This window comes from Falco cherrug, chromosome 8 (genome assembly GCF_023634085.1).
Source record: "Falco cherrug isolate bFalChe1 chromosome 8, bFalChe1.pri, whole genome shotgun sequence".
Lineage (NCBI taxonomy): Eukaryota > Metazoa > Chordata > Aves > Falconiformes > Falconidae > Falco > Falco cherrug.
In genome coordinates this window covers 57,423,246-57,561,514 of record NC_073704.1, presented here as the reverse complement: position 1 = coordinate 57,561,514, position 138,269 = coordinate 57,423,246, and the positions used below count along the sequence as shown (strand labels likewise).

The following is a 138,269-nucleotide window of genomic DNA, read 5'->3' as shown; positions in this document are numbered from 1 at the left end:
CATCTCACTGGAGGCGAGAGACTGGCACAAAGAGATGATCCAGCCATTTTCTGCTTATAAATTGAGATTCTGGGAGAGGGCTGGCAAGCAGCTGCCCAGCTGCGGCAACCCCAGCCTGTGTGACACCAGTAGGGCAGATGGGTGGTGGGGCAAGCTGTGTGCCCAGCGAAGAGAAGCCTGCAGCATCCCCCTGCCCGGCACCAGGCTGCCTGCCCCGGGAGCCTGCAGCCCCCACCGTGGCATCGTGCCCTCCCCGTGGCGGCAGGGCTTGCAGCCCCAGAGCTGTGGGATGGAGCCCAGCCCAGCGTCCCAGTAAAACAGAGCCCAGCACACTGGTAAAAGGGGTTACAGCCCCACTGGCAGCAGGGTCTGCCCTCCTGCCCCACACCAAGCTGATCATCCCGACCCCTGCCTGTATCCTTTCCTTGCTGAAAGCTGGGGCAGGCAGCCCTGCAAAGATCCGGGGCTGGGAGGGGGGAAGGCCAGACCCATCTGCAAAAACGCAGGCAGAAATGTTTCTTTGTCTGGGGAAGTGTCAGCGAAAGAAATTCCCTTTGAGGATAGGTTTGTGTTTGCAAGACTTCAAACCCCTCATCTGGACAATAACAGCTCCTGTCTAAGGGAATCAGGCCCGTAAGGTATCGGCCAAGCCTGGAGTATTAGACGTTAGGACAGTAATTAGGGCTCTGGTGCTGATAAGGGTGCAGACCTCAGCCACCTTCTGCTCTGCTCATGCCAGAGGGGTGAGTGTGCATCACGCCCGGCTGTTTGCAGGGCTCCCAGTGGTGCAGAGGCACTGGGAGATATAAACACCCGTGGTCTGCCCGGGCCAGGGCTCCCCATCGCTGCCCTGCCAGCTAGCACTGCCAGGAGCAGCCTGGCTCGGCACCGGCACCCCACGCTCAGCAAAAGGGGGTCCGCTCAGCAGTCATGGCAAACAGGTCCCCACTGGCAGTGTAATATCAAACCTGATGTAGTACGGGCAAAAAGAAAATTATTTTATTCTCGTCTTGGCTGCCTATGCCATGCCAAAGCCTGGCAGTCCTCACTCAGCCGTGGGTACCATAGGGTACCAGCTCCTGCCAGCGTGTGGGTCCCTGATGTGCAGGCACACCCAAACACGTTCAGGACCAAAAAAAAGCTGGGTCCTGGGCTTGACAGCTGCCAACCCTATAAAAACAGAGGGGCTGCCGCCTTAGTCCCCTGGCAGGGAGCCCTGGGCTGGCAATGGGGCTCGTGCCAGCACCGCGCAGCCCTGGCTGCAGGAGGAGAGGTTGATGCACAGGTCTGCAGGCAAAGGAAGGCCGCCGGGGACTTCTGATCATCTCATTAACTCACGAGAACGGCAGAAAATAATTGCTCGCAGTTCAATGCAGTCCATCTGTGTGGGATTTTCTCAATAATAAGTGCATACGGCCTGGTTTTAATGTTTTTCAACGTTTTTTAAAGTGAAACATTTCCTAGTGCCGGAGTCCAGGCAGAAATCAGTTCCAGCCCTGGGGGCAGCGAGGGGATTTAGAGGCACAAGTCTCAGGTTGACTTTTTAACAGGGTTCGTACAAACTATCCTGCCCGTAATGCTCGTGTAATTGATGCTTTTGAATACTCCAAGGAGGCCGAGGTCCTCTGAGGCTTTGAAAGTATGTTTTACAGTATTTTCTGATGTGATATATAAAAAAAGCCTAATCATGAGTCAGGCAAGTAAAGCTCCTGAGACTGACTCAAAATTATTTACATGTACACACACCCCTTTTTAAGTGATCAAATTTATTAAAGTTTTTCAAAAATTTTTTGGTGGGTTTTTTTTGGTTGGGTTTTTTTTTGGTTTTTTTTTTGACAAAAGCTGATTTTTCATGTAGTCACAGGACTCTGGCAGTTGTGGTGTAAAACCTGCCCAGCAGCTGGCTGTGGGGAGGGCAGGACGTGCCGGCCGAGGCTGGGCTGTGCCTTCCTGCAGAAGGGTTCAGAGCAGGAGCTGATTTGTCTTATTTCCCTGCAAGACGCGTTTGAGACTTAACTCTGGCCAAGCAGCCAGTGACTGTGAGGAGTTTTGGTCATCACGACAGAGGAAGCGATGGGCTCAGTCCTTTCCAGACCATGATTTTGCAAGTCCATGAAAGCCAAGCAGGTAACTGGAGCAATTTCTCAGGGATAAGGGAACTTCACAAGCATCTTGTGCGTGCGCACATGCACACACACTACACACTCTCTAGTTAAAGCCAGTGCTATTAAAGTGACACTTTGACCCCTGCCAAAAATCTGCCCTAGTAATTTCCCTGTGTGGTGGAACGTCAGGCATTTATTGTGGCTTTGCTGTGCCACCTTCCCCCCAAATAAAGCGTGGGGGGCTGCCCACCCTGCCCACCCCACAGCTCAGCCCTGCTGCCAGCAGCCTCAGCCCCTATCGTGCCTGGTAATTGGGGAGGGAGGGAGAAATAACCCTCCTAATCCCTTATCAGGTTTGTATGCCTAATCCTTCTTTTAAGTGGCACCAAGTTAACTGGCTCCTTTTCCAGGGGCACTGCTCGGGTGGGAGCAATGCACCCCACGAGGGTCGTGGTGGCCCCCGGCCCCCCTGTGCCTGGACCATGGTGTGAGGCTGCCGAAGCCCTGGCAGCAGCCAGCCCTGGCTGTCTCATCCTGGCTCTTCGGCTCGGGGCTGCCTCCATGAGACAAAGCAGACCCCATCCCCCCTGTCCTCCCTGTCCTCCCCACCCCAGGGCTCCCGTGGGCGCAGCAGTGCCCACCCCAAGGACCCTGCGATGGCGTGGGTTCAGCAGGGTGGCCAGGGGCTATTTTGGGGAGGGCTTTTTTCTGGGCCACTGTTGAAAAGCTTGAACGGCACAGGAGTCCCAGTCTGGCCCAAAGCATTTCAAATATGCTTCGCCGTGGGCTGGAGCGCTGAGCCTGCCTTAAGTGGGCAAGGGATTTAGTAATCGCAGCCTCCCATCGTCCTGCCAAGGGCACGGGAGCCTGGCTCTGGCTGCCGCAAAATACTTGCTGGAGGCTGAATATTGCACAATTTTCCACCTACCCCTGAAGCCTGCGGTGGGAACTGGGGGCTGACCCCAAGCTGCTGCACGTGCCCCGTCCGCAGCTTGAGTGGGCTTGTGAGGTTTTCCAGGGGTTATTGGTTATTTGGATGATAAGGCCCTGGGGCAAACTATTGTGATTAGTGATACTCCAATAGAGAGAAGCGGGAAATAGAAAAATTGGATTTGGGGGAAGCCAGCACGGTGCCTCTGCCCGTGCCGAGTGTCCCTGCAGCATCCCCGGGAGATCTTCCAGCATGGCGGGGAAGCAGCCAGCATCTCACCGAGCCCTGCGTTTTAGGAGCTGCCACCAAACCAGGAGCTCCCCTTTTCCATACACCTACTGAATGGTTTGTGTTTCCCAGCTGTCCCCAAAAATATATAACAGGGAAACGTGGAGATTTTGGTCCAGGAAAGATACCAAGAAGCTTCATTTAAAAGTTGCAATGTGCTTTAGGTAACCCCAGCTGTTTTGGTTTGGTTTGCTTTTGGAGGAGACACTTTTCAGGTTTTAACCACTTTTTGCTTAACCCCTTCAAATCATGGAAAGTGAATTTAGGGCCAAGAAACATCTCCCAGACACAGAAACCCAAGTCATGTTTTTAAATGGCACTTAGTGTTTCTCAGCCCGCCCTCCAGCCTCACCAGAGCTGTTTGCAGTTTGACTGGAATTTACAAATACTATTTTTTACTCCCAAATTTACACTTTTCATAGTGGATATATACTTCTCCAACTATTTTTTTGTTGTTGATGGGCAAGGCCAGTTTGGGCTATGGAAATGAAAGGGTGGCAGTGGTTTTTTCCCCTGTGTGGCTTTGCCAAGGTGTGGGGACTCCATGAGCAGCAGTGTCCCAGTGCAGCCTGGCTGGCACCTGCAGTGGGGACGCACACCAGGAGCAGGGTGATCCATCCTGGAAACAAGGTGGCATGCTGGAAATGGCTTAAAAAGCTGGAAATGGGTGGCATATGCTGGCAATTTGTGATGCATTCCAGGAAGGGGTGACACACTGGGAATGGGGTGACACACACCAGGATGGTGGTTGGAACATATGCTGGGAAGAGCGTGACACATGCCAGGAACAGGTGACATTTGCTGGGCAGGGAGTGACAGACATCAAGAAGGGAGACACAGGCATTGAGAAGGGGGTGACCTAGTGGGAAGGGGGTGACACATGCTAGGAAGGGGGTGACCCCCACCAGGAGAGCAGGGCAGGACCACGTGTCCCAGCCCAGCAGCTGCAGATGGTACGGGACAGCCAGGATGGCACTGGTGTGCAGACTGGTGCGGTATCCTGTGGTTTCAGGCCACCTCGGCCATCACATGCATGTACCTGCGTGCGGAGCAGCCCCGACACAGCGTGATGCATCGCGGAGCTGCTGCTTCCCTCCGCCTGGCAGCGATACCCACCACTGGTGCTCAAGCTGTGGCTAATGTCCTTTCACCGTGTATTATACAAATAATATAAATAACTCGTCCTTGGACTTCAAACATGCCACTTCAGATGTATGGTGGGAGATTACAGAGTTTGTTAAAGCTCAGGTCCTCAATCATTTGGGCAGCTTCGAAGCTGCTCACTAAAATACAGATCAATGCTTCAATTTTATGGGAGGCCTGTCCCATGTGACCAGACTCAAATCCCTTATTTTATGGCTTGCTTATACATTCCTGGTGAAAAACGGTTTACATTTTGGGCCCCGGGAGCTCTCCTAAATCAGCTGCCAGGTTTTTGCAGCTGGTAGTAAAGGGAAGCGCTGTCATCGGGCTGCCCGGAGGTGAACAAACGAGCCGCCAGGCACGGGACTGACGGCTCGCCCTGAGCCATGCACCCGCTCCCTCGCTACTGCGGCAAGGACACTGCTCCGGCAAGGGGACAGCGGCCATGGCAACCTGGGCACCCCTGGCGGGGTGCCAGCCCCATGGCAGCATCTCCCCCCAGGAGATCCCAAAGCTTTGGGGCTTCAGAGACACATGGATGAAGTGGTTAAGCCGGGCTGGACAGCTGGAGAGGAGAGGGATGCTAATCCCCCAGCTCTGGCGGCTGCTAATTATTTGCTGATTCAGCTGCCGAGTGGAGCCCAGCCCCAGTGCAGGGCCTTGGCCCACGCCTGCTATCGGTGCTGGGGATGCTCGGGGCTCAGCATCGCCTGTTTTTTCTTGAGAGGCAGAGCAGAGTGTGGTGCCTGAGCCTCGGCTGTGCTTCTGCCCTGAGAAAACTGCATGCCACAAGCAGATTTTGCAGGGAAACTGAGGCACGGGTTGTCCCTGAGCAGACCTGAAGGAGTCATGATTTTATCCTCTCTCATCTTCCTGCAGCACTTCACCCCTTCCCTTCACCAGCCAGCATGACAAAGGGGGCCGAGGCACTGTGGAGGCTCAGTCCCCTCAGAGGACCCTGAGCCCCAGGGAGAACTGGAGCTGCCACCCACCACGATGGCACGGGGACCTGCGGGGATGTGCCGCGGGGGCAGAGCTCGGCAGTGTACTCCCACCTTTGCCGACTGCATCACCTCTCCTTCTTAAAAGAGCACAACAAGCTTCCAGTGTTTGCTGGCAGCAAAATCCCCTGAGGTTGCCACTAACAAAGTCCCCTCCAAAGTCCATAAACCCCCTGTTGTCAGCTACCACCTCGCCTGGGCAGCGTCGGCGTTGAGTTATGGCCAGGCCACTTCGCTCTTGCCGGCGAAGCAGCGTGCGTGGTCGGTAGCAGGTGATGGCCATAACTCCTGCCTGTACAAACACCTCCTCGCCCTGGCTCCTTCCCGACGGTGCCGTGACAGAAAGCAGCTGCTTTGCCAGAGAAGGACTGTGGGGCTGCGGCCAGCGGAGGTGGAAGGAGCCTGAAGGAGGAAGGTGGGTGCCTAGTTGTGCTGATGGGGTGATGAGCCCAAGCGAACCCAAAGTGATGGCTGGATGTGGCGTTGTGGGGTGGGAGGGTGGCTGAGCCCATGGGGCACACAGCTTTTCCCTCCTGTTGCTTCCCGCTGAGGATGCTGGCATGGCACTGGAAAGCCCCACAGGGAAGCCTTGCCCGGCTGCTCCCCCGCTCTCCTGCACAAGAAGGTTTGTCTCCTCATAAGGTTACCACAGGTTTTCCCCTGTTGTGGCCATTCCCCTGGCCTGGCCACTGAAAGTGGCCCCACAGAGAGAGACCCTGTTGCCTCCAGCAAGCCCCGAGGCGGAGAGCAGAGCTACCGCTTCCCAACACAGGTGTCCTATGGTATCTAAATCTGTGACAGGATGGTTGGATGAGATGGGTCTGAAATCCAGCTGGGCTGAGCTACTCCAGCTCCTGCCCAAGTGGTACCCAAGCAGCACCCCGGGAAAACCCAGCTCCTCTCACTGCAGCACCCAAAGCCGGGTAAATCCAGCCCTCAGCTCCTGACCCCCCCAGATGCTGGTGTCCTGCTGCAGGCGCGGCTGGGCTGGGTTCCCTGTCCCCCCGCTCTAGTGATGGCCAGGGCAAGGCTTCAGCAACATGCCAGGCGATCTTATCCCACCCATATTACACAAGGCTGAATTTCCATCTTGAGTCAAGCAGACAGCATCCTCCCGCTTCCAGCTATTTAGGGTATAGTTGCAATTTTTTTCCCTGTTGCAAATGGGTAGCTTTATAAAGAAAAAAAAAAAAAAGAAAGAAAGAAAAAAGGCCATATTCATCTTGCTTTGAAAATGCTGTAAATAAATCAATTCACTCGCAGGGATAAGCTCTGCCTTCTCTTTGCGGTTGACTCCTGCCAGTGCTAATTGGAGCCAATAGGCACATCATGAGGGGAGCAACCCCCTTTACAGGCAACACTTTAGCCTGGCGAGCATGTTTACAGCCTTATTTCAAAGCCTTAAGGAGGAGGGATCTGTCATAAACCCTGGCAGCTTTCGCAGAGCAAACAGTGCTGCTAGAATATTTAAAAACCCAGCGTTTGGGTGGAAAAATATAGAAAACACATGTGTTTCCATGCGAGCTCTGCTGCTGCTCAGAGCTGGATTTGTGGCAATGCGGGGCAGCTGGGGAGCCTGGCAGGTCCTGAGGTGACGAAGAGCTGTCCCTGGCAGGCATGGGGAACCAGGGCCCAAGGGTGCTAATGGCTCTGAGTGGCCCTGAGGACCCCCACCCGTGGAGGGGGATGCATATCAGCTCAATTCAGGACTTGGGGAGACATTCCCTGTACTGTGCTTCTCCTGAAATGAGCCCTCCAGCTTACGGGGTGCTTGAAGAGAGTGATTTAGGAGAAAACCACCTTTCCCATCAATCAAAGAGTTAGGTGGTGGTTTGGTTTTTTAAAGAAAGAAATATCTTGGGGAAACCAGAAGCTAGGAGAGGTGTTTTCAGGAGTACTTTTAGCTGAAGAAAATAGAGATTTCCTGCATTAAAGATGCCTGGAGGGTTTATAGGACAAGTGCTGCACCGGGGTTGGTGAGCAGGAGAATGCGGGATGGGGTGACCGCGGGCTGGAACAGCAGCAGGACTGGCTCCCAGTGTGGGTTGCTGCACCTCCTGCTGCAGTGCCATCCACCCCATCTCCAACACCTGGGGAAAAACTAAGTACAAATAATTAGCAATAAATCAGGTCTCCCTGGCACAGAGACCCTTTGCTAAGCCCCCCCCCCTTCCCCCCAGTAGCTAGCGGTGTGATTTCCCACCCTCCGCAGGGCTGGGACCTCTCTGCCTCAGCAGGGCAGGGAGCGGGAGGCTGGCCGCACTCCAGCAGGGACACGGCACTGCCACAAGCCTTCCCCCAAAGATGAATGGCTGCCAGTTTTCTTAATCCAACCACTTTGGAAAAATTGTTTGTTCTCATCCTGTTTGAAACAGCTTCAAAGTGGCTCCAGTCTAGACTGTGCCAAGATAAATTACAAACGCAAAGCGCTGATATAAACCATAGGGGAAGGAGTCATTTGCTCTAATGTAATTAAAACAAGATATCGTAATGTATGTAAGTATGCATATGTGCAGGCGTGCTCCCTCCTGGCAGGGCACACCAGGCAGAGCACTACCAGCAAAGACACCACAACCATCACCGGGGTGCGGGTTCTGCCCCTTTAAAGAGGGGCTGAGTGGGGAGGCCACGCCCCCAGCTCCCAGCAGCCAATCAGGCTGTGACAGGCACCTCTGACGTCACCACCTCTGGTATAAAAGGCGAAGGAGCTGAGACTGTCGGCTTGGTGGTTGCTCAAGGTCAGGATCTTGGGGTGGATGGTCAGGCCCTATAGCAGCGCTTGAGTGTTCAAAGGGGCCTTCTGAGAAAGGTGGGGGCAGGCTTTTTAGTAGGGCCTGTGGCGACAGGACAAGGGGGAAAGGCTTTAAGCGGAAAGAGGGTGGATTTTGATTAGATATTAGGAAGAAATTCTTTGTTTTGAGGGTGGTGAGGCACTGGATGAGTTTGCCTGCCGGAGCTGTGGATGCTGCGCTCCTGGAAGAGTTCAAGACCAGGTTGGATGGGGCTTGGAGCACCCTGGTCTGGTGGAAGGTGTCCCTGCCCACGGCCAGGGGTTGGAACTAGATAGTCTTTAAGGTCCCTTCCAACGCATCCTATGATTCTATGTGGGGCTGGTGTGCAGTGTCATTGCTGGAAGCAAAAGAGATGGTTCTGGAAGGGTGGCAGCATGCTAAGGAAGGCTCAGGCCATAGTCATGGTAGGAAGAAAAAGGCAGAGGCATTGCCCCGATGCAAGTGAGGAAGCAGGGGGTGCCAGTCTTCCAGCATCAGGATGCCTTTCATCAAAGTGCACCTGGTGGGATCCTCCCTCCACACCTGTGGGAGCAGATGAGGAAAGCAGCCTTTTCTCCACAAAAGGTACAGGGTGAAATAAATGCTTCTTCCTTCACCTGGAATTGGTCTGATCTGTGATAAACTAGGTAAAAAAATATGTAATTCTTACACTTCTAATTCAATTAAATACAACTTAAGTGAAACAGAGGGGGATCCCCTTACCCCTGAAGTCTCTCCTCATTTACTAAAAATGAGGGAGGGAGGAAGGAAAAGGAAAAAAGAGGCTTTAAAACTTGGGGGAAAGGAAATTAGATCAAATTAAGATAAAAATTCTAATTTTGTGTCATTTTGTTGACAAATAAATACAAGAGTCCTTGATGAACAATGCTTATATAAATTTAAGAGACTTTAAAAAAATTAATGATCATTAATTTTTCAACATGACTTGGCATACAGACAAAACTCAAAGAAATTAAGCCCTATAAAAAGAAAAAGAGGCAATTAGCAGCAAAGATGTGTGATATTTTATTTCAATAGCACTATTACACTTGAAAATTGATATGTGTGTGTACAGTTGGAAGTTAATCTGAGTATAAACATATGTGTATGCATACATGTTTGTGAGTGCATGCATGTTGCTGTACGTCACCCCCCACACCGCATTCCCGTTCTCCCTAAGGCCCCCGCTGTGCTGCAGCCCGGCTTTAACCTCCCTCTGATGTCTTCTCTGGGTCCCTTTCCCTGCAGCTTGCAGCTGGTGCGAGATGCTTCCACCCCCGCATTAACCGCAACGCAATTTTTTTGGTTTTTTCCTGTTAGTCCTGACCTATCTTTTCCCCCGGTGCTGCCCACCAAGGCGCGGCGGTGGTGTGGAGGGTGGCAGCGACCCTACAGCCGCGATGTCCCGCTGTGATGTCTGATGGATGCGTGTGGAGTTTCAGCTCATGCCACAAGAGGTCTCTGGATTTCATTGGGATTATCAACCGAATAAAATCCCTGTTAATACAAGCGTGGGTGAGGCTCATGGGACCTCTCTGATGCAGGTGGAGCATGGCTGTCTGGGCTCTTGCTTTCCTTGGGGATAGCCCTAAATCTCCCACCTGACAGCCCGTGAGCTGGTGTCCAAAGCTACTTTATGCCTGGTGAGACAGCTGCATGTGAGAAGCAAATGGCCCTCATTGCTCCAGGCAAATCACTCAGATTTATGGGATGCTTTGGGAACCCACAGGTGCAGAGAGCCCACAGCCACAACCCTGCTGTGCCCATGGCTGTGCAGAGCAACCTGCTTTGCTCCTTGCCTGCATCCCATTTACATCCCACAGGAGACTTTGCCAGATCTACAGCCCCACATGGGCAAACCATGGTCCCGGCACTGCATCCTGCCCCCGTCCCCACCCTGGGCTGCTCCCACCCTCCCAGCACCCATGTGGGCTCTGTGGCCACATAAATTTCAGCGCAGCACTTTGAAGTTCCCAAGGAGGAGAGTTGTTGTTTTTGTTTGCAGTGTGGCTTATCGCTGTGATGCCTCCTGCTTGTCTCTCGCCGCATGGCTCCGGCCCGCCGTCCGTGCAGCCCTGCTGCCAGGGACCACCGGCCTGCCAGTGCTGGCTGATAAGGATGATGGATGAGGAAAAGGCTGGCTCCACCACGGCCCGGCTGCTTCCTGGGAGCCGGAGCCAGCCCAGTCCTCCCTGAGCCCGGAGGAATGTGTTTGAGGGATGGAGAGCCAGCCCGGGATGCTGAGCCCTCCACAGCCCCAACAGTGGGTGTTGGTACCACACGTGCCTATCCCCACATCAGCCAGGGTTCTTCCCATATCCCTTGCCCATGGTGTGGAGTGGACAGTGCAGGCCCAAATCCACAGCCTGGTGGGGGACAGTGGGGAGATGTCCCCCACCTTGCTCCAACACCTGCAGGGTGGCTCTGCAGCCCACCCTCGTCCCTTCTGTGGGATGAGTGCAGTGGGTGGCTTTGGCAGGTGATGGGGATGGACTGCCTCTGTGCTGCCAGGGTGGCACCACACCTATTAGCAGCAGCCTGATGGCATGGGAAGACCTGCAAGCAGGTGGTCCTCACTTGTTGTGCCAGGGAGGTGCTTTAGTTTAAATTAGGCTCCCTGGGGTGGGAGTGGGGCTGATGGAAAGAGGAACCAGAGCCCAAAAAAGGGACCCTGGTCCCTTTGGTGGGGTGTGGCGGCTCCAGCATCAACAGGTCCTTACCTTGGGTTTAGGGCATGTCAGCCAGGAAACAATGCTGCATCGCATCCTTTCCTACCTGGGTCTCCCCAGCCTTCAGGGAAGCTCTGTGCAGTGATTTTCAGGTTTGAGCTGCTGCTAATATCCGTGGAGCAACTCCCTCCATGGGTCGGCTCTTGTCCCTGACTCAAACAAGCCAAGGGAAACATTTCCATGTAGCTACTACAAGGACCACGTTGCAGTTTCTTTGCAATGCCGCTCCTGCCTCTCTCCCTTACCATGATTTTTCTTTGCCTCCATTTGACCCAAACCTCCCTCCCTTCTATATTTCTTTCCCATTCCCTTTCTCCTAGCCTGCACCATGGAGGACTAAATGCCTCTGCTCTCAGTTTTGAGCTCCTTCCTCTGGCAGGAGTCTGGATTCAGTCCCCTCTAACGGGCAGGATAACGAAGAGCCCAGAGCACGGAGATTACCGCTAGCCCATTCCCTAAAGCATCGCTCACCGAACTGTGCCAAATGCAAACCTGGGATAAAACACACTAATTGCAGCGCCTTGGTCAGACAATGGAAAAATTGGATGCTTTTCCACGCCAGCCTCATTACAAGGGCTTCTTAAATGTAGGTTGTGCTTGTAATTAAATAGCCATATCTTGGCTCCTCAAGACAGGAGGAAAAGGCAATTTGAAAATGTATTAAAACAGGGAGTTTGGCAATTCTCCTGGATTTAGAACAATTCGTGGATTTAAATCATTCCGTTTCAAATATGAGTGCTTGCCTTCCGTGGAATTAAATAAAGATGTGCAAGATGGAGGGAAGGCAGCGCTTTCCTGGATGCTTTTCTCTCTCCAGCTACCAAGGGAAGGGGTAACACTGGGCTCTGAGAGCTTATTTGGTAGCAGTGTGTTTTCTGTGCAGCTGACGCTGTGGCTGACTCAGCTGACGAATATAGGAAAGCAAGAAGTCCTATTAATGCCAAATTTTCCAAAGTTTTCCAGCCTGGCTTCTGGTTTTATGCTTACTTCCTGCACTCCCTCACCATGCTCCTGCTACCAGTGGGACCAGCTCCCCCAGCATAAGCCATGACTGTCTGGAGATGTAGGCTCCTCTTCTCCAGCTGCTTTTTCTGCAGGGATGCCACATTAAAAATAATAGTCTAAAGGTTGATAACAAAGGACTCCTCAGGCACTGTGCCTTTATACATGCTCTTTGATTTGGCATGAAACATTGGTAATATCAACGTTATACAAGTTTCCACATTTATAGGGAGAAACACATCAGGTATTTGAGAACCACGTGGAAATCTAACACCTCTTTTACTCCAATAAGAGAAAAAAACACCCTAAATTTCTTTCTAGATTGCAGCTGTCATGCTGGGAAGGTTTACTTCAGTGATAGCATTCAAAGCTCCTCACTTGACTGTGGGTTGCTGCTGGGGAGGAACGGTCCAGCAGCACCTCAAAAAGATGTCCCATCTCTTAGGTCGCTCCAGGAGAGAGCAGCCTCTTTGCAGAGCACTTGCACACCTTTGCTTGCTTGTGCATTTATCAGCACCTTATTTTAAGCCCAAGTAACAGAAAACTCCTTTCCCTGCTCCCTCGGGCTTCTCTGGTATCATGTGTGCGTGTGTGCCTGCGAGCAGCTGAGAGGTGAACCGGAGATGAACTATGAGATGACTTACTTGGGTAGCAGGGAGGATGGAGCAGTAGTTTGAATCCAGCCCAAATCCTGAGCTCTGTGGGCTTGACATAAGCATTTAAGCCTTTGGTTGGGATCTGGTGATAGAAGAGGGCTGGAAAGCACATTTCTTTTGTGGTTAAAGGTCCTTTTGTCAGTCCATAAATCCAGAGGGAGGTCTGTTTATTCTGTTTACTGCAGTTACCTAACCTGTAAGCCTCCGTGTAAATCATGGCAAGCCGTGATTTAGAGGGGAGCTGGTCTCCCTGTGGCGTGTGCACCGTGTCCCTGCCCAGACCCCCACGCAGGCAGCGCGCTCCTCCAGAAGCCAGGAGATAAGAGCAATAAAAGCCACAGCTCCCTCTCCAGTGCCACTACCGCTTCATGGTTTTTTGGCATAATCGCGCATTGCTGCTAACTGATGGAAAGAGGAACCTGAGCCCAAATTTTTTTTTTTCTTTCCTTATTTTTAGGAAGCAGAAGGTACTTCCCAGGGCTCCCCAGCTGCAATGTCCCATTTCCACCCCATCACCCCCAGGGATGTCCAAGCGCCGCTGTCTGATGGGACTTGGGTAGACGAGAAGGTAACCAGGCTGATAACCCCCCCACGGGTGCCCGGCACAGGCAGATGGCAACCCAGCCTTCCTCACCTGAGAGGTGCTGACTTCCCAGAGCTGAAATCAGCTGCCAGATAAGGGAGCGACTCCCAGATAACAGCACCAGCTGCTCCATATGAGCCCCCTGGCTCCCAGGGAAAACCGCCTGGGTTATCTGTCAGTGGAGCACTGGGAGCAAAAGGAAGAGGAGGATTTGGGCAATGAAGAGCGGAAAAAAAATCACCTTTGAAACCCCAACCCTGGGACAGTGGGCTTGGACAAGCAGGCTTGGCGATGGAAGAGGGATGATGCAAAGCTGGAGGACTGTGGCCAGGCAGCCAGCTCACCCCAGGGGGAGTGAGCCCCCAGCGCAGGGGGTCCCTGCTAACCACAGCTTGGGCTTCATCCTCCAGGGTCCCTCCAGCCCTTCCTCCACCTCCTCCTGCCTGCCTCCATTAAGGAGCCACAGGATTCCCTTGGCCTTCTCCGTTAGGATGTTGCTGCCAGTTTTGATGCTAACCATTGCACTCCCCTCAGCCCCCCCCTGTTTCCAGGCTGGAGCGGCGCAGGGGGGGAATCAGCCCAGGTCCTCGCTGTTTAGTCTACCGATCAGATTGGTGACGAGGAGTCTAGCAGCGGTCAGAAAGCGCTTTTATAATTGCTCAGATGTGGGCTTTGAGCTGTTTGCCCAGTAGATCTTTCTTTCCTTAAATTCTAGAGCAGGGGGAAGGGGAAGATGATTGGCAGGGGGTGGGTGAAAAATGGTATATCCCCAACGTTCAAGTCTGGGCAGCTGGAGAGGGATGTCTGCTGACCCCAAATGCAGAGGGATTTGGGGTGTTGGTCACTGGGGAAAGTGAAGTCAAGAGGCAGTTGGGCAAAGCACAGCATCCTCCAGGCAGTCTGGGTTGGCTCGTTCCACCTTCAGGCTGGAGCACCCTTGGCTGCAAAGCTGGATAGGCAGTGCATAGCTCTGGGTGTGCAGATGTGCATGGAGATGTGCATGGGCATTTGGTCATCCCTCACAGGAAGGGTGAGGGTTCAAGGACCCCCCAGCCTGGAGCCTGTGGGCAGTTCTGTCCCTCCAGCCCGAGCTGTGACGCAGTGTGATGTCCTGACTCAACTTCAAGGCTTGAAGGGTTGAGGACCCCATGCCCCACGTCCAGCAATGGGTGAACCTCGTTTGCTGGAAACCAGAGCTGTGTTTCTGAGCAAAATAGATGGCAGAGTGCTTCGCTGCATGCAGCATCACAAAGAGGCATGCCGGGGCCGACACGTGCCAAAGGGGGAGCCCAGGTGTCCAAACCTCATTTGAAGCCAGCGAGTCATTCGTCTGGCTTCAACTCACGTGTGCACTCAAGTGCGTAGGCAAAGCAAGTGACCTAGGGTGGTCTTCAGGGCATTGGGGTTCCTCCTTTGAACACCGATCAAAGTGAGTCCCGCAGAGCTCAGGGCTGCTAGTCTGGGGCAGGATGCAGACACTCGGAGTCAGCGCAGTGGCAGGGGTGACAAAGTGGATGGTCCAACCTGGCCAAAGAGATGGTGTTTGTTTTCTCTAGAAAGCTGGAGACAGAGGGGGAAACGATAAGATCTTCCCAAGACCTCTGAGACAACGGTGATCAATTGGTCTCAGGGTCTGCTGGAGCTGGGCCAAGATGTAATCAACTTAATTTGCAACAAGAAAGCTAAAAGTTTAGATATTAAGACAAAAGATTCAGGCACCGTAGGGGTACAGCCAAGCCTGGGCCAGGCTACGTGAAGGGTATTTTCAGGCAAGGCTGGATGAGGCTGCGTGGGGAGCAGTCAGGTGCCGGCGTGGGGTTTGGAGCTTGGTGGCCAGGCAGGGGACACAGAGCAGTGCCATGAGCCCAGGACATCCCTGGCCCACATTGCTGGCCATCCCCATTCCAGCAGCTCTGTCTGTCTCCAAATTGACTGGAGAGGCTTGACAACCCCCCCTCTGTCACAGCACAGCCTGGACTGCTCGGTGTCCCCTCAGCAGCTCCTGCTCTGCAAGTGGATGGGCACTGGCGAGGCCTCCCCAAGCCCCCCCTCGCCCCCTGGCACCGCTCCAGAGGTGGCATTTCTAAGCCCAAGAGGGGGCAGCTCAGGGGCTTTTAGACGCTTACAAGCTATTTTACAGGAATTTTCTAAGCCTTGTTTTGGGCTGGTGCCTTTTGGCATTTTAAAGAGAAAAATTACGAGGGGGCTGAGGCTTATTAAAATCTGAAACTCGACCACTCCTGCAAAAACAACCCTGCTTGTTCCAGGCTGGCTTTTATGGCTGTTATACGTGTGTGATAAAAACTGGCTGGGGCTAGCAGCAGAGCGGTGTGGCTATTGCTGTATCCCAAACCGCATGTTCACGGGTGTGTTAGTGATTTGCTGAAGCGCTACGGCTTTGGAGAGATTTCATTCAAACAGAGAGGGTGGGGAGCACCGCTCATTTGGGGTTTCGATGGTTCTTTTAATGTGAAGTTGGATCTTTGGTTAAATAAGCAGAATTAATTAAGACTTACAAAAAGAAAAGCACTTTTCTCTCTTTCTGGAGGGTGGCTCCGAGGCTGCAAGGAGCCTGCACGTTCCATAGCCAGCAGGAAAAACGCCCAAATCCTGTATCTCCCCAAGCCCACGCTCCTGCCCGCATCCCTTCGGTGAGTGCCTGCTGTCTGCCGGTGCCTCAGGAGGTTTATCTGCAGGGCTTTGCAATCAAAGGGCTGCGGCGGGCAGGGGAGGATTAACCCCAGAAGGGGAGGAAAATCCCTGCCGGCCTCCTGCCCCATCCATCAAACGCAGCATCCCACGCCTGATCCCCAGCATTCATCCCGGCGGAGCCCGAGCCTCCGAGATGGGGCAGCCCCGACCCCCGGCTCCCCCAGCCCCGGCCGGGCCGCACGGGCCCCGCTATGCGCCCCCCGCCCGCCGGGCCCCGCGCTCCCGCTGACGCCCCTCACCCTCCCCCGGGCCGCCTGGCACAGCCGTCGGTGCCGAGGGGCCCGGCGGGGCGGCCGTGGGCCACGTCGGGGATGGGTGTCGGGCACGGCCGCTGCGGCTGCCGAGCCCCGGCCCGCCCGGCCGCGGGCAGCTCCAGCCCCGCGCAGCCCCGGCCCGAGCCCCCCGCCCCGGGGATCAGGTGCAGGGGCCGGGGCCCGGCGGGCCGTTAGCTCCATCTGGTGACAGCCGGAGACAGCGGCCAGCACCGGCGGTGGGCTGGGGGGCGGCTCTGCGCGGCTGCGGGGCCGGGCCGGGCGGTGCGGGGCAGGGCAGGAGGGTGAAGTGCAGGGATGCAGCGCAGGGCAGAGCGGTGCAATGCCGTGCAGGGATGCAGCGCAGGGCAGAGCGGTGCAATGCAGTGCAGGGCAGGCTGGCGCAGTGCTGGGGTGCTCTGCAGGGCAGGACGGTGAAGGGCAGGGCAGTGGGATGCAGGGCAGGGCAATGCAGGGCAGGACGGTGAAGGGCAGGGCAGTGGGATGCAGGGCAGAACAGTGCAATGCAATGCAGGGCAGGATGGTGAAGGGCAGGGCAGTGGGATGCAGGGCAGGGCAATGCAGGGCAGGACGGTGAAGGGCAGTGCAGTGGGATGCAGGGCAGAACAGTGCAATGCAATGCAGGGCAGGACGGTGAAGGGCAGGGCAGTGGGATGCAGGGCAGAACAGTGCAATGCAATGCAGGGCAGGACGGTGAAGGGCAGGGCAGTGGGATGCAGGGCAGAACAGTGCAGTGCAATGCAGGGCAGGACGGTGAAGTGCAGGACAGTGCAGTGCAGGGCAGTGCAGTGCAGGGCAGAGCAGTGCAGGGCAGAGCAGTGCAATGCAATGCAGGACAGTGCAGTACTGTGCAGGGCAGTGCAGTCTCCCATGGGACTGAAGCACTTCTGTGGAATTACAGCCATCTTTAAGAGTCAACTGGAGCAGAAGCCATGGTAGTGAAGCCCAAGGTGGGGTGACCCATGTTCCTGCAGGTGTCAGTGTGGCAGTGGGAGCAGGGCCTTGCAGGGCTCAGAGGGGATGGGCTTTGGGGACAGCCCTGTTGTGGACCCCTTGACACCCCAGATGGAGGTGAGAGGTTGGAGGAGGGTTCCAGAGAGGCTGCCACATCCCTTTACCTGCGATTGAGGTGGCTTGTGAGGCCATCATGGGACATGCCCTTTGGCCTCTGCCTCACTTTGTGTCCCTATACATGGCTTCCCCCCATATGGTTCCCATCCCATGGGCTAGCGCTTACTGCTGATGATCCTTTTGAAACTTTTCCCAGTAACCATGAGAGGCAGCAGCCTGCAGTGACAACCCCCCCACACAATCCAGCATGTTTATGAACTTACTACCTGTATGGTTCCCCCCTTCCTTTTGGACCAGCCTGCTGCACATCCTACACCCCAGCCCAGCCCTTCCCCTCCAGTGCCAAGTGCTGGATCATCTCTGCTGCAGGCTGGCAGCAGTGGGATGTGATGCCACCTGCCCCAAATGGCACCATGGCACACAGATCCCCCAAGAAGATTAACTCCCACCAGGACTTCAGAGGAGAGTGATGGTGGCCCTGGGAGCTGGATGGATGTGTCAACGAGAGTACACTCAGCTAGCACCTTGGTGTTTTGCCAAACACAACAACCAAGAGTGGCTATAACATCCATATGCCAGGTGAGTCGTCCCTGAATAAGCAGAGTAGTTTGATATTTGGAGAAAAGCTCAAGGGATTTTTTATGGGGAAAGATCCTGGTTTTGCAGCTGTAAGAGTTTTCTTGGGGGAGGAGATGGGTGTCTCTGCCCTGTCCACAAGCCGTCCTGTGGGAGGCAGCCAGGCACGGATGCTCCAGGCTGAGCTCTTTTAATCCATGCCCACCTCCAGTTTAGAGGGAAACCCGTGGGACCTGCATGGTAGCCAGGAGGGGACTAACCAACCCAGCATCGGATTTGTGCTGCCACTCTGGCAGCTGCTGGCTGGGCACGTTTTCAGGCAGCTGCTTGGCAATGGCCAAACCCCTGGAGAGCCAGAGAATCCCCCGCCTACCTTGGTACGTCATCGTCCTGGCAGCTCATCCTCACTGGTCATGGAAAGGACCAGTGCTGGAGGGAGAGCACTGCGCTGGGCAGGATGCGAATGGCTCCCAGGGCGCAGGCAGCGTGGGCAGGCTGGCAGGCAAGCGCATCCTGCGTGTACATCCCTGCTCAGGGGGTGGCGGGAAGGCAGGATTCCCGGGGAGGGCTCTGCTTTGCTGTCAGTGGTGGCTGCAGAGCAGCACAGACAGGGTAGTGCCAGATCTGCGAGTGACAGGAGCTGAGGGCCAAGCTGGTAAGCCTGGCCTGTCTGCAGCTCCATCTTGTCTCCCTGCTCATTCACAGTGGGAAAAACTCGAAGGAGCAATGCGGGATGTACGTGTTGCCCGTGCTGCAGGGACTTTGTGGCCACAGGTGACTGTCACCTGGCCAGCAGCATCCCTGGGCAGGAGGTGACCTGGGAATGGCTGCAGAGCCCATCCAGGAGAGCTAAACTGGACCAAGCCCCGAGTGGAGCCACTGGCCACAGTCCACATGTGCCACCGCCTGGACACTCGGGTAAATGACTGGAAGCCACTGGAGCCCGCAGCAGAGACCTTGGGTCTGGCTGCTGGTGGTGGAAAAGGCAGATATTTGGCACCCAAAGGGTCACTGGATGCAGAGATGCACCTCTGGATGAGGGGTGCCATGGGGTGACTTAACTGTGCCGCCCCACAGCCCTGCCAGCCCTCGGCACATCCTCCCAGCTGGGCTTTCCCTGTTTTCGGGGGGTTTGGCTCTCCCATCCCTAACAAGCACACAGCACTGCAGGGACAGCAGGGTTTAGGAGCCGTTCCATTAAATTCTCTCCAGATTTTCCCAGAGCTTGAAACCTCTCAGCTTTTTCACTGTTGGGGTTTCTGCCAGCCCAGCCCTCCGGGGTGTAGCTGGGGTTGGTAGCAGCTGCGGTGTCTGGAGCTGAGATTTGGGGAAACAGGGAGAGAATCAGCTCTCACTGGTCCCAAGAGCAGCAGACACAGAAACAAAAAATTGCCTCTTTTGGGAACCCATGGAAAATGGGATTTTATATAAATTTATTGTACCTATAGATATTTGCGTCTGTATGTATACAAAGGCTATCACTCTTGCAGAAGTGTTGCTGTGTCACCTGGCACTGGCGCCGTGGGATGCCGGCTCTGGGAGCTGAGATGCTATCTCGGGGACTAGCTGGCAGTCCCAGCCAGAGCCAGGGCGTATCAACCCGTCCTGCTCTGAGGACACTTTGCAAACATCCCAACTTGTTCCTGAGATTTATTTCTGGGCCAAAGCCAGGCAGGAGGAGGCTTCCCGCAGGCAGCTGTCTGCCAGCAGAACTTGCCCTGCCCGGGGCTTGCTGCTTTCCAAGCAAACCCTGTGCCCGCGCAGGTCAAACGCCTCCCTTTTGGAAGAAGGAGAGGGCTGGGTTTAATGTTTGGGGGCTGAAAGGGACATCCCCCAGCTGAGAAAATCAGTGCTGCGGCTTGCCCTGGGGCACGGGGGGGCTCGCCCGCCGCTGGCCCCGGTAGCCGGGCGGCAGGTGGCAGCGGAGCGGGGCCCGGGCCAGCGCCGCGCTGCGGGGGTGGCCGCGCTGCCAGGCTGAGCTGACCAGGGGCTTTTCCCCCGGCCCTGTGGCCCTGGCTCCTTTCCCAGCGGGAAAAGGGAAGCACGCTGGCAAATTCAAGCTGGCCCTGGGCTGCCCGCCACCGCCCCCACCCCCCCCCCCCACACCCCCCCCCCGGTTCCCAGGCATCCCAAAGCTGCCCCCAAGACCTTGCCAGGGTTCCGTGGGGCACAGTGGCACAGTGACGGTCCAAATATCTCTCCCTGCTCCATCTTGGGGTCTCATCCCTCCCGGGAAGGGTCAACAATTCCCACTGCATCAAGTGGTGGTTTCTGATTCCTCTCAAAAGAGAGCCCTGAGGGCCAGGGAGAGGAGGAAAGCCCCCCCCCCCTCCAGCCCCCTTCCCCAGCAGCACTCTCTGGGAATATAAAATTTAAAAAAAAAAAAGCAAAGTACAGGCTGTAAGAGCCATGAACAGGTTTTCAGTGGGTTTTCCATGGCACCTGCTCAATGGCTGGGAGCACAGCCAGAGCCCACGGGGTGCATGGCTGGCCAAGGCAGTCGAAGCTCTCCCTTGGCACCCGGCACCCAGGCGATGCTGGGAGGGGGCCAAGGACACCCCCCTTCTGGGACGCTCTGGGGTGCCTGTTTACAGAGGCGGGTGATTTTGTTGAGTCACAGGTTGGGGCTGGCAAGCACCCAGCCCTGTACCACCAGCCAGCCAGAGGCTTAGAGCCATGCCACCCTCAAAGAAACAGGGGCAGGGGGGGGTGTGTGTGTGTGTGTGTGGAGTTTAACCCCTGGCAGGGAGCTGGGAGCATCTTCTCCAACCTACCGGGCTCCTCTAACACCCCACTTGGTTAAAAAAAAAGTATTAAAAATAGAGAGAAAGCAGTGTCTGCTTTTTGAGCACGGAGTCCTTGCTGGCGGAGCAGCTCCTGCCAGGAGGATGGGCACAGGAACAGGGTTGAGCTGTCCCCAGAGGCATGGTGGGGGCTGTAAAGCTGTGGCCAGGTCCTGCTTTGGTGATGTATGATTTTAAGAAGCCCAATCCTGGCCACAGGGGCACATGAAGGCTGCTGCAAGCAAGTAACAAGTCCTCAAGTCTGCAAGTGCCTGTGAGCATGAGAGGAGGTGGTTGGGACCACATGGGGATGGTGGTGGTGGAGGGTCTTTAGTCCCCGGTGCTGAGACACCCCTATAAATAGCTTTCTTTTACTCTCTGGCTCTCCTTTCCTTGGAAACAGAGATGGGGGAATTTCTCCTTCTGGCGCCTGGTTCAAGGGAGGGAGCACCAGCACCAGCATCGCCAGTTCCCCAAGGACCAGCCGTGCAGAGAAGCCCGCCACAGCTGCATGACTTCTTGGGCTGCACCAGCACCTGCCGTGGTGGGAAATTCTCCCTGTCAAAGGGAGCCCCCTCTCTCCCTTGCCAGCTCTGCCCCCTGGGGCACTGAGTTATCTCTGGTGCTGGTGTCCTGGGTGCCTGTGTCACCCCACCCAGCCTGGCTCACCAGAGATGCAGTTAAGAGCCAGGGCTGCCCTCTCCTGATTACACACGCAGGTGCTGAAGCTTTTATCATGGGCAAAGCCCTGCTGGCTCACTCGGTCCCTTTGGCCACTCCCGAGAGCCCTGTGCTCAGAGCCTGGCTGCGCTATCTCCCCTCTTCATGTGAACCACACGACTTGCAGCCTGCCTATCTGAAAAGCAACACCAAGCAGGACAGGGTCCCTGGCCTCTGCCCAAGGGAAAGTACCATTTGCCACTACCTGGGGAACTGGTTCTTCCAGAGAAGGACAAATCCTGATTGCTCTGGTGCTGGTGTTGTGACCCACTGAACACCAGCAGCTGCCCCTGGGACAGGTCCAGCCCAGCAGCCGGCTCCAAGCCCTGCCCTGTCCTTCGAATGGGATGAAGGGGTAGGATTGGCCTCCAGCAGCCCCTCAAGACGGGATGAAAAGGGTTACGCATTGTGTTACAAAATGTTTAAACGTAAGCATCCGACCTCACTGCAATTTTCCTGGGGGTTTTCCTGGTGTTTGGGCTATCACAAAACCAAGTGGGTCACTAGAGGGCTTGCGTGGAGAACAGCTTCACTAGGCACAGCATCCAAAACAGCAACACATGGGGAACCTCCATGGAGCATCTTCCACTGCCCTGTGAAAGGACAGTGCCATCCCAAGTAGTCCCCAAAGAGCAGTTGGAGCCCCTGCATCAGTCACCAGATCTTCTGTTTAGAAAGGGGGCAACATGGAAGTGTTTGGTCCCCCCCAGGAGCCTGGGGCTGGGAGCCCTGGGAGGAGCTGCCTGTGTTTGAAGATCAAGCAGATGATGTGCCTGGGTGCCCCGCAGTCAGTGTGAGCACCAGTGGTTCCATGGTCCAGCCTCCACCGGTATTACTGGCAATTGTAATGTGCTGTCACCATGTGCAGAAAGGCAAGAGGTGCCTTAACGAGGTTTGCTAAAGTAAATTATTAAATCAACAGCTTTGCAGAAGCAACCAGTGCTGGCACAGGAATTGTGGCATGGTGTGGATGGCTCCTGCCTGCCGGAGGGAGTGTGTTGGGCAAAGCCACCTCAGGAACCACTGGGAAGAGCAACAGGGGCCGGTGGGCTGACAGGTGCAGGAGGGGAGGGATGTGTGCACAGGGACTGATGCTGCTCTGGGGTTTTCCCCTCTTTGGTGGCCCAGTCCCACCAGACGGGAGAGAAAGTCCAACGCAGCCTCTAACATGGCTTTTGTCCTTCTCCTCTGCTGTACTGGGGAGGTCTTCTGCCTCACCAGCATTAACTGTCCCCAGCTGCTCTGCAGGCTCCAGCTGCGGTCCCGCTCCAGGCTCCGGGCTACCATCTCGTGTTCCTCCCCACTCAGATAAACTGCGGGGATGTTTTGGTTTGGCACGAGCCTTGGTTTTGCATCTTTAGGAGCGGAATTACAAAATAATAAGATAAGGCTGTAGACTGGAAGCGAACTCAAAAAACCCTGTTTCAAGTGTAAAAGAGGTCTCTCCTGCCCAGCAGACCTGTGGGGTGATCTTGGTTCAGGACAGAAATTGCTGCCAAGGGTTTCTGGAGAGCTGGGAAGCCCTCAGTGCTGCCTTGGGGTGGTCCCATGCTGAGCTTGCACTAGCTTTACTGAAACAGGGGCAAGACTTTGTTGTGGGAGCAGGAGCTCGGAAGCAGCCTGCAGGGGTAGCGAGGGACAGTATGTGCTTTTCCCCCTGTTTTTTTTTTTCCCCGAGGATGGAGAGGACCTGAAAGGTGTCTCTGAAGAGGATGAGCTGCTGTCTGGCTCCTGTTGTTTCCACTCTGAAGTCCTGGCCCTGCTTGCTGTCAGATGAAAACCTGTTTAGGAGAAAACCAGGTTAGCTGAGAAGCATGAAAATCAGATTGAAACATAGGTGAGAAATCCTGGCTCCCTCTACACACAGTTTTACATTGCATTTACTTTGCTCATGGTTTAAGTTCAGAGTCTAGCAACCAGCCCGGCAGGTCAGACTCCCTCACAGGTCAGCACTGTCCGTCTTGACAGGTGAGGGAAAGGTCTCGTGTCACCGCAAAATCGGGCAGCCAAAATATAACAAAATCCACCTGCAAATTCTGCATTTCTGGCCTGAGGTCCCTTTCACCCAACACAGCTGGAGCTGGTCAGTAGTTGTCACTAACACGACAACCTCCATCAACTAACATCATCAGGACTTTTTCATTTGCTTGATGTAATTGTAAAAATGAATGCATCAGCACAGAACATAGCCACTGCATCCCCAGCTTTACGGTTAAAGTCCCATCCCACAGTAATTTCCCCTGATAGCATTGGAGGCACAGGATGTCTCAGATCCCTGGAGTGGGTCTCTTCCCCTTGTTGTTCACCTGGCTGTCAAGAACTTCAGGAGCTCATTGGGAAGTGCAGGGGCAGAAGAGGCAAGAGCAAGAATAAAGTCATAAAATACAGCCTCTTACAGCTTGGACTCCTGGTGCACTGGGACTCCGTGGGTAGTGGATTCAGGATCCTCCTGGATGCTTTACAGGAGTGTATCCATGAGCATCCCGGAGTCTCGCTTGCCCCCTGGAGCTGGGAAAGCAGACATGCTGTGTTCTGGGTTAATTAGAGATACTTACTTGATGCTTTTGCAGCTGCTGATCTCAATGAGCCTTTCCTACAGTGGCTTTGGGCTGACTTTTTAAAACCACTGACGGAGCAATTCCTTTCCATTACTCCCATCTCCAGAACAAGGTGAGGTTCTCCAGCCCTCCTGAGGGCTCCTACAGAGCCAGGGAGCTCCCTACAACCTTCCAGGTACTACAGCACTACAGTCCAGGTCTTTGCAGGGAGGTGGGCAGGGGAACAGGGGAGCTCTGCTGTCCCCAGCCCTGTCGCCCCCCTGGCTGCTGGGCTGAAGGGAGGGCTGACACGGACATCACACGTCCGCCCCTCCGCAAGCCATTCCCATCCCCGATGACCTCCCTGGGGACAAAGGCAGAACATGAGCACTATTAGCTGCTGTGTTTGTATACACAGGCCTGTTGCTGACACAGATCTCTTAATCCCCCTGCCTGTGTCCTACAGACCATGCTTGTACAGCGGTGGCCACGGCCAGGTGCTGGCACTGCACTTTACTGAAGCCCTTTTACCTCTGACTCGCTGATCAGCTGCTGACGGGGTGTTATCGGGAGGCTCAGTGGTGATGCCAGCGTCCTTGCTAAGGGGACTGTCCCCAGCTTGATTTGGTGGCACCAGGACAGCTTGGTGCAGGGTGGGGAGGACCAGTGTGTGCCGCTCTGTGCTTTGGCATTGCTTCGCTTCCGATTTATCATCTCTCCCACTTTGTGGGCCTTCAGCTCAGGGGTGGAGGTGGCTCAGCTCACGATTCAGCAGGCTGATGTTTTCTTTGCACCAGCAAAATATTTGGGAAAGCAAACACAAAGCTGGCGAGGCTGGGTGGGAGTTACAGCCAGAGAGCCTGGCTTGCTGCAGGGCACGAGTAGAGTGGAGAGGATGCTCAGAGCAGGCTGGAGCCGTGCCCCCTCCCCACACCCCGGGTGCTGGGTGCTCGGGAGAAAGATGCTGGCTGCCAGAGGAGTATCAGTGCAGGATGGAGCTCTCCCCAGGTGACAGAGTGGGGAGGAAAGCCAGGAAAACCAGCTCAGCAGAGAAACCTCCCTGCAGCAGGAGCAGGGATGGGAGCAGAAATGAGCAGAGGAGGAAGAACCTCATGGCACCCAGGAGCATGACAACACATCACCACAGCTGAAGGGAGGTCATTTAGTCACTTCAGGGGGTCAGACAGAGCCAGGCATGGAGCTGCCCTCGCTTCATCCCCTTTCTTTATGTGCACGATGCAGCTCTTGGTCACAGAGACGTGCGGTCCCCTCCTGAGGTCCTTTGCCACCCACGGTGTGACGGCTGGTGCCTGGGGCAGGCAGCCAGGCTGGGCTGGGTGGGGAGTGGGTGTGTGCAGACCCTTCACTGTGGGTGGTGGCAGGAGACCCGAAATCCTTGTGGGAGATCTAGCCAGGCAGCTCAACCCCACCATTCAGGACTGGCTCTTGATGGGGTTCCTGTCTGGTTTCTCCTCCTCTGGTACCCCCGTGATGCCCATCAGAGCCTGGGCTGCTGGCTGCCTGAACTCTTGCACACGTAATAACAAGAAGCTTTTCACTTTCCTTCTCACTGTTTCTCAGTTCCCTAGCTATCCAGGGAGAACAGCACCCATCAGATCTGTATGCATCAGTGCAGTGCACAGACCCTAGTGTGCTGCTCGCCAGAGAAACACCCGGCAGCGATGCAATTGTGCTGTGGGTCAGGCTAGGATTTGAATGGCAAAGCCCAGGGCTTTGCTTTGACTGCAGAGGGGTAAAAAAATATTTAAATAACTGCCAGTCACTGAAAAGAGCAGGAGTCCCATGGGAAAAGAGAGTATTTGCAGCCGTGCATGGCTGATGGTTTTGTCATGAACACAGAGCCTGCAAAAGGAGTGAATGAAGCTGCCGGGAGCTGCATCTGATTTAGTATTTCATAACTTTGGTGGTTGACTCCAAGCCTTTTGGCTGTTAATTATCCTTAGGTGCTTAGAGGAAAATATCCCAGCAATTCCACCCATAAATCTTATTGATTCTTACCTTAAGTCTTTGGGAGCTTTTTGAGCACCTGCACAAGCTGCCACCACTTGAATTAATCAAGCTCCACGGAGCAGCTGCTGGCTGGTGCCTCCCTGCACATTAGGCACGAGGCAGAAAGATGTATGTTGCCAGCTCTGGTGCAAGGTGTCGTGGCAGAGAGGCACGGACTTCTGAGGCTGCTGTGGGCGGTCAGGATCTGGGAGGGATGCAGGACATCTCATCTGAAGCACAGAGAGCTTAAGACATTTTGAAGAAGCATGCTGGAGCATTTATGCCTGATATCGCTTTGTGGAAAAGTGTCTGAAATATTTTTGCTGAAATTTCTGGTGGCAGAGGGGTGGCATGGAGGGTAAATATCCACTGAAGAAAATCTCAGCCTCGGTGGTCAACTTACACCACGTTTTCATGAGCACCTGGAAACTGAAAAGATTTAAGGGACGTGTTAAGCAACCCTGAGCTGATATATCTACAGCAAAATATACAAGGTGGGAAATTCTGGTCTAGAGGAGGTATTGCTTTCTACAACCAATGTCATCAGTAACTAGGAAACGGGGACGTTTTCAGAATGTTTCTTGAGTAGGCAAGGTTACTTATTGGCTGTGGGAGATTCCTACAAGAACTGTGGATTTTGGAGGAAAAACTTGTGACGATAAAAGTAGTTATGTATGCTTAGAAATCCCCCCCCCCCTCCAATCCCTTGATTAAAAGCATGCAAAAAATGCACGGCAGACTTCAGGTTTTTAATTACAGGATATTTCGTCTCATTTAAAACTCATTCTTAATACCAGGAAAATCCACGCAGCACGCTGCCGACACAAACACGTTCACAGCACCACTTCCCAGTGGGCAGAGGAGGGTGGAAGCGGTGAGGGACCAGCGGCTCCGCAGAGCTGATGGGAGCTGGTTTCCACCCGGCGCGTGGCACGGGTGCCCTGAGCACCACAGTGCCTTGGGCTGGGCTGCAACATCAAACCGCCGAGCCCCAGCCCCTGGGCCCTGGAGTCCTGCTAAGTGAAAGCACTTTTTAATTGGGCTGTAATGGAACTCGTTAGTGTCTGCTGTTTTATTACACAGGTTGAAAATTACTTATTAGTGCGAATGCACTCACTCTTCATGCTGATCGTTCACATGCTTTGCTAGAAGGGTCCAGGCGCGTTTATCTCGGAGCCGGGGAGTACCTTCCATCCCTCCGGATCGCACGGCTGCAGGCAGGAGAAGCCCACCGGACTGCCTGGGAGCACTCGGTGTGTTTTCATCTCCCTGCCCTGGCAGGAGAAGTGGGGAGTTTACTGCTCTGGCTGCGTGTCATGCTTTCGTACGTGGCCCCTCTTCCCAGCGCAGGGGCACGAGTTCTGGGGTTAAAAACACGGAGCAAGGAGAGGTTAAAAGCTGCGTTGAAGAAGGAGATGTTGGAGGAGGTCTCTTCAGCAGAAACATGCAGGAGTGGGCGCCTTCTGTTTCTGAGCTAAAGCAGGCTGAAAGGCCAGTATGTGGGGTAGCAGAGGGTTTGGGTGTTTCATTTTAAAAGTACTCAAGTCCTTTGTGATGGCCACAATGTGACACTAATAGGTGCCTGATGGGGTTGGGAGGCACCTGCCATGGCAGGGTGGCAGGGACTTGCTGGCAGCCTGCCCTCAACCCCACTCACTGCTGGGGCTGCAAACTGGGACTGGCATTTGGGCTTCCACAGCTTTTGGGGGCGAACCTGAGACTGAGATGGGTTAGAGTTTCCTGATGAGGATCCTGAGGGCAAGCTACATATTTTTCAGTGGGAAACTGTCAGGTTTTTTTGAAATTGAAAATTCCCTGTTCAATCTTAGGGTTCTGCACCAGTGTGGCACCCTCTTCTCGAAGAGAAAATGTTTCTTTTCCAGGAATGAGCTCTGGGTATCCTTTGAAAAGCTTTTCCTCTGTGGATGCCAGAGGTAGCCCTGCAGTCTGGTCAGTCACGCTGCATTTGCAGGTCCCATGGGAGCAGGACTCTGACACCCATCTGGGGCAGCTGGGCTCGCTGGAGGGCGGCACTGCAGGGTTGCTGCAAGAAAATTTGCCCAACCTTGAGTGCATCATCCCTGACAAAGTTCCTGCCTGGCAGATTTCAAGGAGCAGTAGCAACTACATGAATAAGTCAAAGCATATGACTCAGAATAGGAAGTTTGGGCTTTCCTTGGCAAAATCCCCTCTCACTTTTGCAAAGCATTAAAGGTGCCTGAGCCTTAATACTCTGCCATCCACGTGTAAGGCTTGGGCTTTACTCATCTCACCAGGGAGCAGTGTGACTGGCACTGGCTGGCAGCAAGCAAGCTGGTCTGGAGGTGCTGGGGAGAGGAGAAGATTCCTTTCAGAAGCGCTGACTGCAAGGTCAGCACAGCCCTTGGATGCAGGGAAAAGAGATGAGGTCAAGAGTGTGCTGCAGCTGCTGATGGGCATTCGGTCCTCTGGACCGGACTAGAGCAAAACTGTAGGAAACATGTGTAATGGTGATCTCCTGTTCCCAGTGCCAAACAAAATTAGGCAAATGGGACCTGAGAAAGGGGCTGAGCTGCCATCCAGGCAGGATGGTGGAGCTAAGGGGTAGATCGGTCACATCTGCTGCTTTGTGCTTCCCCCCGCCCCCACCCCGGCACACCCCTCGTGCCAGGCTACTGAGTTAAAGCTGTTCCCAAAGGGAGGGTCAAGACCCTCGGTGAGGTCGCCAGACTGGCAGAAATGGAACTGGGGATCTGCAGGGCCAGGCAAGATGCTCAAAGATGTTAACAGCCACCATCAAAGCATCTTTAAACCCCCAGGCCAGCGTCAGAGCAGCCAGGGATCTGTGGTAAATATGCAAGCCACGCTTCAGTCAGGGAGAAATAAGTAAGCTGTTGTACAGGGAGCAAGGGAGGTGGGGAGCTCCTGCCCAAATCACTGCTCTGCAGAGGAGTTTCCCTGGAGCCTGCTCCCTGGGAGCCTGCGCGGGGCCAGCACGGGGCTGGGAGGCAGCACCCAGAGCCACTCGGTGTGGCCCAGGCAGGCACAGGGACACGTCTGGGGTGAAGGATGAGGCAGAGAAGCAGGCTTGGGGGTGACAGTTAAGTGCTTTTATTGAATTTGGGGAAAGCAGAGCTGGATTTCTTCCTGGTGAATCGTGCTACAGAAATGCAGAGACTTCTTGGCTGCTTCACAGCAAATCCCTGGAGCTGCGAAGCAGAATATCCATCCCAGTGCCATAGATGCTGGGCAGAGCAGGGGAAGGTGGAACCAGCAGAGGTGGGGACACTGAGGGAGGTGTGGGGCGCGTGGAGCTTGCTAGGCACGGCCGGCGTGTTTACACCAGCTGGAGTTGGTGCTCATCCAGCTTCCCTTCACGTGAAGGGTGGGTGTTTGAGAGCTGACGAGCCAAGGCGATTTGTCCCTGTGGCTGATGCAGAAAGGTTGCCCAGACACTTCTCTTTCTCCCCCCTCACCCATGCATTTTTTTCCTAACGTTTAAAACTCTGCTGAGGTTTGGCTTGGCTGGCCGCTATGTGAGTGGGGAGGGTGAGACTCCCCCAGCTCCCTCCTGCCTGGAAGCTTGGAAGCCAGTTTGGCTCTCAGCCACCGCGGGCTCCTTCCCGCTCACGTAGCAGGCAGAGCCGCATCCCGAAGGGACCAAGCGGCAGGAATGCTCAGCCCTGGCTGGGGGACAGGACAGGGACCCCGCTGGGCTGCACATCCCCCAGCTGCAGCTTCCTCGACCAGCAACGCCTGTACTCCCCTTCCAAGGACCCGCTCCCAGAGAGGGTAAAGGTGGGAGCCTGGCTGGCAGGGAGGGCAGCCCGGGCCGATGGGAGTTGTGCAGCCCCCAAGCCGTGCTTGTGGGGAGCCCAGCGACCCCTGGAAAATCAGGGACTGGGCTACATGGGGTACAGGACACGGCTTGTGTTGCTGCAACTGAGGTATCAGAGCATCCCCTCCGCAATCCAGCCAGGCAGCCAGGCCAGCTGGAGTTACATAGAAACTTCCTTTTGGAATTTTAGCGGCCAAATTCTTAAACGTGTTTGGGATGTGGCACACACTGGTGATCCCTAAGGCTGTGGCACACCTCTGAGCCAAGGGGTTGGGGACCGAGGGACACAGAGAGCTGAGATGGTCTCAGTGGAGCATCCCCGACAGCCTGAGACTCCCTCTGCAGATCCGCCAGCCCGTGGACGCTGCCGCCCTTCCAAACGGAGCGCTGAGCTCATGTTTCTCTCTCACCCTCTTCTTTCCTTCTAACAGCTCCACTGTGAGATCAGCTTTTCATCCTTCTCCATGCCAGGAGTTGCATCTTCAGCGGCGGGTCACACCACCAGCTCTGTGGAGATGTCTCTCTGGGGCTACTGGACACACTGGGCTACAGGACACACACATGGGCTTCCAGATGCACTTTTCTGGGAGAAGTGGAGCGGTGTGCTCGCCCTTACAGAGAAAACGGTTGGACCTGATAATCTCAAAGGTCCTTTCCAACCTAAATGATGCTATGGAAAGGCCGGGAGAGGCTTGTTATGAATGAAAGAGGCACTTTTATGTGAATTAGACAGGTCGTGCTGAGCAATACTGGCAGTGCAAGTCGCCTTTGAAAGGTGTATGGCCCGGGCGCACATACACACGGCGGGGGGACAGCCTCGCCAGCTGTAAGGATGAGGGGACAGGCACCACGGGTGCCCATGATGATGACAAGTGAGTGACATCCCGTCAGCTAGAGATCAATCCAATATTTTAACCTCCCCAAAAGGAAGGTCTGTGGGTTTCGCCAGGCTCAGGACACAGGAGGGGCTCCTCGAACAGGGCTGTGCCCCCAGGGCACCGGGCCCCCTCCTGCACCCCCACTGGGGAGGGAACTGCCCGTGGCCGTTATCCCCGGGTGTGGGTACCAGAGAGCATCCCCGTCCCTCGGCGGTGGGCCGAAGCCTGCAGCAACATCCCCGTGCCAACCGTTGCTTCCCGGTTCACGGGGCCACCCCCCGCCACTCGTGTTCTTGCAGCAGCGTCGCGCTGCCGGCCCGGGGTGCGTCCCGCAGCGGGGAGCCCCGGACCCACCGAGCCGGCAGCGGGACTCCGAGCCGGAGCAGCGTCCCCTCCGGCCGGCAGCGCCGGGGTGAAGCCGGGGCGTGAAGCCGGGCGGGGGCCGTCCCGCAGCGCGGGGGCCGGGGCCGGGACCGGGGCCGGACGGGGTCCCGGCCGCGCGGCCCCTTTAAGCGCCCCCGCCCCCCGCGCGGCCGGGCGTTGCATCAGGCACGTGCGCGCCGCCGGCCGGCCCGCGGGGGCGCGCCCCGCCCCGCCCCTCCCCTCCCCTCCCCTCGGCGGCGGCGCGCACGGGCGGGCGGGCCGGCGCAGCGCGCGCCCCCGCGGCAGTCGCGTGGTCCCCGCGCGTCTCCATATTGCGGCGGCGGCGGCGGTGGGGGGGGGCGGGCAGCGCGGCGGCGGCGGGGCTCGGGGGCGCCGCGTGCGAGGGGAGTTCCCCGGCGGGGCGGGGGCGCGCAGATGGCGACGCAGGTGGAGGCGCTGCTGCCCGGCGCCCCGCTGCTGCCCGCCGAGGAGCGCGCCCTGGTGCTGAAGCCGCCGCAGGACGGCGGCCGGGAGAAGGGCGAGCCGCCCATGGGCCCCGACGGCGGCCCCGCGGCGCCGCGGCCGCCCAGCGCCAAGCAGCAGAAGGAGGAGAGCAACAACCAGGAGAAGGAGAGCCTGCTGCGGGCGGGCGGTGAGGCGGAGGACGGCGGCGAGGCGGGCGGCGCGGGGCGCCGGGAGTTCATCGAGGCCCCGCCGCCCAAGGTGAACCCCTGGACGAAGAACGCCCCGGCCGCCGCGCCGGCGGTGAACGGGCAGTCGCCTCCAGGTGGGTGCCGGGGCTCGGAGCAAGGGCTGGGGCCGGGGGGGGGGGCTGGCTGCGCCGTCGACCGCGCCCCGGCCGGCCGCGCCATGCGGCACGGCGTGGGGACGGCGCCGCGCCTGCGGCCTTGCCGGGGAACGGGGCCGCGGCCGGCGTGAGGGGGGCGGCGGGCGGGGGGGGTCGCTGGAAGTAGGAAGCGGCGGCGCCGTCCGGGGCCATGAGGCGGGGAGCGCGTGTGCGGGGGAGGGGAGCGGGGCCCGCGCCCGGGCAGCGGCCATGAGGCGGCGGGGTGGGGGGCGGCGCGGGGGCGGCTGAGGGCCCGGCGGGGGCGGGGGGCGGCCGAGGGGCTGGGTGGCCGGGCCCCGGGCGGCGGGCACACGGCGGCCGCCCCGCTGCGAGCACCCCCCACCCCCCGCTCCCAGCATTCCGCCGCAGCGCAGGCAACGTGGTCGCTTCCCCGGGCGCCGCCGCCGGCGTGAGCTTCCCCCGGGAGCGCGGCCCGGCCGCCGGCGCCCCCCGCCGCCGCCCCCCGGCGGCCCTCCCCGGCCCGCGGCCTGGCGCTGCCCACGTGTGCGGCAGCGGCGCCCCCGGCGCGCAGGCCGCGCCGCCTTTCTCTGCCGACTCATGGCGGCGGCGGGGCCGGGGGCTGCGGCCGAGCACGGCCCGGCCCCTGCACGCCGCAGCCGGCAATAGGGGGTGTCAGCCGCGAGCCCCCCTCCCCCCGCAAAGGGAGCCCCGTGGGGAAGCGGAGGGGCAGCGTCCCGCGGGGTGATGCTGTCCACATCGCGTTTGTAACCCGCTGCCGTCGTCAGCAAAGCCTGGACCCGCAGATCATCAGCATTTCGTGGGAAGCAGGGATAGGTTCTGCTTTTACCGGGAGGGCATCGCTCAAACCTGCTTCGAGGGAATCGGTAGGAAGAGGAAAACACGGAAGTTTTCACTAAACCTCTTGTTTGGGAAAGACTCTCTTAATTTTTCCAGCCTTCCCCTGTTAACTCTAAAATTGCACTGCCAGATATGATACCAGATTCCTAATTACTGTATTTGCTAGTGTTTTGCAAGAACTGTTACTGCTTAGCGTGGTGATTCATCAGAGGTATTGATCTTTGGAAGATGGACAGCTCTGCGTTTTCCACCTGGAAAGCTGTCATCTTAACGGGGAGTACAGAGGAGGAATTAATTGCACCAGGTAAAAGTCCACGTTCAGATTGTGGGGTGGGTTGTCGTTGTACGCGCCAGCATAAGTGAAACATAACGAAATCCAGGCCAGCGTTGCTGTCCGCACTTGTCTCTTGCGGTATGACATAAAACTGGTCGCGTAGCTCCTTTGTATGAAAGCTGCACTGCATCATGCTGCCTTCTTGGGTAACAGTCCCTAGAAATAAACCAAACGATGCGAAGTGGCAAGATTGAACATTCCCAGTTCAGGCTCTCTAAGGCGCATCCAGATTCGTTATGAGGCCCATCGCAAAGTTGTGTGATTCCTCAAAGCCAGCAGAAACTGAGGCAGTCTGCCCAACACAAGGAGGGGGCCCTTGTAACTCCTGAGATGTTTTTTTTTTTTTAGGGACAGAGCATGTCAGTAGCATGTGTCCACCCTGTGGTAGGGTGCGGGAGTAATGCCGCAACACTCAGAATTTTCATGGGCCCAGCACAACTGTCTTGGTATTCCCAAAGGTGTTTAAATAATGGAATTGGTTAGTGGTGCGTTTTGGGATGCTTAGCAGCAGCGACTGGTTCCTGCAGTGCCCCAGATGCTGCCGCTTGGCTCTCCTCTCTTGGGGCATTGTTTCTTTTGCTGCCTGTTCATTAGCAGAAGAGAGAAAACGTGTAAAATAAACATGGCTGGCAAACTCCCAGGAGAGGCAGGCTGGCAGCTGACCTTGCCTGGCAGCCCTTCACCCAAGTACCTTCTTGTAGAGTTTGCAGGCTCCAGTTGTGTCTTTACTGCTTTGGGTGGAGGATTTCTTTTGGCAGATGCTTACAAAAAAAAAAAACAACAACCAACAACGGAGCGTGAATTGTGTGAGACTGTACTGGTGTGGTGAGTTGTCATGTTGCAGTGACCTCCAGGAGGATCACCTAAGGGAGGTGACTCCTTTGTACGCTTGAAGTGGATTTAAAACTCTGGAAAGGCACTACTGGATGTTTTTGGTTTTTCAGCAGAGATTAGAAAAACCATGGCTCATGATCCAGCCGTGTTCTCAGAGTAGTGCTTTGCATGCTGGAGACATTAAATGTTTCCAGCCCTCATCCTGCCATAGGTAGTGAGAAGACCAAGGAGCCTAGTGAGGACAGCTCTGTAAAGATAAAGGGATCCTTCTGTGACTTGTTTTACAGGCTTTGAAAACCCTAATTTTTTAGAATGATTATATTAATTATAGACCCGTGGAGCAGATTTAATGGACAAGACCTACTCCTTAGGTGTTTACCCATTCTGTAATGGTCTGTGTTGGAATTGGTGCTTCTAAAAGTAAAGGCATTGAGCTCTGGCCCAGAGGAAACAGAGCCATCTTCAAGATCTTTGCGAGTTTCTACTGTCTGTGTTGGAGTATGGATAGGGAAAAGCTTAACAAACCCACCTCCAGTTTTGAACTGTTTGACTCACTGCAACTGGTAAAGTTGAATGCACTGGGGGTGCTGATGTAAGGGCTTGAAGAACGGTGTGGGTTTTTTTTTTTGGACTGATTAGGATTTATCTTCAGAAGTTGGTGTCTTGCCTACCTGCTGCAGCATTTTTATGCTTGAGGTTGGCAGTGAGGTCTCTTAGAGGGTGTTTGAGTGAATGTTTCTCCTTTTTCAGGAAGGAGGGCTATTGAAGCAAAGCGTCTCCTTGCTGCTTAACCCCTCCTCCAAAAAGCACAACGGCGTGGCAGTAAGTGGAGCAACCATTAGATCGAGTTAGACAACAGTGATACTGCTGATGCTGTAAGTGGAGGCTGAGGCTCAGCTGGAGTGGCACACCAGAAATTTTTCCTGGTGTCTTGACAAGATGCGTGTTACGTTTCTGTTTGTGTGCGTTTCAGAGTCAGTGTGCAAGAGAGCAGAGGGGATCCTTTTGAGTCCTGAGCAAACACATGGACCTGTCCTATGTGGCAAGTCTTGTACTTGGCACTGCTTACTGCTCGTGAGGGATGATGGTAGAGCTGGTAACAATGCCTCATTTTTACTCTCTAATGATCTAGTAACAGGTCTGTGTGGCTGTCCTCTCCTTATTGCCTGTTCTCTTATCATGTAAATAAATGCAGCCAGCAGCAGCCTGACTGGCGAAGGCACGATGGTCGTATGTGTGCCTGCGGTAGCAAAGGAAGCATTTTTCTGGCAAAAACAGCTTTGAGCTTTTGGCTATAAACAAAATTGAAAGTATTTTCTTAAATTCTTTTATAGAGGATTCTTACATAGTGGCTTGCAGTTAAGACAGCTCGACCTTCTGGAACACATTGTACTCCTCCACTGTGCCCTGCACCAGGACTGGTGCTGATGCAAGCATTGGTGCAGACAGGTGTTAACAGCACCCCGTTTTGAAAACCTGCTGGATTTATTTCAAGAAATGTTGCATCAAGGCACTTGGCACTTCTTAATGTTTAAAGCCGTTTACATCTTGGAAGTAAGAACACGCAGGTTTTAATGACTGGTACTGCAACTGCCGACTTCGCCTGCACTAACTTCTGTGCTGGTTTTCATTCTCGTTGTAAATGCTCAGCCAGGAGAAAAGCAGTGTATTTTCTAGTGGAGATGCAGGAGGTGTTTTATTTTCTTAAGTAGAGTTTCTTGCTTGCCGTTTGACAAATGCAGTGGGTGGATAAGCAGTACTTTCCAGAAGGCACACCTTAGTTGCTAGCAGCAAGCACCAGGTTAGCTGACTATTGTTCAGAGAGCGCGCGTGTTGCTTTATGCCAGAGCAGAGCCTGGGTTGGCTACCAGTACTGAGGAGAAGGCAGGGGAAGATTCATTAGCTTCTCACCCCTCGCTGACTAACTCGCCATAGGGCTTTCCTTGAAACCAGCCTCCAGTACAGGAGATAAGATGTATGGGAAGCTTATTTTTACCTTTGGCATTTCTTTGCATTTGGGGTAGGTGCATGCATCTGCCTGCTTGGGTATCCAGCTTGGATACCGTGCTGCACACACCTATTTCCAAAGTGTTGGGCAATTCGTGCTCTGTCGTGGCACGTAATTGTGGAGCTCTCCTTGCTGTTGTTACAACAGAGCTGCTATCGCAGCAGGAGTGTCATCCCCCTGCCGCCCCAAGTTTCCTCTCTGAAATACTGTTTTGTTCCAATCCCACAACTCGCGTTTGAGTAACTCTTCCCATCTTGTTGGGGAGAATGGGGGTAACTGGAACTTGCCGCTCTCAAAAACCGTGAAGCTTAGTGTTTTTCCTCCCCCCCCATACCTTTGCCCTTCAGCTTTGTGCTGGACCTTTGCCCCGTTCAAGCACTGTTTGTTTCGGGAAGGCTGGGGAATGCTGCGCAGCTCCTGAGAGCTGACTCACTGGCCCTGGTTGCTGGGCTTCAGCGCTTCTGCTGTGACCACCAGTTCCACGTTGCCAGAGGTGCAAGGTGTCACTGGAAGATTCTCACCAACCACCACCTTGCCCTCATCACCTTTTAAGATGTTTATTGCCTGTGGTGCTGTGGAGGTTTCCGCCAGGGTTGCATTTGGGATCGCTGGACTGGGCAGCAGAAGGACTTGGGTCAGGTGTGAAGACAAATCAAGTGCAAAAAGCAGGGCTGGGAATGGGGGCACTGGGGCTGCAATGCTCCGCTCTCTGTTCCAAATTATGACACCTGATCCTTTTACTGTGCTCAAATAGTGTGAAATTATCCTCAAGGGAATGCCAAATGCCAACTTGGATAGAGTGAGGTTGCTCTTTGCATACTCGAAACTTTGTAATGAATCTCTGACACCACCTCAGTGGTGGTGCTTGTTTGGCTGAATAAGGAACGGGCATTTTAGAAAGCTGTGCCATCTAGACCAGGTTGAATGTTTTAATCCTTACTGTTACTATGGCTACAAACAGCAAAGGTTTTTTAAAATCATCTTAATGAAAACTTAAATACGCTTGAATACCGCCAGAGGATTGGGGTGTCCTTGGTGGTGGTGCACCTCTCAGAGGAGCTCTGCTTTCATCTCCATAACCAGGTAAATGGGGGTACAGTGGCCTCTCTGTAGCTCTGGCAGAGAACTGGTAGGAGAGCTGGGAAGGCTTTTTGCTCTATTCTTACCGTAAGTCCAGTTGGGAGTGGTGAGCTTTGTTCATTCCCAACCACGATACGCGTTTACATTACGGTCTTTATTTATCTTCTGGTCATTTTGGCATTGGAACCTTTGCTGACTTCCAACCAAGGGCTTAAGTCTGCATGCCGCTGGCTCTGTCAAATCCCTGGCTTGCTGTGCGCACAGGGAGCTCGGGGAAAGAGGCAGTACAGCCTTGGTGATAACTGCCGGGTGCTCTTGTGGTGGTAATGCCATCTAGGTGGAGCTTTGCAGGGCAAGAAGTTGTCTGCTGGAGTTGGGTAAAGCTCTGGGTAGTCTGTGTGGATGTATGGTCTCTGGCGTGGCCAGCTCTGCATGTGTCCGTTTCTTTGCTTGAGACAGGGCTTCAGTTCAAAACTTATTCTGCAGGTCCAGGTCCTTGTTAGTGATCTCAGTGGAGTTGGTAGAGTTTCCTCCTCACCTTGAAATAACTGGCTAATACGAACATCTAGCAGTAAATGATACAGCTGTATGACTTGAGCAGGTCAGAGAGAGAAGAGGTAAAAGAAAGGCTTTGAAGAAATTAATGCAGTGCTGTGAGAACTTAAGGCAGCTATTTGTGTACTTGCGCAACAATAATTGGAGACCAGAACAAATGGGAACTGAATTTGGCCTTGAATAAATCAATTACCAGACTTATGTGCGGGGAGAGTCCCGGGTCAGGGTCAGTCTGGATTGTTTGGCTGAAAGAAGTGGGTGCACATACGAAGGTCCCACAGCCGTGGAGTAAAATCTGACACAAGGCATTTGGTGCAAATAGGTTTGCTGGTGGCAATTCTAATACTGCGCAAGATACGCCTTTGGAGAGGGGGAAGGGGTTGTGGAAATGGTGGTCAAGTGTCAACATGTTTCTAAGCAGAGGCTCACCCTGTAATCACAGGTTCCCAGAAGACACTTCTAACTGAACTTTCCTCGTCAGAGTATGCATTTGTGCTGCATTTTGGGGGGCTTCTGTGGGCAGGCCCGGTGGATTGCCTCTTTGGAGCAAGTGGGCATGTGATGTGTTGTGGCTCTGCTGGTTTCGGTGTTGCACCGGGCTGCTGGTGGTGGTTGAACTGCTGGAGTCATCCTTAGCCAGTCATCCGTCCCATCTTTGCTGTGATACTTGCTATGGATTTTGCCAGGATCAGGAGCTCTTCCTGCAGTGTTAAAGCTACATGTGGTGGGGGATATTCTGCTGTGGCATGCAAGGAGAGGGAGGGAGGGAGGACTGTGAATTGGCTTGATCTAATACCTGCATTATCAGTGGTTTACCTTCAGTGTCCTTCTGGAGGAAAGCTGACTTAGGAGTAGCGGCTTGCCTCGACACTCCCGTGTGTTGCAGTATGGTACGGGAACATGCAGCAGGCAGTTTGCTTCAGCACTCTGCGGTGGTTGTGATTTTTTTTTTTTAATTTTTTTTTTTTGAGTCATTCAGTTCCTTTACATGGTCACAAGTCGGAAGGTTTGGTAGAGATCTTTGCAGTGGATAGGTTGGGGTTTACAGTGTGTGGGAGGAGACCGTGGTGGCCCTGGCTGGGTTGGATGCTCTGGCACGACGGGTCAGGTGGAAGCCTCTTTTTGCTTTAGAAATGGCCAGTGAAGGTGGCTGTTGGTGTGACTGAGGTCTGTCAGTGCTGGTTCTGGTGACACTCAGAGGTGACACACGTGTCCTTTGTTTGTTTGATCTAGAAAATGGCACTCCGGTTTCCTCCGGAGCATGTGTGGCACGCACAACGTGCTGGCGGGCGCAGCTTGCCCTGACCTGCACTCCCGGGAAGCACGTTCGCTTCCTGCCGGGCACCCCTTGAAGTGGCTGGAAACAGGTCTGCAACCTGCTGCTTTAGCAGGCAGAGCTGGCCTGTCACCTGGCCACTTGCCCACAGGTGCTTCGCCAGCTCCCCAAAGTGGCCCTAGGCTCTGATGGCACCCAGGAGGGTATCCCTGCCCTGCGAGGAAGGTGGAGGCGGGCGAGCATCCCTGATGCTCCGCGGTGTTACTTCTTGGCGATGAGAGCAGTAGTTGGGGGCCGGGGGGGCGGGCAATGGGGAGAAACAGGGGCTTGGATGGGGCTTGTGAACCTCATGTGTCCTTGACGCATGAGCCAGAGTTACACCACGACTGGGAGGCTGGGGGCGGGGGGCAGAAATGTCCTGTGCCCTTCCTGCCCGGGGGGTGACACTTGGGACCCTGGTGCTGCTCCACACACCCCTGCCCAGGTGCTGTGGGGGTGCAGCCCCAGTGGCTGGGGGGTGGCAGGAGGAAGCAGTCCCTTCCCAGCACACTGCTGAGCACGTTTTTCCAGCTGAGCGGTGGCGTGTGCCGTGCTCCTGCAGGGTGACTCTGCAGTCTGCAGGGCATGGCTGCGCGCTGGAAGGGATCTGCCAGCTGGGCGGAGGGCGCGGGGCGGGGGGGCTGCTTATCTCCTTCTCCTTTCCTCCCAGTCATTTGACTTTTCTGACTCGCCTATTGGATGCACACATCATGGGAACGGAGGGTTTTCAGGGCTAAATACATTAGGTTTTAAGAAGTCTGAAACACGGAGGAGGTGAGTTTTTCCTGACTAAATATGTGGGGAAACAAGTATGAAATTGGAAAAGCCACAAAAATGAGGAAAGGGTAGTGTTTTGTTGATGGGAAAGTAAGAGAAAAGGTGTGTGGGGAGATTAGTGTCTTACCTGCCTGGTAACTCGGAGGTGCTGCCAGAAAGTGGGTGCGTTGCTGAATACTTAGCCCTGTCTCTAAGCAGGTTGTTTGTAATATATATTCAGCCTTCACACTAAATCACTATTTTATTTTTTTTTTTTTTCCTTCCCCCTTCTTTATAACTGTGCTTTTGGAAGCTTCTGGTCAGTGGTGTAAATGAGTGATTATTAATTTATCAAATGTTAGTTACCAGACTATCTGGTTTGCGCCCTTACAAATGATGAAGCTAGTGATGGAATGAAGTAGTAAGAACTTGTGGCTAATAATCAACACTCAAATGTTTGATAAGCCAACGTTCACTTCACTTCAGACTACAGGAAATTAATTTATTTAGATTCTCCAAGGTCAGATCTCCCATTTTTATGTATTAAATGTTGCAAAAGCAGCAGTGAGTTTATTTCTGCAAGACACCTGGGATTCTCAGTACGAGGACTTTATACCTTAACTGTAGCCCTTCCAAACAGTCACAGAGTCCACATAGCTCAGGAGCAATGTCTGTGTCAGCTCTCACAGCACAAGCCTACTGAAAATAAAGAACATAGTAACAAGTAACAATGCTCTTGGCCTCATCTAGCACAAAAAGATATTTAAGGGAGTGACTGAAGCACTTCACGCTACCTGTGTACCTCCACACGGGCTCACCTTGGCGAGTTAGTCACAAGGTTGTATAAGGGGCAAGTAAAGGTGAAAAGAGAGCCAAGAATTAAGTGTGAAGAGTGACATCAGTGTACATGATGCCGAGAATATGTGACTGTAGGAGCAGATGTTGAAATGTGGAGATAGGCATCCCAAAAACGTCGATGGGAGGTTTTACCCTGACTGAAGCGCAAGCGATGGGATATTTATGCATGAGATCCCACCTAACAGGACAGAAAAGCGAATCACAAAGGTGTCTGCATCATGTGCTCAGATGACAAAGCATGAGACTTTACTGGCTGTAATCATATTAAATTTCACTTCCCAACTCCCAGCTAAACCTTGAGAGCTTGGGGGAATACCTAATATGACCTAACGCATCTTCTGAGTGCTCAGAAACCCTCTGCCGCTGCGGAGGGTCTTGCGCTGAGCTGAACAAAAGGGGGAGTGATTTGACTTCCCAATCAATCTCAGGTGAGCTCTTCTAGCTCCCCCCCCTTTTTTTTTTAATCAGAGGGTGACAGATGTGACATTTGCATGCTGTGCAGGGAGGAATTTGCTCTAAGTGACCCATGTTTTTAAAATGTAAAATTAAACCTGTAAGTACAACTGTGAAGATGATTTGGAAGAGACATAGCAGACAAGACAGACAACCCTCTTTAACTTCAGTTGGAGCCGACATCTGAGTTGATCGAACTGCCATCAGAGAAGTGGAACCAAGCAAGGATGGAGTTGGAGGGTGATTGGAAAAGCTGTGTGTTTGATTAAAACCAACCAGATAGCTCGGATGGGAGGGGGAGAACATCTCAGACTGTGAGCCTGATGATTTCTAATTCAGTTAAGAGATTTAATTATGTTGTCTTCACTGTGCTGCCTTGTGTATCCTACAGATCCCCTGCTTGGTGCTCTGCCCGCAGCCCTAAGGTGGAGAGAGCCTTGCAATGTTTAGTTCCTGGGGTTTCCACAAGGATTTATGGCACCCCCCGCCATCTTATGGGGCATACCCATGATACTGGTGTTTTTGAGGAGGTGGGGGGATCCTCTTTCATGGAGAGATGATTTCTGGCTACGTAATGGATCCCCCTCTGTAGGGAGAAGGATCTGTCCTGCCCACTGCTTATTGAACTGTCCTTAGGCAGAGCTTTGCTGTGGTGTCTGACACTGCCTGCCCTTAACTGCACGCAGGAGAGCGTGTTGCAGCGTGGTGTGCAATAGCCTGGTCAGAGGGAAATGCCATCCTGTATTCGTTGCCACAGCGTGGGATCCAGTTGGCTTCTGGGCTGCACCAAAATGGTTCCTGTATTTCAACATGAGTCTCTGAGATACGCTGAATTTGCTTGATCATGCCTGCAGTTGTAGTGCCTGTTCAGTATCCAGTAGCTTAAAGAACAGTTTGGGGAGGGTGTGATCGTCGGGCCCAGATTCATGTGGGGTTGGTCTCCTGGAAAGCTGGAGACTTCCAGCAGTGTTGCTTCGGGTTTACTGGTGATTAAAGGATGGGAGGCAGAGAGCTGGGTCACCAGCTGCTTCGTGGGAAAAGTAATCAAGCATCTTTAAGGTGCCCTGTACTTTATCTGTAGCTTTTTGTTGGGTGCATGAGTAGGAGTGTTAGGACTCGTACTTGGAGTGGCAGTGCTTTGCTGCTTCTCCATTTTGGAGGTGGTGGGGAAGGGGTTAATGGGAGAGAACACCCAGTGTTTGTTCTCTCCAGTGCAAGCACTGATAAGTGGATGGGAGAAAAAACAGCCGTGACCTTATAGTTATTCCTTGTGTGCCTACGCATGTGTGAGTGTTGGATTCGCAGGACTGTCTGTTTGGAGAGCTCTTGTTTTTTCTGGTCAGGCTGACCAGATGCGTTCCCCAGAACCCCACTGGCATCTCTGGTGCTTGGAGAAGAGACCTGGACTCTCTTTCAAGTGGATGTCTGAAAGGTGCTTTTGCTGGGCGCAGTGCTGATCCCACCGGTGACCGTGTGACTGCTGCTCGGTCAGCTCTTTTCCCCTTCTGTCCAGAAGAGACTGGATGTCAGCATTAAGGTACTGGTTCGGTTTAGTGTGTGGTATGAAGTTAAAGCTAGGGAGCTATCTTGGACAGATAATGCTCATATTTTGGAGTGGGTGATATTATTTTTTTGTTCCAGGGGTGTTCCTCTTGCACCTTGGTGATGCTGGAAGTCTTCATCCCTTTTCAAGTACGTGAAGTTAGCAGGGGCACCCCAGCTGAGCTTCACCAAAACCACAGCTGTATATACACTGAAAACCTATTTCAAGCATTTGTTTCCATGTGGTTTGTGGGAAATTGATGTTAGAGCTCACACTGGCTGCAGCTTTTCAGCCAGTGTAGGTGATGGTGGTGTCAGGGAAGGAACCATGTGTCTCCTCTGGATGGAGAGCGGAAAACCACGTATGCGGGTCTGGTGGTCTGGATACCCTTGCAGAGAAACTGATCTGGAAGCTCATGAAAGCTTCTGTAGTTCTTTTTCTTGCACGGACCTTACTGGTGTCTTGGGACCTAACCATCAGCTTGGGGTTGATCCATCTGTCTCAAAGTTCAGCTTCTCTTTGAAGGGGGTAAAGATCCTTCTTGTTACAGTAGCTGAGCATTGGTAAGAGGCATGGGAGGCATTTGGCTGGACCTGGAAGCTGGGGAGGGTTGGGAAGATCTGCGTGACTGAGAGCTGGACCCTCCCTGAGCCTGCTTGACAGGTAACGAAGGAGGGAGCAGGAAGCAAGCAAGATCTCAGGAGGGACTTAATTGGCCATGCTAATCTTTGGGTTTGGGGTTTCTGGCTTTGCTACTTTTTCCTAACAGACCTCACCCCCTTCTCTGCTGAATGTTGCTTTGAAGAGGCCTGTAACTGTCTCGGGAACCTGTGCAGGCACTGCCTCGGCCTCTGAGGGGGAGCCAGGTGATAGAGATTTGAGCTGCAATGTTGCCTGGGGATGGAGAGGAGATTCAAGCAGCACTGGTCTCTTTGCAGCAGATGCTGGACTATGTAATTTGGACTTTTTTCCCGCCTGTGCTTTTGCACTGGGAGGATTGCCCTCATAGCCAGGGAAGCAGAACTGAATCGTCCCTGCTGGGTGGCAGGTCAGGTTAGGAGGAGAGAACCCCAGCAATCCTGCCGTCCACCAGCATTTCCCTTCCCTGTCTCTCTCCTGGGCAGCCAGTGCAGCCCTGCAGCTTTCGAGCCATTGCAACCAAGTTCTGGTCACGTCTCTGCTGCTGAGTCCCCGCATGACCTTGGAGAGGTCATTTTTTTGCTGACGTCCGAGTCTTTTTGTCTGCAAAATGTGGAGGATGATTTAATTACAACTGCATGGGTCAAAAGCCGGAACAAATCAGCTGGTGTCTTTCTGTAGCAGTGGCAGTGTGGGTGAGCCCCATGTCCCGCTGGGAGCTGCTGTAGAGCGTGCTATCATGTGTGCTCGTACCTGTGCATGCAGAGGAGCAGCACACCGGTACCAGTCAGCGTGCTTTGGCTACTGGCTGGTGGTGCAAAGCACACTGAGGTTGCTTTTCCCCCCCAGGTGTGGAGAGCCAGAAGGTTAATTGCAGGTGTGGGGGCCGGTGGGGTGCAGGGAGCTAGTTCTTGCTGGCACGCTGCCTGCAGCCTTGCTGCCCCTCTTGGCAGTTACGGCTGCGGGTTGCTGTAATAACGAGTCAGCATTTCTCTTGCGTCAGGGCTAATGAGCTGCTCTTCAGCCACTGCCTCTTGGGCCCTGCTGGGAAGAAGCAGCGTCTGTGGCGGAAAAGGGGTGCAGCTGCTGGTAGGGGGACTGGGGACAGGCAGTAGGTGGTGGTGGAGGTCCCTTCCCAGCTGTAGCCCCTGAGCAGGAAGAAGGCAGGCTTCCAGTGAGGGTGTCTGGATTTGGCACTGGAGCGTGGCTGGTGGAGGAGCCGGGTTGGCAGCGTGCTTCTGCAGTGAGTGGGGGGAGCAGCGGAGGGGAGATGAGGGCTCACAAATGGGGTAGCCTTTCTGGACCTGTCCCAGATACCTGAATAGCAATGGTGGCCAGGTAGCCCCTGGGGAGGGGTTGTGTGTGTGGATGCATCAGCTTTTCTCTTTAAATGCCCCATTTTAGCATACAGTCTTCTCCATATAAAAATACCATCAGGCAAAAATTGGGAATCTGTATCCACCCCCCAGCACAACCTAAAATGAGGACGACTGCCCTCAATTTACTCGTGTCTCCTGGGGTTTTTGTGCAGCAAGTCCGGGTATTGGTTTTCAGAGCAAGCACCTCTGTACTGTGTCTGCACCCTCACGTGACAGTCCTGAAAGGGATGCTCTGCGCCCGTCCCGACCTCCTGCCAGCTGCAGCATGCACCCTTGACCTCCTCCTGCTCGCTTCTTCCTCCACCCCACTTTACTGATAACAGGGAGATTCATGAAATGTGTTTTCTGCTGAGATGTTGCAGGCTGTAGGGATAACCTACAGAGCTGAGGAGGATGTTAAAGGGCTTGGGATCTTCATCTAAACAGAGGGATTCTGATCACCACAGGAACCAGTGATCTCTTCATTGTAGCACCAGTCTCTGCCAGACCAGACCAGGCAGAGACTGGTGCTACAATGAAGAGATCACTGGTTCCTGTGGTGATCAGAATCCCTCTGTTTAGATGCCAAGTCTTTCTGGTTTTGGGCCCATGCTGAGGAACAAAGTGTCTGCATGCAAGAAGGGGAAAGAAACGTGAGACCACAGGGCCCAAATTTCACGGGTCTTCCTTGCTTGCATGGCGGTATTGTTACTTCTTGCTCCTTCACATTTGGCTGCCTGGGGGCTATTCCGTATTGGTCCAGCTCAGCAGGCTGGACTTGGCTGGGTGGTGGCATGCAGGCAAGGGCAGAGCAGCCTGGCTCCCACATAGGGAGTGCCTGCTGCCGGCAGGTGGATGGTCAGGTGGTGAAGAGCAGCTGTGAAGCATCATCCTCTGCAGCATCTGGCCTCTGTCAGGATACCTGGCATCAGGGTCCCTTGGGGGGAAGCAGGTGGGAAAGCAGTGTGTGTGGTGGGAGGAATCAGTGGGGCTGGTTTGCTGGCTTTGGCTTTCTGTGTTGGGACTTTGATCAAAATCACAGCCTGGTCTCTGTCCCTGGGTCCTTGGTGTTTGATTTTTTTTTTTTTTTTTTTTTTTTTTTGCCTTGGGAGTGCTGGGAAGGGAGCTGACCTGGACAGACATCCTGCAGTGTACTGAACGGGCTCCTTGGAGAGCAGCCCTAGGGGTTTCTCTTTGCCCTGCCAGCCACATGCATTTCTGCCTCCTTCCCTGACATGGCTTTCTGGGAAAAAGAAAGTGCTGCCTGATTTAGACCTCTCTTGGGCACCACAGGTGCTGCCCTTAATTGGCAGGCTAATTTCTAATCTAGTCACTTGTGCTTGCAAGGGAAGAAGGTGTCCCAAAGGGTTGTTGTGCCTGGCAGTCCCTGACCAGCCCTGCCTGATACGTGTCCTCCCAGCAACCGTGCTTTTCAGAAGAGCAAGTCCTGCAGACTGACTGCTCTGTGCTGCCTGCAAACCCAGTGCTCTGGGTCTCTGCTGTGAAGAGCCTGGAGTCAAATCTGTATTATTTATAGGTGTAATGAGTTGGACAAGCTCAGTCTCTCCCAGACGAGAGGACTGAGGATTGGAGGCACGTGTTCTTCCTCAACAGGAGTTGTATTGGCAGACCTCGAGGTGAATGTGAGCAATATCTGCCCCTGGCCATCATGTGTGGTCCTTGCTTTCTACTGACCTAAGCCACTGAGGAGTTTCCACTGCTTTTCTAGTAAATGTGGCGGCAGATCTGCTGTTGGGTTGTGGCTGAGCTCAAAGAAGCCAGGAGAACCTTTTTGCGCATCTCTAGGGCTGGACGAGGCAGTGGGGAATATAGCGGTGAGCTGAGCAGAGGCCTTGAGGGCAGTGCAAGCTTGGAGTTGCAGCAGTGGCATGACTGCTGGGAGACATCCCTAGGGGGTCACCTGCAGTTACTACACGATCTGGTGGCAGTTGTGGTTTCTAGAAGTGGGTAGCCTGGACCTCTTGTGGATGGCTGGTCGTGCAGATGGCTGGCCAGGCTGTGGTGTGTGTTTGATGAGGAGCTGGCTGGACAGCCTAGCACGAATGCAAACTGGAGAACTGCACCTGGTGGAGTATAGCAAGGGTTGTCAAGGCTGGTAGTTCTTGGCTGGCACAAAGGAGTTCCTTTCCTCAGCCATTGTAGTAGCATTGTTATTTTATTTTGGTCTTTGGTAATAGCCAGTAGAGCTAGCTGGTCGAAACCAGTGCTTCCACCTTGTTCAGCTGTGGAGAAGCTGTCTAGGAGTTGCTCTAGTAGGGAAATGCAGAAATTTCCTCTCGTTTGGGACCTGTTAGATCAAGTACAGAGTGTCTCTGCTTGCTGTTGTAGGAGCCTGACCTTGTCAGCAATGATCACAGAAATAAGAGATGTTTAGATGCACTTGGGTGATATGGTGGAGGACTGCAATAGAACATGCAGTCTGCGTGTTATGGATGTGCCAGATCCAGACTGGTGCTTGGAGGCTTTTGTGTATGTGTTGGGTTTTCCCTGAACTTGTGCCTTCAGCATGGCCACAGACCATAACCCTGTGTAACAGCAGAGATTTTGGTGTTCTCACCAAAAAAACCAGGTCTTTTGGGATTGGTGGGGATTTTTTTTGGTCCTTCTGCTTCTGCTGCTCTTACATGGGAGGAAAGCATTCCTGCCTCAGGATGCTTTGAACGTGGTGCACCATCAAAGGTAGAGCAATAGGAGTTCCTTTGGTAGAGGCGTGCTTTTACTGTTTCTGCATTGGTTGAGCCCAGGCCAGAGGCCATTGCCCTGTCCAGGGAGTAGTCCTTGCTGCAACTCTTGTGACTTCCCAGCTGACTGTGTGTTTGGGGTAGCTGATAAGCAGGAGCTAGGGGCCTGCCCCTGTCCTAGGAGGACCTTGCCTTGCTGGCAGCCTTCTTCTTCCAAGTTCCTTGGAGGAGAAAGTGTATTGATCTCTCAAACATGCTGTTTTCATGGGTTCTGGGGCAGCTTTTATCAATGGGGTTTCTTGACATCTGTCCTGCATGCTCCTCAAAAGAATAAAACTTTCATCTGATCCTTCCAGCTGCTTGAGTAAACATCTTCCCAGCAATAAATAGGGTCCTTCAGGAGAAGGACCTGTACCTCTGACTGGAAAGAGCTTGGGGGGGTGGGAAGGCTGAGTAATCTGTTTTGGGATCTGAACCCCTCTAGACTCGGGCAGCTGTGCACAACGGGCTGTGCTTGATGGCAGAGCCACCTGAGATGGGAAGGGGAAGGCATCTGCCTGGGGTGGTGTGTGATGTGCCAAGGAACTGGGTGTCAATTTGGGTGATGGGTGCCTGCTTCTGCCTGTTCTCTGGTATAGGTGTTGTGTTGGAGCTGGGCATTGGCTGTTGATGTCCCTTGTAGCTGTGAAACCCAAGAGCCATCAGGAAAATGCTCACTTTGCTTTTGCTTTGGCTGCCACCTGTGCTTCCTGGCCGGTCACGGTGTTAGATGCTTTCTGCAGGTTTCCATTTGGTAATGCTGGCCAGGGGGAGCGTGGGGATGCCACCAGCTAGCTCACTGTCTGGATCTTTGTACGTGTCAACAAGCTCTATTGCTCACTGCTATTAGAAGCCAATGTAGAAAGTTGTTCATTGAGAGCAATACATTCAGGTAAACACAGACTCCTTCAAAATCTTTCTTGCAGTAAGTGGTTGAATTGAGGTGGGTTCCAAGCTGGATTGATGTTTAACTTCGGACACTAAGAAAATACTTCCTCTGTTTAGCTAAAGCAAACGAGTAAGAGAGGAGGGACCTTTCAAATATGATTCGCGCTCCAGCTGCAATCAATACTGATTTTTGTCTTTTTTTTTTTTTCTTTTACAGATATATTTCCAACTGACGGCCAGTCTGGTATGTATTAATGAAAAATGGAGTTCTTCAAACCTCCCTCTCCTATGCCTTCCCTGCATTTCTCTTTCTGCAGAGTCAGCGCTAACCAGATTAGAAGACTGGTACAAGAATTTGCAACACACAGTAATTTAAAAAGCAAAAAATCCAAACCATGCAAAAACGTAAACAAAAAAAAATTCCTCAAAAAGAACCCAAACCAGAAAAGCCCCTCTAAATATTTGGCCATTCTTGTATGGCAGTGGCACATTTTATGCTTTCATGTAGTGGTGACTGCAACTGCTAGAAGGTTACCTTCTTCCTGTACATTGTAGCATGGCAAATTTGAGTGTCCAGAGTCAAAGAATTTGGGAACTTGCACATCTTGATCTTCACAGGTAACTGAAAGCATCAGTGTGTGACGATGCAAATGTAACTTGGAATTGCAGCTGTTGGTCTGTAGGTTAGTTGTATACAGCTTGATGTCCGTGAGCCTGAAAGTGTACAGTTGAATTTGCAATACTTCGAAAAGATGCAGACTTGCCTCTTGGCTTGTTTAGTCTGTGTGTTGCTGCTGAGTGTCGATGTTAATGACAGCTGAGATGCACTGACAGCGACACAGAATGTAAGACCGATGAAAACTTCCTGGCCCCAGTAATACATGCAGCCTTGCTAGGAGGGACCATGTAGAAGTGGATTGGGGCACGAGGGAGGGAGGGAGGGGATGCTGCTCTGGATGCAGGTCCCAAATCAGGAAGAGGATGTAGTTTTTAAGAGGATTCACTGATTATATCAATTCTTGCCTTTCCCAAACTGCCGGGAGCCCTTTGTCCAGGTTGATGTTGAAGTGCTAAGAGTGAAGGAAAGGTTTATGCTTTCCCCAGTGATACCAAGACCAGTCAGTAAGGTCCTGATGTCTCAGAGCTGTAGTGCCTTGTGGAGATCGCCCATAGCAGAGGCACTGGGAATGGGGCTCAGTGCTTGGCTTGGCCTTGTGCAGTCTTAGGCACGTCACTGTGTCCACCTCCTACCTGCATCTTTGAGTTGACGTGATAGTGTGAGGATAAATCGCTGCTGATTGTGGAGACGTTGCATCATCAGGATTTGGAAGTGTGGAAATCTACTCCATTGTCTTAGAGCTGATTTCAGTAAAAATAACTCACTGGTTTTAAGCGGTGTGATGTCACTTTGGAGACAGTGTAATTTGACTTCACGAACTGAACAGAGGGCTGGAAGTCATGTGTATGTATGTGTTTCCAGAGCTCTAGCCAGCAAACAAAGCTGTGGTGTAGAACTAGATCCACTTGCAGAAGATGCCTCTATGGTGTTGGAGAAGTAACCCAAGTAGTAAGCCAGTCCATTTCCATTTGTCTTCCATGATTTTTCTTGCTTTCAGAACGTGTGTGAGAACGAAACAGTAAGACTCATTTTGAAGGAGCAAAGATGTATTTCCATGTGTTGAGTTAGTAAGAGGCTTTTCTCCACCCTGCTGAAGATCTGCCTTCATCGGGTGTTGGGTTTTGTCTGTCTGAGCTGCAGACTCGGAGATGTCCTTTGGTTGGCACAACTCCATCCTGTGTTCTCTGGCTGGTTGGGGACCTTTGCAGCTGCCTCCAGGGTGGGGCATGAGTGTGTCTGCAGCAGATGATAGCATTTCAGTAAGTGCTTGTTACGTGTCAATAGCGTTGCAGAAAACATTACCTACAGAGCTTGGGGTTTTTTTACAATTCTGTAATTATAGGAAGATAAGTGAAAGCTTAAACAGGATTCCTCTTAATAGCAGCTGCTCAGGGCACTGCACAGTCCTTTCTCATACCTTCTCCAGAGTAGCCTTAAAGCTGGTACCTTGTTTTTTTTTCCCATGCACTAAGTTTATCTGGAAGCCCTGATAAAACACAGTGAAGTGTGAAGGCAGCAGGTGAAGGCAGGGTAGCACCACTGGTGGTGGGTGGCAGGCTTGCTGCTAGCATCAGAGTAGTTGTACACTCCTGAGCCTGTTGGATTTGACTCCTTCACCTCCCTTTTGTTGCTGAGGTTGTTTAATGAGTTAATTTGCTCAAGCCTGTTACTGCAAAGCACCAGGACTACTGTATCTATGTCAGTGCCTATACTTTAAGGTTAAGCTTGTAACGCCCAGTGGGTCTGTGTGGCTGTTTTCCCCCCTCGGTGAGAGGTGCATTGTTCTTCCACCCCAGGAAGTAGTTGGCACAGTGGCGGAGGATGCTGAGTTTTCGGTAACAGGGTTGGGACTTGCATAGGTGGGGAGCCTGAGCCAAAAATTGGCCATTTTGTAGGCACAGTAGCTGTAGCGTGCCCCAAAGCGTGTTCCTGCTTGTTAGCGTATGGATGCTGGAGGCGTTCTGCCCTCAACCCGGTGTCACATGCAAGCACTATGGAGGTGGAAGGGCAGCAGTGTTTGTGTCCTGGTTACCTAACAGCATTTGGAAATAAAGCTGTTCTCGGAGAGAGGCGACTGACTTTCCTTCTTGTCTAGCACAGCAGTTCCTCTGTCCTCTCCCACATCCAGCGACTAGGATTTGGCAGCTGTAGGGTGCTTTTCAGAAGAAGCCACTTCAAAGCTTGTGATCCGGAGTTCAGGTGGAAAGCTGGGGGACTTCAGTGCACTTGAGTGATGCGGGGCTGGGCTTGGCAGTGTGGTGGCGGAGCAGAGGGACGGACTCTCATCTTCCCTACTTCTGCTGTTAAAGGAGGGCTGTGAGGGCACATCTCCACCCAGACCCCTGTGGATGCATTGGCTGTGAACCCCTACCCTCTGTGAGGCTGCCGATGCTGTCCATCTCCCAGGACTTGCTGCCACATGGAGTGCTGAAGTTTGCTGCCTGCTATTTAAGGAAGTACTTTTGCTTGCTTTAAATTGGCCTCCTGCTAGCTTTGTGTGCTGTTCCTGTGCCCTCCTGGCATCGTACTCTGCAGCCAGCCCTCCTCCTCGCAGTGGTGGGGGGATCCCTGCCTTTTTAGTCTCACCTCTTAAGGGGCTGCCTCTGGGTGATTTAATTGCTTTTCTCTGTGCATCTGTAACACTGCTGTGCCCTTGTTGAAATGCAGAGACCAGAGTTGACAGCAGGGTGCAGTTGTGGATGTGCTAGTATTCAGCAGAGCAGCAAGTGATGCTCTGTCTTGGTCTTGCTATTCCTGATGGCTTTTTTATTAATCTTCTGCTGCACCCTGAGCTGATCATTTTGGAGAACTGTCAGCAGTGGCTGAGATTATCTTTCTTGAGTTAAACACTATGAAGTTTTTCGTAGAGAGATGTGGGTAATGCTCCCACTGCAAGGAAGCAGCTTTTAATCCTTTATAAAGAAAAGGAGGGGAGATGGATCTTTAAATTAGGAGAGAAAGTGCTGTGTTGTACTCTTTTTGTAGCTGAGTATTTCTGAAGGCTCACTGATAAGGGTGGTTTTACTCCTATGCTGTGTATCGAGGCAGAGGAGGCAGCCACCTGTAGCACTGGAATTAACTGGACTAGAGGGAGTGGTTTATGTAGCAGGATCCACATGATTGTGCACTCAGGAAGGAAGTTGGCAGCATTTGTTATTTCAAGCTCTTTAGGAAGAATCTTGAATTTCCCCGAGTCTAGCTTAAGGTGGGGGGACATAGGTGAGGATGTTGTATCTTGTGCTTGGAGAGTCTGCCTTGAAATCTGCTTGGCTGAGGTACGGTAATCCTTAAGTAGCAAAAAAGGAGCCTTTCTGCCTGCTCTCAAAGGTTGCAAGGATATTTGGCTGCCTTGTTGTTGTCGTGGGTTAAATGCACTGGATTTGCCACCAGGAGGAAGCCCCCATACCTATGATTAGTTTAATCCAGGTGGTTACAGGACTGTAGGATTTCCTCAGCTTGTTTCCAGAGACACCCTGGTTCGTGGGTGATCTAGGTCTGGCCTCCTGAAATTCCTGGGAATGTTTGCTGCATCTGGTCCTACCACCAAATCGCTGTTGCTTTCCCCTGCCCCAAGAGATGGGGCTGGATTTCTGCCTGGTGGTGGCTTTGTCTTCCTTGGCCTCGCAAGCTGAGCTGCTGCTCAGTCTCCTTTTGTTACATGCATGCAGGGAGGCAGGTTTGCAGCTGACCTGGTGCAGGCTTTGAGGGCAAGGTCTAGCTGTTGCTTTGCAGGTGGCCACTGAGAGGGGACACGCTGGTCCTGTAGAAGTACCCAGCGTCGGGTACAGGAATCACAGTAGGGATCAACTAGGAATGATGTTACTTAAATTACATCACGGTCTCCTTTCTAGAAACCCAGTCTCTGGCTCCCCTTTGAGATGACAGTTTTTCCGCAGGCACGTTTTGTGCAGAATTTGCACCTTTGCCTTGTGTGACCCCTCGCCCCCTCCACTGGCATGGGCAGTGGGAGCTGCACAGCTCCCTCCTAGACAGTGCAAATGCTCAAGAGCTGGAGGGTCTCACGGCAGGCGCTTGGCTCTCAGTTCCTGTCTCTTCGTTGTTAAATATTTACAGTGAGACATACCAGATGCTTCCCAGGAAGGGTTTTGTCAGCTTCCAAGTCCCCAGATGCAGCTGCACAAGAGGCTGATGGCCATTAAAGGGATCACGTCAGTGTGATGCCCTGGGTTGAGCAGCAATGTGGTGACTTCTCGCTCATGCTACGGGCACTGCTGGTTGTGCTGTCTCATCAGCCCCAGCGGGATGCGGGCGGAGAGCACCCCTCTGCTGATGACAAGAGATTAATGATGTCTGGTCCTCTGGCTTTTTTTTCCTTCTCCTTGGAAGCTTTTCCACTGCAGTGGGAGAGGGAGCGGGTGATGCTTTTGGCTTTTATTGCCACACAGCTTTTATACGGGACCTTCTCTGCAGCAGCGGCATCCATATGTGACTGCTACACGGCTGCCTCTGCTCCCTCTCTGTTCTCGGCATGGCTGTGTCTGTCTCGGTCGCCCAGCTACCCTGCGGAGAGAGGGGTGCGCTGACCCAAGTGAGGCAAACTCAGTCACCAGCTCTCGGCATCGCCAGCCCTGGGTGTGCAGAGGCCAGTAGCTGAAGCATCACTGCTGAATGCCACTGGTCAGGTTCCCAGTGTGCCTCCTGCTTTCAAGATAAGGTCCAGGACCTTGGGCTGGGCCCTGTTTGTTGCTCGTGGTGCTTATCAGCTTTTGTGGCTGACAAGGTGACCTGCCACACAGCACTGAGGATAGGGAGGGAAGGTCCCCCTGGCCCAGGTTGCACGCTGGGCTGGCCCCCCAGGACAGCCTGTGCATGTGCACATACACCGGGCTCGCTCCGTGCTGGGCATCCCCATCTCGGTGTCACAACTCCTGCCTGGATGAGGGACTGTCCGGGTGCTGTGGAAGTAGGATCTCCGGACGTGGCAGGTCTGCTCCTCCAAGGGGGGGCCAGGGAGGGGCGGGCTCACTAGGTCATCGTTTTTTCCAACTAAATATAGTTGCTCGTGCTTTCATAAGGCTGGGATTTTTGCGTCACGTGACTGTCTTATCCCTCCCGGCCAGCAGTTGGTCAGAGTAGGGGATCGTGTGTCTGAATGGGTAATAATTAACTGTTAACTAGCTTTTCATTAGAGCCTGGCAGAACAGGCAGAGCGGTGCAGCAGAGGTAAGCAGGAGTGGAGGAAGCTGCTCCTGGTCCCTCCTGGAGGGTGGACACCCTCTTTTAATTTGCAAATTGCTTGCCCCTAAAGGTGAGTGGCTTGGGGTTTTTTTTGCTGCGTTTTAAAAGTTGAGTCCTGCCATGCCTTGTGCGTCTGTCCTTGCCGTCCTGGTCCTGTAGTTCCTGCTCGGGTCACCCTTCCCTCCCTCACCACTGATTTTTTTTTTTTTTTTTTTTTTTTTTTAACCTTAGGTCATGAACTATTAGCTGGTCTCCAAGCCAGCTTGGAGGAGGGCCTGACCCTCTGGCTCCTCCACGATTTGGCCCGCCTGCATGCCCCAGGTCGGTGCAGCCTTGCCTCGGCTGCCCTCCTCTCCCAGCACCGAGGTGTCCTTGCTGTGCCTTGCCACCCTGAGCGGCAGCTGGATCAACTTGTGCCTTTTCTCAGGGGCCCCAGCCCACCCGTGACACACTGACGCCGTGTTTGCCTGGGAGCGCTGCTGGCTTTTCCCACCCCTCTCCCCGAACCTTTTAACCTGACAGAGTGTTTGCAGGTGTCCTTGGAGGCTGCTTTTCTCTCTTCTGTGATGGCAGAAGAAAATGCTCTGCTGGCTGGAGACTTGTCTGCACCAGACAGCCTGGGTCAGGCGCTGGTGCTGGAACAGCCTCTTCTGCAGGGATGGTGGGGCGACGGGTGCCTTTCTCCCTGCGCAGGGAAAGCAGGGTGGCTCAGCAACTAATGGGGGCCTGATCTAACCCGGCTTTCTCATTTTGACAGTTTCTGGAGTGTGGTCGGCTGGGTGACCTTGGCTGTGTCCCCAGTGCAGTGTCTCCTGGGATCTGGGAACCACTGGCTTCCCAGCAGAGACCCCTTAGTTTAGGGCTCAGTTTCCTTTAGGAACCTGGGGGGGGGTGGGGTCCTGTGCAGCCTCATTCCGCATGAACCTGGCATCTCGGGGGGAGGGGGGGGGTTGTCAGCGTGGTGGTGTGAGCATGGGTAGTGTGTCAAAAGTTTCCTAGAAATCCTCTTCAGGGAAAAGCATTGCTTGAAAAGGCAGTGGAAAGATGTCACTCGCCCTTGAGAGAGTTCATTTGCTGCCTTGTAATAGCAGCCGTCGGTGCCAGGAGGAACCCGCAGTGCCCTCCCTGATGCCGTTAACGTTAGAAATGCCCGTCGGCGTTTCTGAACCCGCTCCTTCTGGAGCGTAGCTTGGCCACAAGTTGAAAGTTTCTGTCTTGGACTGGGAGGCTGCAGGGAGGATGGCTATGTATCTTTGGTAAGTCCAGGTCCTTCCTGCCCCTCATTTGCCCTGAAAATAAGTCAGACCCTGCAGATAACTTGTGTGTGTGGAGCTTGTAACAGTTATGTGCGTTTAAAAAGCAATACTGTTTGTCAGCTCCCTGTGACCAGCGCTGTTACGAGCGGTGTCCCTGCTTGCTCTGAAGGTCTCCGTGCAGGACTGCGCTGCCAGTGGGGTGGTGTCAGCAGAGAGACAAGCTCTGCAAGTGTCTTGAGTGGCTTTACCTCCCCCTGCTCCAGGGCTGCTTTAGGACTATCTGCTGAGGGATGCGAGGGCTTGAAGAGCTGGGAATGCAGCTCAGGTGCCCACATTCCCAGCCCGTGATGGTGCTGCCCTGGCACGCTGTATTGAACCTGCCTGTACCCCTGGCCTTTCTCCTTGCACTCTTCCAGGACAAACTCCCGAGCTCTCGGAGCCTGCCTAGGACATCCAGGTGGGAGTATTCTCATGCTCTCTGTGGAGCTGTCAGATGCCCTTTTTGAAGTTATTTTTAGCAACTGATCTTTGCAGCAGTTGCAGAGCTTATATTGCAGAGAAGTGTAGGCAGCTCCCTGCTTCCTTTGCTGTTAAGAGTAGGGCTTCTAAGGTGGAGCTGCCTGCTGAGGAGCTGCAGAAAATTGCTGGGAAGGCTTTGAGCCACGGTGCCTGCAGCTTCTCTTGCTCCTGCTGAACAGGCTTCCCACATGCTTTACAAGCCCAAATCCTGCTCAGCCATGCAGCTTACGGATCTCGTCTTCTGCTTGGTCTTGACTTTTGCCCATTCTACTGCACTTTTTCTTGTATGTGCAGGAAACTTACGATATTGCAGAAGTGTTGCAGATATCCCTCTTGCCTTTGTAAACAAGGCCAGATGCTGTGCTGCCAGGTGTGAGCTGCGAGACTGTGTGCTGGAGGTGGTGGAGCCAACTGTGCTTGTCTGTAGTCCCCAGGAGTGGGTGGGAGACCCTGTTGTCAAGACACTGACTCCTTTATGCTGGAAGATGTCCTTGTGATAACATCTCATTTAAAGCTGCTGGAGAACTCCCATCCAGTGCTCCCTTGATTTCCCCTCCCGTGCATACACCTCCAGTTATGACTGTGACTTGGTGGGAGGTAGAGCTGTAAAACGTTGCAAACCTAGAGGAGGTGCAGCCTGTGTGCCCAGTTTGCCGAGAACCTCGCTGGTTTTGTGTACCTTCTGATGTCTTCAGCAAAATGTGAGCCTGCCAAGCAGTAGTGCTATAAATCCCAGGCTTTTCAGCTTGTGTGCAGAGCTGCAGAGACAAGCATTTCCCATCTCAGTCTGCCATTAGCTCTGACACATGGCCGAGGCTGGTGCTGGGAGCAGCTCCTCGGGAGACAGGCAGAGGTGGAAGCTGCACCTTGGTCTCTGGGGATGTCTACACCTCTGTCTGCACGCAGGGGTGCTACCAAATAGCTTCCTGGGAAGCTGAGGTCCCCTCCTGTCTGTCTGTGCTTCCCAGCCCCTTTACAACAAGGATGTGTTGCCCACTGCTTCCATCTTGATGAAGAAACAGGTGCAGCTCCACAGGAGGTGGGCAGAAAGTGTTTGCCTGTCCCTCAGGGCTTCTCTGCATGTAACTTCAGGAGGGTCCTCTTCCAACAAGAAAAACTCAGCACTGCCCGCAGCAGGTGGGCTTCTGACGGGAGGAGGAAGGCTGTTGTTGGCTTGCAGGTCACAGCTGGCCTGCAGGACTGATCCTGCAAATGCCTCTGGAGAAGGTGTGGGGATGGTGGACACAGAGTTCACCAGCTGTGTCCTCTGATGGCTTGGTCAGGCTCAAGTTCCAAGTCATGGCGTTTGCATGCTTGGGCAGGGGAGCCTCTGAATTGGTGTCCCCTGCTGCTGTGTGGATCGGACTGCCCTGGGAGAGAGCTTGCTTGAGGCCTGGAGGAAGGACAGGCACAGGTTTGGTGCCCTGAGTTTCTCGTGTTGGCGAGGTGGGGATACACCCTTGTTGGAGCTGTTCTCTGCTGGCTCCCGAGAGCTCTCCTTTGGGGCCAGCAAGGGGATTCATGTAGCCACAGTGGGGTCTGGGCAGGCTTGGCAGTGGCTGGCTGCCTGTTGGGTCCCTTTTTCTCATGGGAGCTGCTTCGGATGTTGGTGCTGTCCCACCACATCTGTCCTGTGTGTCGTACCCCAGGAGGGACTCTCCTGCCCTCCTGGGAAGACTCTGGAGGAGCTAGCGCTTTCCAGGGGAAATGGCTAATTGCCAAGCTCATTTTCTCTGTCTGGACAATGTGCATGGATATACAAAATAGTGTGAGCGAGCAGTAGTTCTCTTTAAGATGTCTAATGCTTTCTGTCTTTACTCTTCCCAGAAGTTGTCATACCCGGGTGTCCCATTTTACTTCTCAGGAGGTTAATGCAATACTTTTTCTTGCCGTGTCGTTTTGATGGGAGCACTATTCCACCTCTCATTTAGGGCTCAGCTCACCCTGGGCCCAGCTGCATTTGCTCGTTCTTGCCTAGAGAACTTGAAACAGCATTGCCAGAGCAGGTGTCCTGTCGTGTTGGTTGAGCTGTGGTCCTCGTGTGCCAGGACTGTCCCATGGAGTGTGGGAAGGAAGGAGGATTGTTTGGACGCTGTCAGGTAGCGGAGTGGATCGTGCTGGATGCATGGCTGGCTGTCCTATGCAGCACTGTCGGGCTCCTGCCAGGGCTCTGAGGAAACTGGGGATACCAGTTCAACTCTTCCAGCCCCAGTAGGACCTGCAACGCGGAGCATGCGCCCCTGCCTCAGCCTCTGCAGCACAAAGTCCGTGCTCTTGGCTTCAAAACTGCCTTCATCTGCAGTTTCTCCTAGGTGCCAGGCTGTGGGCTGGAGTGGCCTGGGGGCAGGCCGGCTCCTTTCTGTTGACTTGGCTGCCGGGGAAGGAGGGGTGTGCTGTGTCAGGGACCAGGGACGGACTGCATGCCGGAGCTGAGGACTCTGCATTCCTGCTGGGAGCCTGGGCTGCCCTCTGAGACTGTCCCAGCTGGTGCTGGGTTGCTCTGAGCCTTTGTCTACCTTTCACAGGAGTGGTACTGTGCCAGGAGTGGGCACTACAGCTTTCTTGCTAGAGGTGCAGGTATTTCTGCTGTGTAATACCGGATCTCTGCCCAGCCCTGCAGATGTATTCCACCTCTTCATCTGCCTTCTCTAAAAATCCATTACAAGCTGCACTGGATGTAAGAAAAGGCAGGCATTGGGTTTGATTTTCTCAGCTAAGGTAGTAAATATGTCTTGTAGGCCAAGCTCAATGGTCCTATGGAACATGTTCCTTTTGGGAGGGGAAGGACACACACGACACGGACATTTAGGGGGGAGCTGCTGTCACCCTGGCTGTGTGGTCCTTGTGCAATGGCTCTTCTCCTTCCAGGTACAAGGAGTTTGCTCACCTGGATTCCCCTGTGAGCTTCCCGCCTCAAGGGCTGCTGTGCCACAGCCAGCTGCAGGCCAAAAGGAAAGCACAGGGTGTCTGCACAGCCTTGCCCTTCTTGGCGCTCACCAGGCGTGTTGGGGAGCGAGTGCCAAAAGCCAGCGAACGCTTTGACCGTGCCTTGGCCATGGAGGGGTTTGGCTGCAATACTGGCATTGGGGCCGTGGTGCTCCCACCTGTGCCTCGTCCCCTTGGTTGCTGAGAAATAACCTCCTCGTGGCTGGGCAACCCCATGGGCAAATGATCTGGTTCTGGCTGCAGGCGGCAGATCAAAATTCAAGACCTGCTTTTCTGTTCCTGGCTGTGCCAGCATCTGCTCTGTGGCTGCAGGCAAAGCCACTCCTTCCTTCCCTGCCTGCTGTCCCCTTGCCAGTCTCACGCCGCTAAAAGCCCTGGCTCCCACTGCAGCTGTTTGTCTGTCCCCTCATATGGAGAGGCCCTGATTTTTGGTCGGAGGAATGGTCATGCAGTGCTAGTGCAACTGAAAATTGTTTACTGCCACCAAATAAATGCAAAAGAAGGTCTGTGAAATGCCAGGAGGGCTGAGACATCTGTCAGCAGCTTTTAAGGTCTCGGCTATCAACCAGGGCAGTATCTAATATCCCTTGCTAGCACTGCTTGTCCTGAGCTCTTCTGGGGGGGGAGCAACGCCCACTTGCTCCCTATTTCCCAGGTTGATGCAGTGACAAAAGGCAGCAGGATTTTCCTGCAGAGGGTCTTGTTGGCTGTGCACCACAAGATGTGTTGCTGTCCTTACAAGGAGGGTTTTCTTCTGAAGCCTGAGCACATGGAATTAGCTTAAATGTGTTTTGGGTGGGTTGCGTTGGGTTTTTTAGACGCTTGGCTTTGCTGGAGTCTCTGCAAGGGAACATGAAGAGCAGTTTGGGGGTTGATGTCCAGGAGCTTGACTGGAGAATTGCTGCTGGGCTGGAGCTGGGGCCCTTGGTTGGGCTGGCATGCCCTGGAGGGTGCCAGGCATGCACAGCTTCTGCTCACCATGGCTCTGGGCTCTGTGGATGCTACGTTTGTCTGTCCACAAGTCACAGTCTCCTGGCTTGGTCTGAGCAGTCTCCACCGTGACTTGCAGATCTCGACTCCTTCCATGCTGGTGAGAGCTGCCTGCAGCCCCTGCCACCGTGCTGGCCTGGCTGCACTCCCTGGAGCAGCCTCCCTGCCAGGCTGCAGCGCTTTGCTTTGTGTTTTGTCTTCTGCAGCACTCTGCAAATGCTAATTAGTCTTCTCAGCACCTCGGCTAGATAAGGGATCCCTGCTCCTATCTTGCAGATAAGGAAAGCAGCAGAACTTGTTTCAAACAATTTCCTCCCTCCCCCGCAAAGATGGTGGGAGTCTGTGGCACCCGCCCCTGCAGCCTGTGCCCCTGCATCCCCTTTTGCTAGAGGTTGTGAGGGGGCCTCTCTATGACTGGTCCCAAAAAAAGCACAAGAACATCTATGGCCGTGAGGCTCCTGAGCTGAAGCGGCTGGAGAAAAGGGCTTGGATGCCATTGCCGCGGACCCAAGGCTGCGGTGCGGTGGGAGCAGGTGCCCGGGTGGGATGCTTGCGGTGAGACTGAGCCCTGCTCTCCTCCAGCCGGAGAGATCGGTGCCTAATCAGCCTGCAGAGCAAGTTCAGATATTTTTTTTTCTGTGGTGCCAGGCATGTCAGTGCTGTCAGAGCAGGCAGGGGTGCTCCATACCTGTGGAAGTTGGGCTGGCTGTGGGTTTGTGCTGTATGTAGCGCTTGGTGCCTTTTGAAGCTATATTTAGTTGGTGACATCTGTGGGCGTTGAGTGGAGGATTTTAGGGCCTGTTTTGAAAGCACTCGCTCTTCCTACACTAGCAGGAAAGGTAGAAAGCCTTGTGGCAAGCTTTGTGCCACGGAGCCAGGATTCTCAGTGGGGTGCATGTGGAATAAATGAGGGAGACAGGAGACTGCTGCTGCTCGGGGGCAGGCAGTGCAGGGGGGCTGTGGAGGTCCTGGGGGGAAAGGAGATGATTTGGAGACCTAGCTGAGAGCTTGGGCTCTCCTGGGGGTAAAATCCCTACACAGGAGCCTTGGGGAAGGGAACTGGGGAAAGGGAGCGCACATGGTTCCATCCTGCCATGTCTGACTGCTGCCTTGACACTTCAAAGCCTCTAGCTCTGAGCAAGGCTGGACCAGCAGGATGAATCACAGATTTTGAGGCTAGGAAGGAGACTGGTTTTGATCATCTAGGCAAAGTTGTCCTGCCTTACGCAGGAGATCAAAGCAAGCTTTGTGTGGAGCTGGGTAGGCTATTCAGGGTGTTTCCTGGGGCACCCCCAGATAGGCTTCGCTGTTCCTCGCCCCCTGCCCCAGTTTGGGATGCTTTTCTTTTAAACAAAGACAGTGGTGGAGTTAGAAACACTGGCTCCTGCTGGGTGAGTGGCACCTGGCGTGGGCTGTCCCTTGGGTCAGGGGCTAGTGGGCTCTGCTCTCCCTGCAGAGCACCACTGCCATGGAGGAGACCCTTCTTGCGGGGCTGGTTTGTGTTAGGCAGCGGCGTGCTCTTCTGTTAGACGCGGTGTGTGCCCTGCGTGAGCCCGCTCCTGCTCTGGAGACCTTGCAGCCAGACCTGGGAAGGAGAAAAGTTAGATTTCTTTGTCGTCTTGTAAGGAGGTGGTGTGTGAGCAGGAGCCAAGGCAGGTCGTGGTGAGGCTGAGGTCTTGACTTGCTGCAGGTCTTGTGTGAGGTCCATGGTGGCATGAACCCCAGCGGTTGCATTCTGATACCTGAAAGCACCCCGGAGGCACTCAAATGCCTAAGTGCTTTGGGCTGTAGTAGAGTTTAGACACTTCCCGGATCTGGCTCCTTCTGTCTGTACGTTCCCTCTCGTGAACTTGCTGCCCTGTGCTGGGATGCAGTGGAGATGGAAGCACGAGACGAGCAGCGCCCATGTGCCGCAGACTTGCGTGTCGCTCCGTCAGAGCCGCCCTCTGCTCCCTGGGGAGGGCCAGCCACACCGGCGCGGTGATGGGCATTGCCTGTTCAAGGGCATGTTTGTTTTGCTGTATGTAACAGCAGATCAGGTTCTGCATGGTGCTCTACCGAGCGAGCCGAAGCCCTTGCCACCCCTCCTCCCTGGCTAGCAAGACCAAGCCGGGAGGGCTGAGCTAAGTCAGGGAGTGCCTTCCTGTGGTGGGATGGGGTTAAAGGTCCATTTCTCGGTCACCTGGATTGATCAAGGTTTTTCTGATATTGATGGGGCCCTTTCAAGACCCACATCAGAAGCTGGTTCTATTCGTTCTCCGTTCACCTCTTTCTGTTAGACCCCCTTTGCCGAAGGGGCAGCTGGCTTGCTTCCCTCCAGAGCTAACACTTCCACAACCCTCAGCTGTGTTTTAACAGTTTTGTTCTCCTCCTCTTGCAGAACACACAACTCCTGCGAAGGTGGTGAGGGCTGCCAACCCGAGACAGCGGAAGGGAAGCAAGGTAAGGCTGCGCCTGCTGTCCCCCTTGCTGGCCTCCAGCTTCTGGTGCAGTTGTCAGTGCTGCATGAGCATCTTGAGGATCTGGTGAGCAGACCACTTCCCTCACAAGCGTGGTTGTGGAGGGGTTGACGTGCTGGTCTGGCTGCTTGCAAGAGCATGGAGGAGAACATCCTGATTCTTCAAGTCTCCTCTCTGGCACTTTAGTGGTTTTGCATGCTGCCTGGGCTGGTGTTATGCCCAGCTGGGCTAGGGGAGACTTCACCTCCATCTTGCAGGGAGGCACTTGGAGCACAGTCCTGCATGTGGAAAGCTGCTCCCGGCACCCCAAGTCCCTTATGGGCTTAGCCAGTGCCCTGCTCCGTAGTGCAGACATGGGGGCAGTGTGATGGAGCAGTGTGTCTGCAGGTCCTTCCTTCTTCCCTGTGCAATCTGTTCTTCACTGGCACACAGAGAGCCAGGGTAATTGGTTTCAAACAAAGCAACTCCTTTGGAGGAATCAGGGCAATCTGTTCCAGGAGATCAACATATGATGGAGGGACAGTTGCTTCTGAGGATGTTGCATGCAGCTGGGGCACAGCTAGGGACATGGGCTGTTGGTGTTGGCTCCCAGCAGCCAGTGAAGACTTGTCTGAAACTTGATGTGACTTCTTATCTGTTCCATCTCAGGGAGGGGAGGGCCCTGGATATGGAAGTGTTCCTGCCTGTGAAACAGGCATGGCCCTGCACTGGAAGTGGTTTTCCCAGGAAACCTGCCTCCTGGGGAGAGTAGCATGGCACCTGAATGTAGAGATGTCATCTCCTGAGGGACTTGGTGACCCCAAGTTAATTTAGAAATAATAACCCCCCAAGGGCAAGGAGGAGTTTCTGTGCCCAGATAAACTCAGTGCCCAGCCGTGATTGATCATGTAGCTGGGCAGCTGTGCGTGTCCTTTCCTGTCTGTCCTGCAGGTCCTCTGAAACCTGGGGCAGGTAGAATTTATAGTAATGGCCAAGTAATTTATTCAGCATAAAGTGACTGGTGGTCCCACATGTGGCCATGGGGTGTCCGAAACGAGGAAGCTCCCTACCATCAAATACCAGCTTGAATTTTTCTACCAGTTCTATGTGATCCCTTTTCCCTTTGCTTTGTGGTTGCCAGCACTCGGTTGCTGTTGGGCGCTCAGTGAAGCTGTGCCTGGCTGTAACCTGCTGCTAGGAGAGACTGCTGCTTTAATGGGATGTAGTTGCTCCAGGTGGATTTAGGATGCTGAAAGCTATGTGCTTTCCCTGTCCAAGGGATGGTGCCTATGATGAGTGAGTGACCCTGGTCAACTTGGTGCCAAATACTTCTGCTGGGGCAAAACGTTTGGTAGGAGCTGGGGGGCTGGTAGCAGCCTCATTACAATCCCTGACAGACAAAAACTTGTCTGCAGTTTATTTGGGATTAATTTGGGGGCCCTGCTTGGGTGGGGAAAGGGGCTGTGTATATGCAGTTTGAGTGTTGCCCCCCAGGCTCCCAGGGACAGCCACCCACAGGACAGCCGTGGGTGGTGGCCGTGACAGTGTGGCTGGAAGGGCTTCTGGCTATGGAAGCAGGGAATGGCGCCTGCAGCTTGTGCACTAACAAGACTTTTCTCTTTGGATACAAGGTTGGGGACTTCGGTGATGCCACAAACTGGCCAACACCTGGAGAAATAGCCCACAAGAGTGTCCAGGTGAGAACACAAAATCAGTCAGATGAGCAGGATGAGGCCCTTGCGCGCCTCCCCGTCCCTCTAAGAAGCGCTGGCTGAGCCAGGCCGTTTGGGGTGCTGAGTGCCAGTGTGGAGGCAGCCAGGAATAGCGTGCAGGGGATTTCCTTTTAGGGCTGCCCTGCACATTGGGCTCCTTCCCTCACTGCTATTCTGGGAGCCCGAAGCCCGGTCTGAACCCCTGGGCTGGGTAAAGCAGGTAGGGCAGCTCGGACCCACTCTCCTCAGGGCTGCTCACTGCAAGGAGGGGCCTGGGCAAAAGTCAGGACTTCCACAGGAGCAACTGAAAGTGCACGAGAAAGGGCTGGTGTGCCCGAGGGCTGTGGCCTTCCTCTTGTGCTGCAGACGTGGCTGTTGTTGAAACTTTTCTATTTTTGGGTGCTGCTTTGCCAGCTCCTGGCTGGCTGTCAGGGCATGAGGGTCACTCACCCATTTGCCTTTGGGGCAGTCTGGTCCCTTGTAGGACACCTCATCCAGGAGCACCAGGCCTCCCTGACAGTCCATCTCAGTAACTTCTGTGCCTGGGGCTTGTCTTGGCTGGAGCACTTCCTAGCATCTGTAGAGGCCCTTGCCCTGCTTAGACATAAGCCCATCCCCAGGAACCATACAGCTCTGAGAGGCATGGAGCAGGGATGCTTCCAGCCTAGGGCAAGGTCCTCCTGTTCCTGCTCCTGCTGGAACAGCTGGGTTCTGCCTCCAGCTCTTCGTTTCACCCACCTCTGACATCTTTTCCGCACTGGTGTGTCTCCAGCAGCCACACAAAGCACCATCCCTCCGGAAACTGCCTGTCAAGAAAGACATGAAAGAGCAGGAGAAAGGGGATGGGAGTGACAGCAAAGAGAGCCTGAAAACCAAATCAGATGAGTCTGGGGAAGAGAAGAATGGTGACGATGACAACCAGAAGTCAGCCCAGAAGAAGAAAGGTAAGGGAAGACCTGATGGGGACAGTTCCCCGTGCTCGGCCTGTGTTCCTCTCTGCAGCGCACATCCTGGTGGAAGTTTCCACTGCCTTCCTGGAAGCCTTGCTGCAGGACATCATCCCAGCACAGGGCCAGCTGCGGTGAAAAGATGTTTGCAGGCTTCAAGGGGGCAGAGTGTCATTTTTGTGGAAGCAGGTGGAGCAGGGCCCAAGTAGGGGCGTTGACTGGGAGGTGTGGCAGTAGTTCCCTCTCACGTGTGCTCTGTGGTGGCACAGAAAAGCCCCTGCCTGTGGGCTGCATCATCGTGCCTGACACGTGAGCTCTGTCTGGGCTGAGCCTCAGTGAACAGAAAGGGGCAGAGGAAGGACAAGTGCTGTGAAGCAACAGGGGAGTTTTGTGTTATGTCCCTTTGTGTCCGAGAATCCCAGTCGGAGCCTTTCTGCCTGGAGGGATGTGTGAGGACAGGGTTGATCCGAAAGGCCCTGCTGCTTTCTCTCCTCCGTTTGTGGGGGCTGTGTGGCACGGGGGGGCTGCAGGGGAGGAAGCAGACACACTGAACCTGTGTCACACCCAAACCCTGTCCTTTTGCAGGCAACAAACACAAGTGGGTCCCTTTGCAGATAGACATGAAGTCAGAGGTGCCAAGGGACAAAACGGCGTCTCGGAACAACCGGCAAAACGAGCAGCACAGGCACCCCTCCAACAACCGCAGTGAGCTGAAAGGTGGGGGCTCAGGCCGGGCACCCGCTCTCCCTGCCCTGGCCGTGGGGCAGAGCAAGCCATGATGCCCAGGCACGCCGTGGGGCGGTGGGCTCGCTCCAGGGAGGTGCTTCCATCCTGTAACACTCCTTCTGTCTCTCCTTCCCCATCTGCTGCAGGCTGGCACCCAGACAACAAGCACGAGCGCAGCTGGCAGGACCATGATGAAACCTCCAGCGTGAAGAGCGAGGGAGGAGCTGTGCGAGGGACCTTCCGGGGCCGAGGCCGGGGCCGTGGCAGGGGCCGTGGCCGGGGCAGAGGTGATCACTGTATGTGTGGTCTCGTGGTAGTAGGGAGAGAACAGAGCATGTGCCGAAGTGTGCAGGCCTCTGTGTGTGTGAGATCTGGGGGTCCAGGGTGGGCTGGGGAGAGGGCATGACGCTGTAGGGATACAGGGGAATATTGTGGCTGGTCATCCCAGCTGGTAACTTGAGCTTCTTTTATTAAAAGCAAATTGTTCTTACTAGTGTTTTAATACAGGGAAATCTCTTTCTGCTACTCGGGCCAAGCGCTTCCACCTGTTTTCTGCCCCTTGCAGTACCCCTGCTTGCAGGACCTGAAGCATGCTGATGCTTGTGTAGGCTTTTATGTCCTGTTGAGAGCCAAGCAGAAGTCATGGCTTGGATGAGAAAGAGCATCTGCACTGGCGTTTGACAGGGCAGTGCTGTGCTAAACCCAGGCACAGCTTCGCTATAGGGCCTTTGTGTGTCACCTGGGCTGCTCAGCCCTCCTGGGTAAGAGGGCTCCTGGCCTCTCTGTGGCTTGGTGTGTTAAAGCTTTACTGGGATCCCTTCTGCAGGAGGAGAGTGGATGTGGGCGAGTGATGTGCCATCGTGGGCTGCCATAGGGGCCACAGGAACAGTGCAGAAGGAGCTGTTTGGGCAGGAGTCTGGCCCCATCCGGCCACGCAGCCCGTCTAGCAGGTCCCAGGGGCTCTGTGCTGACCCTTGCTGGTGTCCCACAGGGCACTTTGACTACCAGTATGGCTACCGGAAATTTGAGGGCTCGGATGGCTCCCGCACCCAGAAGTACGCTAGCAACATCACTTACTACTTCGACAACATCAGCAGCGCCGAGCTTTACAGCGTGGACCAGGAACTACTCAAAGACTACATCAAGCGGCAGATGTAAGCACTACCTCTTCTCCTTGTCTGAGTGTTGGTCGTTGGTGGGTTGTTCACAGATGCCATCCCCAGAGGCTGCATAGCTAATCCCGTGGGTAGGGATAGAGCCGAGGTGTGTTGACTCTGTGCCATCAGCTTATAGCACCAGCTTGCCCCAAGTCTGGGCTCCCCACGCTGTCTGTCTTCAGCTTTGCAGTAGCAGAAGTGCGTGTGTGGGGTTATTTCCTTGGGGGTGCCTAGAGGAAGGTGGCTTGGAGCTGCCTCTCACTGATGTGTTGTCCATACAGAGAATATTACTTCAGTGTGGACAACCTGGAGCGAGACTTCTTCCTGCGTCGCAAGATGGACTCGGACGGCTTCCTTCCCATCACCCTGATCGCCAGCTTCCACCGGGTGCAGGCGCTGACCACAGACATCAGCCTCATCATCAAGGTGAGGGCAAGGAAGGATTAACTTCCCTTCTTGTTCTTCTTGCCGCTCCTGTCTGAGGCTTGTTTTCTAGATGGGTTGCGGGCGAGATGCGAGTGGAGCCTTCCCTTGTCTTTGACTTGTTCCCTCTTCCTCTTGGCCCTCCTGGGGAGGAAGGGCTGGGGCTGAGCCACTCACTGTGCTGAAGCAGGGCCCTCAGTTAACTGGGTATCGCTTGGTTCCAGGCTCTGAAGGACAGCAAGGTGGTGGAAATCGTGGATGAGAAGATCAGGAGAAAAGAGCAGCCAGAAAAATGGGCTCTCCCTGGCCCTCCAATGGCAGACTACACGCAGACGGACTTTTCGCAGTTCATCAACTGCCCTGAGTTTGTGCCCCGGCAGAGCTTCCAGAAGGAGACAGGTGAACGCTTGGGGAATGTGGAGGGAGATGTGGGATGTGGAGGGAGAACTGAGGCTCTGAGTCAGGAGTGTTCCCTAGGGCAGGGCTCTGCCGTTTGCTCTTTGCTTGGTGGTGGGAGCTGGTGTGGGCTCCGTCCTCAGAGCCCCAGATGCTGCTGCTGTACACGGGGAAACATGAGAGGCTGAGTCTGTGGCTTTTCTCTGGGGGGGGCTGAAGACATTCAGGGAGGGTCAGTCCTGCTGGAAGTCTCTCGGCTGTGCCTGGAAGTCCTCTACTGCTGCTGGGCAGAGCAGGAGACACTCATGAACCCAGCTTTTTCCATAATGGGTGAGGAGGTCCTGGGCATAAATGGGGCAGCATGTATGGAGCTGTAAACAGAGTGCTGGGGGAGGGTCTGCTCTCCTTCATAGGCGGCTCTGTGCTCTTGGCCCCCCATCCCGTGGGGGCTGGCAGGAGCCCAGGGCTGGGCCCAAGAGGCCAAGTGGAGGATCTTCTCGGTACTGTTGTAGGAGTTAGTTTTGGCAGCAGCAGATCTGTTCTCACTGGCTGCAGACTCTTGGGAAGGTTTCCTTGACAGCAGCAGAGTACAAGCTTTAGGACTTTGTGTGTCTGGGAAGCTGTCACCTACGGAGCTCTGTGGCCACCACCAGCGTCACAGCCTTAACTGGAGACTTTTTTTCCTTTATTTTCTCTCCTCTCCCTCAAGCACTTATGGGTGATGTGCTGGTAAGCCTTGGCCACTGGATGCTAGCTAGTACCACAAGCTGTGCCATGCTGCCAAAATAACTCCCTCTTTGGTCTGGTACTTAAGTACTCAAGCCCTCAGGCTCCCTCCCTCCCTCTAAAGCATCTTGTGGCTCTTGTTGGCTTTAGAGTCTGCTCCTGGCTCCCCGCGTCCCTCCAGCCCAGTCCCCACCAAAACGGAGGAGGTCAGTAACCTGAAGACTATGCCCAAGGGCCTGTCCACAAGTCTGCCAGACCTGGATTCAGAGACGTGGATTGAAGTGAAGAAGAGACCTCGGCCCTCCCCAGCCAGGCCCAAGGTGGGTAGTGATGTAGGAGCTCTCAGGGTGGCGATCTCCCAGTTAACTGTCTGGATGACGTGAACCATAAGTAGGCGGGCATCAGATCAGATAGGGTCTGCTGGTCACAGGAGTGATGTCCTAGTCTCTCCTGGCCCCATCTGACCCCCTTAAGAGCTGTTCCTCAGTGGTGTAAATAACGTGTTCTCCCCAGATGGGCGGCTTCTGGCTGCAGTAAGGAAACAAAGGGCAATAGTTTGTCTCCAGGCAGTAGGCTTGTGTTGCTGTGCAGCCTTTACCCTGTGTCACCTTTGCCCCCCTACCTGTAGAAACCAGAGGAGTCAAAGACACTGCAGCAGCAAAAGCAAAAGGACCAAGATGAACCCGAAGAGCTAGACTTCCTCTTCGATGAGGAGATGGAGCAGATGGATGGCCGCAAGAACACTTTCACTGATTGGTCAGATGAAGATTCGGATTACGAGATTGATGATCGGGACGTGAACAAGATTCTCATCGTGACGCAGACACCTCCTTACCTGCGCCGGCATCCTGGTGGGGACCGGACTGGCAATCACACATCCAGGGCTAAAATGAGCTCAGAGCTGGCTAAGGTGATCAACGATGGGCTGTACTACTATGAGCAGGACCTGTGGACAGAGCAGTTTGAGCCAGAGTATTCGCAGATCAAGGTGAGAGTAGCTGATCCAAGGAAGGGAGTGCATGGGGGGCCTCGTGGTGTGGTGGAAAGGGCAGTACAGCAAGTTACAGCCCACTCATGGGGTGGAGCTAGGCTGGAGTTAGTCCTCTTGCAGAGCTTGGGATTTCTGACTCCCAGTGTCATGCTCTGCTGCATCAGGGATAAACACAGCTCTGTAACGTGGCGTTAAGGCTGCAGCCAGGTAAACAAAGTACCAGTAATGAGGTGACCTAGAACATGGAGCCCATTACTTTGCTGTCTGCCAGGGTCTTGGCAGGCAGTGCTAGATCTATGGGGAGAACTGGGTGTCTCTGCACTGTCCATAGTGCCCAGTGCTCCATGGCACGGTCCCTTGGAGACTGCGCTTACTGGGGACAGGTTCATAGATGGCTAGGCTGCACTGGACCTGTGCTCTTCATTTTAGTGCCGGTTTGCATAGACCAGGGCTTTTTATAGAAATCCCATCTGCTGCTTTGGAACGTTTGAGTCCCAGCTTGGTGACTCTCACAGTCAGGGACTTGACTAGACTCGTTCAGCAGTGGAAGTTATTTTGGCTGCAAGGTGGGGTGGCCTGTTGGAGCTACCAGCTGGGCTCAGTGTTCCCATGTCTGGTACCTGGCACACTGCTAAAGCAGTGCCACTCTGGAGCGGCAGAAGCTGAAGGTGTGGGGAGAGAGGTGGCAGAGGGTCGGTGTGCTGGGGTTATGGGTTCCTGGAGCATTGTGCCCCACTCCCAGTGTGGCTGTGAGAATGCAAGGAGGAGGTTCTAGAGAGGCAAGAAGGTGGCAGGGGCAATGGGGTCCTGGCCAAGCACAGGCTACAAAGCTTGCTTTGAACCTTTCTGCACCGGTGCTGACCTGGGTGAGTAAAAGCCTGAAAGAAGCAAGCAACGGTTAGTGGAGCTGCCTGTTAGGATCCCTGAAAGCTTGGGAGCAGCAGGTGGCTCAGATCTGGCCCATGCAGTGCCCAGTTCTGTCTGCTGCGTCTCCCCTCTCTACCTCTGCACGGCAGGTCACCCTTCTGGGCACCCAGATGCCATGGCTGCACTTGGTGCCCAGCGTTGTGGCTGTTGCACAAGTAGAGTGGTGGTCATGATAAGCTGATGGGGTGAGGGGAGAAGAGGGCAATTTGTTGCTTCATCACCTTCCTCTTCCAATGCAGCAAGAGGTGGAGAACTTCAAGAAGGTGAATATGATCAGCAGGGAGCAGTTTGACACCCTGACCCCAGAGCCCCCTGTGGATCCAAATCAGGAAGTCCCTCCTGGTCCCCCCAGGTTCCAGCAAGGTAAGAGATGGGAGGGCATGAATGGGTGGAACTGAATTTGTTTCTGTTTCTCCTGATGAGAGATCCTTGGAGGTTGGGTAGCAGCTAGGGAGAAGGAATTGGGGCCACAGGTGCAGTTTATCTTTCCCAGAGCAATGCCTTTCTCCCAGCTTTATATTTTTGGGCTCCAGAAGAGGAGGCCCAAAAGCAGAGGTGTCCCAATTGAGCGAGGAAGCCTTGGCAGACTTGTAGCTCCCCTTGATGTGACTTTCCTCTTGGACCCTCTCTTGAGTACCTGGAAGCAGCTGCCTGTTGGGCCTTCCTTGTTTGGCTGCACATGGCACCTGGTGCTGTGTCCTTCTCTTGGGGATGCGGGGTTTGTCGCTGCTGTTAGCCATGAGAAATTAGATACCTTGTGGGATCCCTGAAAGCTCAGTCCTTAGATCTGCTGCTAGGTTTTGGGTTGTCTGGCCAAGCTGGTGACGTGTTGTCACCATTTGAAGCTGTTTGTCTTGGAGAGCTGGGATGTGTCCCTGCGTTCCTGCCCCTGCTGCTTCCCATCGGCCAGATGGATGTCCCTTGACCATAGTGCTGCTCTCATGCTCAGAGCACAGCTTGACCTGGGGTGGGGGCTTTTGTCTCTGCAGTACCTACAGACGCTTTGGCTAACAAGTTGTTTGGAGTCCCCGAGCCTTCAACCATTGCCCGGTCTTTGCCTACGACTGTACCAGAGTCGCCCAACTACCGCAATGCCAGGACCCCCCGGACCCCTCGCACGCCTCAGCTGAAGGACCCAACCCAGACGCCCCGGTTCTACCCAGTGGTGAAAGAGGGCAGGACGATAGATGCCAAGGTGGGACCAGGGCTGGGGTGTGGGACGGGAGCTGGGGTTTCCCAGCGGGGTCTGGGGAGGGAGTGCGTGCATCCCTGATGCACCATGTCTTGCAGACTCCGCGCAAAAGGAAGACGAGGCACAGTTCGAACCCCCCGATGGAGTGCCATGTGGGCTGGGTGATGGACTCTCGGGAGCACAGGCCCCGAACTGCCTCCATCAGGTACTTGAGGTCACGGAGGAGCCAGAAATGGGGAGGGGAGCAAGTGTGGGAAGGAAGGGGAGAGGCAGCATCTGGCCTTGCAGGGGACGTCTCCTGTTAGGTGGCTGCAGACAGGACTGGGACCCAGCTTGCCCCTCCTGGAAGAAGCTAAGGAAAGTCTGGAGCCTTGGAATAAAGAGATGAGACTGTTGGAAACATTGGTTCCCTTCCTAGTAGGATACCCCGTGGCTCGGGTCCCAAACCCAGAGTAGACGGTTCCAGGGAGGCGGTGGGACAAGTGCTGTGGGGTGTGTGACCGCTCTGCTGTCAGCTGAGTGATGCCAAGGAAGGGTCTTGACAGGAGTCTCTCACACTCAGCTCGAGCCCTTCGGAGGGGACCCCGGCTGTCGGAAGCTACGGCTGCACCCCGCAGTCCCTGCCCAAGTTCCAGCATCCTTCACATGAGCTTCTTAAGGAGAATGGCTTCACGCAACATGTCTACCACAAGTACCGTCGGCGCTGCCTTAATGGTAGGGACGCCTGCGCTGCGGGGTGTGGGGCAGGGTGTCTGTGTCCGCTGTGTCCTGGGGCAGGGTATGGCCACAGAGCATGCACACGGAGATAAACAGGGTCCGACAACCTTGCTGGTAGCTGACGTTTCCCCGCGGTTTGTGGCAAGCGTGGGCTGTAGCTCGGGGTGTCCAGCACTGGGGCTGGGTGCAGTCACAGTGCCGCAGAGCCCTCTGGCTCCATGGGAAAGGATCTGCCTGGTCATCACCCTTTCTTCCTGAAACAGAGCGGAAGCGGCTGGGCATTGGTCAGTCCCAGGAGATGAACACGCTTTTCCGGTTCTGGTCCTTCTTCCTCCGAGATCACTTCAACAAGAAAATGTATGAGGAGTTCAAGCAACTGGCTGTGGAGGACGGGAAGGAGGGGTACAGGTAGGAGAGGAGGGGCAGAGCAGCTTTTCCTGGGAGAGAAGTGAGGGAAGAAGTATTCGGCCCTTTGCAGGGCTCACAGCAGAACAAAGCAGCATCTCTGCCTTGCTCAGGGGCAGGGCTTGGATTGCCCTTGGCCACCTCCTGCTGCTGGTGCAGAGCAGGGCTTTTGCCTCAAGAGCCTCTGTCCAGGTGTTTCATGTGCCAGTGCCTGAGCACCATGTGCTGCTCCATTCCCAGGTACGGTCTGGAGTGCCTTTTCAGATACTACAGCTACGGGCTGGAGAAGAAATTCCGGCCAGACATCTTTAAGGACTTCCAAGAAGAGACCATCAAGGATTACGAGGCTGGTAAGTGCCTCCTTTTGCCTCCCCTGGGGTTGTAGCTGGGGATGTAGCTCAGCTGCGTGGCTGCCCCTGGGCCTCTTCTCATGCCTTTGGGGAAGCCCTGTAATGCCGTACATCAGCGTGTGTGGTGGGGACCGGCGTGTGTGGTGGGGACCGGCGTGTGTGGTGGGGACCGGCGGGGCGTCCTGTTGCTTCATGGGAGAGGGTTGAATGGATGTTCACTGCCCTGAAGACTTCGGGGGGGGGGGGCGGGGGGGGGTTGGGGTGTGGAGGAGGGCAATGGGAGGCTGTAGCTCTACCAAAAACATTTCTCTAGAGGCACTGGTCCCTCTAGGATTTCTCAAGACCCTGCAGCGGCCGAGCCTTGTCACCACCAGGTCAGGCGAGGCTGGGGACATCCCCTTCAGGAGGGCTGCCCGTTACTGACGTAGGGGGCTTCCCTCCAGGTTTTCCATCCTGGCTTGGTTGTGCCTACTAGTGGGACAGGAGGGCTCGTGGGATGAGTGGTGGAGAAGCTTGGAGGAAAGTGTTCTGATGTCTGGTTTGACACTTGTCCTGCTGACATCTGGTTTGGTTTTCTTCTCCTGCAGGACAGCTCTACGGGCTGGAAAAGTTCTGGGCCTTCTTAAAATATTCCAAAGCCAAAAATCTGGACATTAACAGCAAACTGCAAGAATACCTCAGCAAGTTCAAGCGCCTCGAGGACTTCCGAGTGGATGTGAGTAGACACAATGCCCGGGCCATGCTGACGGCCCCTGCAAACGCCCCTCTGCCCCCTCCGAGGACGTTTTGGGGACCGGTCCCCAAGCAGTGCCAGGCAGGGGGAGTCAGCGACACCTAGTGTCAGGCCCTGTCATTGCAGCCGGGCCAGGAACAACCTGCAGGGTTTGAATATTGCAAATCCACTTCGGAGCAGCTCTCTGGGGAACTGGATGAGCCCATCTTCCCTGATGAGCTGAGGAGGAGAGTGAGCCTTGATGGTTTGAGGGGAGCCAGCGCTGTGTGGAGCTTCAGCTCCTTGACTGTGCCCCTTGTCTTGGAAGGAGGTGCCTAGGAGCAAGTTGTCACTATTGTGCTTGGCTGGGAGTCAGTCTGTCTTTCTGGCAGCAGTAGGTTTGGAGAGGAGGACAGCTGTGTGCTTGCGGTTGAGGATGTGTGTTCTTTGTGGGTCAGGGAGAAAAGTTGCAACTACAGGTGTGCAGGCAGGCTGTTCCCTGATCCAGGGGAAGGGCATCTGCATTTGCAGCAGGTTGTGCATTTGCAGCTGGTGTGTTTTTTCTTCCAGCCACCCATGGGGGAGGAAGGTGGACACAAGAGATACCCTACGACGTCAGGAGATGGCAGGAAGCGCTACCCATCCCAGTCTTCCAGCAAAACAGTCAGCCAGTGCCCACCCAGCCAAGCCCACGCCTCGCCCAGCCAGCCTGCACAAGAGGATGCCAAAAACCTGAGCCAGCAATCCCCCGCCCTGTCGGCTGCAGAATCGCAGACAGTGGGGAAGTAGAGAGGCTGCAGCATCTGCTTCCTGCCGGGGGACGGGGTGGGTTGGTGGGAGACTGGCTCGGAGAAGGGGAGATGTGAGGGGGTGGGACAGGAAGGAAGCTGGAAGGTGGGTGCCCAGGAATAGGCTGCTTGGGAGAAACTTCAACGCACATGATTTTTTTTCTCTTGTGGCTGGAAAGCAAAGACGATTGCATTTAAAACACCATTTTGCTATTACAACCCTGACCAGAGCCAGACCCGCTCCCAGCAGGCCCATCCTTTGCTTTCCCTTCCCTCCCCTCCTGTGCACACACTCATGTCTTAGTGTCTTTAAAAAAAAAAAAAAAGTGTTCTGGCTGGGTTGGAAAGGGGAGATTTTTTTATTATTATATATATATATCAAGTTTTAAATTATTGCTAGAGGTTTGTCTGGATTTACCAAAACAAGTCTGCTCTGTGCGGCCCCAATGACTCCCCTCAGTGTCCCCCCTCGGATCGCAGGGCAGCCCGCTCAGGAAGCTCAGAGGAGCGAGGTTCCCTGATGGGGGACCGAAGCCACAGTGTGTCGCAGTGCTGCAGAGCCTCTGATCTCCACGACCTGGCTGACTTCTCCCATTCCACGCGTGGCGGTTCCTCTCCGACACCAACCGCCACGACAGGAGCATCACCCTGTTTGTCCTCCTGATCCCTCCTCCCCGACGTCTTCACCTCCGACCTTCCCGAGGGTCTGGCTCTCCTTCCGCCCGCCTCTCCCTTCCATCACGGACAATTTGGAAGTCAACCAAAGGACCTTTGCCAAGGATAGGCTTGTTCTAACTCCTTCCTGCGAGGATGGCTGGTGGGAAGCCGGCAGGCACCTGGACTCAAGCCTGCATGGACGATGCACCCGCTGCTCCAGGAATGCCCATCGCATGCAAAGACAGGACTTTGCCAAAGGAGGGTTTCTCTTCCTTTTCCCTTGGAAAAATGAAATGACAACAACAAAAACAAACACAAACCCCTCTGAAAGGAATGAAAAAAAAAAAAAACAAAACACTTTAAAAAGACACCATCTCCCTTTGCTTTCTTCCTTGGAAATACTATTGAAGAAAAAAAAAAAACAAAACAAAAACAAAACAAAAAAAAACAAACAAAAAACCCAAAAAACCACACAAAAAAAAGTTGCCTTATGGTAGAGCTGGACCGGGAGGCTTGCTAGCTTCCTGCACCCTGGGGCACACTGGGCTCTTGGCCCCCCCCCATCCCCTCAGCCCGGAGACTCCTCATGGCATTGCTGCCGAGCTGATCTTCCCTGCGGCCTTTCCTCTGACCCCGCAGCTCACTCGGATATTTCCCCGCATCGTGGAGACCCGCTACCAGCCCTGGTTCTTGCGGGGGAAGGTGCCCAGGGCAGTCAAATCCAAGACTTGTGCTCATGAGTAAAGCCGCTATGTTGTGTATATAGCATTGTAGCATCTTCCCGCGACAGCGACTTGTACGTGCTTATGGCCTCGCTCAGCCGCCCCGTGCCCTCTCCAGGCAGGCTGGGGCAGGAGGTGGGTCTGCTCCAGCCCGCACCTTCAGCGTGGTCAGGGGGTGAGCGGGGAGATCTGTCACAGCAGCTGTGGAGGGACTGACTGGTCCTTGCTGCGAGCAGGTAGGAGGGCTGGTGTCTCCCTGGTGCCACCGTAATGCTGTAGCCTGAAGAAGGAGCAACGCAGCCCCAGGGAACCCGTGTCTTGCAGCCCTTACCGGCCCAGGGCTGCTGGTGGGACTTGTGCTGTGCGTGAGCAGGAGCCCTGCCTGGCAAAGGAGGGCTCTCGCCCGAGTTTCTTGTACATTGTGTCTTGGCAGGCGGCTGCGTGGTCTCCTCCTTAGGGAAGTGTCCCTGTGCATCTCCAAGAGCTGAGATAACACCGTGCTGCTCCTCGCTTGGCTGAGGCAAGGAGGTGGCTGCAGAGCTGCTGTGGCATTTACTTGGTTCCTTTGCCCAGCACCGAGTGGGCTTGGGCAGGCAGAGTGTCCCCAGGCTCCGGAGCTGCATTCCCTCCCAGCGGGCATGTGTCAGAGGGGCGAGATCGGCTCCTGGGGCCCAGAAGTAGCACTGGAAAGTCGTGTTCCTGCCATGAGGGTAGAAGCTCCTTTTCAGCAGAGCCGCTTACCTTGCTGTCACCGTGCTCCATCTCCTGGGACGGGAAGCTTGCTTTGCAGCCGGCTGGGCTGTGGCTCGGGCGCTCTGTCCTTGTGAGCTGCAAAGCGTGCTCCTGCGCATGGTGTGGGGCGGGCACTGCAGCGGGCTGTTCATAATGCAGCTAATTGCGTTGCGCTCTCTGCAAAATCTTAAGCCGGTAACAAACAGCATTTTCCCAAAGTATCCAGTTATTGATCCAGAGGGCTGTCTTAGAGCTGGAGGATGGAGTCATCTTTCCAGGGCTGTCCCTGTGTGGCTGCGGGGCTGGTGGCTGAGAGCAGCCAGGAGCTGAGAGTGGAGATGGAGTGGGGTGAGCTTGGCGTGAGCTTGGGCAAGCTGCCCATCAGCAGCGGCCGTGGGCGTTCACAGAGCCCTGGCTGAAGTCAGTCGCCTTCCCAAACCGACGCTGCGTTGAAGATGCTGCTGGGGTGGGGGGTGGGGGGTGGGCTGGGGAGGTGGGCTGGTCCGTGTGGAGCAGCTTGGTGAACTGCTGCTAGAATTGAAAGCACAGCTGGGTTTGAGTGAGGCTGGGTAGCTGCTACTTTGCTGTTTCCTGGTGGTGTGATCCTGCCCTGGTCCGTCCGCCCCTGCCACATCCCCCTGCAGCTCCGTACCGCTCATGGGCCCGATTCGGCGCGCCAGCCTGAGTCTGTGGCTTGCCCCGTCACAGCAGCAGCGCTCTGGGGTTGCGGGGTGGTAACTGGGCAGGGCAGGCAAGTAACACTTGTACAGTGCTGTGGCCGTGACTGTTATTTCTGGATTTCCCCCCCTCCCCTTGTGAACTGGAGTCAGATCCCTGAGGTTATGGATGCGGCCGGGTTTGCCCCTGATTTGGGAAGGAGGAGCCTCGGAGGCTGGAGATGGGGGTTGATCAGAGACATGGGAGATGTGTTGCTGGTTGTTTGCAAGTGGAAACGGGTCTGGGTGTTTTGTGGCTGGTCCTTACTGCTGCGTCCCAGCGCTCCTCTCATCGGTGCGTGTTCTCTTTTGAAGCCAGTTGTCTGCATTTTAGCAACAGGCGAAATAGGAAACGAGGAGCAGCAAGCTCCTGCTGCGGAGTTGTTGCTTGTGGAGCGGACTGTGGAATTGCTTGGGTGGTAGAAGAGGTAAAAAATTTCCAAGAGAATTTCCCAAAATCTAAGTTGATCTTAATTTTGTAATTTCTAAGGCTGAGACTCCAGTCTTGGCATGGAGGAGTGTCGTTCGTGTCCCCCCCCCGTCCCCCCCCCCCCGTCTGCTGAGTCAGTGGTTTGTCACAACAGTGTGGCTGAGGGCCCCGTGAGAACCCCCCGTTTCCCAGGGGAAGGTGGATCAGAAGCGCGGTCCTGCTGCCCTCCACGTTTGCGGACCGTATGCCTCGTTTTACTCTGTCAGACAGCAGCCTAGCCAGGGAGCAAAGACAGATGTGAAACCAGCTGTTGGTTGCTCCCTCACCTCCCTGCGGGATGCGGGGCAGGGCGCTGCCCTCACGGTGTGGGGGGCAGGGAGCTCTGCGGGGCCGTGGTTACGGGGCAGCATCCTGCACCCCGGTGCTGCGCGGGGGCCGTGGCAAGGCGGGGGGTGCAGAGCGTGCGGTCCGTGCCGGGCTGGGGGGCTGGCCGCGGGGGGGCTGGCCCTGCCTGCGCCTCGCACGGGGGGCAGCTCTGCAGGGGCGCCTGACCTTGCTGCCTAGCTGCATGCAGAAGGCATCGCACGGCGCACGGTTCGCACCGCTGCTGGGCGAAGGGACAGCTGTCCAAAGCGGGATTTTGCTTTGGAGAAGGTTCTTTCCCTTCTGCTGAGGAAGGAGTTTGGCCTTGCTTTTAGTTTGGATGCTTCACCACCATCACGTTTTTGTGCCTTTTTTTTTTTTTTTTTTAAATTTTCGTGGGCTGAGGGGTTGGGCACACGTACTGCTGGGAACGCTGAGCCATCCCGCAGCTCTCGAGGGCTGCGTGGTGCTGGCTCCCAGCCCTTGGGAGCTCCGGGGGCTCTCGGCAAGGCTGGGGGAGGCCATAGGCCTGCAGGCAGAGCGGGGGGCGCGCTCCCCAACTCACCCCTCTCGGGACGGCCCAGGCTGCTGCAGCCCCGGGCTCCTTGCCGAGGTCAGCCCATCTTTGGGATGCAGGTGGGTGCAGCGGGTACGGAGCTCCGGCGTGGGGTCAGGAGTGGAGGTAGAAGGTGTGTTTCGGAGGCAGCTGCTTTGCTTTGCCGTGCTCATTTGGGGGGGGGGGGGGGGGGGGGGAAATACTAAAAGTAATAATCCTGCTGTTCCGATCGCCTGTCTGTTGCTCTTCCTGCTGCCCCCCTTGCACCCCCGATGGCGGCTTGTCGCTGTAGCCCTTGGGGTCCCTCGAGTTTCGGCAACTGCTCGTCTTGCTGGGGACTGGTCGACTGTACTGTAACAAAACGATGTGTTAACCTCGGTACCCTGCCACGTGTCTGTACACGTTCCACATGGCAGTGCAGAGGGGGCCTTCTAGCTGTTAATGCCTTTCTAGTTATTTTATCAAAAGGAAGGAAAAAAAAAAAAAAAAAAAAAAGGAAAACTGTAAATGTAGCAAGCTGTGTTTGCAAATGCTTATTTTCTCCTGTCTCCTCTGAGACTGGTTATGTCACTTTGTCACTGTTTGAAATGGATGCTAGGCTCTTTTTAAGGGAGGGTTGCTACACTTGGTGTTAAATGCCTCACTGACTTCTCTCTTTTTTTTTTGTTTTTAAGTTTCCAATACAGGTAATAGTTGAATGACTTCTTCTTTTTTTTTTTTTTTTTTTTTTTTTTTTTTTAAGATAGTGTTCATCTCAGTGGCATGGAGTGGGTGGCTGGAGGGCAGCATTTCAATGAGTAGTTTACAGTTTCACTTTCTGCAGACACTTGAACATAGGACCGATGTATCTGTGACAAGCACATCCCCTTGGTGGGAAGCCCCGAGGAGCGGAGGGGACATGCAGAGCGTGCTCGGGTCAGCCCCGGGGTCCCTGCGCTGTCCCCCTGTGGCTCGCTCTCTAGCCATCAGCTCTGCATGGGGCTGGCTCGTGCCGGTGGTACCCGCCCCCAGGAGGGTCCCCCGAGCCTCCCTGGTGCAGCCCCACTCCCCCTCCTCCTCTCCCAGCCTGTCCCGGTCCCATTGGGGTTGGAAGCCTTTGGATCTGTGGCTCAGAAACCCCCAGTAAGCCACGCGGCCAGGGTTGGCCCTCTGCTCGCTTGCCAGGAGCAAAAGGGGTGATGGTTCGATGTGCTGGCCCTTCTCAAACCCTGTGTGTCCCAACCTCAGCCTTCTGTTTCCCAAAACTAGAAAGTGTGTGCAACCTTCTTCAGCTGCATTTATCGTAGAGACAAACTTAAAATGACTCATCACAGACCATGTATCACTTGGGAGGAAAATCTTGTTAATATGGCCCACTGTACATGATCCATCTTCTGTCGATAGTACATAATCTTTGACTCATGTGCTAGGATCATCATCACATATAAAAGGAAAAGAGAAAAATGTAAAATACTTGAATGAGAGCTTGTATTATAACATTAATATTATTCAGAGTATCTGCTTTCTAGGCTGATGTGATTCATTATTCTAGTAATGCTTTAGTCCTTTGTAATTTGTGGTAATTATGCTTTTTCCTTTTTAATACAAAAAAAATGTATAAAAATAAAAACTTCAAAAGACAGTGCAGCCTGGGTTTTCTGTTCTGCTGACTTGACCTCCCCAAGGGGACATGAACGGGTTGGGCTCATCCCTGTGCGGTCGCAGGGGCTGAAGGAGGGTGGGAGAAGAGCTGGTTCCTCAGGTGGAGCTTCCTCGGAGGACACGGCCTAGCAATGGTGACGTGTCATTTTTGTCCCAGGCCCCCAGATAGGATCGATCAGTTGTGTAGGTACTTACGGACACGCATAAAGGTATGGATGCTACGCTCTTTTGGGCCCTTTCTTACAGGGTTTCACTAGTGTCCACGCAACTCGGGACAGCCGGGACTCTTCTTCCCTTGGAAAGTCTCTTTCTGCAGTTGTGCAGACGCTTCACACACGTTGTGCGCTTCACAACAACTTCACGTTGTGCAGTTCTGGTTTGTGACCCCTCTTGGCGTGTGGGGAGCAAGATGGAGCTCAGCAGGAGGAAGTGATGGACCAGGGCTTCTGCCATGTAGCACATCAGCCCCCAGCTCTCCTGTCCCACGATGGGGAAACTGGCTTCACGTTTGCAGCTGTTAGTTTGTGGAGTGGCGATGTAGGCCGTGATGGCCCTTGGTCAGACCAGGATGAAGAAAAACTTGGGGGAAGTCAGGCCTCTGTTGCATGTTTCCAAAACTCTGGCCCCGCTGACTTTCCATGGGGTTGCATCTCGTATCCCAGGTGTTCAAAGTCTCAGAAAAGTAGTGGGTTTAATCCTATTACATGTAGTTACAGTGATCTTGCTGGTATTTCTGCAGAACGCTGCTCAAAGAGTGAAAACTGAAGCACAAAAACCTTAATAACTCCCCAAAGCCATGTGGCCCAGAACATATCTGGCTTAAGTGCAGGCAGCTAGAACAAGGAACAGTGCAGGTAATTAAGAAAAAACCCACTAAACGTGGTTTTAAAATAGCTTTCTAGAGCAGCTCTTTATTTTTTCTGCCTTGGGTAGAAAATAGTGGCAGCAAAAGTGCGGTCATTTCAAGTCGCATGTTTTAAGTTCAGCTTCAGGTTTTCTTACGTGTGAACAGTAACTTGTTTCCCAATTAAAATACTATTTGGCATAAATCATTGTCTCTTGCTCTGCTAGTCACGGGGCTCTGCGGCACCCTGCAGGCTGCGGGGTTGGTTCACTCTGCCCTGGGTGCCTCGGGGATGCTCTCTGAGAGCGGCGTGAGGCTGAGGAGGACCCTGTGTCTCTGGTAGGCTTTGGTCTGTTTGAACACTGTGTCTGTGCCATGCAGATAATCCAACACTCCCAGGACTCCATAGCACTGGTTGAACCTGGAAACCAGAGAATAAACATCACTGGAAGTTACTGCGGTTACCTTGCTCTGGTATTTCCATCTCCTTTCAGAGCCCTAATGAGCCGTCCACAGGATTCCTGCTACGGTGCTGGGCCCCTTGCAGCCGCATCGGCTGTTTCTGCAGGAGGCAAACTGGTGGGAGCAGCGTGCCTGGATCTAGGGCGCACCTGGGGAATGGGAACAGCTCCTCCGGTGCTGTGTAGGTATCCCTGAACAACCTGCCGAACCTCTGCCCTCTCCAGTATAGGAGGTGGCTGGGAATCTCTGCCAGGAAGGGTTAATTGGGATTGATTGGGCAAGGTGTTACCTGAAAACGTTACTAATGCCAGCGTATTGGAGAGGGACAGAGAGAAAAGCTCCCTGCGGATTTATTTCAGCTGTGTGACTTGCCCTTGCTCTGTCTTCTTCTAGCCCACGTGCTGTGTCCTGAACTTCTAGGCAGAGCCTTGCAGAGAGCAGGCTCTGACCCTGTGCTTGTGCTGGGGAAGTCCAGGAATACCCGATACTGCAGGCACCGTGTGCTTTCTGCGTGCTTTCCTCCTCCATCATCTTTGGAAACTCGAAACGCCCAGCCCCACTTCGGTGTTGGTGCTTTGGAGAAAGTTTCTGCGTCAGCTGGTGGAGGAGGGGGGGTGTCAGTGAGGTGCCTGGCAGTTGCGTGGGCAGTGGGCTCTGTCCTCTGAAACCCCGACGGCTGTTTTAACTGCTTTGAGAACCAGCATTCAGCCTGCTGTCAGGCTTCTCCGCTCGTGTGCGAGTTACTGAAACGCTCTCGAGCCTCAGGAAGGGCGGGAGGGAGTGGGGAGCTGAGCGGTGCCCAGACGTACTTGAGGTGGTGGAAGTCGTGGAACTCTGGCGACGGTAGGAAGGGCAGGTGGTAGCCGCAGTGCGAAATGCTTGTTGTTACGAGAGCAAGGGAGAACCATGCTGCGATTGAAACGATATGGGACCCCATCAGCATCGGGCCAGTCATGACGGGCAGCGTGTTGGAGAGCTAGAAATGAGAGGCAAAGTCAGCCTCATTAATGGGTCCACAACAAGCAGCCTCTCCTCTAGAAGCTGAATTCTTTCACCTGGGTGATGCATCATAGCATCGTATTAGTTTTGTACAAACAGCATAAAGGGCAGATCCGTCCGCAAACACCTTGCTAAAATTACATAATCATCAAAGAAATAATTACAAAAATTACTAAAATTACGTAATCGTCAAAGGAATAATTACAACTACGGCAAAACATTGTCACAGCCCAAGCTCCCTACACTTGTAGTAGGAGTCAGATGTGAGATCAAACCAGGGGTGTGAGAGCAGCATGATTCCAGTAAATCACCCTGGAGTCAGAAGTAGGAATTTCAGTTTCACCTTGGAGTAATGCAGAAGCTGCTCTTGGGAAACCCGGCTGTAAAAGGGCATGGCCCGTGGACATGTGCAGTCAAAGGCAGCGATGTGATGATCCCGCCTGCATCACTTCATTGTGTCCTACTGGTGGCACAAACAGCTGTCGCTGCCCAGAGCAAGCTGACAGCACCAGCTAGGCTCAGTTGGACTTACATAAAAAGTTATCCTGCTGCCCAAAGACTGTCAGTTAGGGACACTCACAGAGCTGGTGTGGCAGCCCAGGACTATTGTTAACAGGAGAAAGTGCCTATAAGTGGAATCTTCTGAAGGTGGGATGTGTTTTCGTGAGAAATCTCAGCTGAAGCAGTGCTGGGAGATGCTCCTGAAAACACTGATCCCAGCTGCGAGCATGAAAATCGTAACAGAATTCTGAGTCCATGCAGTAACCTGGACTGTGTAAGTGTCACATCTTGTGCTGAAAGCACCGTCTGTGCTACTAGCCCTCTCTGTGCTCAAGGAATCGCCATGCAGTTGGTTCCTTATCTGTTGGAGGCACTTGCATCTGGGCTCTTAAAGCTAGTGGAGTGCAGTATGAACAGGTACTGTGACGCTTCTACAGCCAGGCTTCTTGGCAAAGCAGCTTAGCTTCCTCTGCCTAAGAAAGAAGCGTCCAAGAAACATTTACTTTTCTTCTCTTACGACTCCTCCTCATCCCACGGTAATCACACTCCGTGCAGAAACTGGGAGGTGACCACATGAGAACCCACTTACTATGTGTTCTACTGGGTGAGCATAAATGGAGACCACACCGATGGGGGCTGTCCACTCGTGGTGCTTCTTGTGAATGTGCTTATACAGGACCGGGAGGTGAACGAGCCTAAGCAGAGAAACCAGAGAAAGGCAAGTTTTGAGCTCCGCAAGAAAGGAACACAGAGTAACATAACACAGAATTTCTGCTGGGGACTTGCTCATGTCTCCTCTTTAACTTAAAGATTTCAGAGCAGCTGGGAATAAGAGCGCAGGACTCCTGGCTTCCCTCGCTCTCTCTTTAGTATTGATCCCTCTTACAACTGATGTGTCCACTGGCTGATGTTAAACTTAAATCCAGATAAATTCCATACATCAAAATCCCTGAATGACTCATTTGCTCAGACCTGGGAGAGTACTGCTTAGGGGAAGACTCGCTTTATATTCTCACTGTTTTGACTTTTCCCACTGGCAACTATTAGAGTCAGAATTTTATGTTCTGTGGGTGCTTTGTAAGAAATGGCTTTTTACAGGTTTTTTTTTTTTTTGAGTGCATTTGTCCAGAAGGGAAACCTACATACTTCTGAGATTGCTGTGCTTGCTTCTGCACAGCCTTTTGCAGGTTTTTTTTCTTCCTTGCTTTAGTTTTTTCCTCTAATGTTGGTGTCAGTGCTTAGAACGCCTGCGGTGTCAGCTGCCAGGCCCCGTTTCATAGGTGCTGTACAAGTGAATGTGAGATCAGTCACTGACCTCTTGAGCTTTTTTCTTTCAGGACAGTCAGTCTTGTTCATCTCTTTTCAAAGAATGCTGGGCCACAGCTTTTGTGTAAAGCTACCTGGGTTTTTTCTTCCTTTGCTTCTAAGCTGCTCCACCTTCGTAATTTTACCCATTTTTGCCTACTGTAGTTACTGACAGCACCAAAGCCTCATGTTGTAAAGGTGGAGTTCAGGACCTGGAAGTCTTCCCTTATAAATACAAGACTGGTGGAACAGCGGGGACTGGGACCATTGCTGTTGCAGGAGAAGGGTATAAGCTTAAAGGCATGGAGGAAAACCACAGAGTCCTGTTCCTGTGCTCCACTCACCTGTGTGTATAATAGAAGAGAACTTCCTCTATTAAGGTAAAGATGCCTAGCTCCATAAGAAACCAGTGGAAGGTGGGTAATTCCTTGTTGAAGGTGCTGCCCCACCACTTCATGACGTAGAACATGGGCACAAGCATGGGCAAGGAGATAAAGAACTGATTACACAGCGCTGTGTAGATGGCTTGGCGCAATTTCTTTGTGTCCACCTGCAAAAGAGAAGTCAGGACGTGAGGCTAAGTCAGAAGCAATGCAGCCTTGAGTTGGACGGATAAAAAGTTTTCAGATTTGTAGGCAGTTTCCATATTAGTTTTGGGATCAACTTTTTAACAAGCAGCCCAGCCAGATCTGATCAGTAGCCTAATTACAAGAACCGCCTTCCTCTCCGCCATGGATATACAGGACTCAGCTTGACTTCCCTTGAACCCTACCTGGTTGCAAGACAAAAGCCTAACAGGTTCTTCTCCCTGCTCCTAGCCTAAGGAGACTGCAGGAAGCGTTTAGCCAGCAGAAGAGGCAGAGTGGGAAATACTTACAGGATCATTCTTGCCCAGCTGAATGCGATAGCGAGTAATGAAAGCTGGCTTTCCTGTTACATCAGCCACCATAAGGATTCCATTGAAGCACCAGAAAGCAAGGCAAGGCACCAACGCAGCCCCTGTGGCGTGGGGAAAAGGCAGAGATACGTGAATGAATGGAGAGCTATGGCTAAATCAGAAACAAAATATGGTGGCATAGTATCCAGAGGATCTTGCTGGGACCCAGGTGTGCCAGGTGTGTATCCTCTGCCCTGAGATGCTTTAAAATGGAATATGGGCAAGTTCTGACATCCAGGTAAGACCTTGGGAATGGGGAAGAGGTTAGAGTAGACAAATGTCTCCTAGGTTGAAATGTGCCACAACTGAGGCTAAGAAAGGGCTTTTCTGGATGGCTGGGGCATCTCTTGTCATGGGTGGTTTTTTGTAAATACAAGTAGGATATGGTTGAGTTGGTCCCTGGGACCTTGCAAAGTCTCTACCAGGCTGTTCGCCAGCTGTTAATCACAGACAGAGAAGAGTTTTATAGGTGCTATGGCAAGAGTAAAATTCGCTATTTTAACTTTAATTTTCAGTAATGGGTTCTACTCATTCAGCTCTCACTGAGCCAAGTGTTTTCACAGGAAAGCCATTTCAGCTTTTCAAAGGCAGCTCAGGTGTCCCACATCAGCTGGGGCTGGCTTTGAAGCCTACACGTGCTTTTTCTGTGGGAGGGTGAGTGAGTTTGGGAAGGCATGTCCATGTCCCACTATTAGATGTAATACACGGATTGTTCCTCCTACAGCACAGAGTTGTTAAAACTCACCAAGGAAGAAAATTGTCCGCTCCTTTCCCTCACACAGGTAGTAGAACTTCAGCCATGTTGTCTGCCAGAAATGGCCTAAAGTGTCCCAGATATTCTGTGCATACCTGTGGGAATAAGTGTTCTTGGTTGCCCATCTTTTCATCATCCACTTTTTCCTCTCTCCATCCACAGAAAAGTGTTCGAACAATGGGGCTTGAGGAAAAAATCTTACCCAGAAACAGAGTTCGCCAAGACGGTGAATATGAGCAAGCCCGTACCAAGGACACGGGCAGTGATCTTCACAGCATCCCTGAGCTTCTCCTCCTGTGAGCAAGCAACAAGGGTAAGTACGTCCTGCTGTGTCCTGCACTAGCGGTTTTTGTATTTAAAATGTTGTTTTTTGTTTGTTGTTTCAGAGACTCTCGAAAGAAGGTAACAAAGCTGTTATGGGCTGTTGAGTGTAGCTGAGGGGAGGGAGCACACCCACATCCCTCTGCCGTGCTTACAGAGACCCCAAGTGTCACTGACATGGAATTTCTCTGGAATAACCAAAGGGAGAGAAAGGACCACTGATTTCGCCCCCTTTGGTTTTGTTTGGCATGCTTCTTGCTGCCTGGAGGATTATAACATAAGGAGCTTCTGGATAACTCGCAGCAGTAGCAAAGGAAGACCTGGGGGTAAGGAATGGTGATCCACCTTAACACCTCCCTCGCTCCGTATTTTTTCCCTCCCAGTATGCTTTCCCCCTGCAGCGGCCAAACTGTTGTGCTTCAGATGATCTGGTTAACAGCTCCAGTTAATCCAGAACCACTCCTCTCAACTTTCCTCTTTGCTTTGAAGACCGATGCTGAAGTCAGGCTCACGTGCCCAGAAGCTTGCCTTTTTCCCCCCAAGTGTAACAGAGGTTTAATACACGATGTTACCTTTCCTTGCATAAGTCGCTTTGCTGTGCCTTTAGGCCATCACAGGTACAACTCAGCTCTAGTACAACTAGTGCAACTTGGCTAGTAGGTGCCAGCTGTATAGGACAACTGCACATTAACAAGGACGTTAAATGCTTCTAAAATATTTTTTAAAAATGTATAATAACATGGTAGCCACTGTTAGAAAACCGCAACAGCTGCTCTTAATGAAAAGTGTAAAGTTCTCTAAACCCCTGCTCTCAGTGACAGAAATGTCACCTACTGAAGAAATACTCTTGGGCAGCTGTGATGTTAGCATTACTCTTTTATCACGGTACGGATTTGAACTATACAAAGCAACTGCAAGACAGTCAGAAAACTACCAGCGAGATGTTTTGATTCCAGGAATTAGTATATTCAAAAAGCAGTATTCAATATATTTGAGCATTTAAATATTCAAACTCAAGTTTTTTAGCAGATATATGACCAATGTATAATTAACTATCAGTCTTTTAGAGTAGCCCAAGTTGGAACTGGTTCTGGAGTTCCACAGTCTTAGTTTGGGTTTTCTTGGGTGAATATGTATTATATTTATCTGCAGGACAACTGTTTTAGAAATATCAACGCAATTCTAAAATAATACAGTGTAATAACTGGCTAGCGTCTTGTTCATTACTCTGTCCTTCCTGTTTTTTAACTGTGGTGTTGTGCTTCACAAACAGACTGGAGTAAAAATAGCATGATTCATAGTTGCTGTCCTGCTTGCCTCCTGTCAGAGAGGACAAACAAGAGAGACGGCTCACTAATAAATGTTGAATGCAGGTGTGTTTAAGGTAATGCAATATAGAGGAATCCTCTCTATACAGCTTTTAGCGCTAAAAGCTTTAAGATTCTGTAGCAGCTACAGAACATTAAGCATCTCCCAGGACTTGTCAGCAATATTTATCTGTCCCAGGACAGAACTTTGCTCATTAGCACTGAAACTTTCCTTGTTAAATGAAACAACCGTTTCCTCCTATCATCTTTTTTTTTTTTTTTTTAAATCAATTTAGCAACTGGGAAGGAAGTAATTTAAAGGACTCTTGCCCTACAGCTTGATGTTTGTGAACCCTATAAGTTTATATTAGAAGTAATGTGATCTGTTGCCACCATTATCACTGGGTGTACTGAACTACAAATGCAAGGCTGGCAAAAAAAAAAATGAAATCCCTTCCAGCTTCAGATAGCGCACGCTGGGCTCTGGGCTGCAGAGTTGCTCTCTTAGCAGTTTCGTTCTTCCAATTGCATCCACGTTATGCCTCATGTATGCTGACATGAGATAAGACTTTCTCACTCTTTAGACCCTGAAACACCATCTACATATTCTTTAGAAAAAAGGTTACAAAAGCTACAAAAAGCTTAGAGCTTTTTAGCAGAATCACGTAAGTCTTTCCTACCCTTGGGTTGAAGAACATACCAAAGAAAAACTCTGTTGTCTTACAAGTGTAAGACTTTTTAGTTAGACTAAATAGTATTGCAGATTCTTTAGCATCTTCCAGCTGAAGAACTCGGAGAGTTTCAAAACCTAGTAACTCCTAATATTCATCAGACACTGTGTATGTCCTGCTTTGAGACAGGACAGAGGGTAGCTAAAGCTTAACCATTTTAAAAGCCCTTTGGCTAGAAACTGTCTTGTTTTGAGGCTGTGTTTTTATTGCATGTGATGAAATGATTATGTGAATGAATCCCACACAGTGTCATTACGTGAGCTGTGGAAGCAGAAAGTTTACATAGAAAATAAAAAATCTTGTTGATCAAGTCCAAGTGCTAACACCCTGTTCCTCTTCATGCCAACAGCTCCGGCACAGTAGTTTCCAAACCCTGATCTGTGGATTGCTTGAGATCTTGCCCTTGAAGGGCTTGGACAAGCTGGCAATTTCCTTAAGTGCAGAACAGGGTTGCTGCCTGCAAGGTAAAGAAACTGGGGCACATCTGCTGGGAAACATACTGTCTAGCAGGACCACTTTGAAGGACTGGGTCCGGTTAGGTGGCGCAGCTTCTGGTTACAGGGGAGTGTTGTGGTCTCTTGCCACGCAAGCAAAGAACACAGGCCCTTCACCGCGTGGTGCCGCAGCTGCAGTCCACTGGAAGGGAAAAATGCTGGGAAAATGTTGCTGTAGTCATAAGAGATGAGCTCCTAGTCGTGCTAAAGTGATCAGAGGGTGGCTGTATCTGTCACTTCTTTTAGAAGACGATTTGACACATCCAGCCTTCCAAAGCACCTGCAAAATGCTTTGTTTAAAAGATGACTATAAGCCTTTACCTGCTTCTGCTGCTCAGCCATGGTGGAATATCCAGAGTCTCTTTTCATCTGAAATAAGAAGTGATCTAAGTAAATGAACCTTGTACGGCTGGAGTGTGGAAGAACACACTGCTGACTCCAACAAATCCCCTCAACTTCAAGTTCGGTTGCAAAACTGTAAAATATTTACTCTCTGTGCTCTGTCCTGTCCTGCTCCCTCCTTCGTGTTGGCCATCAAGCAACGCTGAGCTTTTGAGAAGAAAAAACTCCCGTATTTCCTGGTGAGTTAGTATTTTCCTGGGAGACTAACAGGGATGCAAGAGTAACAAAGAAAAACAGGAGAAAAGGCAAACCCAAAGCTTTTGATTGTGACTGTTGTGTTGTGGCACAGCTGCCTCCCTTGATCTGGCCCAGGAATACACTGCACTCAGGAGGAACTCCAGCACTTCACAGACTGCAAGGAAAGGAGGATATGGGACATGTTCTTCCATTAATGACAACATGCTGTTAAACTAACAAGGATGCAAACAAAAATCTGACTACATCCAAGTGAGGTTGTGCCATGAAGAGTTAACACAGTAGAGCCCCAGGAAACCTCCCCTCACATGGCAGAGGAACAGCTCAAGAACACGGTTAAGTGAGAAAATCATCTTTGCTGCAGTTCTGCTATGGTCAATTTGAGTGTTTGAAGTCCTAAATGGACAGGTGGCCATCTCATAATAATTCTCCCTGCATTTGGCTCTGGCTTGACCATTTGTTGCTGGGTTTGGTAATAAATAAAAAAAATATACAAAATTAACCCAAGGTTTAAGTAGTTGCTGGAGCTTCACCGCTGTTGGCTATGGAAAGCTCTCTATTTCAGGACACGCTGTCCTAAGGATTACTGTGTTGCTCTTTTTATATTGCTGCACTCTTACCATAAATAATAATTAGCAAAAGCTAACAAAACATTCCTTAAGGTTTTCTTGGTTTCATCCCATCTTTAAGAACAAACACGTGAATTACAGTATGAAGGCCAGATTACTGTGGATTGCAGAATGTAATCCATTTTGCTTTTCATACTTAGGAGACTATTCAAGCAGAGGCAAACCACGTTACCTACGGTAACAAAGGAAAGCAGAAACAAGGTAAAGGCACCTGTCCAAGGTACAAAGAAAAAAAGAGCTGGAAAACTATTAATTAGAAAGATGATATTCTATTACCTTTCCGATGGAGCAAGCCTCTTAGGAGTAGTCCTCTTGCAGTGTTTCGTTTCAGAAAGGAGGAATACACTGCCAAAAAAGAATTCCCCGTATTAACCAGGAGGTTATACTTCAAAAAGCTTGAAATGATAGCTTTCTGGGTACGTTCTTACAAATGCAACTCTGTTTATTTACAGCTGTTACCAGCTCTGTTTCCCTAAGTTGCATGTTAGTATGCAGGTCAAGGGGCACGAGACAGAAAAATTGGACACCACCTTCCTGCTTGGGCTCCTGCTTACTCCTGGACAGAAAAGGACAAGGCCAAGTCCATCAAACTACATACTTTAGTGGAAGAAACTGATGTGAAACAGTTCGGAGAAGGAAAAAAAAAAAAAAGGCAAAAAGTGATTTGAAACTTGAAACCATGAGCCTGAACTCCCAACGCCCTATTTTAACATTAGTGTTGTATGTACTCCTATGGGAAATGCTAACTTTTGGTTATCAGCCTAAAAAGAAAAAAAAAAAAATCAAGTTAACTTTGTCTCCCTTGGCCAAAGAAAGTAAGAGTGAGAGGTGCCCTAAGTTGCTATTGCTTAAAATAAGAATGTGTTAAGGAAGTCACAGTGTTCTCAGACTTCTCGTCTTTCCCCAGATCTAGAGCTCCTTGCTATTAGACTTTGTGAGCTGCTAAAGCCAGTCTATGCAATCTTCTGTATGTTGATTTTTTTTTCTCTGATATATCAAGTTTTTCCAACCACAACCTTATTGAAAAAATATAGTTGGATTCCAACATATCTGATGAAGAATACCTATAAGTAGCAACCACAAATAACCTGCTGGCCTGGGTAGAACAGCATAAATAACTTGCCACAGGACGATCTGACCTCATCTTAATTTCCAGTGATGCATTTTTATGTTACATAACATGCAATACAGTCCCATCTTGTCACACGGGTCCTCTCAGTGCAGGTATGCCCACTGTCTCCGAGAAAACACTGCTAATGTTTGAAATATGTCAGGCTTGAATAATCCATTCTTTTTTGAGGCTTTGCTCCATTCCAGCTTCCTTAGCAGGTTGTTTGGAGTCTTGTACAGTTGAGTTTTGAGTATCTGCATGGAAGGAGATGCCACAGCTTCTCTAGGAAATCTGTTCAAGTATTCGACTACTTAATTTCCGCCCCCTCCCCTAGTATCTAATCGGATTTTCCCTTGCTGTAACTCGTATCCCTTGCCCCTTTGCTGTGCACCTCCCCTCTCTGTCTTCTCTACAACCGCCCAGTCGGGAGCTGAAACAGCAATATGAAATTATTCTGCTGGGACAGCACAGTAAATAGTGTTGGCCATAGTCTTCTGTGGTTAAAGAGATTGTTTTCTTCTCTGATGACCCTGTGGCAGACAATGTTAGATCTTTGAGAGAGAAGGCATAATAGGGTTATCTCAGCTGCTTGCCGGAAGGCTGATGCTCCGGAATGGTTCCTCCATACAGCAGTGCTGAGTCAAACCCTGCTGAGTCTTTGTATGCAAAGAGCTAGAGCAGAGCACAGCAGAAAGTGTGGCTCTGAGTTTTTAGGAAGAGAAAGAGCCACTGCTTCACTGAGTCCCATATTCTTTGAGTTTAGGAAAGAGTTAAAATTATAATAATTTTAGTAGTACTCCTTTTAAAATAATCAAATTATGATAGAAGTCTCGCTTGGGCAAAGAAACAGTACTGCCATATCTGCTTACCCTCACTCTCCCTAAAATCTCAGTGTACTACCTTTATTAAGTCACATTTACAAGATAAACTTTTACATTATTTACATTAAAAAAATAATTCTACATTAAAAAAATGAAAAAAAAAAATTTTGATGGATTAAGCTTTCCCCAGCATCTCATGACCTACTCTTTTTTTGTTGGATAATGCCTCTTCTGACTCAGAATACACCAAATACATTAAAAAAGCATTCGCGTAACCACGGCTGTTTCGGCAAACAAGAAAGCCATTCAACTGCTTGGCACTGATCTCATGTTGGCACGTTATACAGCCCCGAATCAACCAGCGAAGATCTCAGCTGTCTGCAGCTATTTCCAAATATGAACTAGAACTGGTGCTGTTTTAAAAAAAAAAAAAAGGTTCCTTTTCAGTTATTTCAAAGTAGTTAACACAAAATTGATCCAAACCAAATTTGTAACCCTAAAGTGAAAGCAATTGGTTTTCCAGTCAGTCTCTTGACATTTAAGGGGAAACATACACTAGTCAATAAATAATTCTAATACATTTTATTTATTATTATTTCCATGTACTTCATAATTTGTCCAACAACTGTTCATTAAGTCACAGATCTGTTTCCACTGAATTTTCCACTTCAGGTATCGGAAGAAGCTAGTTTGTCTAAGTCATGTTTTAAAATGCTCAACACAGTCTAAAAGGAAAGAACTACCGTATTTTCTACATTTGTTTTAAAAATTATGTTATTATTTATATCCCATCTCTGCTGTCCCCTTGTGTTGTACCCAGGGTTCTATTGCATTGCTTCCTGCTTCTGACACCAGCCCCGTAGCCCTGCTGCTGGCAGGTGCAGCGGAGGAACAGGGTACATCTGCTGTGATGGACGTGCTGCCCACCACAGTTTCTTGGTATTCCTTTTTCTCTCCTGCTTGGATCTTCTGTAGTAGACCTCACTTCACTAGAATCAACAGTTACAGTGGAGAGATAGTGGGAAACAACTGCGCCTGAGACAAAAAAGGCTATGATTATCCATGAAAGTATAGAAAGGAAAACATAAGAGCTTACCTGGTCACCCAAAAAGTTGCTTATCAGCCACACTGTGTGGACAGACACAGGATTAGATGTTGTGCTTGGTGGATGTCCTACTGTGCCAAGCACTACCTGCATCTGAAGGCAACCACAGTGCCTAGGAAAGCTTACAACCATACTTTACACAGACACATGCCATTGCCTTTTAATGATTCCCTCAAAGTTTCTATCGTATCTTTTCAAGCTAGTATACCCCTGAACTCTGGCTGCACATTCTTTGCTCACCTCCTGCTGATGGTAGTCTAGGAGAAGTCCTTTGTGTCTATTCAGAGCCCAGAGTTCAACTCCTCACCTTTCACTACTGCTGTGGAAACTTTATGACGGTTTAGGCAAATGTGACAGGGGTGTGTTTCCAAGCAGGAGCTGGCTGTCCCCTCCCAGACGAGTCATGTGAAGCCAGTGCCATGTCACTGTTAGTACTGGCAGTGTTCCCTGTGCATATGTGCATGCTGTCACTCAGTTCGGGGTTTGGAATACATCTCTGCAGGTAAGAGTTTTTCATCAAGAGTCAATGGCTGTATCTGAGAATAAAAAAGCCACCTACACCTTAAAGGTAAGTAGTTTTTATAATGCACTAACTCACGTTTTGAACACAGAATCGCTAATGCCAGTGCAACTCAATGGGTTAAAGGTCTATCTGTTAAAAGCAATAAGGGTTACTATGAGATTCGGCAAAAGACCCCAGCAGTCCAGTTTTCATTGTGTTGTACTAACTCTATGAAGTACACCAACACTATGTTGCTACATAGTGTTCTCAGCCAGTTACAGGTATTGATTCCAACTGTAAGGCAAGATACAAATAGGTTAGAATGTGCTTGGGCTTAGTTGTCTTCAAATATGTTTACAGACCATAACGTCTGTAATTATGGCATTGCAGAGAGGGAGATGCAATGTGCAGCAGCATTGGTCTTTATTATGCAAATGTGGCCCCAATCTGTTACTTACCTAATGTACAGTGCCCTATTATGAGCTAAGCCCTGAGAACTGAGGATGTTACTTGCCATAACCTTCCAAATTTATATTTCCACCCAAGGAAGAACAAGGAATATGACCTCTGCCTCACAGCTACCCTTGCATGGCCATTCACAGGTAAAGCAACACATGCTCTTTGGTAAGCAACATCTCAAGCCAGCAGCAGCTAGAGCCGCAGAGCGATCTGCGAGCATGAATAATGGTGCTGCCTCGTTGTCTGAGCCTGGTTTCTTGTACCTACTACTACATCTGTATTTTAATCAATTAACTTTTTTTTCAGGAGAGTATTCCCAGAACTCCTGTCCCACCCTCATGGTGTTTGTCCTCTTAGTGTGGTAAACATTTGCTGTTCCTTCATTTCAGATTTAAGACTGTGTTACTGTTTTCATTGACACTTTCTCTTGACTAATCCCAGCTATTCCTTGGTGGGGAAAAAGTCTGTAATTCTTAGCTGTTGCTACTAATTGTTATTTATCATAGCCAGCACACTCACCTAGGAGGAATGCAATTCCTTCAAACTATTTACTCACGTGCAGAGGAGGAAGAGGAAATTGGCATTTCAAGAGAGGAGTGCCATATGAATGTTGTCCTGAGTCGATATTGATTTGGATTTGAGCTTGCACTGGGAGGACTATCCATCCAATAGCCAAAAGTAGGTGATAAGCCAGTGAATTTCACAAACCTCAGTGTTTCTTTTTAACCGTTGTTCAATCCCGACACGGGTTATCTCTGAAATATTTACACCCAATAGGAACAGACAGCTCAGCATATTAGTCATAAGGATGGAAGTGTAATTTACCTTCTGGTGCAAGTTTGTGTCTAGCGCAGGTTGGCAGTCATCTAAAAGTTGCTTCTGTCTGTTAGCTAGCCTGCGCCCTGCACTGGCATCTTCATCACAAACACTCCGATGTTAGTGTTGTCTTTGCTGAGGCATGCACGAAGTCTGATGTCTTCTCAGCAGAAAGACTTTTTGATCAGACACTTCATAAAATAACTTCTCTTTGTTCACTCGCCACAGTTTTTGTAATAGTCACTGTTTGTTTCGCTGTTTGAAAAAAACATTAGGAGAAAAACTACGAATTATTTTTCAGGATTGTACAAACCCACACTGATAGCTCCTCTAATGCTGAAGAGGAATCTGAACTTTATCGTTAATTCCCTGCGTTCTGAACTATATTTCTAACCATCTGCCAGGGCACACATGCCACCACCCAGTACTGTGGTGGTTTTTGGTAAGCATCTGTGGAGCAATGGAAGGGTTAGGAAAATGTCAACTACAGCCTTGCTGTTATGGTTTAAACGTGTTCAGCCAGCAACAGCTGCATCTTTTAACTCTCAATTCACGTTTTAACATTTCCATAAGTAAGTTTTCTACCATTTGCAGTGCTGTTACTAAGTTCTAAAGGAAATGCACAATGATTTCAACATGGCACGATCCAGGACATGCAGCTCAAGCTGACCAAGGTGAAATTGTTGAGTTTAAAGCCCTTTATTCCACCTCAGGATGCAGTAAGTCTACAAGACAAACTGTTTTTTCACTGTGGTCTTAACAGAACCGCATGGAGGGTTTGAGGACTTTTCAAGGTCCTGCTTTTGAGTGTTGGACCTGGAAGCAAGTTTGGTAACTAACTTCCAAATACAAGAACTATGGGACTTTTCATAAAGAGTGGGGTGCCTTTCCCAGCTATTTTTCATCTTTATTAGCCGTGATCAAAATTAGTCATGATTGAAAAAAAAAATTCTGTTCGCCTTGAGCAACATTTCCAGCTCTCACCACCAATGCTCGTAAACATCCCTGAAGAGCATTTTTTTTTAAACTACATGCAAACCGTTAAAACACTGTAAGTGCAGTTTATCACAAGTGATTATTTCCTCCAATACACTTTTTATTAGAGTAGCAAGGCACACATATTTTGGTTTCCTGAGAAGATTAATCCTCCATTTTTCCCTTGGATTTAACATATCTTCAAGCACTGGGTTTGTAAGAAAGAAAAATGGTTGTATTTTATTCTGAACCCTTTAGGAAAAAAAATAATAAATCTAACCTTATATTTACAGAGTGCTGTAATCCAGCCTGCTGTATTTACTTGCTAACAACGCTTTCTTGCACAAAATCCCAAACTCAAGTGACCACGGGAAGAAAGGCGATTACTTTTTGCCAGTCTAGCATATTGCATAATACATAAATTACACAACACAAGAGACTGCAGAGCTAAGGCAAAATGGTAACTATCTATCATCTACGAAGATAAACTTTGAATCCAAATAATGTTCAATAATGGGATGTCATAAGATGCTGACAGCACCAAGGTCACTTGATAGAGAGCAGTACTTGGAATAACCTCTTTTCTAAAAGTTACACTTCTGTTGAGGTATGAACATTAAACCTGAGACACTGAACTATGTCTGAACTGTAAAAGGTACCAAGATTTGTTTTTCCAAATACTTTTTATCAAAATGGTAGGCAAGTAGTTAGGATTCAGTGGGAGGAAATACTCCCAAATGGTGGGCAGAAAACAATTCTGCAGCAGCACTAGAACTGCAGGATTTTGTAACAGATGCAACCCCGTCCAGAAGGCTGGCAATCTAACAGAAAGGAAATACTATCTATGCTTAATGATCAGTAGACAAACTTCCAAATAAATTGCATATCTGCTGTCAGCATCAACCAGCAAAGCAAGCATTGGCAGCCACCTTACACAAGAAGTTACATTACGCTGCTTTTCTGGATACAAACTTCTGTTGCTGATGTAATTTAAATAGCATTTCTGGGAGAAGCCAGCCTAGAAGTCTGCAGACATAGTAGATATATTAAGAGTTACTTCTGAACTTCTGCAGGAAGAAGGAGAATTTCCTCAACTGAAGAGTCTTGCTACAGACGACAACCTGTGAGCAACACGTGCCAGGACAGCAGCGGTTTGTGCTCTTGGCCTCAAAAAACAGCCCCTCGTCCTGCCCCGCTGGGCCGCACAGCCCAGGCCTGTGAGTCTGCGGGGGACCATGGCGCACGGCAGCCCGGGCCTGAGCGGGCTCTGCAGCGACCCGAGGGCTCTGCTGTGCCCCACTCGCCTCCCGTGAGGGAGGGCCGCCATTTCTTTTAGGGATGCTCAGCCGGGGCCTGGCGCAGCCCCTGCCCCAAGGGACCTGGCGCTGGGGCGGCTCCCCACGCCGCCATGCTGGAACCCCACCCGAGGCCCGGTGGGTGCCTCCGGCCACCCAGCCTCGAGGCTCCCGGTCCCTCTGGGAGAGGAGGGCACCAACTCCCTTATCCCTCACCCCCGCCCGCGGACTTTGGACTCGCCCGCCGCGCCCAGAGCACGGAGCCCGGGCGAGCCCATAAGCCCGCGCTGGGGGTGGGGAAAGACGAGCCACGACGAGGCCAAGGCCTTCGCGCAGGCGCGCTGCGGGCCGCCCCACCGCGCGGCGCTCCAGCTCCCCCGCCCGCTCCCTTTCCCCTCCCCTCCGCGGGAGCGCGCGCAGCCGCGGGCCAGGCGCGCGCAGCAACGTACCCCACCGCGCGCCCCGCCGGCTTCTCCCCATCTCTCGCGAGAGCTGAAGCGGCAACCCGGAAGTCTTGCCCCTGGCGGGGGCCGCATCGCGCCTGCGCGGAGGCGAGAGGCCCGGCCCCGGCTTCCGGGCAGGTAGCGTGGGGGCAGGGACGGCGATGGGGAGCGCCGGAGCAGACGAGTCGCGGGGGGGACTGAGGGCTAGAGCGGCCGGGCGGCCCGGCTCCCGCGGCGCGAGCGGCGGGGCCTGGCGGCGCGCAGGCAGGTGCGGGCGGGACGGCCCCGGGTGCTGCGCGGGAGCCCGCGGCGGCGGGGACGGGGGGGGGGGCGGGGGGGCCTCTGGCTTCCCGTCCGGGATGAGCCACGTCCGGCCAGGCCCCGGCCCCGGCGGGGCGGACGGCGGCGGGGAGTCTGCGGGGGGCAGTGCGGCGCGCGGGCCCGGGGCCCTGAAGCAGCGAGGCCCTGCCGGCGGGCTGAGGGGGGGGAGGGGCGGCGGTGGGCTGCGGCCCTCCGGCCGGCACAGGCAGCCCCAGGTAGCCGGTCGCGCAGGGCCCGGCCGGTGCGTGCGGCGCTTGAGCCCCGGCTGCGGGCCCGGGAGCGGTTTGCCCGCGGTGCGGCGGGAGCGGTAAACAAGCGGTGAGGTACCGTGGGTGCTGCGCCGCCGGGGCTGCTGTCAGTGTGGGCTGAAATGCATCACCCGAGCGTTTCCTGAGTTACCTCAGAGAGGCTCACGCCTGTAAATGCAGCCTGTGAAGCATTCTGTTACTGTTTTTTAAAACTATCGCAATAGTTCCATATTAAGTGCGAGGATTCCCTGCTTGTACATCTTATGCCCAAAGTTTCAGAGCTTATGCCTGGAGAAGAGGAAAGATAGGGAGAATGACTCTTTTCATAAATAACTGGACTATTAATTGCACATCCCCTCTTGCAACCCAAAAAGATGCTCTAGATTTTCTTCTCATCCAGCATGTTTGCAGGAAGTGATAAAAACAAGAAAGAACTCGATGTGAACTTTAAACGGCCTAGTTGAAGGTGAAAATGGAAGTGGGACGTGACTCTCAACAGAGCGTTCATTCTTATACGTCAGTCTTTCTTTGTATAAAGTATTATTTATTTGTTTAATGCAGCACATTGGTAAGATCGCATAGCTTGCAGTTCTGCGCTGTCATCTGAATTCAACATCAGCTGTCATCACTCTGGTCCCTGCAAGATGCCAGCAGCCCTTGCAGAGAACAGCCAGGTTATCTGTGAAGTATGGGCAAACAATCTGGAAGAAGAGATGAGGAAAATTCGAGAGATTGTTCTAAGTTACAGCTACATTGCAATGGTAAATATCTTATACTTGACCTAATTGCCTTAGTCAAGGGATTTTATTGGGTAGAGGAGTAAGCTGATGCTTGAGTGAGAAATTACTTTCCGCATCCCCAGTCAAACTGATCTGGAAGTTAAGTGGTGAAAAAATAGAAAGCTGTTCAGTAGAATCTTTCCAGAATTTAATACAAGTATGTTGAGTATGGATCGAATGAAGGATGGGGAAGAGAGGGACCACCTTAAAAACCTGAATTAATTTAACATTTAGCTACTCATAATGTATGAGTTCGTGCAACAGGAAAATGAAACTGATTAGATGTGCAGTTGGGTTTAAATTTTTAGTTTTCCATCAGTGTATTTGTCCTTTGAATGTCTTTCTCCGTTTGGTTATGGAAGATGCCATGGTCCTGCAGGACAAAAGGCCTGCAAATGACAACTAGTCAGCTAGGCTGCCTCCTTTTTAGTGAGGTCAGATGTTGATTCCTAGAGAAGGAAAGTACTCTGGTTGTAGGTATGACAGTGTGTTCAGAAAGCTTTGTTTAAGAAGACCAGAATCTCCCCCAAGTGGGAGGAATCTCTTCCTGCTCATAGAAGTCTGCATTTGCTAGGCAGGAGCCAGTTAGTTACAGAAATAACTGGTTTTTGTTAGGATACTGTAAGTTACGCCAAGTCTGCTTAGGAACACTAAACTTTAAAGTATGAAAAGTCCTTAATAAAATTGTGCCATAAAAACACGTGCCCCTGTAGAGCGTGGGGTATTTCAGTGTAAAATGCAGTTGTGTAAGTGAGTATGATTTTTTTTTTTGTTACCATATATCAATGGGAAATGATCTTTCTTGCTTCTCTTTCTTCAGTCTCACTGAAAGTGTGCTTATGATCAGTTTTAGTGGCTGTGCTGTAAGTGTGGACGCAAAGGTCTTGGGCAAGGGAGAATTTTTTTCAGATACACAGCACTGCATCCTTCATGGAAGTTATGTGACCTAATCAGAGTAAAAATAGTATGGAAGTTTGGGTTTTAGCAAAGATAGCACACTATCGCTAGCCAAGTAAAATGTTTTTCATCTAATAGATAGTTGCTGTGTTGTTAAGGTCTGTTTTGATTGGCAGTGGTTTTCGTTAATGTAGGCGTTGGCTGTTCCTCAAAAATGGTGAAGGTTATCACTATCTCTGGACTATTGAATGAAGATGGTCAGAGTGCTAAATTTAACTGGTATTTAGAATGTGAAAGAACACTGATTAAATAAATAAATAAAGTCCACTTTAGTAGATTTAGGGAAAATGAGTTAGTCCTTTGAGAGAGAGATGTTTAGTTTGTACAGTAGTGCGTACCGGATGACTTTGTAACAGTTTTGTTTTGGACTAAAACAAAACTGCAAGAAGGGATACCTGTAATAAATGAATGCAAGTTAACAAATTGTGTAGGTTTTTTTAGTATCTGACTTGTAGCGGTTTAAAAGTTGCATGAATAGGGAAAACGAGAGGAAAGAAAAAAGTGATTTTTACAGAGCAATTCACAGAATGAAGTGCCAAGACCTGCAAGTGTGGAACTGAATAGGCTTCTGATAAAGTAAGTGGTGAAATAAGATTTTTCCCTTCTCTCCTAGGACACAGAGTTTCCTGGAGTTGTTGTAAGGCCAATTGGTGAATTCCGCAGTTCCATAGACTATCAATACCAGCTTCTTCGGTGTAACGTCGATCTTCTGAAAATTATCCAGCTGGGCCTGACTTTCACAAATGAGAAAGGAGAATATCCTTCTGGCATCAACACCTGGCAGTTCAACTTTAAATTCAACCTTACGTGAGTCTTTTGAATAATCACCTATTCCCTGTGAAGTGATGCTTTCCTTTGGCAGATGCAGGTGTCCATATGTTGGTTCTGAGTGATAAAAATTTAGACTCTAACACAGATTATGTGGGAACCTCTTTTGGCATGACAGGAATTTGCAGTGTTTCTGGAAGTCTATGCTAAAATCCTGTCCTTAATACTCTTTCTTTCATAAATAGCCTATCCCCAGTAATTTTATGTGCCTTAATTTTTTTTTTTCTGGAACAATCGTCAGAAACTTTATGTTTTATATATAAAAATCCATCTCTTTCTGCTAAAAATAAATGGATGTACTGTTTTCAGCAAAAAGGAAAATGCCTGTTCACAGATCCATGCTAAAATATAAACTGTGTAATTGTCACACCTGTTCAGGAGAATGAATCTTGTTAAATGGAGTGTGGCAGTTCCTGTTTCCTCCATGCTGTAACACCCTGGGTTACTGTTGAAACAGGTATTATCCCTTCCCCTGTAATTGTAAAGAGAACTCGGCATAATTACCACTACAGCTGCCTGGAAATAAAGAGAGGGTTTATCTGGCAAAACCACACATTTATAGGAAATCCATCTCTATTCTTATGGGACTTTATTGGAAAACGTTACAAAAATATATAGCTAGTATGTGCAGGTCATACAGTTCTTGAACCCAAAAGCTGCAATATTTACTCCCACAAGTTTGTAAGCCTCTTGAAAGTACCAAAGTCAGAGTGAAGTGGTCATAAATTTTGCTGTGTTATGTTCTTCCCACTCCCACCTCGCCTCTCAAATGAAACAAACTACAGAAATCAGGTTCCTGCTCAGCTCTCCACCAAGCATATCATCACTCATCCCTGTCCTTCCATAGTCAAGTATTATGCAATTTTGTTTACTCCCAGCGATGGAACTGGAGGAGATGATGATATGGTGGTGTGTGCTGTGAAGTGAGAAAGAAAAATGTAGACAGGAATGATGCTTGGTGCTTTGGAGTTGTATGTCTTCTTGTCTGGGAGAGCTCTCCTTTTCTTTGTGCTCTCATCTGTGGTGCTTCCATTCATGTTGCAGAAGTGACGTTTTTCAAAACATCATTCGGTTATATGGAGGTGGGATCTTTGGAATTTGCACTACCAACAGAATTACTAACTAGCTATGATTGCAGAATAGCTTGTGTTGGATGTAGGAGGCTGCAGTAGTGGTATTAAAATTTGAATTTTCTAGAGAGAGAAATGTGGAACCCAGAGATAGCCTATTGGTCACTCCAATTTTTGAAATACAGTGTGGGGAGAATTTTTCTGAAATGAGCCTTGACTTGGTAGCATAGCACCTTGAGTGCAAAAGCTGTTTTTCTCCTTCAGGGAGGACATGTACTCTCAGGATTCCATAGACCTCCTTGCCAGCTCTGGGCTGCAGTTCCAGAAGCATGAAGAAGAAGGGATTGATACCCTACACTTTGCAGAATTGCTTATGACATCTGGGGTCGTCCTTAGTGACAGTGTGAAGTGGCTGTCCTTCCACAGGTAGGTCTGAGATGGTCACTGATGCTGTGAAATGAGAAGTCTTTCTGACTGAAATACTATACTTTTGTCCATGGAGACTGACACATTTGAAGGAGAAGAATTAGCAGCTCTGCAGTTCTTAAAATAAGTTTAAAGATACGAAGGCCAAGTTTAAGAAGTAAGGACACTGGGCACTTCATTTTCTACTAACTAATTGGCTACACGATCCAAGATATCATGATCCAAGATCACTGTGGTCTCAATTTTGTGTGTGCGTTGCTGGCAAGTCCTTTTGCTGTTACAAGTCTTCCTCTCTGGCGGGAGTTACTAAGTTGAAATATGATTTCTACACTTAGTAACTTGTGTGCGTTGTGAAATAAGGTTTTTGTTCCGTCCTTAAAATGTTGGTGTTTACGTAGAGGAAGAAATTAGTTGTCCGTCTTGTAGCCTCTGGTCCTTGGTATCAGCAGGTAAAAGGACTTGAGGAAGGAGGTGCTCACAACAGATACTTACAAGGTGTCCTGCTTTTCTGTATTGCCTATAGCTACAGAAACTTGCAGTCTTGGGAAGAAAAGTATGTTCTTCCCAAAGGCTTAGCTGTTCTGTAAGAGGTTAGTGGAGGCACCCAGAGAACATTCAAAAGTCCAACATTGACACAGGTGATCAGGATGAATTCTGGTTCTAATCCAGAGAAGTTTTACAAACATCAGAAAATGTTTTGAAAGCTACAACATGTAAAACTCTTGTGAAAAATGAGATATTGGTACCGACTGAGTACATGTGTTGCCTGCTTATCTGGTTTCTGTATGTTTTTGGTTTTCAGTGGTTATGACTTTGGCTACATGGTCAAATTGTTGACAGATTCCAGGTTACCTGAAGAGGAACATGAATTTTTCCATATTTTGAACCTTTTCTTCCCATCTATCTATGATGTAAAGTACTTAATGAAGAGCTGCAAAAACCTCAAGGTACTTCTGTCTCCCCAGCAAGCAAATGATGGGTGGGCATCAACACTGTAAATGTACAGTAGCCAAGTGACAGAACTGCTGCATGTATCAAGTCTTAATTAAAACTGGAACGTGTATATAAGCCAGTAGTCACACATAAAGCATGTATGACTAAGTCTGTATTTAATAGATACTGCCTCCCCAGTTTTAGGCTTATCAATATGTGTATTATATAGGCGACATTACCATAACCTTCCGTTTGTGCATCAGTAATTTCAGAGGCCAATTATAATTCAGCATGCTTATCTTCGCTATGCAAGGTGGAGTTCTTACATGAACTACTACATGACTTGATTAACTGGTTGACATGCAGAGGGTTGAAAGTCATTTATCTACTGCATCACAGCCTTGTTCAAGGCAGGGGAGGGAAAGGTCCAGCATTTGTAACCTATGAATGTACCCACAGTCATCTCTAGTATCTGCAGCAGGAAAGCAAGGTACTCAACCTGAGAAGAGTATTTACACATTCTTGAACAGTATTTATTACTATGTTTAACTCACAGCTGGTGTGTGTGTGTACTGCTAGAATCTGCATGGATTCATCGTAGCCAGTGTTTGTCCTCACGTTTTGGGGAAGTGTGGCAATTCTGGTAAGAGATGAATCTTCCAAAATAAGATCTGTTCTGTTCCCATGGCAGGGTGGCCTTCAAGAAGTGGCAGATCAGCTGGATTTGCAGCGAATTGGACGACAACACCAGGCAGGATCGGACTCTCTTCTCACAGGAATGGCATTCTTCAGAATGAAAGAGGTACTGCGGTATTCTTTATGGTTCTTCTTTCTCCAGTTCCTATCCATAAATGTCAACACACAATGTGGGTGGGGTTTTTTTGTTTGTTTGTTTTGAGCCTTGTGACCCTCACACTTTGAACTGTCAATAATAGTTGTTGTTGATACTGGCACAGACTTCTGTTTACTCCTCTTCCATGTGCTCATTTTGATTTGTACACTGCATCTTAGAGGTGTCTGACTTCAAATGTGCTGTTTAATTGACGTTGGGTGCTTTCTGATGTAAAGACACAGTTAAAAAATACCTTTTTTTTTTTTTTTAATCTGCAGTTGTTTTTTGAGGATACAATTGATGATGCAAAGTATTGTGGGCGGCTGTATGGTCTTGGCACAGGAGTGGCTCAGAAACAAAATGAAGATGTGGACTCAGCCCAAGAGAAAATGAGCATTTTGGCTATTATCAACAACATGCAGCCATGATAAGTGGTACCCCTCAGTAGAACATGGTTACCATATTGGCAGCTGCTGTCCTCAACCATTTTCCCCAATAGTGTCTCAAACACAAGGCATCTACAGTATACAGCCTGCAGAAGGCCTGCAGTTTTGCTGAAGAGCTGCATCTTCATTTGAAACCCAGAAGTTGACTGAATTCCTAATGCCAGCATTTGTGGTTTGCCATTTTTTTAATACCAAGGGCAAAAGACATAACCTACTGTGTATACCTCCGGTTTTTTTCCTTCTTTATACTGTACAGAATCCACAAGGAAGACTTAACAGTAGAATATTCAGTAGAGCTAAGGGTCTGGATATCCAGTGAGAATGGACACAGACATGCACAACAATTTGAAAATTGTGCTTTATACAGCTTATTTTAAAACTTCTGCATGTTGTGAGGGTGACTGCTTCACCTCATGTTTGCTTATTTTATCTTTGTGTAGTCTGAAACTTGCTCCCTTTGATCACTGCAGAGGTTTGGGAACGGATGACATTAAAAATGATCCTTGCAGCTAAAAATACTCAGAGATTTGCTTTAACAACAGTGGGAATGGATAATATTGGAGCTGATTTGATCAGTTCTCCATAGTTTCTAATCCTGTGTGGTACAGGTTTAACCCAAACTGAGCCTCAGCTTAGTTCTTATGGGTATTAAGAAACTGTTCTGGCTTAAGAGGCCTAAAACTTCACCTTTGATAGGGGGTTGGACCAATACTCTGACTTCGGTTTTCTTCAACTTAACCTACGAATTTTATTCTTCTTGCAACACAAGTAGTTCAGCAGATGGATAAGTATTTGTTCCTCTTCTTCCCCATACTCCTCCAGCCCCTGATTCTGCTATATGCTTAACAACAGCCAAAACAGCTGTTTCTCAATTATAAACATCTAAGAAGTTATTAGATGGAAGAACAACTTGGGATTCTGACTTTTTAAAAAATGAGCTATTGTATAGTGTTTTTTTTCAACAGTTCTGTAATGACATTTCTTAAAAAAAAACCCCAACAAACAAATGCAAACCAAAAAAACCAACCCAACCCCTTTTGGACATGGCAGACTTTAAATTTTAAGACTTTGTCTTGCATTTTAAACAAGCTTAAACAATCCATTATTAGAAGTTGAGGTTTAGAGCTGGTATTTAAAATGCTTGTAAATACGATTTGTTCTTAATTTTTGTAAAATAAATTTTTTTTTTAAACGAGGCCTTGTTTTGGATTTTCCATCAAGCATTAAAATTCCTGAAGTTCAGGCTTTGGAATCTGAATTTGAGCGATACACAACGAAAGATGCTCAAGTTCTTTTCTTCTTTTACCATTTATGATGTGCTACTGGGGTATTTCTTAGCAAAATCTGCTTTTCATAGAATCATTTAGGTTAGAAGTGTAGGGGGGCCTTTGGTTAAGCACTAGCTCCCCCTCCTGGTTTTCAAGTATTTTGTACAAACGTAGCAAGTGGCAACAGTTCACTACATTTAACACACCTCCAGAAGGATCTTTTAGTATAACCCATCTTTTCACCTACTGCTCTTAAATGTTTTTCTGAGGCTTTACTCAGCTTGGAGTGGGAAGTCTATCAGTATCAAGGCTGCATCTTGGCTAGAAGAATCTGGAACAGCTGTTAATCTAAAAAATCCATCCCTCCTACTTTTTTTCTTAAAACAATCTTTATTGTAAAAAGCAGTTTGTTCAACCGCGGATGTTACCAAAAGCAGGGACTTTTCTTGACCTGGAGAAATCCCTTATCTATTGCTAGTCAAGCTCGAAACCTTGCCCTCCTTTTTATGTTGTACAGGTGGCTTTGTAACACAGCTAAGTCGTAGCACACACTTGTTTTATCTAGTTTATGTAACACATTTAACAGACACTACCCCCCCCCCCCCCCCCAACAGGCTTATTTTCAATGCATTTGCTGTTAATTGACACAGATTTCTTACATCATTTAAATGCCAATTCACAGTAGTAGAAGACTTTATTTAAAGGAGGGAAAATAAACTCGCAATGCTTTTAAGAACAATACTGGCTTAAGGGTCAGTTTGCTTACAGAAACCATTGTTATTCCTGAGGGCAGCTACTATTCCTCCTCTGCTGCTCACAACTGTTCCTCTTACAGGTAAATAGCACGAGCTTTCAGCAGCATAACTTCCAACAAATAATAAAAAAAAAAAGACTCTACAAAAATCCTGTATAGTGTTCAAGCCCGCAACGCATTGCTTTTCAATTTTCTAACACTCATCTCCTTAAGTAGTAGCAGTTGATGATCCCAAGTGAGTCTGTATATAAATTTTTGTAGTTTTATCCAAAATAACCGTGGCCATCAAAACAAGCCTTCACTTGAAGAAAGAACAGCCTTGGTGTTAAGTAACTGTAGGCAGCTCAAGGAGATGGTTTGGTCTCAAAATGTCATGTCAAGAACCTCCTGGTAGCCTTTTTGTAAATGTCAGCAGTACCGTGTTTCCTAAGGAAGTCCAGTGCCTGCACACGTAGCTCAGGAGGGCACTGCGATCCGGTGTGAAGGAGTACCAGGCAGCACTCCAGCACGTCGGGGAACGGGAAGACCTGCAAAAAAAGGAACGTGAGGCGATGTCTACTCTTTCAGTTATAATTTTCAACTACAACATACTCGGGCAGCCAGCTCTCTAAAGACACTGCTTTATAGTAGTATCTTTGGAACAGACAGTCACGAGTCAGATATGTTTTCGCCTTTTCTTCCAGTACATTAGCTCATGCTTAACCAGGTTTGCCCCCTCTTGCACAATCACCGTGATTGCCATAGACTACAGAACAGAGGGGATGAGACAGCCTAGAAAACATTTTTTTCAAACATGTGATGCGTAGTTTCTACAGTTCCTAAGGTCTCAAAGAGGATGGTGCCAGACTTTTCACTGGTGCCCAGTAAAAGGACAAGGGGCAGCGGGCACAAACCGAAGCACATGACATTCCATCTGAATTATGAGGAAAGACTTCCTTCCTCTGAGGGTGACAGCACCGGAACAAGCTCCCCAGAGAGGCTGTGGAGCCCTCTCTGGAGATACTCAAAATGTGATCCTGTGCAACCTGCTCTAGATGAACCTGCTTTAGCAGAAGGTTGGGCTTGCTGACCTCCAGAGGTCCCTTCCAACCCTGACCATTCTGTGATTTTATACCTTAAATTTCTGATTTTACTGTTTATCTTTGTATACACAATTCTAAACAGCAAAGAATTACTTTTAAAATGCATGGGAGAGATTCATCTCCCATTGAATTCTCCTATGCAGGAGCTTTACCTACACTTTCCAAGTGCATGGAGAAAGTTATGCTGGAAAGAAAAATACCACCCTGATGCCCTGTGTCTGTTCTCTCTCAAAATTGCCACAAGATCACAACGTAAAGTCACTGTTCCTCGCTTGTGTATGAAAGGGATTGTATGATGTGGCTGCCCTTACAAAAAGACTGTCTTTTTTTAAAAACCGCAATGCCTCTTCTGAAAGCTTACCTTTAAATTGTCTGGAAATTCTGCTAGTTTCTGCTTCGCTTTTAGAAGCTGCTTGGTTAGCTCAGGGAGTGTAATCGGTTGCTTTACTTCATCTTTACTGTCAAGAAAAGAGCAGGTGTCATGAGTAACTGTTTGGCTTAAATGATGGCATAGCTTCCTTCCTGTGCAGGGAGCACAGGAGAGAGCCGGACAGGTGTTCTATGCTTTAGCTCCTTCTTGCCAAAGTCCCAAATAATTGCTCAACAAAGAGACAGACCTCTTAGGTCCTTTTCATTATCCTCCCCTTTTCAAGCTGCCCTGTTTATTCACTGCAAGAACACACCTTGCGTTTCACAAAGTTATTCAGCTGTAGGAAGTTTATGCACATGGTAGACAGTTGCATTTTGAAGTGTCCCTGGGGTGACAAGCTTGAGATTAGAGGCAATGTGAGCGAAACAAGAAATTTGCTGCAAACATACACAGAAAAAGTAACACTTTTCAATCAATTCATTTATGTTCTAAGGCTTACCAATTCAACTGGGTGCTGTCAGAGCATGGTTTGTCTGACTCGGTCTCTGAACTCTGCTGCAGGTTGCTTTCCTGGGTGTTTCCATTTGTGTTTTCCTGGAGATTGTTCCTCTGCTGCTGATGCTGGCAGATCATATCTGCTAAAATCTGCTGGACCTCAGCTATATCTCTCTGGGTATTCTGTAAAGCAGCGATCTCTTCTGAAAGAAGCACTTTGCAGCCATTCAGCTTTGACTGTATGTCTACCAAATCAACCGAGCTAGTTTTTGAGTCACTTTCCGTCTCACACCTGTGAACTTCAGTTGTATTCTGGAGGTTTTCATCCGTCTCAACCACCGTTTGATCAGGAGTTTCTTCAGGGGAGGAGTGACCTGAAATGCAGCTCTTCTCAGGAACTGTCTGCTCACTGGGACACAGCACAGGATCCAAGCCAGCCTTCTGGATCACAAGGGAGTCATTGGATAGATTCCACCACAGGTCATACAGCAGTCCATAAGCCACAAAGCCCTCTAAACTTCTGCAAGCATCCATGCTCTGAGAATTTGTGCTGTCCAGTTTGTGTCTCAGGTTATCACAGCCTAATAACGAAGAAAGGATTACAAATAGTTTATAGAGCTTTCAAAGAAAAAGACCAGATCTGGTAAAAACAGCTATCCTGGAGACCCAAACCAGAGATTTACTTAAATGCCAGCAGAGTGGTGCAGGAAGCAGGAAAGCAAGAGGCAGACACCTCTGGCATCTTTTTAAACACAATACTCTGTTCTAGCTAGCATGGCATTGCATGTCCTCATCATCTACAGCAAACTTCCTTGGCCACAAGCTGTATGTGAAGATATTCACATGATCAAAAGCTGCAAAATACTCTGCATACTCTAAAAGAGAATGAAGGGAAGGGCAGGTTGGAATGATATACGAGATGAAAACAGCTTTCCAACATCCCCATCTCCCTTAAAGGACAGAATTTGCTCAGTTTCCAACATCACACACACCAACTGACACTGCTGAGCTTCCTTCCACAGTGGGGAATTCTGATCAGCCAACGGCCAGACTGCACGGGTTTCCACATATATGTGCATGTCTTGCTCCTTCCAAACATTATTATGCCTGGTAATATTAATGGACACAAGGTGTGTTACATCTGTTAGTGCCAGGAGATACAGAAGAAGAGACTTACCTTCAGGAAGGATGATACTGCAGATCTCTTGCATCAGAGTGAAATTACCAGCATCATAACTGCGGGTCACAGCTCCAAGAATACTTTTCACTGCCTCATTCCAGGTAGCAGTATGATAGCTCAGGGCAGCAAGGGTCAGGTCATGGGAGATATGGAAAAGCACCTACAGGAAGCACCGGAGAGCACAATTAATAGTTTTACTACAAAGTATGAGCTTGTGATCATTGCGGAAGAGCCCAGAGACAAAGCAATTTTAACTATAATGCAATTTACATGGCTTCCTTCACTCAGGAGACAGAAGTAATGTAGAAGTGCTCCAACTGTAAAATGAGCAGCTGTGCTTGCATGTGTCCTGCTAAACAGATGACAAGAAGGAGCGTGCCAAAGGTCATTGACTCACTGCAGTCAGAGGGGAGAGCTGCAAGAGCACTAGTCTATGAACAGACCTGAACTCAGGATATTCTAACAACAGTAGCCGTGCCTCTCCTAACAGCTTGACACAACCCCCTGAATCAGCGCTGAGACTACTTAGCTATGCCAGTCCCTCTCACCCAGCCAGCACATCTCAATGATCTCAGTGCTCATGACTGACGCTGTAGGTCAGTTCTTACCCTGCACAGAAACAAACTGGTGGCTACGCAACTTCTCCCAGCTGCCTGTCATCTGCTTCTCCCAGACTATAGCCTCATCCTGCAGCAGGCTGCAAACATCAGTCCCCTGGGAATCGCTGGCACAACACCACAAAGCGCCTGCGTTTTACTGCGTATGCCATAGTTAAGGCTCAGTGTGTGTATCAGACCTAAATCCATTTACCTGCTTTGGGTGTGTGTTGCTGGTAGAAGGAGGATGCTCGATACTGTGCAGCTGCTCACATGCACTTGTGATTTGTTCAGTGGTGTCCATGCCCAGTACCTTCTGCCACACTTCCGTCACCATGTCAAAAAACGAGGCCTCTCTGTTCAGCTCCCAGCTGTGATAACAGGGAGGCACGGGGCTCTTTCGGTCACAGGGGTTTCTTTCACTAAGGCACTTGCAAAGGAGTTCATTGAGGCAGAAAACAAGTCTTTGTCCCTTTAACAAGAAAAGAAGAGTATTGAGCTGCTGCTGAAAGAAAAGCACTCCCTTACTGACCATACCAGCTAGACAAATGTAAGAACATCACGGCTAGTAGCAGCTTGTTGGTGACAAGACTGTTTTACAACTGCAGCGACCAAAGAACAATGTTGATAGACTCAGAGACTCTAAGGTCAGAATGAAACCTCAGAACAAGCTAAGCTAGCCTTCTGCTTTTTAGTCTGCAAGAAAATGAATTGCTGGATTAAGCTTCCAGCAGATGGGCTTCCAGTTAGCTCTGTTGTCCCTTTCATGTAAAGAGTGAATACTTTCCTTCACTTCTTTCCTCTTATGATCTGTATTAAGTACTTAAAAAAAAATAATCCCAGTTTTCACAACTACCTGTCATAACTAACAAGCGTAAAGCCTGCGTGCCTCCCTACCGTGGGCCCTTTGCCTCTGCAGAGGCACATGCTTTTTCTAGAAATTGCGGTTATTCTGTGAAACAGTTTGAGGCAAAACTAGCTCAAAGGATTACTTACTAGTAACATAAGTGGTGCCACGTTAATCAAGTTAATCTGGAGAAAGAGATAATGCTAAAGAAAGCAGAAAGAAACAACCAGACTCACAAATAAAGTTTTATGTTGCTGAAGGACTTCCTGAGCTCCCACCCAGTTCCTGGATAACAGCATGTCTTGGGCACATCTGAAAGACAAAGTTGCTGACAACTCCTCCTCCCCAGATACCAGCGCAAGCTCAGCAGCAGTTCTAAGGGATGCCACATCTCCCTTTTTTGCCAACACCTTAACTGCATCATAGGGTGAGGAAGCCCCCAAATAACTGGAAAGAGATAAAAGCAAGTCAACTTGATTAGTATGAAAATACCATTTTAAAATTGTATTACAATACAGCAGGACAAACATATAAATGAAGATAAATCTGTATTTTCCACAGGTTCTCAGAGCTCTTACCAAAGTTTACTATAGACATAAGGCGCACCTGATCCAGTGCAAAGCTACAAAGGGAAAAGTCACACAGCCTGATAACCTGGACTAAAACCTCTGGTGGTGTGCACACTGTGCTTGGCTTGGATGAGAAACACAAATACATAGATGGAAGTGGCAAAGGTTGTATGCGGTAGTTTATCCCTACTGCATTTCTCTGGAACCTTTTCACAAGTGTGAACACTTTCAAAAATGCCAAAACTGAAACCAGTGTCAAGCAGAGGACACTATTCCAGCCAAAATATTTGAAGCATTATTAGTAATTTTGGTAGTCACAAATCTGAAACACTCTAGCTGGAGGAAGATAACCCATCAGGTTTATTAGGATATTGGCTAAGGCCTCAAGAAACTAAAGATTAACTGTTGCGCCGCGCATTTCCAGCGGAGAAGTTGAAAACATCACAGTCTTTTCATATACATCCTAATCTTAGTCTTGCTAGACTAGTTTTTCAAAGACTTCTAGTAAAGTCTGTAGAAAGAAATGGCTCTACTGTAGTATGGCATTTAGACCGTCTGCTCTGAAGTGCCCTCTGGAGCTGCTTTTCCTACCTACATTAGGGGGAGTCTAGCGAGACCAGGCTCAGAAAGCACCTTAGGCAAACAATGGCCAGACCAGTTAACAGATTTCAACTGCTACAAAACCAAGAACCTTCTTTGTTTTGGGCATGGAACCAATTCTGTCTTCTTCCCAGGAAAACTCACCATTTGGCGGCCATGGAGTAATGACCGTCTTTCTCTAACAAAGCTGCCCAGCTGTTGTAGAGATCCTTCAGAATCGGATCTTCTGGACGCAACCTGGCCTTGGCAATTACAATTGCTTCCCTAACGCAAGAGAAACCAGTTAGAAAAGTTAATTGACTGTGTACAAAAAGTGAACCAAAATGTCAAATCTACCCCACTAAAAAAAGCAAATCCTAAGCATAAATATACAGTAACCTGTAAAAGTTGTTCACTTTCAGGAGGTCGACAGCCTCATACACTTTGTGGATGGACAGGAGATGGGAGGCAGCCTTCACATACTGCTCCTGAAAACACAGCTGCTTTGCAAAGGCTTCTACTGTCCAAACCCAGGCCTGATAGCCAACTGCAAAAGAGAAGGCAAGACAATTGGAGGCAAAGTTTTAAAACTGGAAGAATTTCTGTGGGATGACATCATCACTGGTTTCTTTAACATGCACCTCTTCTCTGCCCCAAATTAAGTTTCTTGTTTCTTAACTATCCTAATACAAGTCAATGAAACAGGGCAAAGCTAGGGCTTGAACTTCACTACCAGTAAAATAATGTTAAAAAGCATATTTAAGCCAACAGCAAGCTGGAAGGACTGGTACAGACTGTAAAGAACCAACCTTGTGCTTGGAAGGATGGGTCTGCTCCTTCAGGAAATCCCAAAGGAAACCACTCTGTTTCCTGCTGTCCCAGCCTAAGGGCACTTGTGGAAGCATCCAGGTCTTTATCATCAATAGAATATGTTTTGTGTTTGATTTTTGTTATCAGGCAGTTAAAGAAGCAATTTCCTTCTAGTCTGGGACAACCAGGAGTTTCCAACCCAGAATAATCAGAATGAGGCTACCCTTGGGAGCTAATTCTATCTGCTTATATGTTGTTACAAGAACGAACATACCCATGGGTGAGATTGCTACCAGCTGGTCTGTTAGCTCTCCCCTCTCAGCAGCTGCCTGGAGGACACCCTTCATATCTCCTTTCCACAACATGAGCTGCTGAAAGAGCTCTGGATGCCCATTCTCCAAGTGATGTTTTCCTGTTGGAAGCAAACACACTTCCTATCAGCATGCATGCAACAGAATTATTTGCCATAGTAAAATAGCTTGGCAAAAGTGAGATTATTCAAAATTGAGGTGCTTCAGGTTTGCATCAGAAAGACATAAAAACTATTTGGGTAAAATAGGTCTTTTCACACAGACCTGCATTCTTAATCCTACATTTTAATCCATAGTAAAGAAAATTCAAACATTTTTCCCCCATTTGTTTTCTCCTTGAATGTAACAGTTAAAATGAACATATCGTCAAAGTGGATTCTTTATTCCACTTACCTTCCATATCAATCATCTTGTGCACAGAAGCCCTGTCTGTGAACAGCCCCAAGTGGATTCGATCCTTGAGGTCAGAAGACACATCGTCATTATTATCTAAATCAGATAAAAAGAACAAAGATTTAAGATTTGGTACGACACTGGGAGCTGGGACCTGCCAAGTCACTGTACCACTGCAGTATCCTCAACTGTTGGCAAATACTTGTCTTCTACTTTTTTTCCTTTACATAGGATATATATGTATATAGGATAGTATAGCAGATTTAATAATTTGAAGATCGACAAATTAAGATTAGGAGGACCAGGTTTGTGCAGAACATTTATTCTAAATCAAACCTAGCTTTGCATGCTCTAAGGAACAATACTGTGAGAATATAAACATCTCCCTCATGGCTCATTGTCTCCTGCCCATATTATATACATCTGAGGGTGAAAAACACTGCACATATGCAGACAATTCTACCCTATCTCCTCAACATAGGAGCCTACTCAAAACCTGTCTGGAGTGGCTACACAGTACTGAAACTCTGCAAGAGAAGTTAGATAAGAGACCGCAACTAGTCACACAATTTGATAAGAGTAAAGATTTTAGAAAAAGTAAAGCCTACTGGTCAAAGTTAAGTCCTTGGGCACATGCTTCTGAATGCTTTAGAGCACCTGCCCTCTAAATATTTTAGTTTTACAGCGATACCTTTGGTTTTCAGACAGGTAGCCAGCCTCAAGCAGTCCTGATGCAATTCATCTTTTGATCTGTGATCCATGAGCGTGCTGAAGGGTAGAATAGAACGAGGCTTCCTCTTCTTCAGAGAGGCATCAGAGGCTGAAAAATCAGACACATTTCAGTTGCTGCTGCACAATCACAGCAGAACTCTCCACTGTATTCTAAAACCTCCTCTTCCTCACACAGGAAAACAAAACAGATGCTCAAGTGCCACATACACCTCTATTATGACAACTTTTACTTTTGAATACTGATCACTTTGCGTATTTTTCTGCCCATCTTGCCTGAAATGAAACTAGCAACTAAAAGGCAGTATCTATGCCCACATTAGACAACTACTCAATTGACCTGACAAGCAGGGCAAATAAAAGAAGCAGCAACTTAAAACATTTAAAAGATTTTACAAGCACGTTCTGCCTTCTCTGGCACTTATTTGGTGTCACGTTTGGAAGGGAAGCTGCAGCCAAACACAAGCCTAGAATGAGGAACTCTGCCTTGATGTAGGACTGTTAAAAGTCCCTACAACATACTAACTTGGTTTCTCTTTAGGTGGGTCCTTTTTCACAGGAGTGGCTTTCTGGGTCACAAAAGGCTTTGGCAAACTGAACGAAGAATAATCGTATGCAGATGAAGATGTATCCTTGGACACTGTGGAGTTAAGCAATAAAAAAACAGAAAAAGAATGTATGGAAAAGCCCATAGCAGAATACTTGACATGTTCACATTCTATTACATTGATTTCAGAAATATACAGAAACCAAACTTTGCTTTGCCATATAACTGTATATTTTCAGGGAAAGGAAATACTAAGAAAACATTACAGAACTCTCAGAACGATAAACAAGATGTCAACAGACACTAACGAAGGTCTACCAGTAGTGTAAGATTTATTACTGCAAGGCAATACTGATCAAAAAGTACATTGTTTCAGGCCAAAGACAGCAACTTTGTTAGGCCAGAATCTTCTTATTTAAAGACAGTGAGTCCCAAACTAGATTAGAAAATTATGAAAGGCATTCCAGAACTGCATTTCCTTCGAGTGGACTATTTCAATAGAACTATTATAAGAAAATCCGCATGAAAATACCAAACTTGGTGAAGCTCTGAGGGCTAAACAGTCTGGTAACCATTGAACTAAGACGATTTGATTATTACCAGTCATGGGGACTTCAGCAGGCAACTCTGCCTCCCGAGCTTCTTTTTCTCCTTCATGGTCCGACACTCCATTTTCCTCTAGCAACATTTCCTTCACACTTTCATCTCCATTCATAACATCACTTAGATCCTGTTTGGCTGGACTCTTTCCTGTAGGCTTTTTCTTCTTCTTGGCTTTGACTTTTGGTTGCATACTTCTTTTTTTCTCTAATTCTATACTCTTTTTGCCTGTAAAAGGTTGCAAAAGTTACCCTGATACGATCTGTAGAGGTTTTTAGTGTATTAGCTCTCTGTCAAGATCAACATTTAGTTTCCAGATGCAGATACAACTCAATTTAAATCTAGACACAGTATATTCCTGAAGTAGCAGGAAGACTTGGAATTCTGTGTAAGAACTATTTCATACTATTTCAACCTGGCAACCCTCTATTTCCCAGCTCCAACATCATCTTCAGGAAAGGATCTTCTGTTTGAACATACTTACCCTGAGGAGGCCGTGTATGCTCCTGCTTTGAAATTTGCCATTTGTGAACAGAAAAATCATCTGCTCCTGTATAAATAGAATCTGAATCCACTGGTGACCACTGGACACTCAGCAGCCGGCCCTGGTGCCCTCGGTAGTTGCAGAGTGGCTCTTCCTTCATAACATCCCATACCTTATAAACAAGAAAGAAATCTGGTTACTCAGAAAGTCTCATCTTCCCCTAATACTCTGCATTTTCTCTCCAGTGAGTTGCATTTGTAGGAGCTTCTCTTTTTGGGGTGTTTGCACATGTATTTCAAATACCGACACACAAATAAAGAGAAAATTCAGGGCTTCCTTTCTTTGTATGGATACATTTGCCTAACATTTCTCTTTTTAAGGATCCAAAAGTGCTAGTATGAAAATGGTAATGACTCAACTCAAATCAATTTGCAAGTCGCAAAAACATGCTGATACCCGCGTATCAGGTATCCAGAACCAGGAGATGGTTACCAAGGGTAAGTTTGCAGTAATTCAGTAGTCTATCTTACAAAAGAAGCTTTGCTGTTTAGTGAGCTTGGCTCCAAAACACTGCAGAATGGATGATTTGAAAAAAGAAATATGCTTCTGAGTGGCTGTGGAACAATACCTGTGCAGTGCCATCATAGCAAGCAGATACCAATCTTCCCTCATGGTGGGGGCTCCAGGAAAGACTTGTGATTTTGGCTGTGTGCCCAGCCAGGGTTCGAAAAGGCTCTGTTATTGTCAAAGGACTTTCTGAAGCGCTCTCTGAAAGAAAAAAGAAAAGGTTCAAGTATGGCCAGCGAGACAAACTGGAAGTAAACCAAAACAAGATACCAAGACTTGAAATATAATCTGCAAACTGTTACCTATGACGCTTTTCAGATTATGCACGTAAATAGTGGCATTGACTGAGCCTGATGCTATCAAGTAACTCAGCTCTGGCTGGCTCCCATGCTCATGATGCCAACGAATGGCGTTAATCAGTTTATGATGCTGCTGGATAGTGCAAAGCAACTTCAGGTTTGGTGCCTGAAATATTTCAATTGAGCTGAAATGCAAGAACAACAGTGTAAGAATTCCAGTAGTCAGTGAAACAGGAATTTTTTTGTTATCCTACATGAGCAGAATTACAGAACATGAAACAGAGTAACTAAATGAGTTTTTCTTTTCTGGATTCAACACTAACCCTCATTTAGTACATCAGCAAAACTGCATTTCAACCATGAGCAGATACTTGAAAAATAATTTAATGTGTTGATGTGGATCCTCCATGCCAAGAGTGGCTAAACTGGTAACAGCAGGGAATGCTGTATTATCACAATTCAAATACACTGGCAGTGAAAAAAAGAGAGAAAAGCCAGGGTAACAACAAATACTTTTGCTTCACTACAGTGATTCTAGTCAAGGTCAGCACATACACCACCCTAACCTCGAAGGCAAAACGTACCCATCTTCATTGCCAAGAGCCAAGAGTCTGCCATCGGGTTTCCAGCTGATCTCTGTACGCGCAGGCAGTTTGTGCTGTAGAAAGAAGACACGACTATTGCCAAAAATCCTTACATCTCTCTCGCATACATTCAGCTTAGCAAGACTGGCAACTAGACAGAGTTGCAGTTAAGCACAAAATGAAAGGCACAAAGGGGTCCATTGCTTTTGAAGCAGCAACTTAAGCTTCAGCAATTAAAGGCTGAATGAACTGATGCAAGAACCAGTGATTATTTTTATCCGTTTAGTCTCAAAGGAAGTTTGTCTGGATTCCAGTAGAACCTTGACGCTTGATCTCCTTATGCTCCTTGGAAAGCCTCAGACATTGCAGGCAAATTCTGTCATATTTCAAAGGAAATCAAAGTTTATTTGTTATTATTTCTATTCTTTCTAATTCAGATGAAAGCTACTTACAATTTAGATGCCTATAAATGATCGTTTCATTGCCTGAAACATTAGTCTCTTAACCCCCAGTAAGCCGCCTACTCAAGGAAGAAGCCAAAACCGAGTTGATTATAAATTGATATAGCTTGACTGACTTCAGTCAACTTATGCTGTCTTAAAGCAACTGAAGATCTAACCCACTTCACTTATTTTGTACTTTCACCTAAGAAATGACTGAACTTGAGCAGCTGCTATGGTCAGTTATCACCTACCACTCTGCATTAGCTGCAGTGTAAATGGAAACAGACTCCTGCAAAATCATGACTGCCTTTATGGTAAAATTTATTTTAAAAAGAAAAAGTTAATGTTTGAAAACAAGAGACCTAGAGAAATCAAGGTAGTTAACTCATGCATGTCAACCATGTGATCTAAGCTATGACATTATCCAGGATATTACTTCAAGTGCTTTGAAACTGGAAAGCTCTGTATGATCTAACTATTTTAAACAGTGACACACAGCTTTCAAACCAGACCCAGCATTTCAATTTAACTTTTCTAGTTAAGTAAATTACACAGTAGAAAATTAAGTAACTGATGCCAGGAACAGATGTGCCATGTTGACATTGGGGTGGGGGGGAAGACTCTTTTTCAGAGGCAAACGCACGATCTGTTTAAATAGTTTGAGTCAGTAGGTGCCTTTGAAGTTCATTGGTGGAGATGGTGGGTTTCAGATTTTTTATGTATTACAGACACATCATGAAGGCAAAATCACAGATCCACAAATACAAGGCCATAGAAACTATGACACGGTTACCACAAATCCATAAAACCCCCTCAGAATCATACTCACTTTGATTGAATTCGTGTCTCTGATGACTTTGTTGATGTCATTTGCCTCTCCGTTAAGCTTCCAGGGGTTGTGCTGAAAAACAATACCTTCTCCAGCACAACTATATAACGTTGCAGAGGGTTCTTCACCTTCTTCTCCTATCCAACAGAGAATAAAAACCAAATATATGTTCATCAGTCTTCCCAGAAGTAATCGCTTCCACTGTAAATCAAAACATTATTTTAAAAGGCTATATACATACTTTAATTGCCTGTGATGCGGCAGCAAGAAATTCTCACAATACAATCCTCAGAAAGGACCTCTCATTTCTACTAACAGATCTCTCCACAGCACAGTCACCACAAGCATTAAAATTCCCTTTAAAGTTTGGCAGTTCAAGTTGTGTAAGAAGAGCTAATGGAGCTGTTCTGTTTAGTTCAAATGGTAGAAATACTCTTCTGGAGCTAAGGAGCCCGTATCTGATCCGCTGCAGTTACTGCAGGAAGCCCATGCAGACAGTTAGTGGTCTGCAATACTCTGAAGTAAGCACAGAGGTGTGGTACGCCACTCCCACCTATTTCCTGAAGCGACCAGAACTCAAAACCAGGAGATTGTTTTGCTCCCTTGCAAAGTCATTAACAATTCGTCAAGCAGAACACATTCTTAGCTGCAAGGATTGCTACCAAGCAAATAGGGCTCCTTTTCCTAAGAAGGGAGAGCGTACCAACCTCATGGCATCTGTGCGCACCGCATGGGTGTTCTACTTGAGCTGGAAGACTCACCAGAAGACAGAGAAGGAGTTGGAGGCCCCCAGGCTAAGGTGTATACAGTCTTCTTGTGGTAAGTACTGGAGATCTGAGGTGGCTTATTCTTAGCACTGGGCAGGAAGAAAAGGAAGCAGGGGCAGTCAGATTTCAGCAGAGAAATAAAAGAAGAAAGAAAAAAAAAAATCAAGGCAACATTATTTCCAGCTGTGAAAACAGACACCAAGTGCTTTAACATACTAAAGCCCCGGCTCAACCAGGCCTTCTTTAACATCTCCTGTAGGGACACTACTAAAATCGTAACTGCCCTGATGACCTTCATCACCATGTTGCTCTTCATTCTGTGAAAATGTCTTCCTGGCTAAAGTTTTCCTTGACCGATGTCCAGGTGATCTCTAGTCATGCAATTTTAAGTTTATCTTAAGTAAAGATTATCTTAGAAGCTGACAGACATAATGGAGAGATGAAAAGATGCACTGAAAATCCAACTGTTTGACTAATTTTAATTTAATCCTACTCTTGTCTAACAGTAAAGATATACCTCGGGAAAGACCACACCACCTATGCATGGTAACATACCAGGATCTGACACTGATGAATTTGAAAGCTACTTTCTTACCTGCTGGAGAAGGTGTCATATATGCCAACTTTTCCATCGTCTGTTCCAAAAGCCAAGCAGCCTTCCTTAGTTGGATGCCAGGATAACTGCAAGCAAAACAGAGAGAGCGCCATAATGACACAAACTACAGACACCTTATTTCCAAGTAACAAACAAAAGGAAAAAATTGAAACTGATGAGCAAGCACCATCCCTTACACCCACTCTTCCAACAACAGCCACTTGACTTGATCTCTCTGCTACGAGTATTAAAGTCTCTCCCCCAAACAGCTAGTGGTGTAAGATAAAAGGAACTAGAATTAAAATTGCTGAACTGCTATTTGACATCTACATTACAAAACAGAAATGGAGAATATGGTAGGGTGGTGAGAAAACTTTTGATGTGAACAAGAGTAACTACCATGTTTTACTGCTGCCAGCAATTTTACCAGGTTAACTTGAGGTTAAACCCAAACGACATCCACGTTGGCTTTTGTGTGTGTCAAACTTCCTAGCAGAGCAAGGGCAGCCACGGATGAAGCAAGGAGGGATCACAAAGCAGGGTAAAAGTGGAAAAGTAATGTCATAGCTAGCTGGACTTCAGCTGATTTTCACTAGATTTAATGCAAGCAACTAGGGTTGTAAAAAGGGCTAAAAATTCATTGCCAGATTCTAAATGCATTGTATATCAAAAGAATCAAGTACAAAAGGAAGAGCTGGGCTTTATATTTAGTTGGGAAAAGCCTTCTTTAGAGAGAGAAAAATATTCTTGAAAGAAAAAAAGGGAGTCAGAAGGGAGTTAGAATCATACTTACTGCTGTAACCTTGGACTTTATGCTTTGCCAGAAGGTTTTAATATCATAAATATTGTTCATGGACAAAGTATTCCACACCCGGATCATACTGTCTCCAACACCAATGGCAAGACAGCCTGTGTCCACAGGGGAGAAGGCAAGACTATAGACAAATCCCCCAAGTGAGGGCATGGTCCAGCTACAGTCGAGAGTTGATAGGTCCCAACACTTCACCTGAAGAATATTTAAGGAACAAGAAATGGTTAAATTTAGTGACTGGTATGACAAGGAAAAACAAAGCACAAGTGAGATGAAGAATCAAAGGATCAAGTTCAAGGCTTGACACAGTATGTGATCTGCACCTAGAGGATTACATGTCACAGACTGAGCTGCAACAGTTGGAAGACTCTAATGGAATGGACTATGTTTTAATACTATGGTCCACTTCTGACTTCAAAACAGGAGGCACACTGCTGCCTGTAAAAGGCAAAAAGTTAAAATTTTGAAAAAACAGATGCTTTAGTTTGTACAAGTAAATGATTTGAAGAAGGAAAATTAGGCCATTTTAAAATGAAACAAACAGGAAAAAAAAGAGATAGTAAACTCCCTTCATTAAATGCTTACCATCGAAGTCCAGAATATTATAACCATTCACTCTACCATGGTAAGAGCTTGGGCTTATAAACTAACAAACATATACACAACCTGTGCTCAGAACAAATTTTAAGCAATGATGTTACAAAATGCTGTAATAAACCCACTTTAAGAAAAAAATCTGTAGCCCTAAGAGGGCTATTGGTACAGCTATTTGTATGTTAATTTTATAAACGATTCTTACATCTCTGTCCATTGAAATGGAAAAAAGGAGCTCTTTGTCCTGATGCTTCACAGAACTCAGGTTGAACACAATTCGGGAGTGATTCTGTCCTTCTGAAGATCCTAGAAGAGTCCACTTACGTTTTCCGGATTGGGTCAAATCCCAGAGTAGCAGTTCTCCTCTGCAAAATGTAAAATGTGTACTTAATTGTTCACTTCAAAAGAGTAACACAGGCTATATATAGACTGTATCACACATATACATACTGCATGTACAAAAGTAATACTGCTAAACACACATCTACAACAAGTGCCTATACACTGACACACGTGCAAACACCGCTTTACAAATTTTATCGATGGTTAACCACAATGAGAACTGATGTAATTTTCTCCCAGTGGATGGGTAAAACCACAACTAATACCTTCAGCAGTCAACTTTCAGTCAGATTATCAGCCAAACAGTAGTTTTCTAGAAATCTGAACTCCCACTTTTGGCCTGTCTCCTCTCTGGTTATACCAGGAAGGAAGGAAGAAGGGGTTGTCAATGCTTCCTATCCAGTTCTTCCTTATCAATAAATGCATCTGCAATTACTGATGGTACCCAGGCTGCTGTGTGCCCTACTTACCCAAAACAGCTGGATACAATTTCTGTGGAATGACCAGGCGGCCAGTGAACAGTCAGCCAAATGCGCTCTTTAACGGCAGGATCAATGGCTCCACCTCTTCTCTTCATGGGTGGCAACTTCAAAATCATTACACCTATGGAACCAAGAGGGACTGTATAGACGCAGTACATCATAATTAAAAAGAAGTCCTGTGAATCTCAAGCTTTGCATATGCTCCCCAAGCTTTAAACTATCAAGTTAGCAAATGAAGGCTGCAGTTAGAGAAGAACTCCTCCACCATATTATTACTGTTCATCTCACTCATCTTACTTACTTCTGCCTCTAGTACAGCTCCATATTCGTATGGTCTGATCTTTGCTTCCTGAAGCCAGGTAACAACCTTTCTTCGTGGTTGAGTCCTGTGTCAGCTCCCCATTTGGAACTTTGCCTTCCCCTGAAGGAACTACTGAATACCATTGAAGTCATGTTATTATACTTTAAAATTCAAAGCTTTATAGAAATCAACAGAAAATACATTGATTTTCATCAGAACATACTTCATCAGTTGCCTTTGCTAAGTTACTTACTGATTTCCTAGAAGGAATTCAATTTTCTAGGACATTTACATGAACTAAAAATTACTTCACAAACCATTAATTGCTTCTAAATACCTTGGAGCTCATCTTGCCAAGCAGGTAACCTTTCTTCACCAGGCACAGGGCACCAGGCCAGACAATGTATTTCATCCTCATGGCCTCTCAGCCGATGAAGTATTTCTCTTTTCCTGCTGATATCAATTATAACCACCATGCCATCCTTGTAGCTAAAAACAGGGATTCAAATGAATGAAGAGATTGTTAGATCCTTGTAGAATAAAATCTGAATTAACTTGTGAGCTCTTTACCAGAACTGCTATCATTGTAATACAGAGAAGCCAAATCACAAGCAGCAATGGGACTAGCAGACTTGATGGTCAACGGGAGCTCCAGTACAGCACAGGTATACCTGCATCTGCCTTTTTGAAAGGTGCAACAAGTACGTTTGGCTTCAAGAATGACAGCAATTCATTAGTAATACAGCTTTCAGTCAAGTGTAATGAAAAAAACCCCAGTTTTAAGAAACTCTGAAGTTGCAAACCAAACCTGGACCCTTACATTGTTATGGATTTTTGTGTCTTGCAGGTCTATCAGATATTAACGTTATTTCTCATTTGTTAGAAGGAAAAAACCCAGCCACCAAAGCCTCTTAAAATCAACCTTACAACTGTGTAGCAAAAGTTCATAATAAGGTTACTGCAGAAGAATGGAAAACAAAATGTAATAAATATTTACCCAACTGCCACCAGGTTTTCATGATGAGGAGAACAAGTGAGACAGAAAATTGTCCGAGGCTCTGGGAAGAACTGCTGGCTGTCACTTCTGTTGTGCCAGTAACAAACAATGACACCTTTTTCATCACCGGATACGATCAGGTCTTTCACAAGAGGTGACCAGTGCAACGCTGAGATTGCATTCTGAAGAAAGAGAATTGAACACATTTAAAGCTGCCTTACCACCATCTAACAGAGAGTGACAGGCAGAAAATAATCCGTGTGTGCTCCCCAGCATCAGCTGAGTTTGTTCTAAAGTATTTCAGTGCTTTAGGGCGCTGGCACAATTGATCTATTTGCTGATACGGTGTCCTGGGTCACAGTAACTGTTCAAATGTATGTTCTTAGTCTGCCCTGCGGGGAACAGCACCTTGCTGAAAAGATTTTACGGGAGCTGCGCTAAGTGGCAAGGAGTACACGCCGCGAGCAGACACACCGAGTGAGGCCTGGATGGCAACAACAGCTTATTAACGTGATGCAACACCACCGCAGACCTCAGGCGACAACAAAAGGCTGCCCAGCAGCGTTCAACGGTTTTAATTCCACGGGTTTGAAATTCCCTTTTGGTTACAGTACCATCCCCCTGCTGTGTGTACAGGACCCCCCCCCGTGCCCTGCCCCCCTACCTGGTGCAGGCTGTACTCCGCCAGGGCCGTCAGCGCCCGCGCGTCCCAGATTCTGACGCTGCCATCGTCGGAGCTGCTGGCGCAGAGGCTGCTCTGCCCGGGGCACTGGCAGAAGGCGAACCCGGTGATCCGGTCCGTGTGCCCGAGGAGCTCCCCTGCACCGACAGCGAGAGAGCGCCGTAGGCCCCGCCGTCAGCGCACAGGGCCTCCCCGCCCAACCCCCGGGGCTCCCGCCGCCTCCCGCCCACCCTCCCCGTGCCCGAGCGGGGCACGGCGGCTCCCGGCGGAGGGGCGGCCCCGCAGCGCCCCACAAACCGCGGGGGGTCAGGGAGGGCCGCGGCGGGCCCGGGGTCCCCGCGGGCTGCGGCCGTACCGTAATAGGCGGGTGTGGCGGCGCTGACATCCAGCAGGCAGACGCGGTGCCTCGCCGCGAAGCCGAAAAGGCGGCCATCGCTGCTGGCATCGCTGCAGCGGCTGTTGTACCAGTTAGGCGAGGCGGGCAGCACCCGCACGGCCGCCGCCATGGCCCCGTCAGGCCGCCGCCGGCGCTGCCGCCAAGAGCCGCGCACGCCGTCGCAAACCCGTCGCAAACCCCGCGCCTCACCGCGCCTGCCCCCGGAGCGCCTGCCGTGAAGCGCGGCGGGCAAGATGGCGGCGCCGTGGGCCCTTGGCGCGGGTAGGTCTGAGGGGACGGAGCGGGAGCGCTGGTTTCGGAGGGTCTCGTCAGCTCAATCCTCGCTCACTGTGCTACTCCCTTTTAGGTGGTGCCTGGGTGCGCCGTCTCCTCGGCTGGGCGCGGCCGGAGAGGTGAGTCTGGCTCTGCCGCGGTCCGGAGCAGGCGGTGGAGCAGGAGCCGCCCCGCTCAGGGGGTCCCCGGCCTGGAGGTCCCGGTCGTCAGGCTCGGCCTTCTTGCTGGCTTCTGGCCCTGCCCCGGAGCTGTGGGGAAAGGTCACTTTGTGCCTCTGTAGTGCCTTTGTGGGAACTTGGAGGTTGTGGCGTGATGGAGATGCCTCTCTCTCGACCCCTTTCTATCGGGCATCCAGATTTGCTCCAGTTTTATGGTGCGGGTCAGTAACACAGTACGTGTTGCTGCCCTCTGCGCTATCCCCAGTCGTTGCTTTTTCTGTAGTTACTGGTCTTTCTCTTCAGTCTGGGGAAATGGTGGAGCTGTGCTGAGGGAGTAGCTGTCATAGCTGACTATATCCCTGACTTCAGAAGAAAGGCTGATGTGGAGTCTCAAAAGTGCAGAGCTTTGGTCTCCACTAGGGCCTGTGGAGGTAAATGCATTGCAGAGGCCTGTGTCACTGAAGGAAGAAGAAATAGGCTGATGTTGGCTGTGCTTTGGGTACTGCCTTTCCTTGAACTGAATTACATCCAAATTGTTTTACTCTGTTCTTCTAGTCTGTATATCTCCCAGTTGCTACTTATGCATGATTCTTTCTAGAAAGGTGCTCAGATTTTTCTTTACTGTTCCACTTACTCATATATGAAGTACTTTTGTTTGTTGCTTGTCATTGTTTTCTTTTGCTTAAAATGTGTTTGTGTTCTCTTACTTCTCTTAAAGCTGTGATTAATAGAGTTGCTCTTCATATGAGGTTGGATTACCTTAAGAGAGAGAATATGTAAGATTCCTTAGTTCATCAAATTTATTAATGTGTTCTGTTAATACCGGGAAGACAATACTAAGTTCATACTGCTTGACATGTTAAATTGTAAAATGATATTCACGTGCTTGTCAAATATTTTCCTGTATTAATCGGTGATATTATGTCTGGTGATGATGAATTGTCTTGATGAGTGGAATTTTTAAGCATTAAACAAATAAACAGGGTTTGGTAAATACCTTAAAAAATATTCCGTAACATTTGAATTTGTATATTATGCTACCCCCTACTGATAGGATGTGAAAACATTACGGTGTACAGTGCCCTTTTGAAACTAATCAGTGTGTTCTGTTTGCCCGTTGTTTTTAAAATGCTTTTCACCGTGTGGTTACCTGCACAAAGCCGTTCAAGCCTTAGTAAAACTCGCAGTATCTGCTCCTGAACTTAACTTACTTCTTGTAGTTGCGAGTGGCCGCCCAGCGTACTGCTTTAGCTAGTCAGCAGGGGGCAGAACGTAACTTGGTTTTTCTGAAACTGAGGCGGGTGATCTGACTGAAAACGGAGGGGTTTTTGCGAGCAGCTGTCTTGCATCGACATGATTGCATATTGAAAATAGTTCAGAATATCTTTCCCTTCAAATTTTAGAATGTTTATGAAACGCTAATACTTTCTTGATGCTCAGTCCCTTGAAAAACTAGGATAGTTTTCACTGCTAAAAATGTTGTTGGGTGGGTAAAAGTTAAATAAGCATTGGATGGTCTTGGAAAAGATGTAAGTTATTTTTGTGAGTAATGAACCCCACGTAAGAAGAAAGAGGTGACTGTGCAATGATCTGGAGACACTTAATGTGGAATCTCATGCTGTACCAATGTCAGTTCTGGTTCATGACCAGTTAGGTTAGGAATCCTGAGGCTACTTTTTGAATTAAAACCCCTTTCAATGTAAACTGTAGAGAATGTGGACAGTTTTATTTTGTGAGTAATCAAATGTGTCAGTTCTCTTTATCAAGATGGGTAAGTTCACAATTTTCCAGATAAACTGGGCAGGGACAAAGAACTCCAATGTTCAGCAGTGAAGACTGGTCGTGTCTTGCAGGTGGCTAGCATCCAGTAGCCTTTTTCCTCTGTCATGCATCCACACAAGCACATCTCTGCAGAAAATTGGGAAGTGGGAGAAAAAGAACAGGATTGTTTACCCTCCGCAGCTGCCTGGGGAACCTCGGAGACCAGCTGTAAGCATACACCTATGAATTTCCATCCCTGTTTATGTTTAGCAATTTCCGAACAGATTGTCTCTGGGCAATTCCACAAGGCACTAGTTTGACAGCTTATTCGTTTGTTTAAGATTTTAGTCAGTTTGGCATATCTATATTGTAAAAGTTAGCATCACTTAGAATACTTTCCATTTCTAAATTACATTGGAGCTTCAGGTTGCTTGCAGCTGATCATCTACCTGATATGTGATGCAGACTGTAAAGGTATACCATCCACTCTTTGTAGAAGTCTCTGAACTACAAGGAGGAAGAAATTACCCAGGATGTATCATTATGCGTTTGTTCTGTTTGTACTGACAGTAAATAACTAGAGAACAAAGTGACTGCATTGTTGCTTCTGTGCACAGACTTTTGCTAAGTAGTGGAACTAGCGGTGCCTGTTTGATGTAGGTACAATAGAGTGCACGCTATTCATTTCTTAAATTTGTTTGCGTTATAGATTCCTTGAAGTCTGATAGTGTGTTGCCTCTTGCTGTGGCCTTCCCTTAGGGAAGCTACTCAGAGGTTGTTTTCTATCATAGCAGTTGCTTGGAATGTTTAATGTGGACCAAGAGGTTCTAAAACTATGTGGGGAGGGATGTGTGAGTCAGATGTGGCACGTGATTGCAGGAGTCTTTTTTTTTTTTTTTTTTTTTTTTTTTTTCTCCTTAGGAAGCCATTCTATATGTACTGTACAGTGGGGTGGTTTCTTTAGTCTGTTGCACAATAACTTGTGTTTTACTAAGCCATAAACTGAAGCAAAGAAGCTAAAATTTTCTTTTCTTACCTGTATGCTTGGTGTAGGGCTTTCTAATAGCTCTTCAAGACAGCTTTTGGAAAAGTCAACATAAGTAACATTGGTCAATTTTTTAAATGCAATCATAACAGATTAGTTTCTGATAACGGTAGGTTTATGCCTGTTTCTCCCTGTCCCCTCTTACTGATCATTTTATAACTGGGAAATACAGTTAAATGTAAACAGAAGCAAGCTTCTTATTTTGTTGCAGATGAAAACCGTTTTTTATTGGATCACTGAAGGGATTAATCAGTGCTGCTTTCTCTACAGCAGAACTCATGAGAATTTTAGGTTAATTCTTCAGTATTTCCTTACTGTCAAGAACTGATATTTTGGAATTCTTTTTCTGTAATTGTTCTTCATTGGGAATTAATGTGTTGTGGCCCATTAGGCACACTGCTCAGTAAAGTGTTTGCATCTCAAAAGAATAGGGTTTTTTTGGACACATGCTTTTGTGGGCCGTGAGCATTTATTGCTCTGTGAACATCATAGCCTAGGATGTAGAAATGCATACTGTGTACTGTGCTGACTAATGCAGTGCATGTAAAAAATGCAGTCATTGACCAGCTTGCTTATTAAATCAGTTTTTCACCTGTTCCTAAAGAATGCCATCTCTTTCAAAGTTTTATTGATGTTAAATTTTACTAGCTAGTTTTGGTCCCTATTAGTACAATAATAATGTTAAATGGCTCTCTGGAGACAGCTCTTCATACCAATCAAACTTGAAACCCTCTTCAGTTCTGAAAAGCTAATTAAGTTCATTCTGGTGGTATTATTTAGTTGCTATCCCAGTAACTTGACTTGATAGCAGAGTAATATTTTGAAGACTGAATGGGCATGTCAGCCTTAGGCTGCTTCAAAAGGGGGGGAAGAGGGAAGGAAAAAATGATGAAAAATCTTCTGATTATCTTTTTCAGGGATTTCTGTTTATAAACTAATTCTCATAAGATTGTAGTAAAATTTTCTGTGTGCTAGCTGCTTTTTTTCAATGCTTTCAGTTTCGAATGTCAGAAGCTTATGCCTGGTTTGGTACGGACACGGTATTGCAGGGGGAGTCATGCTTATTTTATTCCTAGTAAGAAAATAGATTGTGGAGCAGATGTGTGTGCTGCATTGTTGTTTTCACAGCAAAGTTACTGATCCTCTAACTTTGTTTTTGCACCTAGGAAATATATCACTGTCGGAGGGAAATAAAATATAGCAAAGATAAGATGTGGTATCTGGCAAAACTGGTAAGCAAAAAGCACTTTGGACTGTATTTGTTAGAATGCAAAATTTAGTTGCTATACTTGCCTTACCAGCCTAGTTCAGTCCCAGTCTAATCAGCATCTTCATAATAGAGTCCTGGGGAAGAGTGTGCGTCTGTGCAGACCAACAGTTGTTTGTAGTTTGTTTTAGCTGCTTTATCCTAGTATGCTTTCAAATGTGTACCCAGGATCATATGCAGATTATGCGCTATGGAAGAATTTCTGTGTTGGTTCCTGCCTAGCAGGAGATGGCAAAGGGAACTGTGAAGGGCAGTAATGGGCTCTTTTTCTCATAAGGAAAAAAATATTGAATGTTTTATCAAGATTTATTCAATATTTAGCTCAGAAGTTCTGTATGTAAGATGTTGCATTGAAGAAATGGTAATTAAGGAAACGAAAGTCTTTTGATTTGCTCTTTTATAATAACAAAATAATTTAAATACTGTCTTCTGAGTAAGAGAAGGGAAGCATTTGTAATTGAAAAAAAAAATTAATTTTATCACTTTGATTGCAGATAAAAGGAATGTCCATTGATCAGGCTCTTGCTCAGCTGGAATTTAGTGATAAAAAGGGAGCAAAGGTGATCAAAGAGGTATGTAGTAGTATTCTTATAACACTCCTAGTTTCAATAAAATTTTAAAATCAGTATCTATCACCAGAAGTTTGGAGATGCTTCTGTTTCTGTGTTTTTCTATGCTTCTATTAAGCCTGTTGGGAGCATGTTCAAACAACGTATTTTTGTAGCCATTGTGTAATGTTGTGACTTATGGGTAATATGCTGAGATCACTTGTGCTGGCTGTTTTAACTTGTAACGATAATAAATTACATGTGGGTACCCTCTCTAACAATGCTTGGTGTTAAGTTCATGGTAAATAATGTAGAGTCCTTGTCACTAATGGCTGCTACATCTTTGTGCTTTGGTTCTTAAAACTGTTAGAGATGAAGGATATCATGGAAAGGACTGAGTTCTGTAAAGGCATGAAAGTTTGTCATACAGTGTAGTTGTTAGGAGTCTCAAATTACTCATTTCCTAGGCTGAAGCGCTTTCTGGCGTAATAATGACAAAGATGTATCCTATATTAGCTGAAAGTATTGAAAAGTTCATTTTGCCTACCTTGGAATTTGTTTCTAGTCTCATGTCTGATTAGGCAGAGGTCCATGGATGGATGGCTGACACATGCTGGTGGCAACCATCTTTTCCCCTCCCTTTCCTCCCCAAAAACATAGTAAGTTTTTCAGTCTATGCAAAGAACGTACTTACATAAAAGATGGTTGTCTTTCAAGAGTTCTGGTCTCTACAGAATACTTTTTGTGTTACTGACTTAAACATGCAATTTCTTCCCTGTTGTCTAGAGATAAGAGAGAGCGTTTCTTAAATTCCTACTCAATATTTCAATTTCTTTTCCTTTGGTTACAGGTCCTGTTAGAAGCGCAGGAAATGGCAGTAAGAAATCACAATGTGGAATTCAAATCAAATTTACATATAGGTACATTTTCTTCTTATTTTTAATGCAGAAAAATGTCATAAAAAATAATTTATCCTTAACAAAGTGTTGTTGCTTCAAATCAGCGGAAATGAGTAGAGGATGGTTTCTAGTAAACTCGTGTTTACCGAAACATGAAAGGTGTGTGCTTCTGACTTGCAGCACAGCTGAAGTTAGTGTGGCTGCTGAGCCTTCAGCCATCAGTTTGTTATAGTTGATGTCTGACTGGTGGTGCTCTGGCATCTGCTAGATGCGTTGTTTATAAGATGCATTCATCTCAAAGTGGGGTTTCTGCTCCCTACGTGAACAGAAAGTCCCAGTGAGGAAGATGTTAGGTATGATTATGAAAGATTAAGCAAATGAGAAGCAAACTTTTACTATGTTTTAATGTATGTTAATACGTTTAATGTGAACATAGATGCTGGAAGCTTTGTCCGTGGCTAGTACTATTAGTTTTGCAGGATCAGAATCTAAACTTCTATTAGAAACAGAATAAAAATAAATCAATATTGACACTAGAGTTTTTATTAAAAAAGGCTTTGTTATAGATGATTACAGGATAAGCTTGTAATAACTACAGCACTTTCTTGCCTAGAAAAGTGTTAGAGAAATGTTTACTTGTAATGTTTTTAGTCCCAAAGAAAAAAATTCTCATTGTGCCAAATATGGTATAAATGTTATTAAGTTGACCTCAAGCTTAAAGTAACCTGGATTGTAGAGCAGGTTTGATTAGAATTCTTTGGAGCCTTCCAGGTCTCTGCCATAAGGTTTATCTGCTAGTGCAGGACTGAGCATGTAGATAATGAAAATACCCATGATGAATGCAATAAAGGAAGAAAGGAGGAAAAATGAAGTCTGTAAGACTTCTACAGAAATTCATGAGACAAACTACTGAAAAGCAGTGGAATTAATACCACCTTCAGAAAGAGCTATATAATCTAGTAACTGCTCCATGAGCTTCCTTTGGATTTGTCCTTTACTACGTATTTATCTTTGCATGCATACTTTCTAAATTCATCTTTTCTGGTGCTCCTGAAGTGTTAATTCAACTCACAGATTCCTCTAGCAGTAATCCACTAAAAGTAATAGAAGAAAGGTGGAAGAGAGAATCCTGAGTAGAATGAACTTTTCGTATGCAGTCATGAAAAATATACTGTCCAGACAGTATTTCAGTTGCAGATGTGTAGTAGTTTATTCTTGACTGAATAGTCTTCTCTCCCCCCCACCTTTTTCCTTCAGCTGAGTCAACAGCAGGCAAAGGCCGCTATATGAAGCGGATTCGTTACCATGGCAAAGGCATGTTTGGCATCATGAAAATCGTCAGGTGCCATTACTTTGTGAAGTTGGTGGAAGGTCCTCCTCCTCCTCCAGAGCCACCAAAGACTGGTTTTGACCAAGCAAAAGAATATGTGCAGCAGCTGCGAAGCAGAACCCTTATTCATACACTGTGACAAACTTTTGTGACTGTATAGGTATTTCTTGTTCGATAATGTAATTATATGAAAGAATAATAAAAATAATGTTTTAGTTCTGTCTTTGGTGCTGCTGGAGCTGCATGATGCAAGAATAACCATAGGGGTTTTTCTTATTTGTCAAACCATAGGTATGGGAAAATCTTGGAAAAGCAGCAAGAGATGTTACTTTTTCTGAGTTACCTGGACCACGGCATTCAAGCTCTAACCTGGACTATACAATCTAGAATATCCGGTGCTGTTATAAAGCTTGTAAGGAGCTGTGGTTGTCCTCACATAAGACAGTTGCATGAATTTAAGGTTGGGTCTTTTATTGTAAAAAATGCGTGCTTGATATTCACGTTGCAAGATCAAGACCTGGATTAAAATTACTAAAATTTGACAACTTAAAGTAGTTACAGCGTTGGAAGAAAACAAGTAACAATAATAGCTGAGATTATCAGGCATCAATTTATAGTTTCTTGATCTGGGCTTTAGTGCTCTTTCTGTACAGTTGCTGTTGTGCATCTTCAGCATTGTGTGTGGGAGTGGGGAGTAAGTCATTTAAATATCAGGTTTTGACAGAGTCAGTAGGTGGCAATGTTTAGTTTGTCAGAGAAGGAAGTGGTGGTGAAAACTTAAAACACGATGAAACTGTTCTTGATTCTGACCATGGCATTAATAGTCTGATATGTGCATGGAGTTCAGGTTGTTCTCTGGAAACTCAGTATGGGTAACAGGCACAATATGGAAAAAAGCTTGTCTTGGTGAAGAGTGAACTAATTATTCTACACGGTCTGGAAACAAATTGCTTTTGTAGTGTTGAGGCAAGTAAAATGCTCCTTGGATTTAATATGGAATGGCTTGTTGCATATACAAATTGGGCTTTCAGTTCTGTGAACACTCCTGGTTTTATAGTTACTTCTTTGAAGAGAAAAAGACTGCAGTCAGTAGGGGGAATCTCATTCCACCCAGTCAAATTTTCAACTCAGATGGCTGGAGATCATGAACATCAGCATAAATAGAATAAGTTGCTTGTTTATGCAAATGTCTGATATTTAGACCTTTCTTTTCCATTCTGGGAACATTAGAAAGGGAGATAGACTGCTTGCCTCATTTGGATCTTTTTATCACATCAACTAGCGGTAGCTTTTCTTACATGTGTTGACTTTGGTCAGTACTTGAGTGATGGCAAAGGGACAGTTCCTGTAAGGAAACAAATTACCTTTGTCTTCATGAAGGTAGTATACAGCTGTTTCTTTTGGCTACCAAAGAAAGGGTCTCATGATGTTAAAAAGTGTTAGGAGACTGTGAAGTTATAAGTAGTACATGCATAGCTCAATACCATTTATGGGTGCTTCTTTGCAGTCTGTTTTTCTGCAGTGGACTTTAAAGACTTATTACTTGCTGTAAAGCCACAATTCAGTAAGTTTTGTCTGAAAGGTATGATCCTGATAAAACTCTATTGGTAGCCCCTGATGTGTGATTGAAGAACTGTCTGTTGTGCTATGATAAACAGCTGTGCTTTGCTGTGCCAGCTGCCTTTAAACTCTTTTCATCATACCGAATCTTTTACATTTGTAGCAAACTTGAATGACTTAATACTTTTTTGGGTCAGTGATCTGGGAGAAGACTAAAGAATTGCAAAATAATCCAAGTTTAATAAGCACTAGTCACCTAAGCATGTAAAACCTGGCTTTCTAGATATTTTACTCCAGTACCTCTTTTTCCTGCATGCTGTAAATTTTTCTTTGTATCCCTTCTGGACCTCCAGCCAAGGTTGTGTCCTTATAGATATCATTGCTCTAGTTATGAATCTGCAGAGATGGAGAGAAGTGAAAATGTGACTGATGTCTTTTCTGGCTTTTTTTGTGATGCAGCAGGTGGCCCTGACACTCCTTTAAACAAACAGACCTGGGCTTTTAAAATTTTTCAGTCAAAAAGCAAAGTTGTTGCTTGTCATTCTTGTTTCCTTTCTCAAAACAGTAAGTGGGAGGACTCCCTTTTGGCATGCTTTTCAGCATTCCTCTTATTTCTTAGTGCCCTTTTCTGCCTGCTTAAAGCCGTGTTGACTAAGGAAGCTCCATAGCCATGTCTGTAACAGTACGATGATGGGACATATGGTGAGATGAGGGGTTTGTGCTGGCTTGATCCTTCCCTTTCACTGGTGAGATGGTAAGAGTTGTCTGAAGTGGTTTCTGTGATAGGTGCATCAGAACATTGGTGTGGGAGGCTGCCTGAACCTTTTTAATTAGTAAGATCTGGCGGTAAAGCTTTATACTGTCAAGTTTTATATATAAATAAAATTGAGAGGGATTGATTCTGCTGTGCTTTCTTGGTAATTAGTACATCCACACTTCAGTTAGATATTTGATATGGATTCAGATGGAAAATTCCATGCTAACTGCAACAAGTCTGTAGCAGAAGATCATTTATTACTGTGACCTCCAATAGAAGAGCATTCTTAAATGAGCCATCACCGGGAGGGAGGCACCTAGGCCTCTACATGATGCTAATTGTATTAGTAACGTCTGGGGGCACTGTAAACTCACCGCTTGTGTATGTATGTGCTGATGTTACAGAAACTGGAGAAGGAGCAAGTATGCGTGAAGGTGTAGTAAGGCTTCAGGGAAATCTGAAGAGAGCAGAACTGTGAGCTGTGCTCAGCAATGTGAGATTTAATTGAGGAAAACTTAAAAACCTGCTGTTGGGCTTGTTCGTAAACATTTTAAAGTATCCAGTGAGAAAGTCAAAATACATTGGTCAGGCAGCCTGAATGTCTTTTTGGATATGTGGAGTGTTGTGGTGGCATGGTTTGGTTTTTTTTTTTTTTTTTTTTACTTTTTAAGGCATTTACTAAGGTAGTTCGTCAAAGGTAGAGTAAGGAAAGACTCATTGATATAGTTAAGTGATCATCAGCCTCTTTAAATACATGGAAGATAAATGCAAGTGTTATAGCAATGACTGGACAGTTAGGGACCTGTGATTCTGGTCAGATCTGTACTGGAAATTGCCACTGTGAAGTGGACTGCATTAGGACTTGAGTGGTACCTGGGCACAAACAGGCATGTTCTGCCCAGTGCTTCAGCTCTGTTGCTGTACATGGCCTGAACTTGACTAGACCAAGGTCATGCAGTGCAAATCTTCTGATTACACAAATGGGAGGTGTATAACAGTATTGCCACCTCTGCATGGTGGAGGTGCTTGGGGAAATCCTTCACCGCTGAGTGAAGGAACAGTAGGAATCACTGTTTGCTTTCTGCCAGTCTCTATGAAAATCCACAGCTGGGATGCTGGAAAGTCGTGTGCAAACAGAATTCTCCTTTGAGCAGAAATAAGGTTACTCCTAATATCCTTGGTGAACCACAGAAACAAAATGTGATGTTCTTCAACCATATGAGCTATAGCCTTGCTGAAAATGCCCCTGTTTCAAGCTTTTCAAAGAACGAGGCTTTATTGCTGAATGACGTATTCAGCCATGTAATTTAAAATAATTACTAATTAAATAAAATGAGAGACTGTAATAGCAATAATAATCACAGAAGTTACTGTTTGCTGGAGCCTTACCTAGGGAAAATAACTTGAAAGGAGGGGAAAGTTTCAGAAACTGACTTTCCAGTACTTAGACTGAAGTGAAGAACAAGCTATCTTCTGGGAGTAGTCAGCAAATGCAGAGCTAATTTTGTATTTGCTCTATAACATCAACACTGTCGTTTGGTTTCAAGGAAGTTGTACGCTAATACAGAGGGCAGACTGCCATTGAAGAGAATGCACCAAGGAGAGTGTAACTTTACTTGGGCAAATTAGGCATCCACCTCAGAGTATTAGCTGAGGAAATTAATCTGAAAGTCTGTGTAACACACTTGAACAGGCCATTCTTGAAACTGAAGACAAAACATGGGGCAGAGCATCTGAATAACTGCTCTGTGGGTGCTGCTTCTGTGTCTTGCACAGTAGTACAGTCATCAAGTTTTGTGTGGTAAAATGAATTTATCCTATATGAACCTAGATTCACTCACTTTTTCTTGCCTCCAGAAACAGTCAAATAAAGGCTTAAACCACATTTGTATTCATAGGATACCTTCGTTTTAAATTAGCTTGGAGCTGGGACCGTTGTCAACACTGCATCAAGTCACCTGTGTCTCTGTCTAACAATATCGGAAATCCGGCCACCTCTCTGGTAGCCTGTACTAGTCCTAGGCTACTCTTCCTGGGAAAACTTTTTGCCAAGCCCAGCCTGAGCCTCCCAAGCTGTACTCTGCTGTCAGTATACTTTGTTCCATTGCCTGGTGCTTCTGAGAAGTGATTGACTATCCCGTTGTAACTCTCCCGTTCTGTCAGATCACCCTGCTAACCACCTTTTTGGCAGGACGAACAAGCCCAGCGTCAGCCTCTTGTAAATCTTGCTCTCCAGTCCTTGTACCCTCTCCAGTCTGCCTGTTTCTCTTGCAGTGGGGGATCTAAAACCAGATTCAATGTTCCAGGTACAGCTTCACTGGCACCCTTGGCTGATGACTTCCCTTGGTTGTCTGGCCATGCTTTTCATGGAGCCAAGTGCGCAGTTAGCTGTGTCTGTGATGAGAGCACGTTGTTGGCTCACATCCAGCCTGGTGCTCATGCAAATCCCGGGTTCTTTTTGGGGTTGCTCATCAGAATTGCAGTACGTACCTGAGGCACCTGTGTTCCAGCTCTCATTGCTTTTCTGTTTACGCTAATGAGGACTCCTTTACCTCTAGGAAATTGTTTTGTTATGTGGATGATAATTTTCTTTCCTAATAGAAAAATTGCAAAACAGTTTTCTGGCTCCTGTTATCAATCAAACTCTTAGGCTAGCTAAAAGTGGAGTAAAGGCATTTATTTGTACATGCTGTTGCGGTAAACTCCATCAATGTATGCAGCTAATAATGGTGAAATGTGTCTACATCTCGCTTATTGATTATCTTCAGAGCAAGACAAACATAGGTCCTTACTGTATGCTGGCCATGTAAATTAAAACTTTAATTAAATGAAAACAGAGTGGACTGTGAGGTACACTGCACTGGGCTGTTAAAGAATTGCTGTTCAAAACCAGCTCTTCTGGATGGCCCCAATTCTTTGCTTTCTTTTTTCTCCACTTAAAATTCCCAATAGTGCATTAAGATGAACTCAATAGTTAGTAAATTTTCCCCTGTGTAGTTTACAAGCTCAAGGTTATGGGCTAGAACAAGTAGTGTCATGCTATAAATCAGGTGTAATGGAACAGCTTGAGAGAGTGCACAGAAGTCCTACTTCCCCTCACACAGTGTGCATCCTAAAACTCTGAAGGTAGAGTTGGCACAGACCCAGAAACCCCCACAAATGGCTGATTAAATCATTAATAATGAGCCTTGTCCTGCTACCCTCTCAGTTCAGGAGTTTTTAAGTTTCCTGAATTACTCCAGTACAGTAAGGTGTACTGGAAAATTCTTAAAAAGGCTGCAAATCGGAAAAGACAAGCTTTCACCAGAAAGGGGATGTAGCTGAACCCCACTGTGGTGCAGAATGGGGGTAGGACATCTGCCTTAACTTGCATAGTTTTAGCTTTCAGCTGTTCCTTGCGGTTCTGGTTCTCTACACGAGCTGAAAAAGTCCTTTTCTGTTTCTTTCTGTTTTTCCTGAAATGTGTCACTAGTTCGCTAAGTCTGAAGCTGGACCAGCTGAAGAACCACCTGCCTGCACAGGCGGGGGAAGGCAGTCCTGACTTAGCAACTGGGGTCCTCCCAGCAGGACTGGGCTCAGGGGCTTACGTAGGTTATTACTTAGGTTATTATTGTGGCTGAAGGCTGCCTGGATGGGTTTGTAGTCTGTCAGCTGAGAGCACAGGCTGAAGCAACGGTCTGTGCTGTGACAGGGGTGCCCGGAGCTGGAGCCGGAACGTGGTTCCTGTGAGAAAAAGACAAGCTGGAGACGCGACCCCTGAGCTGGAAAGGCTTAGGCACTGGGGTGACTTCTACACAGACCTTACGTTATAGCAGTGGAAGAACTATGTTATAATAGCATATCCATGCCTGTGCTTTAGCTGTGCTTTGTCTGCCCCGTCCACCTGAACTGGGGAAGCTGCCCAAGATCCCTTTTGGTAGCTAGGGCTTAACACTGTTGCTAAGTTTCATCCTGACTGTGGCCAGGGTGTAGGAATGCAGTTGCAGACAGCTGAATGAGGGAAGACAAATGACACCTTCTTGACCGAGGTATGTCTGGAGAAATTTGAGTGTGGACAAACGGAACTGTGATGCCCTTGGAAGAGGAAAGTGATTTCCGAAGTCAGCGAAGGGAAGGGACAAAATTATACGGAACCTGGATTTACCTTGGGCTGACTGGAGTAAAGAATAAGGGTCAGAAGTCTGGTGCAG

General features: G+C 49.5%; 5 protein-coding genes across 15 annotated transcripts; 3 read left to right on the top strand and 2 right to left on the bottom strand.

Moving 5' to 3' along the window:
• Positions 1–31,306: 31,306 nt before the first annotated feature.
• On the top strand, positions 31,307–74,459 carry LARP1 (La ribonucleoprotein 1, translational regulator). Of its 5 annotated transcripts, none has more exons than XM_055718947.1 (21): positions 31,307–31,735; positions 42,449–42,499; positions 48,194–48,220; positions 61,886–61,947; positions 63,575–63,640; positions 64,431–64,599; positions 65,188–65,319; positions 65,475–65,615; positions 66,320–66,482; positions 66,767–66,911; positions 67,133–67,307; positions 68,181–68,350; positions 68,659–69,018; positions 70,188–70,311; positions 70,938–71,143; positions 71,239–71,345; positions 71,703–71,854; positions 72,121–72,265; positions 72,503–72,612; positions 73,200–73,327; positions 73,895–74,459. In XM_055718947.1, exons 1-21 carry the CDS (start codon positions 31,384–31,386, stop codon positions 74,111–74,113), a joined length of 3,204 nt encoding a protein of 1,067 aa, XP_055574922.1. In that variant the 5' UTR covers positions 31,307–31,383; the 3' UTR covers positions 74,114–74,459. The 5 variants fall into 5 exon arrangements, with proteins under 5 accessions (XP_055574922.1, XP_055574921.1, XP_055574925.1 ...); XM_055718946.1 differs by having other exon boundaries at positions 31,308–31,735; positions 64,428–64,599; XM_055718948.1 differs by lacking the exon at positions 42,449–42,499 and having other exon boundaries at positions 31,309–31,735; positions 64,428–64,599.
• A 4,531-nt stretch (positions 74,460–78,990) lies between these two features.
• Positions 78,991–97,429, bottom strand: FAXDC2 (fatty acid hydroxylase domain containing 2). Of its 3 annotated transcripts, none has more exons than XM_055718953.1 (11): positions 97,344–97,429; positions 92,839–94,879; positions 90,087–90,155; positions 88,906–88,953; positions 85,934–86,025; positions 85,723–85,826; positions 84,918–85,039; positions 84,385–84,590; positions 83,325–83,430; positions 82,045–82,211; positions 78,991–81,194 (listed from the first exon to the last, which is right to left on the bottom strand). In XM_055718953.1, the coding sequence occupies exons 4-11, from the start codon at positions 88,951–88,953 to the stop codon at positions 81,041–81,043; spliced, it is 999 nt and encodes a 332-aa protein (XP_055574928.1). In that variant the 5' UTR covers positions 90,087–90,155; positions 92,839–94,879; positions 97,344–97,429; the 3' UTR covers positions 78,991–81,040. The 3 variants fall into 3 exon arrangements, with proteins under 3 accessions (XP_055574928.1, XP_055574929.1, XP_055574927.1); XM_055718954.1 differs by having other exon boundaries at positions 93,088–94,879; XM_055718952.1 differs by having other exon boundaries at positions 94,634–94,879.
• On the top strand, positions 97,367–105,373 carry CNOT8 (CCR4-NOT transcription complex subunit 8). Of its 3 annotated transcripts, none has more exons than XM_055718956.1 (7): positions 97,367–97,475; positions 98,468–98,667; positions 100,256–100,449; positions 101,805–101,966; positions 102,769–102,913; positions 103,591–103,701; positions 104,010–105,373. In XM_055718956.1, the coding sequence occupies exons 2-7, from the start codon at positions 98,551–98,553 to the stop codon at positions 104,157–104,159; spliced, it is 879 nt and encodes a 292-aa protein (XP_055574931.1). In that variant the 5' UTR covers positions 97,367–97,475; positions 98,468–98,550; the 3' UTR covers positions 104,160–105,373. The 3 variants fall into 3 exon arrangements, with proteins under 3 accessions (XP_055574931.1, XP_055574930.1, XP_055574932.1); XM_055718955.1 differs by having other exon boundaries at positions 97,468–97,605; XM_055718957.1 differs by having other exon boundaries at positions 97,469–97,601.
• Positions 105,374–106,120: 747 nt separating this feature from the next.
• Positions 106,121–124,633, bottom strand: GEMIN5 (gem nuclear organelle associated protein 5). Of its 2 annotated transcripts, none has more exons than XM_055718944.1 (28): positions 124,440–124,633; positions 124,067–124,221; positions 123,403–123,584; positions 122,743–122,894; positions 122,406–122,537; positions 122,093–122,225; positions 121,486–121,645; positions 120,669–120,881; positions 119,876–119,961; positions 119,275–119,369; positions 118,514–118,650; positions 117,242–117,315; positions 116,661–116,842; positions 116,420–116,559; positions 115,792–115,963; positions 115,308–115,535; positions 114,687–114,800; positions 114,123–114,251; positions 113,432–113,527; positions 113,002–113,139; positions 112,317–112,464; positions 112,083–112,202; positions 111,006–111,216; positions 110,137–110,394; positions 109,324–109,486; positions 108,151–108,727; positions 107,643–107,739; positions 106,121–106,726 (listed from the first exon to the last, which is right to left on the bottom strand). In XM_055718944.1, the coding sequence occupies exons 1-28, from the start codon at positions 124,588–124,590 to the stop codon at positions 106,571–106,573; spliced, it is 4,599 nt and encodes a 1,532-aa protein (XP_055574919.1). In that variant the 5' UTR covers positions 124,591–124,633; the 3' UTR covers positions 106,121–106,570. The 2 variants fall into 2 exon arrangements, with proteins under 2 accessions (XP_055574919.1, XP_055574920.1); XM_055718945.1 differs by having other exon boundaries at positions 122,406–122,534.
• An 8-nt stretch (positions 124,634–124,641) lies between these two features.
• Positions 124,642–132,754, top strand: MRPL22 (mitochondrial ribosomal protein L22). 2 transcript variants are annotated; one of them, XM_014281129.3, is made up of 8 exons: positions 124,642–124,742; positions 124,828–124,873; positions 126,766–126,901; positions 128,885–128,950; positions 129,480–129,557; positions 130,384–130,453; positions 131,690–131,922; positions 132,054–132,754. In XM_014281129.3, the coding sequence occupies exons 1-7, from the start codon at positions 124,715–124,717 to the stop codon at positions 131,899–131,901; spliced, it is 636 nt and encodes a 211-aa protein (XP_014136604.1). In that variant the 5' UTR covers positions 124,642–124,714; the 3' UTR covers positions 131,902–131,922; positions 132,054–132,754. The 2 variants fall into 2 exon arrangements, with proteins under 2 accessions (XP_014136604.1, XP_005440635.1); XM_005440578.4 differs by lacking the exon at positions 132,054–132,754 and having other exon boundaries at positions 131,690–131,981.
• Positions 132,755–138,269: the final 5,515 nt, after the last annotated feature.

Bases quoted from the DNA above. Each gene is read 5' to 3' on its own strand.
- LARP1 (XM_055718946.1), top strand. From the start codon at position 31,384: ATGGCGACGCAGGTGGAGGCGCTGCTGCCCGGCGCCCCGCTGCTGCCC. The intron at 65,320-65,474 runs GTGGGGGCTCAG...CATCTGCTGCAG, and splicing joins CAACCGCAGTGAGCTGAAAG to GCTGGCACCCAGACAACAAG. The intron at 68,351-68,658 runs GTGGGTAGTGAT...CCCTACCTGTAG, and splicing joins CCTCCCCAGCCAGGCCCAAG to AAACCAGAGGAGTCAAAGAC.
- FAXDC2 (XM_055718953.1), bottom strand. From the start codon at position 88,953: ATGAAAAGAGACTCTGGATATTCCACCATGGCTGAGCAGCAGAAGCAG. The intron at 85,827-85,933 runs GTAAGATTTTTT...TTATTCCCACAG, and splicing joins TTGGCGAACTCTGTTTCTGG to GTATGCACAGAATATCTGGG. The intron at 82,212-83,324 runs GTAAGTGGGTTC...TCTCATTTCTAG, and splicing joins CTCACCCAGTAGAACACATA to CTCTCCAACACGCTGCCCGT.
- CNOT8 (XM_055718956.1), top strand. From the start codon at position 98,551: ATGCCAGCAGCCCTTGCAGAGAACAGCCAGGTTATCTGTGAAGTATGG. The intron at 98,668-100,255 runs GTAAATATCTTA...CTTCTCTCCTAG, and splicing joins GTTACAGCTACATTGCAATG to GACACAGAGTTTCCTGGAGT. The intron at 101,967-102,768 runs GTAGGTCTGAGA...TTTGGTTTTCAG, and splicing joins AAGTGGCTGTCCTTCCACAG to TGGTTATGACTTTGGCTACA.
- GEMIN5 (XM_055718944.1), bottom strand. From the start codon at position 124,590: ATGGCGGCGGCCGTGCGGGTGCTGCCCGCCTCGCCTAACTGGTACAAC. The intron at 122,895-123,402 runs GTAAATATTTAT...CCCTGTTTTTAG, and splicing joins GAAAACCTGGTGGCAGTTGG to CTACAAGGATGGCATGGTGG. The intron at 121,646-122,092 runs GTAAGTAGGGCA...TACATTTTGCAG, and splicing joins ATTGTATCCAGCTGTTTTGG to AGGAGAACTGCTACTCTGGG.
- MRPL22 (XM_014281129.3), top strand. From the start codon at position 124,715: ATGGCGGCGCCGTGGGCCCTTGGCGCGG. The intron at 124,874-126,765 runs GTGAGTCTGGCT...CGTGTCTTGCAG, and splicing joins GGCTGGGCGCGGCCGGAGAG to GTGGCTAGCATCCAGTAGCC. The intron at 129,558-130,383 runs GTATGTAGTAGT...CTTTGGTTACAG, and splicing joins GAGCAAAGGTGATCAAAGAG to GTCCTGTTAGAAGCGCAGGA.